At 43.0% G+C, this 144,179-nt stretch overlaps 2 protein-coding genes across 2 annotated transcripts; one reads left to right on the plus strand and one right to left on the minus strand.

Moving 5' to 3' along the window:
* Positions 1–13,475: 13,475 nt before the first annotated feature.
* LOC110146790 (uncharacterized) lies at positions 13,476–44,585 on the minus strand. The gene is made up of 3 exons (XM_020907802.2): positions 44,150–44,585; positions 41,915–41,992; positions 13,476–13,630 (listed from the first exon to the last, which is right to left on the minus strand). Exons 1-3 carry the CDS (start codon positions 44,583–44,585, stop codon positions 13,476–13,478), a joined length of 669 nt encoding a protein of 222 aa, XP_020763461.2.
* On the plus strand, positions 44,552–86,755 carry TNFSF11 (TNF superfamily member 11). The gene is made up of 5 exons (XM_020907801.2): positions 44,552–44,799; positions 51,945–52,112; positions 78,101–78,146; positions 78,227–78,325; positions 85,205–86,755. Exons 1-5 carry the CDS (start codon positions 44,584–44,586, stop codon positions 85,624–85,626), a joined length of 951 nt encoding a protein of 316 aa, XP_020763460.2. The 5' UTR covers positions 44,552–44,583; the 3' UTR covers positions 85,627–86,755.
* Positions 86,756–144,179: the final 57,424 nt, after the last annotated feature.

The following is a 144,179-nucleotide window of genomic DNA, read 5'->3' on the forward strand; positions in this document are numbered from 1 at the left end:
CTGTTGTGGCTGGTGGATCCATGGTTACCAGGCAGAACCCTGTGGTAGGTCTAGTGTAATGCAGTGGCTGTGATCCTCTGTGGAGCTTGGCTTTGGGATGACCCTTTGGAAGGTGAGTGAGGTGGTAGTGAAGACGTTGGTCAATGACCTGAGTCCACGACTGACTTTCTGCAGCCTCCAAAGGGAGACAGGGATGTGTCTGCTTGCCATCACCTTATTGGTGGGTCTCCTATTTACATTAAGACTTGTTCAGTCTATTAGAAGCCGACTTTACCTAAGACGTGAAAGACAGCTCTCAGAAACACTGGCTGCATGGATTAATGAGAAATGCCAACTCTCTGACCAGTTTAGGGTGGCTGAAAAGGACTGTGCAGAGACTGAATTGGTTCTAGAGAACGCCAGGCTAGAAAAAGAGACTTTAAACATAAGCCAACTTACAAATACTTACAAGAAGGTGAAGAGGACCAACTTGATGTTGATGGAAAAATTAACTTCCTTGGTTAAAGAACTGAAAGAGAAACCCAAACTCTCGACACAGAAAGAAGAGATAGAGGAGATGCTAATGATGCTTGAAGTCATAGAGGAGATCACGAGACTTAGCATCTCACAGAGAATTTCTCCAAACCTGCCAGGAGGCCAAGAGTCAAGCCCAGATGGTCCCTTCTGCAGGAGGGGTCCTAGGATTTAAAACAATGCTGTGCTCCTCCCCCCGCCCACCCCACTCCACCCAGGCCTCCTGAACGGCCACACTGTGTTCATCTACCTTGGCCTCCATCTAGAGGGTCATCGAGGCCAGCGGATCCAGAGGAACACCCCATCAGATGTAGTTCCTCCACCTTCATGTACTGGATACAGCAATGACCTCCTTTATGGTCCATTCCTTCCTCCAAATATAAAGAATCTTGGACTTCCAAGAGCAAAGCAAGAAATGTGGGACTTCCTCTTGACATAAAGTCTGTGGATTCTCTCTCATTAGCAGTGGAAAAAAAAAATGTTGTACTTAAGAGACTAATCTTTTATTCAAGCTGAATCCTCATCAAACTGCATTTCTCAAGACAATGTTAATATCACTTGTGTATGATATCTTATAAGTGAACTCTTTATATTTTATTCTCTATATAAATATAATTTGAAAGTACATTTGATTTAACAATAAAGGCTTAGTTGTTGACAGAAATACTTTTTGAGTTGCATTTTATAAAATATGTTTACTTATTAGCTCAACCATATAATGCATATCAAATAGTTTCAGAATTGTGAACCCATATCCTTGTGTGGAACAAATTACCAACAACAGTATTTGTGTGTTCAGTACAGTTCAGTCACTCAGTCGTGTCTGACTCTTTGCAACTCCATGGACTGCATTACGCCAGGCCTCCCTGTCCATCTCCAACTCCCAGAGTTTGCTCAAACTCATGTCCATCGAGTCGGTGATGCCATCCAATCATCTTATCCTCTGTTGTCCCCTTCTCCTCCAGCCTTCAATCTTTCCCAGCATCAGGGTCTTTCCTGATGAGTCAGTTCTTCGCATCAGGTGGCCAAGGTATTCGAGTTTCAGCTTCAACATCAGTCCTTCTAATGAATATTCAGGACTGATTTCTTTTAGCATGGACTGGTTGAATCTCCTTGCAGTCCAAGGGACTCTCAAGAGTCTTCTCCAACACCACAGTTCGAAAGCATTAGTTCTTAGGCACTCAGCTTTCTTCATAGTCCAACTCTCACATCCATATATGACTACTGGAAAAACCATAGCTTTGACTAGACCGACCTTTGTTGGCAAAGTAATGTCTCTGCTTTTTAATATGCTGTCTAGGTTGGTCATAGCTTTTCTTCCAAGGAGCAAGCATATTTTAATTTCATGGCTGCAGTCACCATCTGCAGTGATTTTGGAGCCCCCCAAAATAAAGTCTATCACTGTTTTCACTGTTTCCTCATTTATTTACCATGAAGTGATGGGACCAGATGCTATGATCTTAGTTTTCTGAATGTTGAGCTTTAAGCCAACTTTTTCACTCTCCTCTTTCACTTTCATCAAGAGGCTCTTTAGGTCTTCTTCACTTTCTGCCAAAAGGGTGGTGTCATTTGCATATCTGAGGTTATTGATATTTCTCCCAGCAATCTTGATTCCAGCTTGTGTTTTATCCAGCCCAGCATTTCTCAGGATGTACTCTGCATATAGGTTAAATAAGCAGGGTGACAATGTACAGCCTTGACGTACTCCTTTCCCTATTTGGAACCAGTCTGTTGTTCCATGTCCAGTTCTAACTGTTGCTTCTTGACCTGAATACAGATTCCTCAAGAGGCAGGTCAGGTGGTCTGGTATTCCCATCTCTTTCAGAATTTTTCACAGTTTTCTGTGATTCATACAGTCAAAGGCTTTGGCATAGTCTATAAAGCAGAAATAGATGTTTTTCTGGAACTCCCTTGCTTTTTTGATGATCCAACGGATGTTGACAATTTGATCTCTGGTTCCTCTGCCTCTTCTAAATCCAGCTTGAACATCTGGTAGTTCATGGTTCACGTACTGTTGAAGCCTGGCTTGAAGAATTTTGAGCATTACTTTACTAGTATGTGAAATGAGTACAATTGTGTGGTAGTTTGTGTATTCTTTGGCATTGCCTTTCTTTGGAATTGGAATGAAAACAGACCTTTTCCAGTTCTTTAGCCACTGCTGAGTTTTTCAAATTTGCTGGCATACTGAGTGCATCACTTTCACAGCATCATCTTTTAGGACTTGAAATAGCTCAACTGGAATTCCATCACCTCCACAACTTTGTTCGTAGTGATGCTTCCCAAGGCCCACTTGACTTTGTATTCCAGGATGTCTGACTCTAGGTGAGTGATCACACCATTGTGATTATCTGGGTTATGAAGCTCCAGATATTTGTGTGTAGTCTTCTTATATTTAGCCTTACAGGATCCAGTCAAAACACTGTCTTCCAAAGATACTTAGGTCCGCTGCTTTCTTCCCCACTGCTTAAGTGCTTAACCATTTTTACAACTTGTCTATTATTAGATCAAAATATAAGATGACACACAATTCACTCACTTTCATGCTCTCAACTTGAAAACATCCCTTTGGGCACATGAATAGTGCTTTTGCACCTGGTCCAACTTTGTCTCTGAGACTGGACTTGGAAATCTTAGGCTCTAATACTTTGGAACTCAACTCCTTTAGTCCTCGGTAGCCATCGGTTCTGTAAAATAAATTCAACAGTTACTATAAAGCACCCGTCAATCCTGGGTAGCTTGGACAGTTCCAGCAGTAATTGTCAATTTCTAGCCTTACATGGTTATTTGCCATCTATGCATCTCATTTTTTTTTTTAAATTTCAAGCTCCCTGAAGGTATTCATTCCATCTTTACAGCCTATTAACAGTCCACCTTGGCCACAAGAGATGCTCACATATTAATAGCTTTTCCATCATTATCTATGATGAATTGAAGTACAAGATTATAGATACTAAGTGTGATGGATCTTGTGCTACCAAAAGAGAGGCAATATCTTCTTTTACCTTGAACCCTCTTACCTGCATCCTTTTCTGTCCTCCTCTTGTTTGGCTAAAACTTCTGCTAAGTGTACACTCCGTTAAAGCATTCTTGGACCTCCTTTTCCCCTCTGTTGCCACTGGGAAGCCCAAATTCTCTTCTTTCAAACATTGTGTGCAGACCTCCTGTGTAAAACTTATGACACTGAGATATAATTGTTGATTTTCTTACCCACTTTCCTCACAAGGTATTGTGGCTTTTTGAGTGCTGGCCTTGGGTCTTCTTCATCTTAGTATCCCTATCACATGGCTTCAGCATATAGACGTTCAGCAGGGGTTCACCGAACAGAAGAATAACACTAGTGGTTAAGGAGAGATATTACAGATGCATTAAAATGTGTTGTTATCTGGTCTTGGGAGCAGGACAGCCTGACCTTTGGTGACAAGTGGGCACTTGCGAACAAAACCCAAGTGTGAAGCTGTCTAATGTGTGGACAAATGAATGACTGGGACCAGAAAATAATTAGGAAGATAAATAATTATTAAGCACCTATTAAGTGCCAAGAATTACCAGATTCTTTACATGTTTTACATCATTTTAACCTTCAACAACCTAAGTCAAATGACTTTCTGTCTGTGCAGAAGAGAAGCATCTTGCACTGAAAGGTAGGTGGTTAATAACTTGCCTAGTTCTCACAGCTCTTTGGTGATTGCAGTCCCCTTCCATCTTCCTGCAAAATCAATACACTTCCTACTCTACTATGATGTCTGAAGGGAGAGAAATGCATTACTTTCACTTGTGAAATTACTTGAAATGTAAGTCAAAGAGCTTTATTTTGTAAAAATGTTGTTTTTTTAGCCACTAAGTCATGTTCAGCTCTTTGCGAAACCATAGATCGTAGCCCGCCAAATTCCTCTGTCCATGGGGTTTCCCAGGCAAGAATACTGGAGTGGATTGATTGCTATTTCCTTCTCCAGGGGAATCTTCCCGACCCAGGCACTGAACCCGTGTTTCCTGCACTGCAGGGGGATTGTTTTTTTTTTTTACCACTGAGCCACCAGGGAAGCCATTTTGTAAAAATAAGTTAAAACAAATAAAAGTCCTTAAATTGATGTCAAGTTTTGTTAGCAAAGTAGTCAGATGAAAAATCTTCTAACATTGTTGATGGTACCCCTGACCAACCTATTACACAGTAACTGAGAGACTTGAATGATTTTGTTCATGTCTAATACAGGCTTATGGGGTAAAATTTGGCAGGCACTTGGATAACCAGTATGCCCATAAGAAGTGGTAGCTGTTATTGTTGTCTAGAATACATGACTGCCGCTTTCTTTCCCCCAGAAGATTCAAAGAGCCAAAGGGTCATGGTATCATTGATTTTGGTATAAGAATCCAGCTGAATAAAGGCTTTCCTTTGATTTCTGTGGTCTCACTCATTGGATTGTAGCAGCTGGATATCATTAGAATGTCATACAACTTTTATTGGGTCTAAACTTGGCTCCATGAGACTAGACAGGGAGTGATTAGGAGCTATTTTTAATACCCAACTCTTTTCAAATGGATTCCTCCTAGACCACAGTTTTTGTTCGGCAAATTATTATGATTTTAGAAAGGGGGAAATTTGTTCCACTTCAAAAATCTCTCCAAACACTCTGTGTTGCAACTGATTTTGCTTTCGAGCCAATTTCGTGTGCTTGGCAAGCAAGGTATCAGCAAGAGCATCTTCCAATGAAACACCAGCTTTCACTTCCTCATGGATGGCCACTCTTTCACTTCAGAAGACATTCATTGCCCCCCAAGTTAGACATGCAAGAGGTCAGGCCAATTCTTTCCAAGCACAGTGTCCCACTGCTCAAGGCATAATTCGCCTGTTTCATCAAGTTGATTAAAATGTTTTGTTACATCCTGTGACAACGAGCTTTCTCAACTCAGAGCAAAGAATGGTGAATGAGGAAGTAGACAATGATTTCAATCATTTACTGGAGGAGGACTGTAAACAAAGAAAATTAGACAAAAAAAGTGTTGAGCATGTATTTGCAAGCCCTCTCTATTTCAGCCAAGTTAGTTGAACAATCATGTCGGAGGTGATCAATTCAACACTTTTCCTTAAAGGCTTGGGAAAAAAAAAATACAAACCTCAGCTTCCTTCTCCTTTACTCATGACTGTATGGAAGCATTTTAGATGATTGGCGAAATGAAAGACAGATGGACAATCTACAAAATAATCTTAATTTAGAAGAAAATTATAGGGCTACCCTTTTGTGCAAGACCTGCTCAAGAAAAATCAAAATTTACCTTTTGAACTAAGTCATTTTAATAGCCTGCTGAAACAAAAGCCTTACAGCTGTGCTTGCTAAGCTTTTTTGCTACTCTTTTTTTCTTTTTCTCTCATGCAAATGAAACCAAGAAAAACATACAGCCATGCAAACCCCACCTCGGGCAAGTCTGAGAATATATTATTTCTCAGAACTCAGTTGGATTTATGGTCTATCTAATGTGGACTCTGCTCTTAGAAGATAAATATAGGAAATCATTTCAAAAGGATAACACTTTTGCTTAAAACAAACACAGTTTTCTGGCTCCTCCTGAGCATGCCTCTAGCCCTAGGCTTTATTATCTTCAACTCTAATTTTTTTTTCCCCCTGTACTTCAGCTCTGGGCCTTAAGAGGGTGCTGGGTACATGATATGTACTCAGGAAATTTTATGAGGTGAATTCATGAGTTTTTTGGGGGGGATAAAAACCTTCTTGTTGAATACAGGCAAAAAGTTGCTTGATCATTATTCAGATTTTCTCTCAGCATTAGCCAGACCACCAGTGGAAACCACTAGCTCTATTCAAGCCTCCAGTGTATCACTGTGATAATACTGGACTACCCACTTGGGGACCATAATGGACACAGTCAAGTCAAGTCAAATCAGGTCCCACCACAACAGACTCAGAGCTTTCCTCTGTCTCCTCATTAAAGGGATCAGGAGACGCCACTGACAGGTCTAAAAATAGTTACAGGGAGCACTTTTTCTCCAAGCCCTCTTCCCATATGCCAATACACATCACTCACACATACCCGTACCCATACCCCAGATCACATGTGAATGTTAATCATTTACATATATGCTATGCCATCATACAGGAATCCCCTCGCACTCTCAGAAATCATATCTCTCTCACTCTCAGAAAATGCTTTTTGTGTGGCTCACCACACTCCCCCCATCCAGGGAAGGATGAACCATCATCGTCCTCATCGTTGTTATGGCAATAAGCAAAGAATCTAATTTATTTGATATGTAGGATGTACCAAATTTGTTCTAAGCACTTTACATCTATTAGCACTTTGCACCTATTAGCTTTTTTGATTTCCTACAAGGTCAAACTATTCTATCCATTTTACAAATGAAGAAAACGATGATTTAAAGAGCATATAACTGACATAAAGAGGAAGTGAGATTTGACTCCAGGCCATTTAGTTTTGGGGGCTTCCTCAATGGCTCAGTGGGTAAAGAATTCACCTGCAATGCAGGAGATAGAGGAAACCCAGGTTAGATGCCTGGGTCAAGAAGATCCCCTGGAGAGGGAAGTGGCAACCCACTCCAGTGTTCTTGCCTGAAAAATCCCATGGGCAGAGGAGCCTGGTTACAGTCCATGGGGTCACAAACAGTGGAACACAACTGAGTGACCAGCACTTTCATATTTTTTTTCCATTTAGTTTTGGAGCCCCATACTTAAAATAGATATATATTTATTTATTTTGGCTGTGCTGGGTCTTCACTGCTGCACGTAGGCTTTCTCTGGTCTCGTGAGTCGGGGTTACTCTCTGTCTCAGCACACAGACTTCTCACTGCACTGGCTTCTCTTGCTGCGGGGCACAGGTTCAAGGGCACGTGGGCTCAGTGGTTGCAGCTCCCGGGCTCTAGAGCACAAGTTCAGTAGTTGTGGTACACGGGCTTTGTTGCCATGTGGCATGTGGGATCTTCCCGGACCAGGGATCAAACCTGTGTCTTCTGCATTGGGAGGTGGATTCTTTACCACTGAGCTACCAGGGAAGCCCAGAGTGCCTTGCTTTTAATCATATGTTAAAATGTCTTAGGCCAGGCCAGTTACAATAGTTCTTATTCTTGACCAGCGGCGATTGGTTAACATGTGGGCATGTGACCCAGTCTTGGCCAATGAGAGCCTTCTCTGGGACTTAGGCTGGAGATACCAGGAAAGAGATATATGTTTTTTTTTTTTAAACTGGAATGCTAAGCTGGTTTGATGCGGGTCTAGAGCTACTTGTGACCTCCTTTCCCCTACTGGGGAAGAGTGTGTCTGACAATGATGTCAACACAGTTGATAGCAGAGCTTACATTTAGAGAGAAAGAGATTCAGAAAGACCTCATTTAAGCTTTTTAAATGAATTAGTATGAGATGGTTTTCTTCTTTTCAGCTAGAATTTTAACTGATACACACCAGAATCTTACCTTACACATATACACTTTTGCTCTACATAACAGGTCCAAGAATAGCACTTGACCTAAATTAGGTCAATCAGAACAAAGGTAATGAATTCCGAAACGACTAAGTGGTTGAGAAAGTGGACTCAATATTTCTGGTTGGACCTAAACCCCCAGAAGAAGTAAGTGCTGAATTTGCTGCCAGTATTTTAATACCATTTGTACCCTGTGTCTAAAGTCAACATAGAGGAAGACAAAATTGTGAAATTGCAGGAAAAAGAAAAACTAAATCCTAATGACATTGTTTGGGCCCTGAATCCTGCTGAACCTGGAGCCATCAAGCTCTACCATTGGACACCTCTGTTATGCAGGTCAGTGAATCCCATTTTTGTTTAAGCTAGCTGGTGTTGGGCCTTCGATCATTTGCAATGGGATGGATCATTTGTTGATACAGAATTCCACAGTCTATCTCACTTGGTAAACTCTCTCCATGTAGAGCTTTTAGCCAGGGTGACTCAGACTCCATATAAATGCCATTGATGATGGTGAAAGTCTCTCAGTCATGTCTCACTCTTTGCAACCCTGTACTAAAGGGCTACAAAGGACTGTAGCAAGCCAGGCTCCCCTGGCCATGGACTTCTCCAGGCACGAATACTGGAGCAGGTAGCCATTCCCTTCTCTAGGGGATCTCCCTGACCCAGGGATCAAACCCAGGTCTCCCGCATTGCAGGCAGACTCTTTACTGTCTAAGACACCAGGAAAGCTGATATAAATGTAGTTACTGTACATTTTTTTCCTCAAGTACATAAAGGTCATGCTCTCTGGATGAGAGCACAAGGAGACGGCATGGGTTAACCTAGGACTAGGTTGATAGCATGATAATGAGGGCAATGGACAGAATCCTCAAAAGCTAAACACTTCTTAGCGATGGTCTGAACGATGCTTTCACATGGACAGCTCTGGTGTAGGTGGGCCCAGCAGTCCTGAAGGATGGCTCAGCATTCAAACTTGGAGTTGAGACCATAGGATGTCCGAGCACATGGTGAGACTCCTGGACACTGGATCCCAAGGACTATGAAGGAAAAGGGGCTTGATTGAAGCCTGGAAGAGATTGTCAACCAGCCATGAGACCACTGGTTACCAGTGGTCACAGGAAGCTTTTGATTGTCCCAAGTATCCTTCAGGCTATTGCAATTATCACCACGTGACTGGACTTTTCTTGCTGAGGATATGTGTGTGGTTTGTGAGGTATACCTCAATGAAGTCTTCTGGATTTTCCAGATTGTCTCGTAACCTTGGCCTTAGTGTTTCTGACCTGGTTTTTCCTGTAGTTGCTGGTTCAGAACATATGAGGATGTAACCCACTGGCAACCCTGCCCAGTTAGCTGACTCATAGGAAGGCTTACTCTGTATGGAGGAAAAAGATGCCTTATTTGCCGCTCCATGAACACCTGCCTGTGCTTGGAAATGAGCTGAGCATTGCCGTGTCCTGTTGCCTCTGACTCAGGCACTGGTAGAAGGGAAGCTGAGGCTTTTCTGGGCCTGGGACTATGCCGCCCTGGCCTGATGGCCCTGAAAGCGCTGACCATGCAGTATCAGGCGGTGTACCTGGCTTGTGTCCCTGGTCTTCTGCCCTGTATCACAGACAGTGTGCGCACTGCCGTTCCACCATGAAGGGCGGGATAAAGGCAGTGTTTTAGCTGTGGTGTCAGGAGGCTGCGTCACTGTGGGCTGCAGCAGAGACAAGGCAGCATGTTGGCCACCACTGGGAAGCTGGAGTTAGAAGTAGAAGTGGAGTGAAGGCTTGGTGTGAGATGGAGGCCCTTGACAGGATGTGGAGGCTGGGCTCTATAGACGCTGGAGGCTGGGTTCTATTCAAATCAAGGCCAGGGCGTGGACAGTATAGACCAGCCTTGGTCAGAGAGAGAAATCTGGGCTGGAGAGGTAGCAGAAACAGAAGCATGATCCAAAGCAAAACCAGGGACCAACTCCAACAAGTAGATTTGTTGCTTTGCTGGGACCCTGTAGACAGCTGCAGATTTTTATCTTCCCTTATCCCCCTTCTGGAATTGTTCTGGGCCTTAGAAGTGTAAGGTTCTACCTTTTCTGCATCATTTTTTCTCCAAGAATCTTGTGTGCTATTTAGTGTTCTCTTAATTGGACTCCTAGAGGTTGGATATGGGAAGTTTGGCTCCTCTGCATATCATAGGTGAGAATGGTCTTCCTTCTGAAGCGTGAAATTTCCAGCAGACTATTCCTATCTACACCCACTTAATCTTGGAACGTGATTTCTTGAAATATTGGTGTTTGTTTGAGCCCCAGCTGTTTCTGTCAGAGAAATCACTTTGAAAGCTTCATTTTCTGGGATAATAGGACTTCAGAAATATGAAATTTCTCACTGTCCATAGTTACTGGATTATTTTAAGCAACAAAATAATGTATAACATGTTGCAAATTGTTTAGGGTTTATATCTTTCTTACTGACAAGAAGGGCTTGGCATAATCTGAAAAATAAGCATTCATAAACAGAGTCTACTGAAATGGAAAAAGAGAACTACGTACTACGCAGGAGGAGAAAGCCAAATGTGTTAGTTTATCTGATACATCTGAGTAAACCAGTTCCTTGGGAGATACAATCATTTCCTGGTACTAAAAGGAACATGTTGTGTATGTGTATGTTCTAACACATGGAACACAAAGCCACTAACTGAACAACATCTTCAAGAGCAGTTTTGGAGACAGTAGAATGAGCCCAGCTCTGATGACGGATTGTTCGTGCTCAGTCGCCAAGTCGTGTCCTACCCCAATAGACTGCACAGGTTCAGATCCCAGCTCTGCTGACTGCCACCTGTGTGACTCTGGGCAAGTGGCTTAGCCACTCTAGGTCTATTTTCTTATTTGTAAAATGAGGACAACAATAGGGCCATTTTCATTGCATTGTCGAGGAGATTAAGTGAATGAACAAATAAAGAAACTAGGATAGACTCTGGCTCATGGTGAACACCAATCAAAAGTCTTCCTTTTCTTGCTATTTCTCATACTAATACTACATAGAGATTCAGTTCAGTTCAGTTCAGTCGCTCAGTCGTGTCCAACTCTTTGCAACCCCATGGACTGCAGCACGCCAGGTCTCCCTGTCCATCACCAACTCCCGGAGTTTACCCACACCCGTGTCCATCGAATCAGTGATGCCATCCAACCATCTCATTCTCTGTCATCCCCTTCTCCTCCTGCCCTCAATCTTTCCCAGCATCAGGGTCTTTTAAAAGAGTCAGCTCTTTGCATCAGGTGGCCAAGGTATTCGAGTTTAAGCTTCAGCATCAGTCCTTCCAATGAACATTCAGGACTGATTTCCTTTAGGATGGACTGGTTGGATCTCCTTGCAGTCCAAGGGACTCTCAAGAGTCTTCTCCAACAACACCATTCAAAAGCATCAATTCTTTGGTGCTTAGCTTTCTTTATAGTCCAACTCTCACATCCATACATGACTGCTGGAAAAACCATAGCCTTGACTAGATGGACCTTTGTTGGCAAAGTAATGTCTCTGGTTTTAAATATGCTGTCTAGGTTGGTCATAAGTTTTCTTCCAAGGAGTAAGCATCTTTTAATTTTATGGCTGCAGTCACCATCTGCAGTGATTTTGGAGCCCAAAAAAAGTCTGCTACTCTTTCCAAGTGCCACAAAGCGCTAGCCCAAGAGTGGTCCAAGGGCCTCTACAGATGAGCTTTCTAAAGCTCTTGCCTAATTCTGTCTGAGATTATTTCCATAGTCATCCTCCATCTTCTGGGAAAACTTTCCTTCCAATGCCTGCCTTCCCCTTCCCCTCGGCCAAATTCCCATGCCCTGTGTCCCCACTGTCCTCACCCTGGCCTTGGGCTCCCCTCTGCAGTGTTTGACTTACGCCCCCTATTGTCAGGTATTTCATCCTGTTGTTCTTTTTTCCTCTTCTCTTTTACTAGCATTCTCCCAAGTACTGGCCCCTCAGGAAACTGACATATAAATGTGATGGACTAATCCAAGCTAGTAACAGTTAATTTTATGTCAATTTGGCTAAGATACGGTGCCCAGTTGTCCCATCAAACACTAGTCTAGATGTTGCTGTGAAGGTATTTTTAAAGATATGTGTGTGCATGCTCAGTCTCTCATTTGTGTCTGATTCTTTCTGACCCCATAGACTGTAGTCCGCCAGGCCCCTCTGTCCATGGGATTCTCTAGGCAAGAATACTGGAGTGGGTTGCCATTTCCTTCCCCAGGGGACCTTGTGAACTCAGGGATGGAACTCCTGTCTCTTCCATTGCAGGCAGGTTTTTACCATTGAGCCACCTGGGAAACCTTTTTAAAATATGATTAACATTAAATAAGTAGACTTTGAGTAAAAGCAGATTACTGTCTGTAATGGGGGTGGGCTTCATCCAATCAGTTAAAGGCCTTAAGAGAAAAGACTGAGATCTTCTTAAGAAGGAAGGAATTTTGCCTCCAGATTGCTTCTGGACTCAAGATGACAACATTGATGCCTGCCAGAGTTCCCAGACTGCTGGCCTCTTCTGTAAATTTCAGACCTGTCAACCTCCACAATCACATGAGTCAATTCCCTAAAATAAATCTCTTTCTCTCTCTAGATACACACACACACACACACACACACACACACACACACACACCTCCTATTGGTTCCATTTCTCTAAAGAACCCAAACCAATACAACTATTGATGGTTGTAATGGCTAAATGTCTTTGCTTCCTCACTAACACTTGCATTTTAACAAGAGCTCAAATTTAAAAAGGGAGGAACTGTGAACATTGCTAAGTGCTGTTGGAGAGCAAGTAGAGTACGGAGGTCCCTCCCAGTGACTTTGAGATCACTTCGTACAGGTGGCAGCCTGTTCATGAGATGGGCCTGGGCTAGTCCATAAATGGATTTATTTCCTTCTCCTCTGAAGCTATGCATGGACTATGTAGAAATGACTTTAGCTATAGACACATACCACACACATTTATTTTAGTCTGGGTTAATATTTGGAAATCATCTATGAATAAAAACTCTTCCTATTGCCTTGTGCATCTGCTCTGAATGTTGGTGTAATTCACCTATTTATCATAATCATAAGAGCAAGGTAAACATGAATCACTGTCTCCTTAAGAGTGGAAAGGAAACAAATAGTTCTCTGGAATTTCTTAGAGGAAAGTCAATCTTCTACCCATTACATTAAGGCAGAAAAATCAATCAGTGCCAAATCCAAGTCCTTTTCTTTTTTAGTTTTTCATGTGGAAGATTCATCAATAAATCTTCCAGAGGCATCATTGTTCTTACAAAGGTAATATCACACACTTTCAGAAATGGCAGAACAATGATAATGTAAGGGCAATGTGGACTTTGGAAAAGAAATGAACCTGCGATGTGATAAAACATCAAATGCTTCTGGTTTCTACAATGCAGACCATTATTATGGCGATGATGCTTCCTCAGCATGAAAATGTAGAGAATTGGTATTCACTGATGGAACATAGTTACTGTAGCTCTTTTTTATGGTTGGTGTTCTGACAATCACTTATCCTCACCCGTTCTTGCCCACTCGCCTGCTCTCTCCTCCAGTTTCTGGTCTGCTTTGTGAGATCACGAATCTCCCATTCTCTAAGAAGCCGACGTGGTTAATCTTATCTCCAAACAAGTAAAGCAGGCAATCTTCTCCATGAAAATGAGAAAGAAAGTCTGCAAAAGATGAACAAGGGGTAAAGAAATATTAACGAAAGTTTACTGCCTGGGGACGGTGACTCAAGTCACCCTTACCCTAGAGGTGCTTAAGAGTTAATTTTTGGAGAAGCTAACTTTTTTGAGAAGGCTTGACTAACCCTAGAGCTGACTGGGAGGTAACTTGTCTGGGAGCCACTGGAAGAAGGTGAATGTCGGTAAGGGAGAGGTGAAGTAGGAGCAAAAGGAAAAAGTGAAAAGGACTGGGGGTCTGGTCCTCAACCTGATTCTAAGAGGTCGTGTAAGGTATCACCAAGTGCCATGGGGCCCGCAAAGAAAGAGTAACTGTTGTTTGATTAGAAGTAATATGAAAGGTGAACCGTTGATTTGAAAAACTTTGGGGTAATTATGCAAAGGACTGATTAGTAAGTTTCTCCCATATTTCTGCACTTCAAAAATCCCTTAGCTTATCTCCTGAGTGCTCCCCAAGCCTGAAGATAGCGTCATTCATGGGCCACCCACGGGGGCAGCAGAAACAAGTCTGTACACACTGGGCAGAAGCGAAGGAGAGACGAGTGTTTGGAAGCCAAGGGCAGGATGCATCTCGAAGCCCTCACAGACTTCGGGACAGATGCCTGCAGTCAGGAAGGGGAGGAGGAGGGAAGAGAGGGAAAGAGGGGAAGATGGGAGGATGGTGCAGATCGCCCTCACCCACAACAAGGAGCTTCCTTTGTGCCAAATGGGAGCTCGCTGGATGCTGAATGGCCCCCAAGTGGTCCTTCCCGCTGCTTTCCGACGGACAATGCTCTTCCCATGACTCAGTTATCTGCAGGGTGATGTGAGTGGAACTGAAAAGGGACAAGGCAAATCTAGACTAGGCTTTCTAAATTTGGGTTTTCTTCCAGTTTGGGGTTGAATAAATTTTTGTTGCACCCCTGTTCTGTGCATTGTAGGATATTTAGCAATACTTCAGAACTCTACCCGCTAGATGCCAGTTGCACCCCCAATTTCAGGTGAAATAACCCTACATATCACTAGATGTTGCCAATGTTCATTAGGGGGCATCAGTGACTGCCAGCTGAGAACGCTGGTCGCCACTGAACCAGTCGGAAATCTCGTTCTTTTTTAGTAAATTGGAGTTTAATGGCTTTGCAATGTTGTGTTCATTTCTGCTGTTCAACGACTCGAATCAGCTGTGTGTAAACATGCATCCCCTCCCTCCCGGGGCGCCTGTCACACTCCCCATCCCACGCATCTAGGTCATCCCAGCGCAGAGCTGAGCTCCCTGTCCCCCCCGTGCAGCGCCTCCCCACTAGCAATCTCTTTTACACACGGCGGTGTGTTTATGTCGAGGGTCATCTCCCAGTGCTTTCCGCCCTGCCCTTCCCCGCTGTGTCCACACGTCTGTTCTCTAAGTCTGCATCTCTCTTCCTGCCCTAGAACTAAATTCATCTGTGCTATTTTTCTAGATTCTACCTACATGCGTTAATACACGATATCAAATTCTTTCTCTTCATTCTCCCTCTCTCTTTTTTTCTCTCTTGCTCTTCATCTCTTTCTCTCCTCCTGTCCTCCCCCCGCCACCTCCTCTCCACCTCCGCTGCCTTAGTCTAAGATGCAGTCTCGTTCAGCCTGCACAGCTGCTATAGCTTCCATCCTAACTGGTCTTCCGTATCCCCTTCACTCTCCAAAAATCAGTCTACACCCTGAAGTCATGGTGATTAAAAGAAAAAAAAAAATCCCTGTCCTGTGCTTAAAACTCTGTGGCCTTCCCATCTCCTTAGCTTCCTTAGGATGAAGACCAAAGCCTTTACCGTTTGACCCGAGTCTATGCGATCAGGATTCTCTGCAGACTCCTCACTCCCTCGTCCTCTGGGCTTCGACAGCCCCGCTCTTTCACTTTTTAGGTGGACCATGATTCATTTAACCACAGGGCCTTTGCACACCCTGTTCTTCTGCCTGAGACCCTCTCTCTCAATGTAGCCTCCTGATTAACAGGCAGTGTTTCTCTATCAGCTCAAGCATCACTTCCTTGGGGAAGCCTCTGTGAATGCTCAGAAGGAATCAGGCTCCTCCTGCCAAATGTCCTCATATCAGTATGGCAAGCTGCTCTGTAGCAGTTATCACAGTTGTGATTTTACACTAGAGGGCTGTAACCTTGTTAATCCTATCTCCTCCTCTGAGCTGTAAGATGTAGGAGACTAGTGCTGACTGACTTCCTTCCTGTCTCCCTCTCATCTTCATTCCTTCTTTGCATCTCCCTTCACTTTTTGTGGACACAAGTCCACATGGGTCTACTGAGCCCCAGTCTGTAGTTCCCACACTGAACTCTCTAGAACTCTACATCTGTTCTTTCTGTTATTTAAGTTTCGACCAATTTCTAGCAACCTACCATCAACTCTCTGCTTTTTTTGTGGGCTAAGTTTTGTGAAGGAACATTAAGTTGCTGAAAAGATGCCACTCAAGCTGTCTTTGTCGGTCCCCTCCAAGGCGCCCCCTAGTCTTTTGTTCAAAGCAAAAGGAATCCTGAGCCTTCCAGTCATGTCTCAGCTATAGTGCTGCCCAAGCCTCTAGCCTATGCAGATGATAATAAAAATGTTTTCTTAAAAATCAGAGAAAGCAGAAAAAGGACTCATTATATTTGTCAGGCAAACTCTGCTTTAGCCGGGCTTTTGACAGTAGGCAAGAGAAAGCATAGTTAATGGCAAAGACTGATAGCAGTAAGGCAGTGGGTCGTGAACTCGTCTGGCTCCTTTGTTTCTGGTTTGTGGTTCTATCCCAAGTCTGTAATGACATATAAAATAATAGACTGCTTATCCTCGTCCTTCTCCTTCATCGCAAATCACGTGTCTGAAGACAGTACGTGGGATTTCCAGGATGCGAACTTGTCACTAAGCATGTGCATCATTCAGTAGGTTGCTACTGAATCAGGACATCACACCTCATGTTTAACTTAAACCTATTTCCTCCACGTAGTTCTACTAGAAACAAGCTTTCCTCGTTTCCCTTTCGTCTTTCCTCGGTCTCTTTAGGCTGTTGAAATTCACTATTTCCGGAAGAAAAGGGCATTACTCTTTAGAGTAATGAGGCTGTGAACTCTTCCAGTCTTAACAAGACAGTGCTGGATATCTAGTAATCATAGGCAGGGGTATCAAGGGGGATTGTTACAGGTCTCCACAGGAAGGAGGCACTTTTCACGTCCATTATTGCATTGCAATGGTACTGGCAGGATCCTAAGAGAAAACTCAAGGCCCTAGGCAGAGACGGGAGAGATGTTCACCTCAGTCGGAAATTCTGTCTTACTAGGATTTCTACTGTAAACAGCTGGGGCCACAGTCACGTTTGCTTTACAAACTCCAGGAGAAATGCTCACTGAGAAAATTCACAGAAGAGCTAGAGGGGAGCATTGGGCTGCTGTCCTGGTAATTGGTCTAAGCTCCATAATTGCAGTGACTGTCTGTTTTCTCCAACATCACATCCCTAGAGCCTAGCAGAGTTAATGTTTCCAGCAAATACCTGCCGATCTTCTGTGTGTGTAATACAACAGGGAGATGGGTGGGAAGCTTCCAGTGTTAACAGGAAGCAGGGAAGGAGAAAATGTGTAGAAAGAGGGAAAAAGACAACAAATAAGCTTACATTTGTGTAAGCTTTATTTTCTTTAAAAATATTTCTTCTACTGTTATATTTTCCTGAGAATGTCTTTAAGATGCCTTCTTATATGACGGTTAGTATTTCCATTTTTTTTTATAGCTTGAGAAGGAAAAACACAAAGTGTAGATTCCCTTGGGTCATGTGGTGAATCTATTTAATCCTTTTTCTGTTTTAAAATATGCTTGTTTCCTGTTTGATCTTAAGTAGGTTCATGTCTGTCTAAAATTATTTGTGTTGTGAGACAGGGACAAACACCATGCTACTGAAAAGTTTAGTGTAGTCTCATGTACCACAAGGTTACTTAGATTTAAGAAGAGTCAAGTTATTTGCATAAAAGAGGCAGCTATGATTACAGGAGTGGTCATTTCTCAACTTGTGTGAGCAAGTTAAAATTCTCTTTTTGACTTTCCATGACACAGAGGCCCTTGTTCTGCTGGAAGAATTTTTCTGACGTTTGGGGATAAAGGTTTATCCACCTTTTGTTTACCTTTTCCCTAGCATATGGTAGACATCATAGCAGGAATATGTTGTAACGTTTTTCTTAAGAAAGGAGGTGAGGGGCTTTCCTGGTCACTTAGTGAAGAATCCACCCTGCCATTGCAGGAGACACGGGTCTGATCCCTGTTCCAAGAAGATCTCACATGCCACGAAGCAACAACGGCCGTGTGCCACAACTATTGAGCCTGTGCTCTGGAGCCCACGTGCCGCCGCTACTGAAGCCCACGTGCCTCAGAGCCTGTGCTCCACAACCAGGCAAGCCGCCCCGAGGAGGAGCGCCAGGATTGCAAAGAAGAGGAGCCGCCACTCACGGGAAGGTGAGAAAGCCCGTGTGCAGCACCAAAGACCCAGCACAGCCAGAAAGAAAGAAAATTATTAAAAAAAGAAAAGAGGTGAGACAAAGACAGATATGATAGATATCACTTATATGTGGAATCTAACGATACAAAGGAAATTATTTACAAAATAGAAATAGACTCAGACATAGAAAACGAACTGATGGTCACCAAAGGGGGAGGTGGGAAGCTAAATTAGAAGTTTGCAATTATACTTACTACTATATATGAAATAAACAAGGACTTACTATATAACACACAGAACTACACTTGATATTTTACACTAACCTATAAGGAAAAAGAATCTGAAAGAGATATATGTGTGTGTGCATGTGTGTGTGTGACTGAGTCATGTTCCTGTGCACCTAAAATGAACACAACATTGTAAATCAACTATAGTTTAATGAAAAAAAAAAGAAGGAAGGTGTTTGTTAAGCAACTAACTGGATGCCCAGGATATAAAAAATTGTAAATGCATGGTTCCATTTTGAAGCTGAAATGTGGATATGAAGCTAAGTATCTAGCTGGGGACAAGATATCTGCATAATAACACTGTTGAGGACTGACTCTACTTTCTGTCTACTCAGCGTCTAGCTGATGGTCTCGGCCACTCAAGCTTTTTATTTCTGTCACTTATATTGCTTCAGCTTCCTTCTCTTTTCCAATTCCCAGGCTACGTCATGGCACTACAGATACAAAGCCCCACTCACACAGTAGACACACAAGCAGTTCCATGGCTATTCTTTTAAGATCTCACATTTTTTATTGCATGACCTAGCAGTAGTTATTACACTATTTTTGAGTCTGAATTACTCATGGTGACTTTGCAGGGTGATATCATTTAGATCGTTAATCTCTCTGTGTCCATTTTTTTTACATTTGCACCTTGAGAATGTTCTTATTTACCCCACAACATGGGGCTAAGGATTCCCTGGTGGCTCAGATGGTAAAGAACCTGCCTGCAGTGCAGGAGACCAAGGTCTGATTCCTGAGTTTGGAAGATCCCCTGAAGAAGGTAATGGCTACCCACTCCAGTATTCTTGCCTGGAGAATCCCGTGCACAGAGGAGCCTGGTGGGCTACAGTCCACAGGGTCACAAAGAGTCAGACCTGACTGAGTGACTAAGTACACAGATGTCGGTCTAGAGGAAGAAATACAAGGAGATATAAAGAGGATGAAGCAAGTCTGAAGCAAGTCATGTTTCGATTCCCAAAGGAAATCCAAATAAGTTTTCAATCACTACCATATTTCTTTGAATCTTCCAGCCTTAATTTTTAGCTGAGCAGTATTTCTGTATCACTAAGAAAAAAAAAACAAAAAAAACAGGGCTTCCCTGGTAGCTCAGCTGGTAAAGAATCCATCTGCAATGCAGGAGACCGTGATTTGACTCCTGCAGGAAGATCCCCTGGAGAAGGGATAGGGTACCACTTCAGTTCAGTTTTGGGGGGGCTTCCCTGGGGGCTCAGACAGTAAAGAATCTGCCTGCAATACGGGAGACCTGGGTTCGATCACTGTGTTGGGAAGATCCCCTGGAGGAGGGCATGGGAACTCACTCAGTATTCTTGCCTGGAGAATCCCTGTGGACAGAGGAGCCTGGTGGGCTTCAGTCCATGGGGTCACAAAGAGTCGGACACGACCAAGCAACTAAGCACGGCACAGCAGGAAAGAGCAAAAAATGTTGTTGATTGAACTATGACCCATGTTTTCTTAAAACATCAATTTTAAGATATGTATCAATGTTGGAGATGTTAAAGCATGAAAAAAAATCAACAAAACATGCATGTTTGGCTTATATCATTAGAGCCAGTGGTATGCCATGACCAACCCAAGCTACATTTCAAAAATTATAAGGTAGGCATTATCAACTATGTGTGTTTTTATTTTAGAAGCCTTTTTTTTAAAAACTACAATTATTGTCATGTGAATCCTAAAAGAACTGAAAGCACAGAACTGGTGAGAGCTGTTTTCATGGGCAGTAGATGGACACTGTCTAATGCTCAGTATTTGACTCACATTACAGTTTTATTCAGCTTCTATGACCCATTTATTTATTTTAAATCCAACATTCTTTCTCTGAGAATTTCTTTTAAAATAATAGCCACTCTCCGGTGCCTCCCACAAATAACCATCCTTGCACGCTTGCTGCTGACTCTGCACTCACAGTTAAACACAGTCTGTTTCCCAGGGCTGTGTCGGCTCTCCCATCCAGCAGGGGGACGCTGAGACAGCCTGGGCCACGGCACTGTGACTCCAATTGGCCTCGGTTGTACAAGCTCATCAATCAGACTGTTGTCAGTCTGCACTGAAAAGTACTGGGAGGTTTATATTTTCCAAGAGAAAAATCTAAATGTGTTGCCTCGTCCTTTTTTCATTTTATAACAGGAATCTTTGCTCAGTGAAGAATACACACATTCAAAACTGTGAAAGGTGACTTAGGAGCCACTGTGACCATCTTCATAGTGAACTATAATACAATTTTGATGCTTTGCTTACACATCAATCAGTCCAACGTTGCTTTGAAAGCAAGGCAAGAGTGATCAAGACAGATGGGAGGGGTTAGAGAGCATTCTATATTCCTTTGTTAATATGTGAAACACTAGCTATGATTTTCTAAGTACTTACTATGTGCCAAGAACTGCTGAAAGGAAATTAATAAGCTCTGGTGAGTTATTTCTTGTAACACATATAAGAGGTAGGTGATACTATCAGGGACATCTCACAAAGAAAGAAACTGAATGTTATGTATCGATTTGCATCCCTTCAAAATTCATATGTTGAAGTCCAAACCCATGGTGTGACCATATTTAGAGACAGTCTTTAAAGAGGTACAGTACAGTGTATGCCTTCCAATCCAAAATTCCAACCCCCCAAAAAGGCAATGCAAAAGAATGTCCAAACTATGGCACAATTGCACTCATCTCACACGCTAGCAAAGTAATGCTCAAAATTCTCCAAGCCAGACTTCAACAGTATGTGAACGGTGAACTTCCAGATGTTCAAGCTGGTTTTAGAAAAGGCAGAGGAACCAGAGATCAAATTGCCAACATCCACTGGATCATCAAAAAAGCAAGAGAGTTCCAGAAAAACATCTACTTCTGCTTTATAGACTACACCAAAGCCTTTGAATGTGTGAATCACAGCAAACTGTGGAAAATTCTGAAAGAGATGGGCATACCAGACCACCTGACCTGCCTCCTAAGAAATCTGCATTTAGGTCAAGAAGCAACAGATAGAACTGGACATGGAACAACAGACTGGTTCCAAATCAGGAAAAGAATATGTCAAGGCTGTATATTGTCACCCTGCTTATTTAACTTATATGCAGAGTACATCATGAGAAATGCTGGGCTTGAGGAAGCACAAGCTGGAATTAAGATTGCTGGGAGAAATATCAATAACCTCAGATATGCAGATGACACCAGCCTATGGCAGAAAGTGAAGAGGAACTAAAGAGCTTCTTGATGAAAGTGAAAGAGGAGACTGAAAAAGTTGGCTTAAAACTCAGCATTCAGAAAACTAAGATCATGGCATCTGGTCCCATCACTTCATGGGAAATAGATGGGGCTACAATGGAAACCGTGAGAGACTTTATGTTTTGGGCTCCAAAATCACTGCAGATGGTGACTGCAGCCATTAAATTAAAAGATGCTTACTCCTTGGAAGAAAAGTTATGACCAACTTAGAAAATTAAAAAGCAGAGACATTACTTTGCCAACAAAGGTCTGTCTAGTCAAGGCTATGGTTTTTCCAGTAGTCATGTATGGATGTGAGAGTTGGACTATAAAGAAAGCTGAGCACCGAAAAATTGATGCTTTTGAACTGTGGTGTTGGAGAAGACTCTTAAGAGTCCCTTGGACTGCAAGGAGATCCAACCAGTCCATCCTAGAGGAGATCAGTCCTGGGTGTTCACTGGAAGGACTGATGCTGAAGCTGAAACCTTGGCCAATACCTTGGCCATCTGATGCAAAGAACTGACTCATTGGAAAAGACCCTAATGATGGGAAAGATTGAAGGCAGGAGGAAAAGGGGATGACAGAATGTGAGATGGTTGGATGGCATCACCGACTTGATGGACATGAGTTTGAGCAAGCTCTGGGAGTTGGTGATAGACAGGGAAGTCTGGTGTGCTGCAGTCTATGGGATCGCAAAGAGTCGGATACAACTGAGCGACTGAACTGAACTGAACATAACAGTGCATGCATGCTCAGTCAAGTCCAACTTTTCAACCCCATGAGCTATAGTCTGCCAGGCTCTTCTGGCCATTGGATTTCCCAAGCAAGAATAATGGAGTGGGTTGCCATTTCCTTCTCCAGGGGATTTTCCCAACCCAGGGATGAAACCCATGTCTCCTGCATTGCAGGCGGATTCTTTACCAACTGCGCCATCTGGGAAGAGGTAATCAAGTTAAAATGGGACCTCTAAGCATGGTGCCTAGTCTAATAAACTGGTGTCCTCATGAGAAAAGAAATTTCGACTCAGAGACAGGCATGAAGGGAGAGCCCCATGTGAACATGAAGACAGCCATCTACAAACCAAGGAGAGGGGCTTGAAATTGACCCTTCCCTCACAACCCTCAGAAGAACCAACCCTGCAGACACCTTGATTCTGGAGTTTCAGCCTCCCAAACCGTGAAACAATAAATTTCTGTTGTTTAAGCCACATTCATGGTACTTTATTATGGCAGCCTCAGCAAACTAGTCAAACCAAACTAATGGAGGTTATGCAGTTTACCAAAGATGGCCCAGAGAACAGGGTCTGTAGCTCACACTTGCATCTCCGTGCCTGAGTCTACAGCCTTGGCTCCCATTCACACCACTCCCTACAGCCTCTACAGAGGCAGAGTGGACTCTCTTCTCTGGGCTACATGCTCTGCAAAAATGGATGAGCCCATCAGTGAGAGGCTGGTGGTTCCTGTAAAAATTTAAATATCACACAGCCATTATTGACCTGCCATGCCATACTACTGGTGAAATACTCCCCAGGGAAAAGTGAGAGCCAAAGTGACCCCATCCATCTGTCCTACAGTCTGACAGTGGGGCCAGAAACAGTCTTCAGGGACACTCTTGCCCAAGTCATCTCCTGAGTCTGATCGTTAGGGTCTGCAACCCAGGGACACTGCCTGAAGATATATCAAATCTCAAAGTCCTGATCAGGTCATTCAACTGCTCAAAAACCTGGATGACCATCTACTGCCAAGCCGTGTGGAATAAAGTCGCTAATCCTCCAGCTCATATAGGCATTACCCTGGCCTATGTTTGCAGACCTCATTAGAGCTCTGACCCCATTCCTCCCCACATGTGGCATGCGCAGGTGTGTGTACACACAGAGACACACCTGGGCCCACCCGCTCCCTCCAGGGTTCTCCATGCAATCTCTCACACCTGGGCTCTCAATCCAGGAACTTCCTTGATCTGAAGTTTCCTTCTTTTCCCTTGTTCATCTATTGACACACTGCTCACGACTTGGAAAGTCCAGTTCAAACCTCACATTTGCCAAAGACATTTCTTCTAGCCCTTCAAATAGAATTATTTCCCCTCTAATTCAAAGTCCCAGGCCTATTTCCCAGTCTGTCTTCAAATGGGGATAATTATGAGTCTGTAATCCCATGAAATCTTAGGGGAGAGAGACTTTGTTGTCTTGATTTTTCTGTGTCCTCCACAATACCTAGAAAGGACGTCTTTACGCAGTAGGTACTCAATTAGTTTTTGCTGGGTTTTCTGTAGTCTCCCAGGTTATCTCCATAAGACTTCTAAACTAGCTCCAAAAACTTCACCAACCTTCAGGAATAAAAAGCAAAACCCTGGAGTCTTGCCCTTGGCTTTCATTTTAAGTAGAGCCAGCTCATAAGGGCAGAGAAACTCTTTCTCATGTTTTTCCTGGAAGACAAAGTATGGGCCTGTGATCACTAAGTATGCTTTGCGGTCTCAAGTTCATTGTCTACCAACTCACATCATTTTATTTTGTTCCTAGACTTAACTACTTCGAACTCCAGGAGTTGGTAGTACAATATACCCAACAATTCCTTCCATTTAGGTCAGGTGACAAAATGACAACTCAGGTAACATGGTGGCCCCAAACAGAAATGACATGCAGTGTCAGAGTGGACACTGCATATGGTCAAAGTCTATGTCATTTCTCTAGGTTGCTTTCTTCTTAAGAAATGTGAAGAGGGCACAAGATAAATCTGTTTCCCAGCTCACAGGCCTCATTGAGGCTGACTATCCAGTTTAAAACCACACTAATTACAACTGCAACAACTTCATGAGCAGCATGATCAAAAACTTAAGTCTCTTTTTCCTGCAATATGTTGCTTTTGAACTTGACAGCAAGTATGCAGTTCTCAATGGTGCTTGTGCGTGTTCAGTTCCTCAGTCGTGTCTGACTCTTGGTGACCCCATTGACTGTAGTCCACCAGGCTCCTCTGTCCATAGGGATTCTCCAGGCAAGAATACTGAAGTGGGTTGCCATGCCCTCCTCCAGGGGATCTTCTCGACCCAGGGATAGAACCTATGTCTCCTGTGTCTTCTGCTGCGGCAGGCAGATTCTTCACCCCTGCACCACCTGGGAAGCTCTCATCGGTAGCTGGGTATAATTGTTAATTTCATGGAACCTGTAAGCATCTGCCTCCAAACAAATCCTGGTGGTAGCACTAACTAAATCTTAGGGATCTTTGACTTTCTGGGCCTCAGTTTCATTTTCTGTAAAATGGAGGCAGAGGACTGTTTTAAAGGAAAGAACGATGGCTTATTAACTGAGTCAGTAACGAGTGAGGCAATAAAGAGAAAGTACACTGACTAGTAGCCAGAACACAGTCAGTGTCGGGTTTAATGCTCACTGTTATGATTTCAAAATGTTCCCTTCACCAGAGACAGGAAGCAGCAGGGAATGTTATTGGCTTCTGTTATGGATGCCATCTCAAACTTCTTCTGCTTTCTTTTTTTTTCTTTCCAGAATATGTTGGAAATTATAAGCAAACATGCAAGTGATGCATGTATATTTAGTTTCACATACAACCTCATTGTTACTTCCTGGCGTGCTTCCAAGGTATCTTACAAGTTATCAATCTCACCAGCACAGAGTGTGTTTTCTGACCACTTCCCCTTTGCAATTAAGGACTCTGACCACTCGCTTACGCAGACTGAGACCAGCATCCGTAACCCCAAAGGAGGTCAGAAACCCCCAGCTCTTGCCGCCGAGGGGGCTAGATGAGAACCCGACACCGTGTGTTTCAGGGCTGTGGCTACAACTGTGACCATAGGAACTGGGAACACCCACCAACACCCCGTTTCCCCCAGCCCCACTTCCTTCGCTTCAGTGCCATTAAGTATGGTTGCAGTGCCTTTGTGAATGTTTTGAGTGGAGTTAGGTTTCTGGTGTTTATTATTGAATTGCTAAAGATCTGGAGAGAAGACAAACAGACAAATGGACCAGCAAAGCGGGAGACAGAAGACACCCTTGGAGGATGAGCACCAAGTGCGTATCTGGGGTCCATGAAGGTCTGGGCTCTCACCAGAGCCTCAGGCTTTTGTCAGCTGCTCTGCAAATAAAACCTGCCCTAGACACACAGACAGGAGGCTCTGTTTGACTAGGAGACCTGCCACTCTGGCCCTGCAGATAGCAGGTCATAGTCAGGGGGGTGGTGAGTTTTCCTGTTTACCTTCCACCTTCACGCAAGTATTGAAGGCAGGGCCTGGGGAGGGCCTGGGAGGGCCCGCTCTTCTCCTCTTTTCCAGACGGGGTTTCGATTAAATCTCAGCCATTGCCTGTTTGCTCTCTGCATCGCCTCCCCTCAGCAGCATGCTGAACACAGAGAAGATAAGCTCACAGAAACTTCTCTTCTGAGTTTGTGGGAGGGCTTGAGAGTCGGGCTGGTCAGGCTAGCAGATGAAAGGCCAGGCTGCACTGTGTCGTCCACAGGCTCTCCCAGCTGGGCAGGAAGGCTTCCCCATCTGATTTCTTGGAGCCTTTTACATAAACTCATTCAGCCACAGGAACTAAACCCACGTAGGGGGAGGCTGTGTCTATGCTCTTTGCCATTTGCAATCCCAACATCTACCACATATGTGCCTGATGCATATCAGATTCTTCGTGCATGCTCGTTGAATAATAAATGAATGTCTATTTTTTAACTTTTTATTTCATATTGGAATATAGCTGATTGACAATGTGATGATAGTTTCAGGTGTCCAGCAAAGTGATTCAGTTATACACGTACACGTATCTATTCTTTTTCAAAGTCTTTTCCTATTTAGGTTGTCACATAATATTGAGCCGAGTTTCCTGCGCTATGCACTAAGTCCTTGTTGGTTATCCACTTTAAATATAGCAGTGTGTACATGTCAATCCCAAACTCCCTAAATATCCCTTCCCCTCTGGTAAGCATAAGTTCTTCTCTAAGTTTGTGAGTCTCTTTCTGTAAGTTCATTTGTATCATTTATTTTTAGATTCTACTTAAAAGTGATATTGATAGCAATATCATGCAATATTTCTCTTTCTCTGTCTGACTTACTTCACTCAGTATGACGATCTCTAGGTCCATTCATGTTGAATAAGTGTCTACTAATAGACACATTTTGGCTATCTGCCACAAAGAACTGACTCATTTGAAAAGATCCTGATGCTGGGAAAGATTGAAGGCAGAAGGAGAAGGGGACGACAGAGGATGAGATGGTTGGATGGCATCACCAACTCAATGGACATGAGTTTGAATAAACTACGGGAGTTGGTGATGGACAGGGAGGCCTGGTGTGCTGCAGTCCATGGGGTTGCAAAGAGTTGGACACAGCTGAGGGACTGAACTGAACTGAACTGAATAGACACATACACAACAATCGATATAGTCTAGACTTAAAATATCCAGTCCCACTGTCTTCATACGTACATTTATATACAATCATGCTAGATTTTTGGTTTAGTCAGTATAGTCACTGTGCCTGTTTTTTCTTGTTTATTGTTGAAATGGGGATGGCAACCTTCCAAGGGCTGGGGAGAGAATACGTTTGAGAGCATCTCATGATTTCCTGGGAGAATGGACTCCAAAGGCTTTCCATCATAGTTGAAAAATCTTGAAGTGTGCAGGCTTCTGCATCTAAGATAGACTATATATTCCTTGGGAGTCTAGAATCTTATCACTCCTTTGAGAGGGTATTAATGTTTAAAGAAACTGAAGTCACTGGACCTGGTGGGGGGATGAGTGGCACACTTTAAGATTATGAAAGATCATGCTCTTTGAGAATGATGTTGGCTGCAAGAGTATAAATTATAGCTTAAAGAGCCTTAAAATTTTATCTTTTCATCTCAGAATTCTTCTAGGAATATAGCCTAAAGATATAATATGGAAATCAGCAAAAGATCCATACCCAGTAAAGTTCATCACATCATGACATATGAGAGCCAAAAGCTGGAAACAATTTTAAAGTCCAGCAAGGGGCAATGGCTACGTAAATTACGGGGTGTAATCATTAAAGTGGATGATAGAGCACTTCTTTGTGGCCATGAATATTGTCTGTCCCTAAAGAACAAACTACTCAATTCATAAGTTTTTTAAAAAAAAATGATGTACTTAATACGTGTTCCATCTTTGGAACACTACTTCTTCCTACTCTGACCCTAACCCCAGGACTTTAGGGATTAGGGGGATTTTAGAGATACAATGAGTCAATTTGATGCACAAATAATCTGCAATTTAAAATCAAAAGCTTAAGGATTTATTTTTAGTGTCACCAAATAGCTGTGGATGTTAAACATGACAGCCAAAAAAGAAAATAGGGCCCAACTTTTACTTATCAGGGTAATATTTATTTATGAAGAGTATTTATTCATTTGGGCTTCCCAAGTATCTCAAGGGCTTCCCTGGTAGCTCAGATGGTAAAGAGTTGGCCTGCAATGCCGGAGACCTGGGTCTGATCCCTGGGGTGGGAAGATCCCCTGGGGAAGGAAATGGCAGTCTCAAAGGGTGGAACACGACATAGAGACTAACACGCTCACTTCAAGTGGCTCAGTGGTAAAGAGTCTGCCTGCCAGTATAGGAGACGCAGAAGACGTGGGTTCAATCCCTGGATTAGGAACGTCCACTGGAGAAGGAAATGGCAACCCACTCCAGTATTCTTGCCTGGGAAATCCCATGAATAGAGGAGCCTGGTGGGTTACAATCAGTCCATGGAGTTGCAGAGTTGGATATGACTGAGCAATCAAGCATGCATGTATTTATTTGTGGAAAGGAATACTTAAAACAATTTCAAGAAAAAAGCAAGACACACATATTCTCATACAATGCAATCTAAACAATGCAGATATTTATATGAATATACAGATAGTCACATGCTAAATTATTTATGTGAATTTCATCAGTGAGATATAATGAGTGATTCAGTTCAGTTCAGTTCAGTCGCTCAGTCGTGTTCAACTCTTTGCTACCCTGAAGGGCAGCACGCCAGGCCTCCCTGTCCGTCACAAACTCCAGGAGTTTACTCAAACTCATGCCCATCGAGTCAGTGATTCCATCCAGCCATCTCATCCTCTGTTGTCCCCTTTTCCTCCTGCCCTCAATCCCTCCCAGCATCCAGATCTTTTCCAATGAGTCAACTCTTTGCATGAGGTGGCCAAAGTACTGGAGTTTCAGCTTCAGCATCAGTCCTTCCAATGAACACTCAGGACTGATCTCCTTTAGGATGGACTGGTTGGATCTCCTTGCAGTCCAAGGGACTCTCAAGAGTCTTCTCCAACACCACAGTTCTAAAGCATCAATTCGTTGGCGCTCAGCCTTCTTTATAGTCCAGCTCTCACATCCATACATGACTACTGGAAAAACCATAGCCTTGACTAGATGGATATGTTGTCTAGGTTGGTCATAACTTTTCTTCCAAAGAGTAAGCACCTTTTAAGCATGGTTGCAGTCACCATCTTCAGTGATTTTGGAGCCCCCAAAAATAAAGTCTGAGACTGTTTTCACTGTTTCCCCATCTATTTCCCATGAAGTGATGGGACCAGACACCATGATCATGGTTTTGTGAATGTTGAACTTTAAGCCAACTTTTTCACTCTCCTCTTTCACTTTCATCAAGAGGCTCTTTAGTTCTTCTTCACTTTCTGCCATAAGGGTGGTGTCATCTGCATATCTGAGGTTATTGATATTTCTCCCTGCAATCTTGATTCCAGCTTGTGCTTCTTCCAGCCCAGCATTTCTCATGATGTACTCTGCATATAAGTTAAATAAGCAGGGTGACAATATACAGCCTTGACGTACTCCTTTTCCTATTTGGAACCAGTCTGTTGTTCCATGTCCAGTTCTAAGTGTTGCTTCCTGACCTGCACACAGGTTTCTCAAGAGGCAGGTCAGGTGGTCTGGTATTCCCATCTCCTTCAGAATTTTCCACAGTTTATTGTGATCCACACAGTCAAAGTCTTTGGTGTAGTCAATAAAGCAGAAATAGATGTTTTTCTGGAACTCTCTTGCTTTTTTGATGATCCAGTGGATACTGGCAATTTGATCTCTGGTTCCTCTGCCTTTTCTAACACCAGCTTGAACATCTGGAAGTTCTCGGTTCACGTATTGCTGAAGACTGGCTTGGAGAATTTTGAGCATTACTTTACTAGCGTGTGAGATGAGTGCAATTGTGCAGTAGTTTGAGCATTTCTTCTTAATATTTTAATATATTTTTTCATATAGGGGCATATAGCTTTTTAAGTTAAAAATTTATAGTAAAATTATTAAAATGACATTGTGCTGGATTGGGTTAACTACCAAGGAGAACATATTGATGGAAAATGCTTTTAAATACTTGAAATGAGATCCTTGGGTAAAATGTGTGCCTACTTGCTCTGGAGAGTTATGGAAAAAGGATACCCACTTTTTTCCCTGAAAGTTTAGTGAATCTGAGGGGTGGGCAACCTAGATCATTGATACCTCTTGTGTTCTAAATATCTGTTAAATTACGGAGACAGAGCAAGGATAATTTAGTGTTGCAGCATGCAATGATCATTTTTTTTCTCTTGACCACGGTTTTTCTGGCAAGTGCTTTACTATTGACATGGCTTGAAAATTTATCCCAAGGACATAGCTCTGTTGGTAAGTGCTCTATTGTTTAACCACTTTTCTACATTCAAGTCCCCTTTCAGTATAAGCCCCTGATAGAGATGGTGGAACTCTTGAGGGCTGAGTTCATCTACTTTTCCCAAGGCTTCCTATGCATTGTGCAGTGGGAGGTGCTAATGGATTAGATGACAGCTTTAGATAACAAAGCCAGAAGCAGCTTAAGCTGAATGTTTTCTTACCTTGCAATTGGCTGTGATCTCTACTCTCAAACCCTGAGGTCCAGCTTTCTCAGGAATATAGAGCCAGACTAGGATAGGCATCAGAAGAGGACAGGAGAGTCTCCTAAGGTTTTCAGTTGCCTTTGAGGTTCTCAAAATATTGTGACCCTGTGGACTGTAACTCTCCAGGCTCCTCTGTCCATGGGATTCTCCAGGCAAGAATACTGGAGTGAGTTGCCATTCCCTCCTCCAGGGGATCTACCCGGCCCAGGGATGGAACCCATGTCTCCCACACTGCAGGCAGATTCTTTACCATCTGAACCACCAGGGAAGCCCAATATGGCAACACTAAATAACAAATGGAATCACATACTTGGGCAAAAAAATACATCTCTTGAATAAAGTTAAAGGCAATATCATTCATTTCATTAACAATTTCAGTTATTTGGGGGCAGGAAATGGAAGAAGAGTGTGTTATGGAGCAGGAATTTTATTCCCTGGGATTCTGACAAACTACCACTTGGACCAGAAGCAACCCATGGCAGTCTTCATTTTCCTAAAGCCAACTTTGGGAGAATTGGCCTGGATGCTGGGGACCCCTCAGAGCCTTCCTGGCCTCTCCTGGGACAGTCTGGATCCTGAAGATGCTTCCTAATTTATTCTGGGCAATGGGAAAAGAGGGAGCCAAGAGAGAGAAGTAGCAAATGAATTGTTGTAACTTACTTGCGACATTTTGGGTAAAGGTGTCCAGGGGAGGAAAAACAGCGCCTTAGTGTTTCTTCTGGCTGTGTGTTCAGGATAGTAAAAGGAAGATGGGCGGTAAAGAGGTCAGATCCCTACCAAGAAGTTTATGGCCCTATACAGAGATGGAGCTGGAAAAGGTCTGTGATCATTTATTGGGGCTGCCGTAGCAAGGTCATGGACTAGGGGCTTAAACAACAGAAATCCATTTTCTCACAGTTACAGAGGCAAGAAGTCTGAGATCAAGGTGTCAGGAGGGTCAGTTCTTCCTGAGGGCAGTGAGGGAAGGATCCGTCTCGGGCCTCTGGCTTTGGCTTCACGCCATATGCCCTATGTATGTGTTTGTATCCAAATTGCCTCTTCTTATAAGGACCCCAGTTACATCAGATTAGGGCCTACCCTAATAATTTCATTTTAACTTAATTACCTCTCTTCAGACCTTATCTCTAAATATGATCACATTTTGAAGTACTGGGGGTTAGAGCTTCAAAAAATACTAATTTTGATTTGGTTTCTATGGCATTCTCCTCCATTCTAAGTAAGGTGCTTTTATGTATAAGAGACTCATTGGAAAATACCCTGATACTGGGAAAGATTGAGGGCAGGAGGAGAAGGGGGCGACAGAGGATGAGATGGTTGGATGGCATCACCGACTCAATGGACAGGAGTTTGAACAAACTCCAAGAGGTAGTGAAGGACAGGGAAGCCTGGTATGCTACAGTCTATGGGGTCGCAAAGAGTGGGACATGACTCAGTGACTCAACAACAACTTGTAAATATGCTAGAGTAGATAGCCTTAGAAATATTCCACAGTGCCTTAGAAATACTGGTGTTTTTTAATGAAAACATCTTTATTTTTCCCAAAACATAAGAGTTTGCCAAATTGAATAAAATTAGTTCTAATCTCAAAAAAATATAAATTTGGGAGGATATACAATTCAAGCCATAACAAAGCCCCTTCATTTCTGGCTGTGGTAGACTCTGGCAGAGGAATATTTCTCAGTCTTTAGAGTCTATAGGTCTGGGGTTCTCCACTCTTTATACTAGTGGGAGAGGGGTGGAGAAAACCAACCAGCAAACACACTGCATGCAAAACTTCAGTCTTACAACAGGCACTGCGTGAACCACCCACTCAACCCCAGCCTAGACTGGGGACCTGCTCTCCTTCTAAATGGAGCAGTTGCAGAAAAAGCAAAGTTCTATGGTGAATCCAAAATAGTCCGAAACTATGAAGCTGGGCAGTTTGGCTGTGTGGTGGAGCCCATTAATTATAGTGTGTCCTGATCCTGTTTATTTGTCTAAACTCTTCCTGGTGTGGCAGAAACGCCCCGCTCAGGCATTAAGCAACAAGAAAGCGACAGCCCCGGGAGCGATAGGCGTCCGCCTGAGGCTGCAGGTCTTGGTGGGGAGGAGCGGGAAGGCACGCCGCATCTCCCTGGGCTGGGGCCCTGGGTGACAGAAGTTCAAGGGTCCCCTGGAGAGAGACGTTCCTGAGGGCCGGGGTGGGTTGCCCGGAGTGGTCGCCAAGACCAGCTGCCATCTTGTTTATCATCAGTCAAATGCTTTTCGAGCAAAACCGATGGGTTGTGAGCCAGGGGGTTGGGTGACGAGGTGAAAGGAGCACAAATCCTTTCCTAAAATGCCTTTTGTCCCTGTCCCAGACTGCGGTAAAAGAGAGCAAGGACCAGCTGGTCAGACTTGTTTGTTTAAGCTGTTGACTAATCTCTGAGTTCATGGGCTGAGTTGGTTCATGAAGTTCTTGAACTTTTATTATCCTTGGACCTTCGGTGCAGTAAAAATGAAATAAGAAACTGGTGCTTTTCTTTAAAAGGAACGTATGGGATGGAGTGAATGAGATGTTTGAATTCAGAGACTCAAGGGATTCAAAGAAAATTTGTGTGATGTTTTTTTGACAGATACCCTGTGTCAGGCACCATGCTAGGATATGGAACTGGAGTCAAGTTGAATTTTCTTCTCAACTCTGTCGAGAACTCTACTCCTGTGGGCTGGCTCTAGAGTTATTGGGTCATAGTGACCCTGAGTTTCTGTGAAATGATGTTTTAAATGCAAAATACTAAGAAGAATTTCTAAATCAGCGTTAAAGAAAAATGAATACAGATCTGTACTTTCCAATATGGTAGCCACCTATCTCAATGGCTGACGAGGGGCTGAGGAAACTAGTTTCCTCAGTTTCACTAGCCACACTTCAAACGCTCCCTAGCTATACTTGCCTAGTGGCCACCATACTGGATGACACAAAATCAAGAACATTCTCATCACAGTAGAATGCTCTGTCTACACCAGTGTAGACAATGAACGAAGAAATACAGATTCATGTGGAATATTTATCACTTCAAAACATTTTGCCAACTGCTGCTTATGACATCTGGAAAAGCCAGGTAAGATTTTACCTTTATATCTCAAGACTGGAAATAACTTTAAAGATTACCTAGATTATCTACCTAGCTGACGATTAATCCACTCTGCAACAATCCTCTGTCTATTTGGGGGCTGAAAATTCTGAGAATAGACAACTGCTTTACAAGGCATTGGATTTTGTTCTGTGAATTCCCCCTAGTCCAAAATGGCTGGTATAATTCAGTACAAGGCCTTTAGAAATGTTACTTTTTTTCTTTGAAAATATTAAAGAAGTCCATATTCTTATTATACCTTTTATAGATGCCTCACACAATATTATTATAATAGTGTATAGGAAGAATAAATGTCAAATGCAAATACAAATGTCAGTAATAAAATGAGGTTATGCGTCAACAAGGACCCACTGTAGAGCACACGGAAATCTGCTCCATGTCAGGCGGCAGCCTGGATGGGAGGGGGTTTGGGGGAGAATGGCTACATGTGTATGTATGGCTGATCCTTTCACTGTTCACCTGACATTATGACAACATTATTTGGTAATTGGCTATTCCCCTATGCAAAATAAAAAAATTTTTTTTTTTTTTAAAATGAGGTTATGCAATTGTCTGCTCTGTGTCCTGTGGTATGCTTACAACAACTTAAAATTAGGTTTGGACATACTAACACAAAAGGCCAAACAGATGACTTACCACTAATACTGATCTTACACATTTCTCAATGATTTTCTTTCTCAAAAATATTTCACCATTGAAAAATGAAGGGATTTTCCAAATAAAAAGTTAAGTTTACTTTTTACAACTCCCATGTCATCAGAATGAAGAATTCAAGCATGATGAAAATATGTCCATAGAAGTCTAGGCTTAATGAAGCAGGGCATACCGACACAGCCAACCGTCGATGAGGGTCTTGTCCTCAGCCCTGGAGCACTGACCCTGGTCATCGCGCCCCGAGGCTCACCGGCTGTGCAGATCCGCAGCCACTGTGCTGTGCAACGCTTACCTGTTCAATCATTCTTCCAACTCGTCCACTGCTCCCACCGGCCATTTCTCACTGCGGCTGGCTATCCTGTCCTATAAGGGCGATTTTCTTGATTCGATGCTTCTGTTTCTTAGGCACAGAATTTATGTTTGAAGATAAGAACCTGAAACAATTATTCTTCTCAGATTCCTAATTACTGCCACTAAATACAGCGCAGAGACTTTAGGACAGATCTCTTTCTTAGTGTCTTTCCTCTTACTTCCGGTCCTGACTGATGATGACAGAAAATCTCCTTAGCTGATAAATGATGCTGCATAGTACTCACAATAATAATATCAAAGAGAAGAAGAGGAGGAGTTAGGAGAAGAAGAAAGAGAAGGGGGAGCGGGGGAGGGATGAGGAGGAGCAGGAGGAAAGAAGAAAAATGAGAAAAACAGCAACATACATGGCACCAGTCACTGGCAGGAAACAGAAACCTGTGGGTATCATTGACTTGGTCCCTATTCCACACAGTCCACAGCCAGCCAGTCACCAAAGCCAAGGCTTCCCATTTCCTAAATGGCTCTGGAACCCATCACTTCTCTCTACTCCTCTTGCCATCACCTGTGTACCCAAGTGGGCGATCAGAGAGGAGACCATCTGAAGACAGTATTAAGTGGACTCCATCCATGTAGATACAGAGAACACACTTATGCACAAGGGCGGGGGAGAGGAGAGAAAGGGTGAGATAAATGGAAAGAGCAGAATGGATGCGTCTACACCAAAATATGTAAACAGACAGCCAATGGGAATTTGCTGTGTGACTCGTGGAACTCATGCTGGGGCTCTGTGACAACCTGGAGGGGTGGGAGAGAACGGGAGGTGGGAGGGAGGCTCAAGAGGGAAAGGATGTATGTTCACCTATGGCTAATTCATGTTGATGTATGACAGAAGTCAAACTGATATTATAAACCTATCATCAATCAATTAAAAATAAATATTTTTAAAAAGTAAAGTCAGAAAAACTTAGCATTAAAAAATTAAATAAATAAAAGGACCCCATCTGAAAAAGGGCTTTCAGCCAGAGGCAGACTGTGGTCAGAAGACAATGGGATGTGGTTATTAGCTGTAGAAACTGAGAGGGAGAATTGTAAATATTTAGCCAGAGGAGGGGGATCAACGGAGACAGTGAAGGGGGGATAATGCACTTTTTTTTCTTTTTGCATTTATTAGGTTTCTTTTCTTTCAATGTAATTGTGACATATGTCTTAGAATGTAAGCTCTATGGGGACAACATCATACTTCCTACGCCCACCACAGTGCCAGACTCATTGCTGGTGTCCAGTAAATGCTTGTTGCATGAATAATTATCAGCATGAACAAAAATGCAGGGGTTTGAAATAAATGGTACAGTGTATAGGGAAATTATAACTTATTCTTTATGTTCTAAAACTAGAACTTTAAGTATAAGGCAGAGAGTGAGAGGAGATGAGGCTAAAGGTACAAGTGGGAAAAAATTAAGAAGGCGTTTGTAAAGAGCTCGGATTTTATCTGAAGTGATCATAGGCCACTGACCAGTTTCAGATGGGAGAATGACACAGCCAGCTGCACATAATTAGATTCTTCTGGAAGCAGGCTTAAGTGGCAGAAGGTTGGCGGCCAAAAAGACAGCAGGGAAGCCATTGTAGTACCATAGGCAAGAAATGACAAAAATCTAATGCTGATTGAGAGACAAATAGCAGGGAACAATAACTTTGGGATGATGGCAGCATCAGCAAATACCTTTGTCACCGTCTGACTCTCAATAAAACAGACAATATGCAGGAGGCTTACCTGAAATTTCACATCCTGAGGACTCAGTAGAGAAACAGAAAAGCACAGGTAATTTCTGGACAAAATTACTCATGGCAATGTGTAGATCTAAGAATTAACGGATTCTATAAAATCTTAAGAAATAATCCCATAGCTTACTGAGAGACTCTGGCCAGGTGATACCCATGCAGCCTGAAACACACTGGGAATTACTTGAATCCCACCAGCCCTTCCTAACTCAGCCTCCTGGTGAGGAAACATCTTTTTTAAACAACAACAACAACAACATTGGAGTATAATTGCTTGACAATGCTGTGTTGGATTCTGCCATACAACGAAGTGAATCAGCCGCGTGTATACAGACATCCCCGCCCCCTTGAGCCACCCTTCCGACCTGGCCCGTTCAACCCTCCAGGTCAGCACTGAGAACTGAGCTGAGCTCCCTGCACTATACGGGGCTCCCCTTTCATCCCCACTTCCTGTGTGTCCACCACTGCCTAAGATGCCTCCAGTAACCGATACACACAGATCAAAACGTCACTGAAAGGACCTCAGAAACTTGAAAGAGGAACCAGCCCAAGTAAACAAAAGAACTGCCTTTCAGAGAAGAGATGAATGTAAAAATAGTTGTAAGGAGAATTCTTAAAGAGACATAAGAAAGTCTTGCAAAAGATCAATCAGAGAGGGAAAAAAAGACTTCTTAAAATAAAATTTAATTCTGAGTTTAAAAATTCAACAGATGACCTGAAGAATAGAATTGAAACTGCTGAAAAATGAAAACAAAGACCTAGAAGATCAAATGAAAGTGCATATTCATGATGAAAAGTAAAAATAAAAGAATATTACAAGTTAAATGATCATGAGATCATTACAAGCGATCATGAGAGATACATCTGAGAGACCCAATGTAGGGAAAATAGGATTTCCAAAGGGGAGGAAAGGAGAAATAATATTTACTTTCTGAGCAAAACTGAGGAGGGGAAAGATTCAGAAAACGTTTAGGAGATAAATACAGTGAGGTTCTTCACTATCATTAATCCCATTTGATGATGTTTTCAGAAATAGCTACAATCCCTTTGATTAATTCCTATATTTCCGAAAACTTTAGTTAAGAAGTCTAATACTCTAGATGATTTCATCTTAAGAATAAGTCTGAGATGATGTTAATTAGTTAAAAACCTATCAAACACAAACAACAGGTCCCACTGCACGGCACAGGGAAATATATTCAATATCCTGTGAGAAATCTTAATGGAAAAGAATATGAAAAAGAACATACAGATAGATAGATAGATCTCAGTCACTTTGTTATAGAGAAGAAATTAACACATTATAAATCAACTATACTTCAATAAAAAATTGTTTTAAAAAGCCCTATCAAACACTGTTGCTTCCTAAAAAGCTGGAGGTGAAATTACTTTAGATAGTTCCAGCATTGTGCATCAAGGAGACACACTGCTGCAGGCACGTATACTTCCTTTGTACATGATCAAGATTTTTTTTCACCTCCGCTTTGCCATTCAAGATTCCCTAGAGTCTCATAATTTACCATTAGCAATGCACTCCTGGACTTTCCTGGTGGCTCAGCAGATGGGAATCCACCTGCTGATGCAGGGGACACGGGTTTGATCCCTGGTCTGGGAAGATTCCACATGCCGAGGGAAAACTAAGGCAGTGTGCCACAAGTACTGAACGCTGCTCACTCGAGAGCCCGCGCTCCGCAACCAGAAAAGCCACCACAATGAGAAGCCCTTGCACCGCAACTAGAGAGTAGGGCCTCTCTCTGCAACTAGAGAAAGCCCACAGACGCAACGAAGACCCAGGGCAGCCAAAAATAAATAAATAAAGTTTTTTTAAAAAGAAATGCACTCCTTTAGGGATATGGCAGTAAATTTCAGGACTGAATGCAAACACAAAAGCTTAATTCAACTGCCTTTCGGCACAAATCAGTGTTAACTTGTTAGTTTATTAGTTCATTTGTTATCACAAGGGAACTTGATGAGAACAGATTGCTTATAAAGGGTCATGGAAATGATGGGTTAGATTTTTCAGGGAGGTCAGACCCAGATGGGGGATTTCAATGGCTCCTCAGAGAATCATTGAACAGCTTGGACCTGAGATCAGAAGAGACAGAGAGGCTCAGGGGAGAAAGAAGAGTGCGTCCAAAATAAAACTCACCATTTCTTTTTGCCCTAATCTACCTAACACCTAATTTTTCTCTTGTGTTCTCTTTCTTTAAGATTCACAGTGACTTGGGAGTTCCCTGGTGGCCCAGCGGCTAGGATTCTGGACTTTTACTGCCTTGGCCCAGGTCCAATCCCTGGTCTGCACAATACAACAAAAAAAGAAGATTCACAATGTCTGACTTCATCACTAAAACTTTTATATTCTTTATCTGGGTTTAGGGCACATCCACCCTGCTACCCCAGCCAATACTCCTGCAAGCCACCTTTCACGTTCAGCCATCAAGTTCTATTTTCTCTCTTACATATTTAAAAATGTCTCCAAGACCTTTTGATCAAGTGTTCGCCATATCTAACAGAACTAGGCTGTACTGTGTACAAAGTGCCAAGATGTGCCTCCATCCAACGGATTAGTGGCTCTCTAAATGTGGTCCTCAGACCTCTGAGGTCTCCAAGACCTTTACAAGGGCTCCTCAAGATCTAAGCTACCTTCACAGTCATACTAAGATCATAATTTGCTTTTCTACTCTGTAGGCATTTGCGCTGATGGGTAAGATGATGGAGCCAGGGCATAAAGCAGTACAGTTGATGCGGAAACTGTGTTATCGGTCATGTGTTCTTTGCTGCTACACACTTCAGAGTTGTTTTTTTTGACAGTTTCACGTAAGAATATCCTTGATGGAGTAAAAACTATTATTTTTGCTGTCTTAATACTTGAATACACATCTTTTTGTATTACATGGAACAAAATGGGATGTATGCTGTTAAGTACTTCTGCTACGTAACCATGACTGTCATGAGAAAGAGCACTCAAGTGATTGGTTTGAGTTGCAAGATGAATTAATGACAAACATTATGCTTTTCACACTGCGGTATTTGGCAGATGTTGTCTGAAAAATGAACAAAGTGAGTCTGCCAATCTAAGAAAAGCAACTGGCAGTATTTTTTGCCAAGACCATGCAAGCTTTCAAGGACAAATTAGAATTTCAAAAAACTCCTATTTGCCTCTCTGAACTTAACAGCTTCCCAATACTAAAAACTTTTCTGATAAACTCAGTGGTGATATTAGTGAATGCAGGTTTTGATATTATATAATGAAATAGGTCAATACTTAGAAAATCTGTGGGACTCAGTGAATTAATACTTTCCAAATGACCAATGCCTGATGTTACAAAGTCATTCCTGGGTAAAAGATTTATTCAAATAAAAATAGAGATAAAGATAGTCTTGAAATAGAGGAGGAAAATTTCACTGAAGGTTTTAGATTCCATAGTACAGATAATGGCTAAGAAGTGACCAGTTGTTGAGTTTGGCGGTAGTAGAAAAGGAAAACACCTTGTATAACTGTATCAGGAAAAGCAACTAAAATATTCCTCTTTTTTCTAACTATATGTTTGTGTGAGGCTGTATTTTCTTCATACACATTGAGGAAAAAAACGTGCCACATCAGAGTAGAGAAGCACTTAAGAAAATACAGGTGTCTTCTATTAAAGAGACTTGCAAGCATAAACAATCCTATTTACCTTTATTTTTATTTTGAAAGTGATACACATTTCATAAATGATGTTATATATTGTTACCACAAATGAGTAGACACTTCTCTGAATTTTTAATATGGTAAATATTGACAGCTACAGCCCACATTTTTAAAAAAAATACTTTTGGAAGTTTGCATTGTAAGAAAGTAAATTCTGAGACCAAAAACTTTGAAAGCTGCTACAGTATAGATAATTATATAAAACTGAAAGTCACCCAAGTTCAAATTTTCTTAAGTTCTATAAGCTTGATATTAAAATTTTACAGAATTAGCATTAAAATTTCTATATTTATGCCTCCTTATTGTCCAGGTATGATAGACCCTTACATTTGCTGCGTGTTTCCCCAGTTAAATTAGGTTATCAGTATAATTAGAGAGTGATGTTATTTGAGGCAGTTTCCTATTTAATACTTGGTGTTCAGCCCTCTGTTATCAGAATGTCAGAAACATATTATATTCTTTTACTTATTCATTCATCCCACAAACCTTCATGAAGCACTGTGAGAAGGCAGAAGGAATACAAAGGACATGATTTACCTCACGCAGCCTGCAGTCTAGTGGGTGAGGCAGAGACAGAGAAGAAAACGAAAGATCATGAAAAGAAGTTTCACAACTATGATAAACATATGCACATTGTGTCATAAAGAATCAGAAGTAGTGCTCATCCTGAGGGTGGTGGGCTAGCAGGAAAAGCTTCATAAGGACAAGGGACCTTAACTGAATGTTTGAAAATAGGGCAATAACCAGGTGAAAAAGTCAGGGCAGATCAATCCTGGCAGATGACATTGAATGAGCCAAAGATATAAAGGCATGAGGGATTTCCATGTGGCTCAGTGGTACAGAATTTGCCTGCCAATGCAGGAGATGCAGGTTCGATCCCTGGGTCGGGAAGATCCCCTGGAGGAGGAAATGGGAACTCACTCCAGTATTCTTGCCTAGAGAATCCCAAGGACAGAGGAGCCTGGCGGGCTACAGTCCCAGGAGGTTGCAGAGTTAGGCTTGACTGAGTGACTGAGCACACACAAAGGCAAGAAAATGCGAGGGTGCAAGCAGTCCTGTGTCGCTGGGGCATAAAATGTGAGGCTGGAGGGGAAAACATGAAGCAGGAAGGCAGTAGGAACCAGAAGATGATCTAAGACACAGTAAGCAGCTTGAGAGTTCACCTGATGGGCCAGTGGGGTTTAAGGGCACTCCAGGAAGCCCTGGCAAGAACAGAAAACTGCAGGCCTGTGGCGATAACTTGGACAGCCAGCATGATGCTTTAAGAAGGATTTGTATTGTACAGCACAGGGAACTCTGCTTGATACTCTGCAATAACCTAAGTGGGAAAAGAATTTGAAAAAGAACCGAGACATGTGGATGTATAACTGAATCATCTTGCTATACACCTGAAACTAACACAACACTGTCAATCAACTATACTCCAATACAAAATTAATAAAAATAAGTGGATCTGAATGGTTTTCTCCAATTTGACACAATCTTTAGCATCCTCCGTGGCCTCATTCAGGTCCCTCCTCTTCCGGTTCCTTTAGTCCCTCTCCGTTCCCCTGGCTACTGACTGTTTTACTGACATTCGGGCCATTTGTGTTGCACTGTCCATTCGTGTCCTATAGATGTTTCTTATCTGTTTGTTTGTTTGTTTTTTTTGACCCAACTTCGTTGCTTAAACCCTTGGTATGTGAAGCCTCCCTCCCCCTGGGAAAAAGATGAGAACTCTTTGGAAAACAGAGAATTCCAAATCCCCTTATTGGAGATTTACAAAATACATGTGTACATTAATGCCGCTGATAAGATCTGTGTTAAACAAAGTGCAACTACTGTGATTTTGTTTAATGCAGGATTTTCCAAATGAAGCCAACCATGGGGCCACCCCATTTATTAGGCGAATGTCAAGTAATTAGGGAGTGAAATGTTGCCAAGTGAACACATAAATTAATAGGTCGGAAAGTTTCATTACCATTGAAGAAGCAACTTGTGGATTGACAGTGGACTTTCCAATCCAGCCTGTGGGTGTCGGAACATCGTGGGATGGCATCTTTGGGATAAGAAAGGAAAATAACTGCCATGCGGTTAAGAGTGTCACATGAAGAATTCTGTAGGAACGTAATTTAGGGACTTATACATGAAGCTACTGGGTCTTCTTGTTGTTGCTGTTTAGTCGCTCAACTGTGTCCAACTCTTTTGTGAACCCATGTTCACAGGGTTCACAGGACTGGAGCCTGCCAGGCTCCTCTGTCCATGGGATTTCCCAGGCAAGAATACTGGAGTGGGTTGCCACTTCCTCCTCCAGGGGATCTTGCCAACCCAGGGACTGAACCTGAGTCTCCTGCGTCGGTAGGCAAATTCCTTACCGCTGAGCCACCAGGGAAGTTTGGGCCAAACACGACTCAGAGAGTTGAGGGAACGCCTTGTAATCTGAAGAGCAAGATGCCAAGGAATAAAAGACTTGTATAAAGCATTGAAAAATGGGACTTCCCTGGTGCTCCAGTGGTTAAGAATCTGTCTTCCACTGCAATGGACACAGGTTCCATCCCCGGCCCGGAACCTAAAATCCCACACGCCCAGGTCATCTAAGCCTGCACACCTTAACTACTCAGCCAGCACAGCAACGAAAGATCTCACACACCCCAACTGAGAGACCCGAGGCAGCCAAAAAGAAAGAAAGATTTTAAAAAACACTGAAAAAGAATGGATAGGGCTATACATTAAAATCACTGCGGGTTTAGTAGTTATCACACATTTCAAAAATCTTTGAACTCAATAAAGATTTGCAAAAAGGATGAAATAAAGACTTGTTTCCCAAAAGAAGAAAAATAATGAAGAGGAAGAGAGGAGAAACAACCCTGATCTCCCAAAGTGAACAAACGAGTAAGAAGAAACCCAGGACCTCGTGAAACAGACCCATGTTTGCTGTTTCTCCACCAGAGTTTGAAAGCTGTCTTCCCGTTTACCCCATCAAACTTGAGATGCATACACATATAAATGCGAAACGCAATTTTAAAAATTTACTTATTTTTAATTGGAGGACAATTGTTTTACACTATTGTGTTGATCTCTGCCAAACATCAACATGAATCAGTCACAGGTAAGCATATGTCCCCTCCCTCCCACCTCCCACCCCATCCCACCCCTCTAGGTTGCCACGGAGCCCTGGGTTTGATCTGAATTTGAACAAATCATTTCATTCGTTTGGGTGCTTTTTCACCCATCCTGGTTGCTCTTCTTCAAAGCGTGCTGAGTTCTAAGTGACCAATTGAGAACACAAACTTTGGTGACTCAGAGATGTGCCATTGTGAAAAATCTCCCCTCTTGGAAGTGCCCTTTAGAAAACTATGCAAAAAGAAGACACAAACTTAAAACACACGGACACAAAGTGAAAACATCCGAGCTTTTTAACCGTGTTTATGTTGGCCAGCACTTCCATTCTCTCCTACTGAAAAAGTATCAAAATCTGTGAGCAATGTTCATATATTCATTTTCTCACCAAGGCACAATTCTGAAGAGAGACTTTTAAAAAGCCCCAGAAAGTTTTCCTTAGCAAGGAAACCCAACATTTAAGGCCACCTCAGCTTTGTGTAACATTCTCCTTTCGTGATTGGCAGCAGGATGGGCCCTGCTGGGTGGCCCACCTCCGGAGTGTATACTCTTATTTTTAGGACATTGAAGGAAAATAACTCCTAAGCGGTAGGAATGGCAAATGACCCAACTCTCTTAACATCTATGGCCCTATATGTGGCGTTACTGGATCCTCTCTCTGTACCGTTTCTTTCTTCTTCTTTTTTTTTAAGTCTGACTTGGTTTCTATAAGCTTCCTGCTGCCAGATTCAAAATCTGGCTCATTTAAAGCCACTTTGAGGGTGCAGAAACCGGGGTTTGGGGGCGAGGGTTCTGGTTTCCTAAACTTGCCAAAATACATAATCAGAATCTATATTTGGAACCTGTATGCTAGAGGCTGCACCCTCAGTATTCCTGAGGATGCTTCCTGCAGAAAAAAATTTGGGGGGGGGGGGGTGGTCGTGGGAGGGAAGAGGAGGTGAGACAGACAGGAAGGGCCTTCAGACATCACCAAGCACCAAGTCCGACTTTTTAAATCCTGTAGGGGAAACTGAGGTTCAGGGATGCGGACGGTCTCAGGAACGTCTGTAAAGACACCTTCACCCTTGACCAGGCATTCCCTCGCCTCTCCCCCTACCCAGCTCTTGGACTTTCAGAAAGCCCATCTCCTCGACGTTCAGACGACGGGCAAGTGGTGTCTGGGAACCGCTGGACCAACCCACAGCCTCCACCCACGAGGGCCCCGACGGGGAGGGAGGAGGCCTTTCAGTGAGAGGGGCAGGGAGGGAGGGCGAAAGGAAGGAAGGCGAGCCCGGGGTGGGAGTGGAAGAGGCAGCTTCGCCCGGGGCGGGTTGGCTCGCGGGGCCAGCCCTCCCGAGGCGGTTTATAAGAGTTGGGGCGGCCGGGAGCCCTCCCCGCCGGTCCTCGCGCCCCCGGAGCAGCGCCCGGTTCTGAGCGCCCCGCGTCGAGGCCCGCCTGGCCGCGCGCCGGCTCCGCGCCGCCTTCGGACTTGAGCGCGCGGCAGCCCAGCCCCGGAGGGAGGCGAGCGCCCGAGCCAGGGGGCCGAGGGCCATGCGCCGCGCCAGCCGAGACTACACCAAGTACCTGCGCGGCTCGGAGGAGATGGGCGGCGCGGGCGCCCCGCACGAGGGGCCGCTGCACGCCCCGCCGCCGCCCGCGACCCCCGCGGCCGCCGCCGCCTCCCGCTCCACCTTCGTGGCCCTCCTGGGGCTGGGGCTGGGCCAGGTCGTCTGCAGCGTCGCCCTGTTCCTCTACTTCCGAGCGCAGGTGAGTGCTCGCCCCCCAGGGTCGCGCGGACGGGGCGCGCCTACCTCGACCCACCAGCACTTGGCAGGCGGTGGAGTTTGGTTCCCCCCAGCTGGGCTTCCCCGGATCTTGCATATTCCGGAGGGGAAAGGGACTCTTCAGAAAAAGAGAACGTGGGACTGGGGGTCAGCCGGGCGCGGGGCCCGAGCGCTGGCCTCAATCCCCGCGCGCGCAGCCTGGCCAGGTTGGTGAGCCCAGGCTGGGCTCGCCCGGAGTGGTGCGTTTGAATTTCCCCCGGCGAGACCGCATTGGTCGCTCACCTCTTTTGGAAACGATTACGCACTTTTCTCCCCTTCTGTATCCTCCTTGGAGCAAAGATTGAACTTATTGATGTTCACTTAGGAACAAAATGGAGCGTCTCCAGTTAGGCGTCACCGACCGTTTCCCTTCCCACCCACCCCCGGGAGGTTGTGGGGTCCTGGGGCTGGTTGCTTTACACCGTGCGGGGCTGCGCGCGGAGCCGAAGGCCGCAGTGCGTGCGCTGGAGCAGCCTCTGGCGCATCGGGTGGCGATGCCCAAAGCAGCAGATGGACCGAAAGCCACAGCGCGGCCAGGGACGCCTTGTCTTAGGAGACGGGCTCCTCTCGCTCGGGGTGAAAAGAGAGAAGGGCCCACGTGTCTTCCCACGAAGGTGGGCGGAGGAAGGAAGCGAGACGTGTGTGGAGGTGGTGAAGTTCTCTGCCCTGGCACTGCCTGGCGACGATCTAGCGAGTAACCAAGCTTTTCAAAGATGGGGAAACCGGCTAGGGACTGCAGAGAGATAGTAGAAAGGAAGGGGTAAATTTGTAACATTATGCTTTCTGGTGGTTTGTGCTCTTGTGTTTTCTTGGAAATTGCTGTGCAGTTGCTTGGATTCATTCAAATATTCTTGTCTGGTGCTGTGAACTCTTTCTCAAAGGAAGTGGGGGGCTGACTGTGCATTTTTTTTTTTTTTTATGGGAAAAGAGAGTTGGGTTTGGACTTCATTGGTTTTCAGATTCAAAGGTGATTACTAAACCAAATTGGATGCATCGAAACATGGCATTGCCTGGGTTGTACAGGTTTTTGACATGTGCCAGAGTCCTGAACTTGTAATCATAGACTTTTTGCGAAGTTTTCAGTATCCACTAATTTGCATTTTGTAGAACTTGTTTATGAACTGAGACAGAAGTAGACATACTATGCACAGTATTTTAGAAAATTTGTATATTAATAAAAATATTTTCCTGTTGAGAAAGTTTTTCTAAAACTACAACTTTCAAGTAGTTTACTTGCAACTCAGTCCGGTCCCACTCTTTGAGACCCCGCGGACTGCAGCATGCCAGGCTTCCCTGTCCTTCACTGTCTCCCTCCCTGAGTTTGCTCAGACTCATGTCCATAGAGTCGGTGATGCCATCCATCCATCTCATCCTCTGTCACCCCTCTTCTCCTCGTGCCCTCAGTCTTTCCCAGCATCAGGATCTTTTAGATTACACAAATCTATATGAAAGTGATGAAACATTTTTCTTTCATTGGACTGTGCTGCAGCCAAGAATGACTGATATATCCATTTTCTCATCTGGTGTGTGGTCCTGCCCCCTCCCCCATTTAATACTTATATACTGAGGGCCTGTACTGCACACGACACTATTCAGTGGTACAGAATATGAGTTAAGAATTGTTTAGTCAACATACAGTGTCCTCCTACTGTGTTGCACGCATGATGCCAGGTAATGATGGGGACTATAACAAAAGACTTTAAATTCCTAGTCAAATAAGAGAGAAGCATTGAGAAAAGAGAAGATGCAGTAGTTCTCTCTTTTTAAATTTAATTAATTAATTAATTTTTACTTCTTGGTCCTGGGGCATGTGAATTCTTAGTTCCCTCACCAGGAATCAAACCCAACTCCCCTGCATTGGAAGGGTGGTGTCTTAACCACTAGACCACCAGGGAAGCCCCAATGCTTTTCCATCTTTTATCTCTTCTAACACCTTAGCATTGTGGCATTTTCATAGCAGGAATTGTGAAGTGAGTATTCAGCACTGAAAGACCTAGGGGATGAATGGATTGTAGGGACCAGGAACCATGGAAATGTGACCATTTCAAAAACAATGACTTGCTGGACTGTTGAAGAAATTGACTTCTTTGTAGGGAGTCCCAGTATTAGTGGTCTGGTGGGCTGAGAAGTCTAGCCTTCTCATGATTGTTTAGCAGTCTTGACGTCACATGGATAACAGTGAAAACTTTCAACAATTTTTTCCAAAGTCCACATGTAAGTTAGTAAGCCTGGCTAGAAAAATTTCATTTGGAGAATTTAATGTCATTGAATTTCTGGGTACAGTTTTCCTAGATGTAATGAAGATGGGGATTCTTCAAAATTTATGCACAATGTATTAGCCATTATGCTGAACCCAGCTTTGGGCTGCATTTTTAAAAAGTTGCCTTCTTCAGTAACGAAGTAATATTTGGAGCAATGTTTTCATAGGAATATCGCACTAGATATGGTTAGGTTTTGCTGAGGATGATATCTAAAGGAGTCCTAGACATTTAGAGATACATTCAGAAGAAGTTACAAATGAAATAGAATGTTTGGAATTTGTTTCAAAATAATAACATGGTTGCTTATAGATGAAACAAGATGTACTGCTAACTGTTGAAACTCCATGGTCAGTACCTGTAGGTTCAGTCTACAATTCTTTACACTTTTACATTTGCTGGAAGCCTTCTTTGTAAGTTCTAGCTGGGAGAATAGACCCAGTTTGACCTGACACTGGTTGAACGTTTTCACTTACATCACTTCCTTTGGATGAGAACTTGGTACCAAATAAGAGATAGACTTTTGATTTCCACTCAGTTTGTGGGTCACTTACTTGGGATTCCTGAATGCTTTTGAGTTAGAATGAAATCATCTAATATCAGGTAGCATGTTTGCAGTTTACAGTAAAAAAAGAAAAGGAAAGAAAATGGAGCCAGTTTTATTGTTTTTGTTTAAAGGTGAGAGAGGGAAGTCCTGAAAATCCTCAGGAATCACAACATTGTTAATTAGCTATACCCCATTAAAAAAGCTCAAAGAGAAAACAGTTCAATTTAGTTTTAAATGCATTTAGAAAAATACCCCCAAATAATGTAAAAAAGAAAAAAATTATAGTGACAAAAACAAGTTTCCTTTCTCAAGTCATGTTTGAATAGTTAAAAGTGAATCTGCCTCCTGAATGTTTGCAGACTGCTTGTGCCTAGATTAAGAAAAAAAAAAAAATGAAAGTACTAGATCCAGTGTAGATTGGCTTTTCCCCCACCAACCTTGCCAAAGAAAAAATAGCATGTGGTTTGTGCTATATATTTACCACATAGTATTCATACTTTGGTTTACAAAGAAAAAAAACCCTTCCAAAAAGTTCCTTTTAAATATTGATGTGTATTTAAAAACACACATATACACACACAACATCCATATAGCCATATTCAAAGTTTAGAACTTAGCTATAAGATAAGTTTGTCAGAAAACGCAATCTCTCTTCCCTTTTAACTCTTTCCCCAAACCACCAGCATGCACACCAACCTCCCTGGGCTGTTCTTTACCCAAGAAGGGGAGCCATCACCACCAAAAGTCTGATGTGGAGGTGTGTGGGGGCTGTCGGCTTGAAAAAACAGAAAACAAAGTAGCGCAGATGGCAAGCATCCTGCCTCATTTAACCCTACAAGCCATGAAGCTTCAAGGAAGCTTTCAGACTGAGTTACTTTCATATGAACCACACCATCTGATAAACGTATTTTTGAAGTCCAGTTTAAATCAGATATTCAAGATTCACTTAATATTTTCAGTCATTTCTAGGTACAGTGAACTCATTTGTAAGTCAGTTTACTGTGATTTGGGGATTCCCTGGAGGCTCAGACAGTCAAGAGTCTGCCAGCACTGCAGGAGACCTCGGTTCGATCCCTGGGTGGGGAAGACCCCTTGGAGAAGGGCATGGCAGCTCACTCCAGTAATACTTGCATGGAGAATGCTATGGACAGGGGAGCCTGGTGGACCACAGCCCATGGGGTGCAGAGAGTCAGACACGACTGAAGCAACTTAGCATGCACGCACATGGCTGGCCCTGCGCCGCCGCACCTCTGCCCCGCCCTTCCTCCTGGTCTCCGTTTGCAGGCAAGGAGAGTTGCAAGGCCACCGGAATAACAGAGACATTTGGTTGTAGGTTAGAAATAAGTTTCTAAGACACTTGTACCCCTATGTTCATAGCGGCACTGTTTACATTAGCCAAGACATGGAAACAAATGTCCACTGACAAATGAATAGATGAAGATATGGTACATATAGATAATGGAATATTACTCAGCCATAAAAAGAATGAAACAATGGCATTTACAGCAACATGGATGGATCATTCTAACTGAAGTAAATCATATAAAGACAAATACCATATGATATCACCTATATGTGGAATCTAAAACATGAGGAACTTATCTATGAAACAGACACAGACTCAGACACAGAGATCAGACTTGTGGTTGCCAAGACAGAAGGTGTAGAAGGGATAGGTTGGGAGTTTGGGGTTAGCAGATGCAAACCGCTATATCTATCTATCTATTTATATAAAATGGAATCACTTTGCTGTGCATTAGAAAATAATACAGCATTGCAAATTAACAGTAATTCAATAAAATAAAATTTAAAAATAAGTTTCTAATGTATGACCCTTAAGTAAACAAAATAAGTGAGTATAATATCAAACTTAATGACATCACTTTCATTTGGGAAAATAACTGGTGATATTTATATATGATTAGCTCTAATTGTGCTTCCCAGATGACTCAGTGGTAAAGAATCCACCTGCCAATGTAGGAGATTCGGGTTTGAGCCCTGGGTCGGGAAGATCCCCTGGAGAAGGAAATGGCAACCCACTCCAACATTCTTTCCTGGAGAATCCCACGGACAAAGGAGCATGTAGACTGTGGGCTACAGTCCATGGCGTTGCAAAGAGTCAGACATGACTTAGCGACTAAACAACAAACAAGTCCTAACGAGACTGTCTGCAACAGTCGTTCTCACTTGCATGTTAGATATACTCGGGGAGAGAGATTCAGCTGACCTCAACTCTTAGGGATATTAATTAAATTGGCCCAGGGTGGGACCTGGGCCGGGCTGTTTTTTAAGAGAAAAGAGACTAAAATCTTTGCATCATATTTCTCTTCATTAAACCTTTAGGCATCATTGACCGTATCAGTATTTTTGTGCTAGCTGGTATTACTTGTGAAAAAACTTTAAAGTGGGTGTCCAAGGAAATTTGGAGACACTTTAATAGTATACAATTGATATTTGTACCTTTGGTATTTGAAAGCATCACTTCTCAAACCTTAACGTGCATGAGCATCACCTGGGATCTGAGTTAGAATGCTGATTCACAGGCACTGCCCGGGGTGGGGCCTGGGCATCTGCATTTCTAACAAAATCTGGCTGAGCTTGTAACGCTGAAGGTGACAGGACTTACTGCCCATAGCAAGAGTCATGGGGACTGCTGTTTCTGTTGATGGCGCTCAGCTTGTCAGCAGGGCTGGAGCTGAACCAATGTCAGGGTCCCCAGGCGTTTCCCCACTAATACCACAGTGTCCCTTTAGCTCAGCGGCTTTCTGGTGGTGAGCCAGCTGAGGCCTTCGCAGGAATCTTCTTTCTTGAGGTCTAAACCCAGTGACCTTTCATATCAGTTGCCCAAGCCTTTCTGGTTTTGTGGGAAACTTACTGGTGTAAGTGAGCTTTTTAACAGAACTGTGGAATTGAAAGCTTGCCATATATGAAGTCTCAGATATTATGATTTGTACTCATTATCTGAAAGACATAAAAGATAAATATGGGTTGCAAGTAGTTTTGCGTCCTGAGTGACACCTGTCCCGTGATTATAGACGTTACCAAGCCTTTAATTTACAAGAGTGGAATGATAAAATTTACATTGGTGGGTGCACATTTGTTGAAAGGTTATCATTTTGTTTTGAGAGTTTTGGATATGGGTAGGGTACTTAGTTTACTTCTGACAGCTGGTTCATAAACCTGCACATCTTCCACTGACTTTTAGAAAGATAATTAAACCAGGAATTGAGAGACCTGGTATTAATTGACTGTGCTTTGGATATTGCAGACTTATGTAATTTCCCCCCCTCCCTTTTAAAATTTTTTTTAATCTAGCCTGTACCTAAAAAGCAAATGCACATGAAGTACCTTGAAGTTTTTGAAAGAAGAGAATGATAAATTAAGCGACTATTAGTAAAACAATTAGGTAGCTAATTACTTCTTCTCTCTACTTGGCAGTTGAAACCTCTACAAAGAGTCGTCAGAGCCCCAGGAGGAGCTGGCAGACAATTTTAAGAGTAATGCTTAAAGAAATGCTTGTGCTGGTACCTGTTGTAACTAGGCGACCAGCTGATAACTCTGTGGAGATGTATTGGGTGAGACTACCCCACGCACTCCAAGAATTTTAGCATTCCCTCAGCGTGAATATGTATAGGTTGCTCATGAGCCCTCTTCACCCCAGCTGATACCAAGTATCACCAAACACGTTTTTAGTCACCTTCTGACAGATGTAGCTCTCCTGTCTGAGAAAACTGGTGAGAGGTTCAACAAAAAGGGAAACTGCTTCTGGCTTCAGGTTTTCTCTGGGGCTAGGAAATGGATTTCTTCGGCTGATTAAAACACACATTGATTAAGGGAAAAGGCTAGGACAAAATGGCAGCTGAACATGATGTTAATTTCACCTGATTTATGTAAGTTTCATGCTTTGAATATCCAAGTGGGCTTCATAATCCCACATAGCGTGCTCCTTAGGACTTAAAAGGCTTGCTCTTCCTGTACTCAACACCGGTAATTTCATCGATGCCTTTCCCCTCAGTGAGGACTTGAATAACATCAGACAATTTTGATAATTTCCCCATGAATTACATGTGTGCGCGTGTGTTGTGGATGATAGTCAGAGACTCATAAAAACAAATTAGAAGTCAGTGTTTGCACCAGCTCAAGGGTAATTGTATTAGTTGTTAGTTGTTGGGGACCTGCATTCATTCTTTCAAGAATTAATTGTTGTCTTAGTCATACTTGACTCAACAGCAGAATGATCAACGATAACCACTCTTATGTCCTCACACTTTTTTCCCCTCTCAGATGGATCCTAACAGAATATCAGAAGATGACACTCACTGCATTAATAGAATTTTCAAGCTCCATGAAAACACGGATTTGCAAGACACAACTCTGGAGAGTCAAGACTCAAAATTAATACCTGATTCGTGTAAGAGAATTAAACAGGCTTTTCAAGCAGCTGTGCAGAAGGTGAGTCCACATTGAGATGATAAGTCAAGGGCCCTCACTGACTCTGCTAATACTGAAAATTAAAATTGGCTAAGTGCTGTTGACTTTGTTCTTTTTGATTTTAATAATTTGTAAGAGAGCTAAAGAGAATTTTTTTTGAGGGATTAGCAGAATTCTTTTGGAGTTGGTAGTGGTTAATTGGGCTTCCCTGGTGGCTCAGATGGTAAAGAATCCGCCTGTAATGCAGAAGACCTGGGTTCCATCCCTGGGTCTGGCAGATCCTCTGAAGAAGTGAATAGCAACCCACTCTAGTATTCTTGCCTGGAGAATCCCATGGACAGAAGAGCCTGGAAGGCTACAGTCCATGGGGTTGCAAGGAGTCGGACATGACTGAGTGGTTAATTATAGTGACCAGCGGTGTTCATGCAAATATTCTTTCCTTTCTCTCCCCTTCCTCTCTCTCTCTTCTTTCTCTTATTTTGGAGGAGGCATTTAAATTCACTCTTGGAAGGAGGACAGGGATGGTTTGTGGTTCAGTGAGTCAGTGTGCTAGTTTGAATTCCCTGCCTTAGAAACCATCCCCTCTGCTCACAGGATTCTCTACTGGCTGCTTCCTTTATGTTGGGTTTTGGAATGGGAAGATCCCCTACTCCCCATCTGTGGATCCAGGGCTCTGTGGAGAACAAGTATTAGCTGGTCCTCTGTTGTCCGACTTGCGGGGGGAAGAGAAGTAGAGCAGGAGTTGATGCTGGGGGAGAGGGAAATTCTCTGGTCCTTTTCTCATCTTCCAGGAGGGCTGAGTGAGAAGGGAGGAGATGGGGACACAGAAAACAAATGACTTCTCTACGCTGACAGCCTCAGTGGAGAAACGCTGGAATAACTGCCTGTTTTGTTTTCCTGGATACAGTCCCTTGAGAATTCTGCAGGCTTGGTGTTATTTTACTTACTAACTCCACCAAGGACTGGTCCACATTGCTTCCTCGCATAACACACATCTGCATGGGTTCCTGCGTCTGCTCGGACATCCCAACCTCTAGTTTGCAACTCCCTGGGCTATCTCTGATCATCTCACAGTAAATTCTTAATTTCTCAAATGCCTCAAACTTAAGTTGAAATTTGATTTGTTTCTTTTTAAAAAATTCACAAGTAGTAATCACATTTTTTAAAAAGAGGATATGTATTGGATATAGAGGCAGGGAGAGATAAAATTGTTTTGTATAACCCTTCAGGCTGGTATTCCCTATATTTCAACAAATTTAAGATACCACGAATTTTCAACTTACTTTATGATTTCATGCATCACAAACAGAGAAAAAAAATTTGACTAAAGAATTAAACATAATTATTACAGATTCTATTGCATCCAGTTCAGAGATTCTGAAATATAAAAAAATAAGTATCATAGAATCAAGGAACTATATATTGTTCTAATATCTATAAGAATGCTGTTTAAAAATATTGCATTTTCATTATATTTAGTGTGTAGCTGCTTAGCTTTATGCAGCAGATGCCTATTTTAAAATGTAGGTTTAAATTTGATCTTTTGATCTTCTATTGTAATTTTTGAGCTATATAGCAACAGTAATTCCATTAGTTTAATTCATTTTTAAATGTTCTATGGCATTTTCTTTCTCTGCTTTTGCAAAAAATTAAACGACTAAAAATAAGAGAAAAATGAGTAACATCTGATTTTTCACTATTGGAAGCAGTTGGAAGTTGAATGACTGCTATAGTTCATCTTAGGTTAGGTGGCGCAGTGGTAAAGAATCCACCTGCCAATGCAGGAGGCATGGTTCAATCCATGGGATGCAAAGATCCTCCGGAGAAGGTAATGGTGACCCACTCTGGTACACTTGCCTGGAGAATCCCATGGACGGAGGGGCCTGGAGGGCTACAGCCCATGGGGTCACAAGAGTTGGACGCGACCGAGCAGCCAACATTTTTACTGTCACTTTCCCGTCTTTCCAAGTAGTGCCAGTGGTAAGGAACCCGCCTGCCAGTGCAGGAAATGTGAGAGATGTGGGTTCGACCCCTGGGCCAGAAAGATTCCTCTGGAGGAGGGCACAGCGACCCACCCCAGCATTCCTGCCTGGAGAATCCCATGGACAGAGGAGCCTGGCGGGCTACAGTCTACAAGGTTGCAAAGTGTCCAACAAAACTGAAGCGACTTAGCACACTTGTATCATCTTAAGTCATGTATATTTTGTGGGAGAAATTGTAGCATGTGAAGTCAGACAGATTTATATTTGAATAAATGTGATCTTGGGAAAGTACTTAATATTTCTTCACTCTGGCTTCCTCGCCTTTAAAGACTGGAGTTCACAATCCCTCTGTAATAGGATTGTGGTTGATTTGAATAAAAGATGTAAAGGACGTAAGCACAGTCCTGGAAATAAAGTATGCCCTCATTAAATATTTATATATTGCTTTACCACCATTATTACTAATTCATTGTTATTGTTGATGATTTAATCAAAGACATATTTTTAAAGTTTAGATAGAGTACGTTTGATCATTTTTCTAAAATTGCATGAGTGAAGTCGCTCAGTCATGTCCGACCCTTTGTGACCCCATGGACTGTAGCCTGCCAGGCTCCTCTGCCCATGGGATTCTCCAGGCAAGAATACTGGAGTGGGTTTCCTCCTAAGACAATGCAAACACTGAAGCAGGTTGCAGAAAACCGTGATGTTTTTATTACTAGCAGCAGTTAACGTGTTAAGTACATATTATCCTTAGGAAACTTCCAGGTCTATTTAAGACTTAGACTTGGTTTAATAATACAGTAATTTAGAATGTAGAGAGTCTGTTCTTAAGGCATTTATAAGCTGTGATGTGAAGGACAGTATATTAGGGGAGGAAAAACATAACATTTGCAAGACCCTTAATTTAAAATTCTCTTAAAAAATTCTGATCCACACTTACTGAGGGGACTTCTGAGCTGTACACTGTGAAATCTTAACACTCAATTTACTATTGAAGTACAGTTGATTTAGAATATGATGTTAGTTTTGGATATACAGTGATGTAGTTCAGTTATTTTTCCCACATTGTAGTCCATTATAGATTATTACAAGATATTCAATATAATTCCCTGTGCTATTTTATGTATAGTAGTTTGTATCTGTTAATCCAATACTCCTAATTTGCCCCTTCTTTCTTTTATCCCTTTGGTAACTATAAGTTTATTTTCTGTCCCTGAGTTTATTTCTGTTTGTTTATAGATTTATTTGTATTATTTTCTAGATTCCATGTTTAAGTGATATAATAGTAAGAGAGAAATGGAATACTGCCATTTGTAGCAACATGGATGGGCCTAGAGAATATATATAGTGAAGTAAGTCAGACAGAGAAAGGCAAATTCTAATTCATTTTTATTATTTTGTCCTATGTTTCATTTTTATTAGTCTGCTTTTAATCCTGCCTCTGAGATATTGAGTAACCTATCTATAAACAATTACATGTACTAGAGGTAATGTATTAGTTCAAAACTGAACCCCTAATTAAAGTAATTCTGGTTATGTAAATGATTGCTTCCTAATTTTCTGTTTAGATCAACATATATTGAATCTCCTTACAATGGAAAGAAGACAAACTTTTAATTTCATTGGTACCCTGGTTCTTAAAAATTATACTTTGGGTTTCTTCTGGAAAAAAATAAGTATTCAAAATCAGCCACGATAATTTAGAAAATAAGTAATATTAAGAACAGATACCATTGATGTTTATTTATGGGAATGCAAGGATGATTCATTTTAACAGGTCAAAGAATAAAAACATCATTTGCTAGATACTGAGAAGTGAGTGACAAAATTTTGCACGTATTTCTGATGTTTAAAATCCATTAGAAAGTAGAACTAGTTGGTTTCTTGATGTTATCCTAAATAGCTCAAACTAAAAGTTAGCTAATGATGAAAAATAGGAGCATTTCTCTCACTATCAGGAACACAACGAAGATATCCACTGTCCCCATGTTATTTAACATTGTTCAGAATGTGCTAGCAAATGCAATTACATATAGGAATGAAATAAAATACAGAGAAGGTAGAATTTGAATGTGATGTGATTGTATACTTGGGGAAATTCAAGGGAACTGAGAGGCTACAAGAAAAATAAATCAGTTTGCAAAAGTAGTAGGTAATAGTCACTGGCTGTCCCCATTTCAAACAATAATCAGAAAACATGAATGAAAGATTTCATTCATAATTTTTAAAAAGCCCAAAAAATGCATGTAACAAGGAGTATACAAAGCTTATGAAAATAAAACTAGTAAACTCTACAGAGACATTTAAAACAGAATTGGATAGTGTAAAGATGGAACTGTGCCAAGTCATAATCCATAAAAGAGAACAAACACCTTAAAGCAGACCTCACTGCATGTGTGTGTGAGTATGATTGTGTGTATATATAAGTGTATATATAATCTAATATAATATAAATTATTTTGTATAAGTGGGTATAGTTTAGGTTATTAAAGAATGGAATTAGGACAGTTTGTTTGCTATTTTTAAAAAGTGATCGTGTTAACCTCAGGTCTTGCGTGTGTGCTAAGTCACTTCAGTCGTGTTCAACTCTTTGCAACCCCATGGACTGTAGCCCACCAGGCTCCTCTGTCCATGGGATTCTCTAGGCAAGAATACTGGAGTGGGTAGCTGTTCCCTTCAGGGGATCTTCCCAACCCAGGGCTCGAACCTGGGTCTCCTGAACTGCAGGTGGATTCTTTACCATCTGAGCCACTGGGAAAGCCCATGGGATGAGTAGAACTTTTTATTAATTTCACATTTATTTTTGTTGTGCTATAGAATTTTACCTGTTATTCATTGGTAACAATGTTGCACACAGGTAATCCTTTTTAAAGAATAAGAAGCTGTCATAATATACCATTATGTGTTTGAAAGCAGAAGATGCCATTTCTTGCCCCAGACAAGAGACTCTGTGGGCAGAAGATGTGTGCTATTTATATCTTATCATTAGAATCAAGCAGTGTTTCTTAAGGGTGCTACTGTGCTAGGCACTTTGCTATAACTTCTCCAATACCCAAGGATTTACGTTTCCCTTGAAGTGAAGTGAAGTGAAAGTTGCTCAGTCATGTCTGACTCTTTGCAACCCCATGGACTGTACAGTCCATGGAATTCTCCAGGCCAGAATACTGGAGTGGGTAGCCTTTCCCTTCTCCAGGGGATCTTCCCAACCCAGGGATCGAACCCAGGTCCCCCGCATTGCAGGCAGATTCTTTACCAGCTGAGCCACATTACCTTGGCCAAATAGTGATTTGCCAAATGTGTTATCCTATGATAAAGATTATTGGTTAATGTGACAGCCTACACATCTTGCCAGAATAATCAGATTTCTCATTTCTCTTGCTGATGCTAAAAATAGAATAGTCGTAGCAGGCATGCATAGGTAGGTGTGTCTCTTAGTTTTAGTTCTAATACAGATATTGGGTGAACCCATGAAACAAAACGACGTTGGCGGCTGCAGTCATTACTGAGAGCTCGCCCCGTCCAGTGGTAACAAATGCTAGACATAAGCACAGTATCACATTCTGTGTGTGCAAAAGCTGGTGTTTACCCAGCCCGTCTTTGGTCAGACTAGTAATGCTGTTTTTCTCCCTTTTTTGTTTGTGGCTGGGTTTTCTTGGCTTTTTTTTTCCCTTTAGCACAGAACTCTGAAAGCCTCTTAGTGATCCAGCTCTACCAACCACAATTTACGAAGTCTGTCATAACAGTCTATGACAATAAAGAAAACGCTAGCACAAATACGGTGTCCAATTTATAAAGCAGTTCTTGTTCCGGCTTTGGTGGCCTCTCTGGCCTCTGCCAGGCTGAAGAGCGATGTGGGCACTCAGGCCTGAGCAGGGCTGCGTGGCCCTCAGACCTCCCGGCCAGGCCCAGTTTATACACTATTCATATATCCTGAGACCGGGGAGGTAACTCTCCTTCTTGTTACTGTTAAGTGTTAGTCGCTCAGTCGTGTCTGACTCTTTGCGACCCAATGGACCGTACATAGCCCCCCAGGCTCCTCTGTCCATGGGATTCTCCAGGCAGGGATACTGGAGTGGGTTGCCATGCCTTCTTCCGTGGGATCTTCCTGACCTGGGATGGAACCCATGCCTGTTATATCTACATTGACAGGCTGGTTCTTCACCACTAGTGCCACCTGGGAAGCTCTGATGGTTTCTGTGCTCGCTTGCTAATTTCACATGAAAAAGTTCCCTAACCTTTTTTGAAATGTATCTGAAAGGGTGATATGGGGCAGAGAATCCATATACAAATCATATAATCACCTTGTTCTCTAGTGTGAGGGGTTCAGTGCATTCAAGGTGACCCCGTAGGTTGTGGGAAGGAAGGATGGTGACTTACATGTATGCATGCGTGCATGCTAAGTGGCTTTGATGGTGTCCCGCTCTTTGTGACCCTATGGACTATAACCTGCCAGGCTCCTCTGTCCATGGGATTCTCTAGGCAGGAATACTGGAGTGGGTTGCCATGCCCTTCTCCAGGGGATCTTCCCAGCCCAGGAATCGAACTGGCGTCTCTTACATCTACCTGCCTTGATAGGCAGGTTCTTTACCACCAGCGCCACCTGGGAAGCCCTTATATGTATATGTATTTTTTAATGTTAGCGTTAGAATATCTTTGTGAATATTTTATAATGTATGTAATATTCAACAATGTTTTAATACTTAAGTAAAAAGGATGTAAGTTTGGGAGCATTGAACTTTTTCTTTCTCTCAAGAAACCGCCCAGTCAGAAATGTTTAGAGGTCTTGGAACAAAACTGCAGCTCCTTCAACACAAGAGCTGTAGCCTTTTTGCTCACATTTGAATATATCACATCTGACTTAGGCTCAAGATGGAAGGAGAAAAAACAAATAAAGGATTGATGACTTCTTAAATTCCGTAAACTAATTTTTTAATTAAACATGGGTCATCAATCAATTCATAAAGCCATTCATAAAGTTATACACCTGATTTTCATTTGTTGGTTGCTTACTAATGGTATAGTTGGTAATTATTACTAGTGTAGCCTAAAGCAATAATGCCTCCATTGTTGCTGTTGTTCAGTTGATAAATTGTCCAGCTCTTTGTGACCCCATGAACTGCAGCACACCAGGCTTCCCTGTCCTCCACTCTCTCCCGGACTGTGCTCAGATACATGTCCACTGAGTTGATGATGCTGTCTAACCATCTCATCTTCTGCTGCCCTCTTCTCCTTTTGCCTCTATGCAATCATATTTTGTTGAAAGTTATCTTTAGCTGAACTTCTTGCTTTAATCATGTTTTTTGCCCCTTCATGGCTTGTAACCTATATAGAGGCAGGGCTATAATGGGAACTGAAAACATGGTTCTTGCTTCTTATATGCTCTTACAAAACTCTCTATTTCACCCCAGAATATAAAAGCTAGTGGTGACGACTAGCAATAAACTATGTTGTTAGCACCTTCCTAACTAACCATTTTATGGAGTCAGTAGGTCACTGAGCCTCAAAAGATTTACCGAAAATGGGGAGTCAGACCAGAGTCATAATCATTGAATAATTGATTCTTATTACCTGGAATTCTTATTTTCTTCCCCAGGAATCAGCACGTTAGTTGGCCTCATGTCTTTCAAGGTTCACAATATGTGTGAAACTATCTCCTGATACTGAGAATGATGTAGCCAGAGATTTTCAGTCCTTTGACCCTTGGTCATACGTTCACTGTTGTTTAGTATAGTCTGTGCTGCTATAACAAAGAGACCCATCACTCAGTGGAAGAAACAAGATAGAAGTTTTTTCTCTTATGTGCAAAAATCTGAAGGTGGAAGTTCAGGGCTGGCAGGAAGTCACCTCCATCCTCAACAGGTACTTTCATCTCTGGATCCAAGTTGTCTTCTCCATACGTTGTCATTCCAATAGTGGAAAGGGAGGAAGGAAGGGTCAAGGCGGTACTTGGAAGCTGAGACATCGTCATTTCTAGTAGTGTCTTCTTGTCTGGAACTTACTCATAAGAAGACACTTTGATGCAAGGCGGACTGCACATTGTAGTTTCTGGTTTAGCAGCTGTTTTCACAGAAGCTTGAGAAAAGATGGTTGCCTGTAACTAGTTGCAAAGAGGAAAGGATGGATTCTAAGAGGACAATGACTGGTCTCTGATATTCACTAAATCCTATTTAGGCAGGAAAGTGGGCTCACCATGTGAACAAGAGTTAACTCTATGTATATGCAAGTATACAAAAAACTGGAACAGTCAAGAATTTGTTTTCTAAAAGTTAAAGTATACTTTAGGATTATTTAGATTCCAAAAGAGAGAGAAATTTTAAAGTAGATTTAATAGCATGCATCTTTCTGAGGAACTTCCAAAGCTTTGTTTAATCCTATGCATCTGAGATCTTTGAATAAATTTTGATTCTCACTTTCCCAGTTTTTGGTAGGTTTTGTGGGTTCAAGAACATAAATTTAAAACCAGAAAGTCCATCAGACTGAGTGGTTGTTTTTTCCATCTGTAAAGCCGGGTCCTTAGAATTCCGATGTCAATTATTACAGGAAGCATATTCTCACTTTTAAAACTAAAGTCTATGAAAAAGCAAGTAAAACTGAGTAGATCTTAACTACTTATGAAATTATAATCATTGCAGTTGTTAATATAGACATTATTTTTCATTTACTTTTTAGTTAAATTCACATGACAAAAACAAGGGGAAAAATTAAACCCCATTCATTATCTCTTTGCCTTTGTATATAAAAGTATGTGTCCCAAGAAAGTTTCTTGTAAACCCACAAGGCAACTTGGGGTTTGGGGGCACTGACGTTCCCAAGTCAAGATGTTAGTCATGTAGTGGTTTTCCAATGGGATTTCATCTCTGCCATAACAGTTTTGGGAACTGCAATTCCATCAACCCCAATCATATCTAGCATTTATAAAAGCTGCCTTTATGGGAAAGTCAAAGCATGACCCACAGAATTTTCCTACAAAACCAGGCCATCTACTGGGTTTTGTCCAACAACGACCCATTAGCTGTGATGGGCTCAGTCCCAGGGGAGACACAGGGCAAAAGGTAGGAGGATTTGCAAAAGGGAAATAACCAGTGAGTGGTGTTGTAGGAGGTGGGCTTATCTTCACGCCAGAAGTGCTCCAGGGGTGGAAGAAAAGATATTCTGGCTTGACATTAAAAAAGAAAACAGAAGACCAAGGACATGCTTAAAAGAAGAGCATCTCATTATGTGATATAGGCTCTTGGGCTGCAATTGCAGAAGTTGGTAAGACTGAGGGTCCTCAGTTGGAGGGGACCTGGTGAAGGATGCTTGGATTGCTCCACCAGGGGTGGCTCATCCTAGGAGAGGCCAGCCTGCGGAGCCAGAGAGAATGCTGTGCCCTTGAGCAGCATTTCCCAAACCTGGCTTGATCTTAAAAATCACTTGGGGAGCTTGTTTAAAACAGAAATGAAAGGCTCCCAGATCTGTTACAAAGATTCTGATTTGGTAGTTCGGGAGTAGACTCTGTGATTTGGGAAATCTTTCTTAGAAGGGCTGGTCTGTCTCTAAAGGAAGGCTTCAGGGTAAATACTGACCAAAGAGGTGTTCTAAGTGTCTTATGGAGAAGGACATGGCACCCCACTCCAGTATTCTTGCCTGGAGAATCCAGGACAGTGGAGCCTGGTGGGCTGCAGTCCATGGGGTCTCAAGAGTGGGACACGACTGAGTGACTAAACCACCACCAAGCATCTTATGAAGAGGTGAGAGCCACTGGTGAGTGACACGCGTGTATTTGAGAAGCAGGATTCAGCCCGTGTGATATGGGGAAGACGGGTCTTGGAAGCTGCACAGAACAGTCGGGATCTGAGACGTGTGCTGTGCTCAGTCGCTGAGTCCTGTCTGACTCTTTGTGACCCCGTGGACGGTAGCCCGCCGGGCTCCTCTGTCCATGGGGATTCTCCAGGGTTCTCATAACCTCCTTCAGTGATCTTCCCAACCTGGGATCAAACCCAGGCCTCCTGCAACTCCTGCATTGGCAGGCAGATTCTTGACCACTGCACTACCTGGGAAGCCCATATCTGAGGTGACCAGGCAGAAAATATTTGCTTAAACTTTTCAAGATTCAAGGTCTGAGAGGTCCATCCTCATGTAGCTTCCTTATCACTCGGGTGCTCTCTCAGTTCTCAGGTTTTGCTCTTTGAGTGCACTAGGTGGTGATGGTGGTGATGGCAGGAGTGATGGTGGTAGTATTGGTGATGGTATCGGTGATGGTGGTGGTATTGGTGATGGTAGGGGTGATAGTGGTGGTATTGGTGATGGTAGGGGCGATGGTGGTGATGGTGGTGATGGTAGTGATGGCAGGAGTGATGGTGGTGATGATGGTGGTGGTATTGGTGATGGCAGGGGTAATGGTGGTATTGGTGATGGTGGGGTGACGGTGGTGATGGTGGTGGTATTGGTGATGGTAGGGGTGATGGTGGTGATGGTGGTGATGGTAGTGATGGCAGCAGTGATGGTGGTGATGATGGTGGTGGTATTGGTGATAGTAGGGGTGGTGGTGGTGGTATTGGTGATGGCAGGGGTAATGGTATTGGTGATGGCAGGGGTAATGGTGGTATTGGTGATGGTGGGGTGATGGTGGTGATGGTGATGGTATTGGTGATGGCAGGGGTGATGGTGGTGATGCTGGTGGTATTGGTGATGGTGGTGATGGTGGTATTGGTGATGGTGATGGTATTGGTGATGACAGGGGTAATGGTGATGGTATTGGTGGTGGTATTGGTGATGGCAGGGGTGTGGAGTGATGGTGGTGGTATTGGTGATGGCAGGGGTGGATGGTGATGGTATTGGTGATGGCAGGGGTGATGGTGATTGTATTGGTGATGGCAGGGGTGATGGTGGTGGTATTGGTGATGGCAGGGGTGATGGTGATGGTGGTGGTGGTATTGGTGATGGTAGGGGTGATGGTGATGGTATTGGTAGGGGTGATGGTAGGGGTGATGGTGGTAGTGGTGGTGGTATTGGTGATGGTAGGGGTGATGGTGGTGGTGGTGGTGGTATTGGTGATGGTAGGGGTGATGGTGGTAGTGGTGGTGGTATTGGTGATGGTAGGGGTGGTGGTATTGGTGATGGCAGGGGTGATGGTGGTGGTATTGGTAATGGTATTGGTGATGGCACGTTTGATGGTGGTGATGGTGGTGGTATTGGTGATGTTAGTGGTGATGGTGGTGGTATTGGTGGTGGTGGCGATGATGGTAGTATTGGTGGTGGTAGGGGTGGTGGTGATGGTAGGGGTGATGGTGATGGTATTGGTGGTGGTATTTGTGATGGCAGGGGTGATGGTGGTGGTATTGGTGGTGGCGGTGATGATGGCGGTATTGGTGATGGCACGTTTGATGGTGGTGATGATGGTGGTATTGGTGATGGTAGGGTTGATGGTGGTGGTATTGGTGATGTTAGTGGTGATGGTGGTGGTATTGGTGGTGGCGGTGATGATGGCGGTATTGGTGATGGCACGTTTGATGGTGGTGATGGTGGTGGTATTGGTGATGTTAGTGGTGATGGTGGTGGTATTGGTGGTGGTGGTGATGATGGTGGTATTAGTGATGGTCGGGATGATGGTGGTGGTATTATAGCAGAAGCAGCAGTAAAAATAATCATGATAATTAGAAACTGTAAAGCTCATATTCATCAGAAACTTGATGCACTCAGAACCTTTTCTCCTCCACGCGTATCTCATCTGATTTCCCCTTTTGTGGTGAAGGACAGAGCCGTCATCCCCATCACCCCAAACCAGAAGCCAGAAGATGGTGTTGCAGGCTTCCTCTAACTTTTTTACCCCACCCTCACCTTGGGGGTTCTCCCGCCCTCCTAAACTTTCAAGCGCTTCTCTCTGCTCTGTGTCAGGACCGTTGGCCCCTCAGTACAGGCATCACTGTCCCCATCGTCACTGTTCATCTGGACCACTGCCAGGCGGCCGCCCTGTCCTACTCACACTGCCTCTAGCTCACCCTCTGCAACTCAACGATTTCTCAGATGCCAACTGGAACATGTCACTTACTTTCCTGCTTACGAAAATCCTTCAGTGGACCCTGTAGTCATCAGGATAAAGTCTGAGCTGCTGAAAATGGAACACCAAGTCTTTTGTGTTCTGGGACCCTCCTTCCAACCTCTGCCTCTCCAGCCTCATTGTCCTCTGGCTCCATCTCCTCACCCTCCCTTGGCTGTGCTCAGCGGCCCCATCTCACTAAAGGGTTAGAAGTTCCTAGCCTGGCTGCGCCCTTCCCCTCCGCCACTTCCTGCCTCCTTGCTGTGCCTTAAGCGCAGTGAGGGCGGAGAGGATGTTTGTCCTGGGTGCACAGCGTCTTGGCCTCCTGCAGGACACCTGGCCCTTGCAGCCATCAGCGAGCTCTGTGGAATGGACGGATGGATGGACGGACGGATGGATGAAGTATAGGTCTTCATGCATGGTCTGTATGTGCCATTCCAGGCTTCTCTGTGTACAGTTTTTATTTGTTTTTCAAAATTTAGCTCAGCCATTACTTTACACACAAAAAAGTGAAAGTGTTCATCACTCAGTCACGGCTGACTCTGTGACCCCATGGACTGTAACCCCCCAGACTCCTCTGTCCATGGGATTCTCCAGGCAAGAATACTGGAGTGGGGTGCCATTTCCTTCTCCGGGGGATCTTCCCCATCCAGGAATCAAACCTGGGTCTCCTGCATTGACAGGCAGATTCTTTATCACCTGAGCCACCAGGGAAGCCCCCGTGATGCCTGCCTGCCCACCTTTGGGGTCAGGAACCCCTGTGGTCACACCTGGGGCTTCTTGCATTCACCCCAGCATGGCATCAACGCCAGGGGCCTGGTGCTGGCCTGACACACCCAAATGCAAGCTTTCCAAGGGCGGAGACTCTGTGATGTTTTGTTTCTCTACCCAGTGGCAGGCATGCAATTGGTGCTCAAGGAATGTTTAAAGAACCAGCTTAATGAACTTATGAGTGATCTGTGCTCAGCCCTGCTCTTGATGTCGTCAAGCAGCTGACGGGTTAATATTGCCAGAAGCTGGCCACATTATCAGTGCCCAGAAGATTCTCCTTAAGGGCTGAAGGGCCTTCCCAAGCGTGGTTCTTTAAGGCATGAACGTGACAGGGACTGTGAGGCTGGAGAACCCTCACGGCCGAGCTCTCCCCTCCCTCCCTGGCCTCACTGGGCCACAGTGGCTGGCCTGTACCTCTGTCCCGCTTCGAGCTCCATCCCTAGCTGTCAGAGATGCTGTGGGGAGAGATTATGTGAATAACCTTCCTTGGCGGAGGGGATGGGGTGGGGATGAGGCTTTGTGGATGTCAGAAACCCTGCCAGTGTGCGGTGGCATGATTATGTTGAAAAGTAGCGCAAGAGGACTTCTCTGGCAGTCCGGTGCTTGATCCACCTGCCGATGCAAGGGACCCAGGTTCGATCCCTGGTCCTGGAAGATTCCGCATGCCATGGGGCGCCATGCGCCACAACTGTTGAACCTGTGCTCTGGAGGCAGGATCCGGTGTGTGGTAGAGCCTGTGCTCCGCAAGGAGATGCCGCCGGAGGAGAAGCCCACGCACCGCAATGAAGTGTAGCTCCTGCCCCGCCGTAGCTAGAGAAAAGTCTGTGCGCAGCAACGAAGGCCCCGCGTGGCCAGAAGTAAATAGTGAGTTAATTAATCAAAAAAATAAAAGTGGCGAAAGAGAGCAGGGATGCAGTAAATAGCACAGTTAGCCCAAGATGCTCCACTGCAGTTAGTCGGCTAAGCCCTTAGGTGAAACTTTGCAACAAGTACCTGAGCGCAAGACATTTTAAAACTGAGCTCTTTATGAAGACTAATATTGCTGTCATAAGGCTACTTTATGAAAACTCGAGGGGACCTTTAACTGTAGCAGAAACTTCCTCATTTAAACCATGAAGGTTAAACAATAAAAACTAATTTTCTATTCCCAGTATAGCCATCGCCCGGCCAGGAAGGCATCACTCTGCTTTAGGAAAACAAGGGCACTGTATTCCTCAGCCCTTCGGTGGGTAGAGTCCATTATCTGTGTGCAAAGACATGTCTTTTCCAATCAGCAGCCTCTTCTGGGAGAGATGAGCCCCCGCTCGCCAGCTGTACTTAGCGGGGGAGGACGAGACTGGTCCACATCTTGGTAAAGCTCTTCCCTGAGAATTTCCTGGGATGGTCGTGGCTGGGGTGGGTGATTCAGTGAGGAAACAGAGATGAGGAGATTCAGAATGGGGTGTGTGAGGGCGGGGAGGTAGAACCCCTGTTTGGCTTTGAGGGATTTTTTTTTAATTGGAGGATAGTTGCTTTATAGTTGGAAGGACTGATGCTGAGGCTGAAACTCCAGTATTTTGGTCATCTTATGTCAACAGACAGCTCATTGGAAAAGCCCCTGATGCTAGGAAAGACTGAGGGCAAAAGAAGAGGGTGTCAGAGGACGAGATGGCTGGATGGCATCAGTGATGCAATGGACGTGAACTTGGGCAAGCTTCAGGAGATGGTGAGGGACAGGGAGGCCTGGTGTGCTGCAGTCCGTGGGGTCTCAGAGTTGGACACGACTGGGCAATTGAACAACAGCAACAATTGCTTTATGATGTCATCTTAGTTTCTGCTGTGCTACAAAGTGAATCAGTTCTGTGTGTACGGAGCATCCCTTCCCCATTGGGCCTCCCTCCCACCCCCTCACCCCAACCATCTAGGAGAGAGAATTTTTTAAAGCAATAGTGTTTGGTTAAAAATAAAGAATTTTAGGGAACAAAGGGTAAAATTACAAATTCAGGTCTGAGATGGCTCTTACCTTCAGGGTTAGTGGGGCGTCTGTTGTATTTCCTGCCCCCGTCCCCCACCCAGACACTCGGGGGATGGGTGGAGCTGCCCCTCCCGCTTCCTAGTGCTCCTGCCCTCTCGGTCCTGGTACCCCCGTACCCTGGGGGCTCTGGGCCTGGAAGCAGAGGCTCCACTCTGCTTGAATAACAAATGTTTAGGTGGTGGTGTGCGATTACCCAAGTCTTGTCTGACTCTTTGTGACCCCATGGACGGCAGCACGCCAGGCCTTGCGGTCCTTCACCATCTCCCAGGGTTTGCTCAGATTCATGTCCGTTGAGTCAGTGATGCCATCCAACCATCGCATCCTCGGCCGCCCTCTTCTTTTGCCGCCAGTGTTTCCCAGCATCAGGGAACCCCTTCTTGGCTCCTGCCCTTAAAATTCTTTGCCTTGAGGTGTTTTCAGAGTGTTACTCATTGAGTCTTCACAAGCCAGGAGGTCTCCGGCTCCATCCAGGTGCATACAAAGTGTCCCCTGACATCCTGTGGATTAGAAATTCCAAGCAAGCATTAGGGGAGGGACAAAGAGGGGCTGAGACGTGGATTCTAAATCAACTCTAGCCTGTCTCTCGGACTTCCCTGGCAGTCCAGTGGTTCAGACTCTGCACTGTCAGTGTAGGGGGCGTGGGTTCAATCCCTCATCAAGGAACTAGAGCCCACATGCCAGTTAGCTCGGCCTAAAGAAAAAATCCCATCCCTTTTGTTGTTCTGTAGCATCTGGTGCTTATTCTTTCTGTGCTTTGTGAGCCACGAATGCCATGGAAATAAAATCTTTACGACTAAAGATGAGCTATCCATAGGACAGTAAGATCCCTCTCCAGGGAAGGAGCTGTGTGCCACGTCTGTGTGGATGGAAGCACAGGAAACCTGCAGAAGGAATGACTCTGAAGTGGTGCCATGCGGCTTGAACGCCCAGAGCATTCTCAGGGGTGATGGGCTTTGGGGGTGCAGGGAAAGAATGGCAGGAGAGCCTGGGGTGGTAACCAGCCCGGTCATGCGCGGCCTCATAAGTCCAGGTTAAGGATTAGACTTGTTCCTGAAGTCTGCAGGCAGACCGTGCAGGGTTTTCAGAAGAGAAGGGACTTCATCAATAGAGGAACGGATGAAGAAGATGCGGTACATATACAAGGTGGAATATTACTTTAGCCATAAATATTAATATTTATATTAATTATCCATATATATGTATATAATTGACCAATATCTATAATTTGGCCATAATGTTAATTGGCCATAAAAATAATGAAATAATGCCATTTGCAGCAACATGGAGAGAGAGACCCAGAGATTATCATACTAAAGGAAATGTCAGAGGAAGACAAATACCATATGATATTGCTTATATGTGGAATCTAAAAAAAAAAAAAAGATACAAATGAATTTATTTGCAAAACAAATAGACTCACAGACATAGAAAACTAACTTATGGTTACTGTCGTGGTCGGGGCGCAGGTTGGAAAAGAATTTCCAGACATGAGGCAGAATGAGAGGGAAATAAAGTTTATTAGAGTGGGAGACACTGTTAGAACAGTGGGCTGGCTCAAGGGGGAACCAACGTTGAACAGGGGTCCTTAGTCCACTTTTATACCTGGGATACAAGGAGTGGGGTAGGGGTCTTGCGGGTCACTTGCTGATTGGATGAGGCACGTATACTGGGTCGGGAAAGAGTAAGGCAAACGTCTTCTCCCTATGGGGTAGGAGGGGCGACAGGTTATACCGCTCAGGAGGACCTGAAATCCCTTAGCAGTTACAACACGGGCCAGGGAAGGATGATAAGGGTCTGGCTTTTCTGTTCCTGCAGTCCAAGGCCCTCCTGGGTTTTATCTGCTCTTTTGTCCTTGGGTCACCACAGTTACCAACCGGGAAAGACGGGGGAGGGATAAGTTGGGAGTTTGGGATAAACGTATACACACTACTATGTATAAAATAGATAACCAACAAGGACCTGCTGTATAGCATAGGGAACTTTACTCAGTATCTTGTAATAACCTATAATGGAAAAGAATCTGAAAAAGTTTATCTACACCTGATGCGAAGAGAGCCAACTCATTGGAAAAGACACTGACGCTGGGAAAGACTGAAGGCAAGAAGAGAAGACGGTGATGGAGGATGAGATGGTTGGATGGCATCACCAACTCGATGGACATGAGTTTGAGCAAACTCCGGGAGATGGTGAAGGACAGGGAAACCTGGGGTGCTGCAGTCCATGGGTTGCAAAGCGTAGGACACGACTTAGCGACTAAACACACACATATATATCTATACATAGATTCACAGTAATTGAATCATTTTGCCGTACACCTGAAACTAACACAATATTGTAAATAAACTATATTTCAATAAAATTAAAAAAAACAACACCATTTTTTAAGAAAATAGAAGATAAGGGCTTTGCTCCCTTTCGGACTTTCTGACGTTTGCTCTAGCAGCAATGGGCTGGTTTGAGGAAAGAGGAGCCCAGGAGAGCGGGTAGGAGGCTATTATTGTAACCCTAATGAGAAATGATGACAGGTTGAAGGAAGGCAATGGTCCTCTGGCTGTAGAGATGAGGATGGATTACTGAGCTCTTCATAAGGTGGAAGTCTGCAGGATTTCTCTTCAGGAATAGGAAACTGGCTATTCATTTTCAGAAACAACCCGCGTGTAGCATTCATGTGCTAACTCGGCTGATGAATACACTCTTCTCATAACTAGGTTGGAGAAGAATTACAGGAAGGGTATCATTAAGATGTTAAAATGAATGCATTACATATGTTAACAAGTGTATGAACCCTGTATTATATCTGGCAAACGGGGTGTTCAATCCTTGCTCAAGCAGCCAGATGTCCCTGCAGCTGCCTCTGGGATTGCAGAGGGAGGCAGCCGCCTGAGACCCCAGCTAGGAGCTGGTGCCAGGGGCATCTGGCGAGACAAATCGCTCCTCTTGCGCTCTGACTGACAGGTACCGCATGGATGGCGCTCATCACGTCACAATGCCCAGGTGGGCTCTTCGGTCTGATGAGACCAGACTCCAGTGAATTGACTTTTCTCAGGGTCATCTTTACAGTTGGGAGTATCCTCAGTGAAGATTTGCATCTGTTTATCCATGTGATTTTATAAGACCAAATTAATAACGTTCACTCTTGAATTGGAAGGCTCTCAAAGTCTTGTTGGGGGCGGTTATCCAGCTGAGTTTGCAGAGGCTGGTTTAAGCGTTTGCTGTCAAAGTTTGAATAACCTGGAGCAAAATTCCCATGACTGCTCAAAAGGAGCTGAAAGTACTGACAGGTGTTTATTTTTATTGAGTACGATCTCACCTAAGTGGCTCTGATATATCAAGATTGAGCCAGTTCTGGGATGTCTCTCCCCCACTTCTCTTTGGCAAAATGATCCGAAAATATTGTAAGATGTTCACGGGCACTTGGCAGAACAGTCTCCCCATCACACTCCCAGGAATTGTACTTAGATGTTGAATTAAGGAGGAAGTTGAAGAGAAGCCATCCAAGAGACCACATTTACACAATCCTATTGATCTCTTGTGTACTGTCTCTCTTGAAGGAGAAATTGTGAAATCCTACCATTTTTCAATGAGTGAAATAAAAAGTGGAAATTAAAGAAAAAGAAAAAATCATACCGGTTGTTTTCTTGTCTGTTCAAATGTACTGTGACTGCAAAGATGAAAAAGTCAGTGCAATCTAAATAGGAAAATACCACAAGGAGAAGATTTTTCAAACTGTTTTGTAATTTCCTCATCTCTATTGTTTTTAGAACTTTGTGGAGTCGGGTCAGGCGGCGGTTTCAAACCTGGAAGTCTGGCTCGTCGATGTTAGACAGTGTCCGCTAGGTGGCAGCATGTCAGAGGATTTCTTTTATCCTTGAATTGGCAGTGATTTCTTTGGCGGTCTACTAGTAGTTCGGTTTTTCTCTTTTGTCCCACTTTGAAGGGTTAAATGAAGCTCTCGCAATTTAAACGCAAATTATGCTTATTTTAAAATGCATAAATTAGCTGGAAAGCCTAGTTGTTATAGTGTGACCACAAATAGGTTCATTTGTTCATGGGATTTTCCTAGGAACTTACAGGTAACGATCCTACTGGTCCTGAGTAGGTTCTGGAAGCCAGGGGGTAGTTCTCTTTGTCCTTGAATGTGACAGATGCTAAACATGCTCTCTTCTGAGAAGGCAGATCACCGATGTTCCTGGGGAACAGTACACTGGGTCCTCTTTAGGAGTTCTCGGCCAACAGAAGATAGCAGAGAGGGCATTCTGCCCAGCTTTCTCGCCCTGGAGACTGTTTTTGGCTTCTGCTGAAGGCTGTTTGCCGGGAGGTGTGTCAAAACTCTCTATACTTCTTTATACATAGCTGTGGGCATTCTGGATGACAGGAGGGAGACAACATATGATTGTATTGTGTGTGTCAACTTAAAAACTGTTCACAACCTAGAAGTTGAGAGTTATGTTTTATTCAATGGGAATTTTTAGGACCTCAAGCCTGGAGACAGCATCTCAAGTGACCGTGAGAGAACGGCCCTGAGGAGGCGAAGGCAGGAGCCAGGTTAGACAGAAGTTTCGTGACAACGGGCAGGGAGTCTGAACGTCAAAAAATTACTGTTAGTTAAAGGAGACGGATAACCCAAGTGAAGGCATTTAGTGTTTTTCTATGTATGGGGAGATGCAAGAGTCTGGGCTCATTCAAATCATTCCCCTGATATGCGCCTCGGCCATATGGGGCTTCCTGTGGTCTTGGATGCTAAAGAATCCGCCTGCAGTGCAGGAGACTCAGTTTCAACCCCTAGGTCCAGAAGGTCCCCTGGAGAAGAGAATGGTACCCACTCCAGGATTCTTGTCTGGAGGATTCCACGGACAGAGGAGCCTGGTGGGCTACCATCCATGGGGTCGCAAAGAGTGGCACACAATTGAGAGGCTCACGCTTTCACTTTTCACGCTTTCAGCTATCTGGGGCCACACTCCTGTTTTCCCGTCCTGAGTGTCTCACCACAGGGAGTGACTGCAGTCTGGTGGCTGCTAGATGGCAGGCGTTCTCCCCTTCCTGAGCTCCCTCACCATCCCGTCACCATCGGTGGTGACTACGATCGCCGGTGAACAAGGTGGCATCCTTGTTTACTGATCCAACAGGAAATATTCCATTTCTCAGTGTGTATCCAGGGAGTTAACTTTTTTAAAAAAGAAATTTACAGCTGGGTTTAAAATAAGATAAAACCCATATAACATTCTTTAAAAGATCTCTTTCATGTGAATAATTTGTTCGGAGGAAAGGAGTTGGGATGGTCTTTGTAGTGTCTTCCCCAAATTAGACAGATCAGATCTTTCTGAATTCAAAGAAACCAGAAGCAGTGTCGGAATGATAAGATTTAGGACTAAAGAACTCTGCGAATTTTAAAACACTCTAATTAATGTGACAAAAGGAGAGGACGACTGTGGATGAAAATAAATGTAAATGCAAAGCTTGGGAGATAAATAGAATTGTACTCCTTCAGAAGAGTCTCCTATAATCTTGAAAATTAAGAATACTAGGGGGCCATTCAAGAGAGAACTGCATGGAATGCACACAGTCAAGTGTCTGATCTTTGAGAAGAGTGACCGTGCTGGCCCTGCTCCATGGCGGGGCCTTGATGGAATCACTAGTGGAGGTGTGAGGCCCCCATGCCCGGGGCCCTCATGGCCGAGTCTGGGGGCTCCGCCACCCGGCAGGCAAGCTCTAAACTCGCCTGGGCAGGTTCTGAGCCTCTGTTCTCTGAAGACTCCCTTCCCCCTGCCCCAGGAATTCTGAGACCATGTTTCCTGATATTGAGGCTCCTTTTTGTCAGATTCTTGGTCAAGGTGGGCCTCCTTTCAGAATTACTGTTTCAGGGAGGGAACCACCCTCTGAGGATTTCTTGACAGGTGGAGAGAGGAGAAAAAACAGACTTTTTCCCTCCCCCCACTTAGGTTCACCAGTGGGGGTCCTATAATTTAGACTGACAAAAGACAAGTTAATAAGAGAAGCCATCCCAATTTATTTAATGTAAGTTTTATGCGACACAGGAGCCTTCATAAGGAAATGAAGACCCACAGGAATAGTTAAGCTGAGTGGTTTTTATACTCAGTTTGATGAAGAGTGGAGAGGTGTAGGAAAAAATGGGAGAGGACAGGACAGGGTCTGAGTGAAGGCTGGTACACTGGGGGAAACTTAGCAAGGCTGTTCCTTCATTTTTTTTTCTTCCTATTTAAGCTAAATCTTGCAGCAATCACTTTTTTCCCCAAATAGAAAAAAAACAGGATAATGTTTTTATTAATCAACCTCTGACACAGCTCTGTAATATGATTTTTCCAATATTTGTTGCCCACATAGTCTTTGTTCCTTTATACAAAAATTGTATAACCTTTTTTTTTAAACTTCTTATTTTATATTGGCATATAGTTGCCGATTAATGAGGAGGGCATGGCAACCCACTCAGTGTCCTTGCCCGGAGAATCCCCTGGACAAAGGAGCCTGGTGGGCTACAGTCCATGGGGTTGCAAAAAGTCAGACCTGACTTAAGCAACTTAGCAGGTATGCATGCATAGCCGATTAACAATGTTGTGATAATTTCAGATGGACAGCAGAGTGACTCAACCATACATACACATGTATCCATTCTCCTTCAGTTTCCTCTGGGTGTCCTCCCTATCTTAAGAGATAAAGAGGCTCCTTTCTTCCAGATGGGGAAGGTACCTCTCACCTGAGGGTCTATGACCTGCTTCAGGGGAGGAGAAGGAAGCCAAGTAGTTCCTCCAGCATCTGACATTTCTCACAATCATGTGGTTTAAAATATTCCATTTGCTAAATCACTATTTTGGGGGCAGCATGTCCAGAACACCATCACAGGCCACTGATGCTTTCCTGCCAGCCTCCTAGAGTATAGCCTTCTAAAGAGGAGCATGTGCATGCTCAGTCATGTCTGACTCTTTGTGACTCCATGGACTGTAGCCCACCAGGCTCCTCTGTCCATGGGATTTCCCAGATAAATCGTGAGAATATAGTAAATGACTAAGTAGAGCTCTCACCAAACCACCACTCATGGAAATGCTCAAATAGTAGTGTTTCTCTATGCCTGCTACATATTACAATCACCTGGGGAGATTATTGGTAAAAAAACTAGCAAGTCAATATCAGGCTAATTGAGTTAGACTGGCTGGAGTTGGGCCAGGGCACCCCAAAACTATAGTCTTTTTGTTATGTTCATGGTTAATATGCGTACACATAAATAAGAGTGATCTTAGAGTTCAGAAGTTTGGAGGTGGGGTAAGAATATAAGAACAGACATTGAGTCTACATTTTTTGTACTTTGCTTTTCATGTGGATGCTTCCCTATATGGTTTTTGAGAAGAAACTGCAATTCTTGGATACCCAAAATTGTATAACATGAAAGTAGCATTACCTCATGGGTGTTTAGCTTGAGTTTTAATTCATCCTGGGTCATGACACTTTTTTTTTTTTTAAAGCAGACATTGAAAGTGCTTCTGAGTGGCTCTGGTTATTGAATGTTCTTGTAATAAAGAGATTCTATGACAGCACTGACCTAGCAGCTGCTGATTAAATGGACAGAAGTTCATTCCCAGGTGGGAGAGAACACAGTTTCTCTGCCCACTTATCGGTGACTTTTGTCTGCTGCTTCTTTGGCCGGTCTCAAACTTTGAGAAAATCTCAGAGGTGCGCACCTCTGAAATCTTTGGGGAGGAGAGTGGGATTGCTCTTCTCAAATGGAGGCCCCAGGTCATCCACGCCAGCTCATCTGTGAGAAATGTGAATTCTGACTGCACCCCGGGAAGTCAGGCTTCACGTGCAAGGTTGAGAACTGCGGAGCTAGCACGATGTTTCTTTCCTTGTCTTTCTCAGGAACAAGTGTGCTCTTCTCAGTAGGAAAGCCCCGAGCAGGCCTTCCCAGGCCTGTGTCACACTGGGCCCTGCTTCCTTCTTCCCTCCCCACTTCCTTCTCCACAGCTGGTTGTGAGTTTGGGGGCTCTGGCAGGAGATGACTGCATCCTTCTACTCTGCCCTCTTGAACCCCGTTGCCCCCTCTTCCTTCTGAGGATGAGGTCCATCAGGGCTAGAGGGAAAATGAGAGGCAGCTTGAAGTCTCAGAACTCCTGTCATCCAGGTTCCAACTCCTGTTCCAGTCTTCTCAGAGGTAGTGATCAGATGAAGGTACGTTATAGACACCTATATAAATAGATAAGGAGATACACAATGTATAAAGATATATTTAATCATAAATATATAAAGCTATATACACTGTATATACATTCCATATGTTGGGTTGGCCAAAAGGTTCATCCATAAGATGGTACAGAAAAAATCTGAACAAACCTTTTGACCAACCCAATATATATCTTCATTTTATATGTATAAATATATATAATGAATACAGATACATTATGTATGCAATATATTACACATTTGCAAGAGATGTATACAATGAATCATTGTGTATATATAAATGCATAAATACACACACACTGTAAAATAGATAGGTTGTGCATTTATAAATCTTTGTTGAGACTGCAGGGAAGACTAGGAAATTCCAGAAATCAGGGTCCCATTGGGAACCCAGAGATCATGAGAAGAGAGTCGAGGGATGGGCAGTCAGCAGGGGAGAGAAATAAATCTTGGATGGAGTGGGGAGAGGGAAAGAGCCTGGTGAGGACCACTGCCCCGCACAGCCCCAAAGCACCAGCCACCATTTGCCTAGAAGTGTCCTGCAGTGATGCCCGTGAGCAATAAGGGCAGGAGGCAGTCCTGGATGAGGCTGAAAGTTTCCAGTAAAAGTCAGAGAACAAATCTATGGATACCAAAGGGGAAAGGGGAAGATGGGAGGAATTGGGAGCTTGGGACTGACATATATACACTATCATTGGGAGCTCGGGACTGACATATATACAATATCAATACTGTGTATAAAATAACTAATGAGAACCTGTGCACAGCACAGGGTACTCTCGTTAACGCTCTGTGGGGTCCTGAAGGGGAAGGACGTCCAAAAGGGAAGGGATACATGGATATATGTTCATTTTGCTGAACAGGAGAAATTCACACAACAGCGTAAAGCAGCTATACGCCAATAAAATTTTTTTTTTAATGATCCCAATGAGCAAAAAAAGAAAGTCACACTGTGACTTCTTTAGGCTGTTAGAACAGGTAATTGAAGACAGCTCTGCTGTGTCCTCCAAGGGCCTTTAAAAATAAGATTCTACGTGCCTGCGTCTCCATTGCTGCCCTGCAAATAGGTGTATTGGTACTGTCTTTCTAGATTCCACACGCATGCGTTAACATGTGATATTTGTCTTTCTCTTAGGGGAAGAAGGGAGTGGGGCGGGTTGAGAGAATAGCACGGAAACAGATACATGACCACATGTGAAACAGATCGCAAGTGGGAATGTGCCATGTGACACAGGGGGCTCCACCCGGTGAGGGGTGGGGTGGGGAGGGGGGAGGGAGGGGTTCAGAGGGAGGGGACCTGTGTATGCCTGTGGCTGATGCATGTTAAAGTGTGGCAGAGGCCAACACACCATTGTAAAGCAATTATCCTCCAGTTAAAAATAGAAAAAAAAGTAGCATAGATTCTCTTCTCTCTTGGGGGTCCTGAAGGCAGACAGGAGAATCAGTGTAATTTTATCACTTCTAACTCTTAGCAGTTGAAACTGTGTTTCTGCCTCTATCTACCCATCCATCATCTGTCTCAAAGTTCTTGTCTCCAGACACTCAAAGAACTTGAGCTATCTGGCCCATCTTTTAAACATTGTGGAGGGTGGGGTAGTTAGCATGGATCATCACCCCAATAACACAGAAATTCGGATTCTCTCCAGAGTGTTTCTAGTGTTAAGATTACTAATTATTTATTTGTAAAGTATCCATTTATCTATTTATTTGGCTGCATCGGGTCTTGATTATCATGTCATGTGGGATCTTTCCTTGTGGCAACAGGCTGCACAGTGGCACAAGGGCTTAGCTGCCCCTCAGCACGTGGGATCTTAGTCCCCCGACTAGGGATCGAACCTGTGTCCCCTGCATTGCAAGGCGACCAGGCAAGTCTCTCTAGTAGTATTTGCATGTATGGATTTACCAGACCCTTTGCTAAGTGCCTTCATGTATGAGCTCACTGAATCTTCACAACCGCCTATAATAGAGGCCACCTATGATCAAGGTGCTGTTAGTATGTATGTTAGTACATCCAGGGGACTGGGAAGGGATTTGACCTGAAGTCAAAGCCTGAAGCTTCATCCACATTGCTTTACTATGTAATAGGAGCTAAGGTCTTGATTTTGGTGGGCCTGCAGTTACCTATTGGCCCCCTCACTGTCAGGGCTCAAATGGAGATATGCACTTACCTGTGCCCTTTGTGTGGGGTTTCCCCAGGAGCCAGCGGTAACGAATGTGCCTGCCAGTGCTGGAGGCGTGAGTTCGATCCCTAGGTCGGAAAGACCCCCTGGAGAAGGGAATGGCAACCCACTCCGTATCCTTGCCTGAGAAATCCCATGGACAGAGGAGCCTGGCGGGCTGCAGTCCCTGACATTGCCAAGAGTCAGACACGACTTTGCGACTAAACAACAACAATGCTTTTTATGCACTTGAGCTCTTTCTGTTTCTGCCTTGAGCTTCTACACCTCTATTTGTGGCAATATTTTAAGTTAATTATTGGTAATCTAAAAGCTCCTGGACGTTCATGTAGTACTTTAAATACACTGTGACTTTTTAAAATAAAAAATTAACCACTGGGAGCCAGGCATCTTTCTCTTTCTTATGGGCTGAGCTTCAATGTTATAACGGGATTTCACTAATGAAATAGACATAAAAAGAGCCTCCCTAAAGATTTAAGACGGTCATATATTCTGTGATACTTGGTATTTTCCTAGTTAACTTCATCTTCGTTTGTATACCTGCTACAAATGTTTAATTATGTTTGGTGATTCCATGTTTTATAATTTACACTGTCTTTTATTTCCTCTTACTGTCCGAACTATTTTGTTAGATAGTATGTGTATAATCTACTTTTTAAGCACATCAGGATAATTCTTTGGAGATGAATGTCCCCTGATGGCTACTTAGAACATCAAGAAATTTTACTACCTGTGTATTTTTGGCATCTTTTGAGGGAAAGAGGATTAATTTATGGTATGTCTAACAGTTCCTGAGTTCTTAACTGCCTTATCTAAAGATTGAGTGTATAAATGTTTTTTTTTTCTTTTTATTGCAGGAAATGCAACATATTGTTAAATCGCAGCACATTAGAGCAGAAAAAGGTAAGCCTGGACCTGTACAAATATTTGAAAACCCCTAAGGTGAATCCTCCTTGGGCTAACATGACTTCTTTTATCTCCAGCCATGGTGGAAGGTTCATGGTTAGATCTGGACAGAAGGAACAAGCCTGAGATTCAACCCTTTGCCCATCTCACGATTAATGCCACTGACATCCCATCAGGTAAGTTCCGTTTGCATCCAGCCTGAACAATATTTCAAGAGTCATTTGTCAGCCCAACTGAATATTCAGTCTGTTCTTAGCCTGTTACCAAAATTTTGAGAGCCTGTAACTTCTAGACCAGAAGAAAAGTCCTCTGTCTTCAGTTCATCATCCGTACCACGAAAACAGTGCTTCTCAATCATGCAGGAATGCATAGCATCACTATATTCATCTGGTCTTCAGTTCATCATCCACACCATGGAAACAGTGATTCTCAATCATGCAGGAACACACATCATCACTATATTCATTTTCAGGCCATCAGAGTGACTTTATGTTAAACAGCTGCCAGCTGAGGTGGCATAGCCGAGAAGAATGGTCTCTTGGTATACTCATCTGTTTACCCAAGCCAAAGTTGACATATGCCCATGGTTAGCCTATGAGGTGCATGAATTCCTCGAGGTAGTCATATACTCGGGGCCTTCCAGGTAGCTCAGTGGGTAAATAATCCACCTGCAATGCAGGAGAAGTAGGAGATGTGAGTTTGATCCCTGGGTTGGGATGATCCCCTGGAGGAGAGCATGTTAACCCACTCCAGTATTCTTGCCTGGAGAATCCCATGACAGAGGAGCCTGGTGGGCTGCAGTCCACGGGGTCGCAAAGAGTCAGACACGACTGAAGTGACTGAGTACACACGCACAGTCATACACTCAGCTGTCTCCTGCAGCGTGCCAGGTAGAAGCTTAGCAGAGTGATATTTCAGGGTCAGGGGCCCTCTAGAAAATGAGACTCTCTTCTTCTCCAGGGGTTTGTCACTTTTTTTCAGGCTAGAAATTTAGCTTAGTGGAGTGGAGACCCGATTTTCTTTTAGGAGACTCAGAGCTCTGCGTCTACATCTACCCAATGTAGTCTGTCGTATAACCCCCAGTGGTTACTTCACATCAGGTTAGGTGAGCATAAGAAAGATTACAAAGAACCTCACAATAGTGTCGGCCCCATATTGGCACTTGTCACCTGCCTCTACGAGGATTAGATCATGGGCTGCTGCAGCTGTTGGCCTTCAACACCCCCTGCAGGGAGTTCAGGGTGGAGATCAGGAGCGAGGCACTCTGTGCTCTGGGAAAACTGGCAGAACATGTCTTTAGATAGATAGATATTTTCAGGATCTGATTTTATGAGCTCGATCCATGTATCTTCTCATATCCAGGAAAGCACTAAATCCCTTCATGGTGACCTCAGCTCCTCGTGACTAACAGAAAACTTTTGCAAAGATACTGCTTGATTGCACTGAACTCCCCCTTCACCAAAACCATATATGTTGACCTTCCCCTACCTCTGTGGAGCAATTTTTCAGAGCTGTCTGAGCTGTCTCCCAGGCGGCAGTCCTCATTTTGCCCCAAATAAAGCTTAACTTGCATACAACTTAACTTGCAACTCTCACAGTCCTCATTTTGCCCCAAATAAAGCTTAACTTGCATACAACTTAACTTGCAACTCTCACAGTTGTTGTGAAAATTTTTTAAGTCAACAATAGAGTTAACATGGAGCATTACTATCGTTATACTATTTGTTGAATACACACTATCTGTCAAGCATTTTGCTTTGTATTCATTATCTCTACGTCTAATTATCTCTAATTCTACAACACTGCAAAAGAGTGATTATCAGATTTTGCAAATAGGGAAACCAAGATGTACCTAGTGTAAGTTACCTGATCCAGGCTACAACATGGCAGGCTTAGAAACTGTATTCCACTCTAGTTGATTCCCAAGTCCATGCTTTTTACTCTGTAGATTATCACATAAGTACCTAGTGGCCAGTTGGCTTTGTCAGAGGGAAATACATTCAGCGTTCTATGTTCCTCTTTTCCTGTAAGAAGTAGATGAATGCCGTTTTAATAGCAGATGTCTCAGGTCTGACTGCCTGGGTTTGAGGCCCCACTGAACTTCCTGATTGGGTGACCTTGTGTATATTATTGAAATCCTTTGTATGTCAGCTTCTTCATGGGGATGGTAATAGTATCTACTTCCTGCAGTAGCTATGAAGATTTAACCAGCTCATGTACTAACATGCTTACATGGAAATGAGTATAGAGTAAGCACTCAGTGAATGTAATTTGTTATTGAAAGTTTAATTAAATAAATATTCTTTTTTTCCCCAAAAAAATGATTCAAGGCAAATTTTTCTTGTGCTGTGCCGTGCTCAGTCACTTCAGTCGTGTCCGACTCTTTGTGACCCTGTGGACTGTAGCCCGCCAGGCTCCTCTGTCATGGGATTCTCCAGGCAAGAATACTGGAGTGGGTTGCCATTCCCTTCTCCAGGGCATCTTCCCAACCCAGGGATTAAACCTGAGTCTCCTGCATTGCAGGCAGACTCTTTACCCACTGAGCCACCTGGGAAACCCAAAAGGTTACCACTTCCATACCAGGAGTCGAACCTGGGCCGCCTGTATGAAAACCAGGAATCAATACCACATGGGAAGTGCTAATTTTTTTAAAAAATCCAAGTTTTAGTAAACAGTTTGAAGCCACTATTATATTTAATAGTATGGACCACAAAGGAATTTTGCCTGACTGCAGACATAGAAAGTGAGCAACCAACTCTTTGATTTTCAGAAGATTTTCCTCAACTATCTCTCCTGTCCCAGATATTTGCTTCATAAACAAATTTACTTTTTCTCTGTCTCTCTCTCTCTCTCTGTGTATGTGCCTTATGGAACTGTTCTAATTTTCTGAGTGGAAAGCTATTTTGCATGTTAGCAGAGGCAATCAAATTAATACTGATCTATCATCTGTGTGTGCTGTGAATGTACTCTGCATTTATCTTTTCAGTTCATTTTAAATGGCATATGATAAATATTGCATTAGACTGTGTGCCAAAGTCTATTTGGCAATAACAAGCATGTTTTAGTTATAAAGCTCTCCCTCCAGGCATATAGCATCAAATCATTGCCAAAAACAAGGCAAAACTCCTGGACATTTTCTGATGGTTATTGAGCTTGAGATGGAGTGAAATGAGCTAGTGTTTGCTTCTGTTGGAGTTTGATCTTCCGGCTTGGCCAGTGCCTCCTTGAGTTCATCTGTCTCCTAGTTTGGACCAGGATTGGACACTTGGGAGAAAGATGGCTTCACGTTTGCAGGTTCACTTGGAGTCTCTGTTTCATACTTGTGGTTAGCTGCTCACTCGTGTCCGACTCTTTGCAACCCCAACCCCTTGGACTGTAGCCCGCCAGGGTCCTCTGTCCATGGGGATTCTGCAGCAAGAGTTCTGTAGTAGGTTGCCATTTCCTCTTCCAGCGGATCTTCCCAACCCAGAGATCAAGTCCTGGTCTCCCACACTGCAGGGAGATTCTTTACCGTCTGAGCCATGGGCTTCCCTGGGGGCTCAGATGGTAAAGAACCTGCCTGTATTGCAGGAGACCTAGGTTTGATCCCTGGGTTGGGAAGATCCCGTGGAGAAGGGAATGGCTACCCATGCCAGTATTTTTGCCCGGAAAATTCTGTGGACGGAGGAGCCATTTCATACTTATTTTTACTTGTTTACACATATGAAAGAAATCAGAATCTGCCTTATACTGATATATTTCAAAGCTTCTTGAATTTTTATTGGGGAGTATTTTTGTGAGTATTTTGTGAATATTCCTGGCTTTCTTAAGGGGATTTCAGGCTAAACGGCTGGAGAGACTTCTCTAATAGCTAATAGTAGTGACTCCAGGTGTTGGGGAGGCTGGGAAGGCTGAAGTCCTCTAGTGATAGACGCTTAGGCTTGCGTGTGAGGTCCTCCAACCTGATGGGGGCGCTCTTCTCTTCTTTTCTCCCACTGGCATCTATTCATGAACCCTTCAGTTCACACTGATGGTTTTTCTCCTTTCTCCTTTGCATACTGTGTGCATTCCATTCTTTGCTTGAACAGTTTCTCTCGCTCACAATGCTCATAATACTCTGCCTTGTCTCAGCCCATCCACATTTAATCCAAGTCCTCCCTGTTCTCTGTCACTGGGCTGAACTCGCCTGATCGCCATTAATTTCTGCAGCTTCCACTTGCAAGTTGCTTTAACTGAAGTTCAACCATGTGTTATGTGACATGCAGAGATGAAAATGTTACATTTTTCATTTTGCGTGCCCATTTCTTATTTTCTTCACTTTTAAGTCGTAAGTGCCTTGTGGGTACTCTGCTTGATATAATTCTTAATTATGGGTAGAATGGATGCCCATAGGAAGCACCAATCAAATATTTACTGAATGACTGAATCGATCAGAGAATTGATAAAAGTAAGTCTATAAAGCAGGAGATTAGGACACTCCTTCCACTTGAGGTTAACAATGAGAGTGGCATGCAGCCAAGGTTTCTATATTCTTCCCTGCCTTCCCAGACCAATCTCCCAGCCCTTGGTCTAAGGCGAGCTGATCCATCCCATTGAGAGGACAGACCTCACCTTAGACATTCCTTTGCTGTCTGTTAAGGACCGTCATGAAAGGAAGATAAAGTGTAAGGCCAATAATTGGTTGGATAAAGAATTGAATACACAAGTAGGGGAAGAAGGAGGTAACCATGTGTTGATCTGAGATAGGAAACACCTTGCATTTTATTAGCTTTGTCAATGGACTAGGTGGCTGTTTACCAGCCCAGAGAAGTAACTTTGCTAGTGTTTATGAGGATGTGATGAATAGAGCCTGAGAGTCTCATTTCTGAGTCAGTTGGGACCATGGAATGATACTTATATTGGGGGTGTTTTAGTCTGGGATGATCTGAAGTAGGACCTTGGATGAAGAAGGGTGTGTGTTCTGCTGGTTCTGGAGGCTGCAGTGCCTGTGGTGGTGTCTCAGACTCACTCTAGCGCCCTCCTGTGGATAAGATGTGCAGCTCAGGAAGTCTGTCCTATTTCTGAACACAGGGGTTGGAAGCATTTTCTTTGCCTTTGAGGCCTAAGGATGGGTGGCCCTAATGTAGCTTGGATCGTCCTGCATTTTTTTTCTTCCTGGTGGAGGAAGAGCCTGGTGTTGAGGTCCCCAGACCATATTCCAGCTTCCCAGTGGCCCTCTGCAGGTGTTCTAGAAAAAGATGATGTAGGTGTTCAGGTTTCCCCAGGATTCAGGCCAGTCTTGAAAGGTTCTGATTCTACAGGGTTCGCCCAAGGACCCACTCTAACCGAAGGGCTGTCAGCTCTGTGGATCCATGGAATATACTGTAAGTGTAAGTTTCATGGACTGATTTCTCTTGGCTGACAGGCAGCAAAGAACTTCTCCCAGGCTGCAGAAACTACTCCTAACCCCATTCTCAGACTCCTCGGCTCTGTTTTGCCTTGTTGGAATTCTAGGAGATGACAACCTTGATTTAGCATAAGTATTTACAAAATCCTCTGGTGGAAAACTTTGGATTTTCTGCAGTATAACAGCTTTTTTCTCTACTAGATGAGACCTTTTCCAGTTGGATAATGGGTGTCCACATAAATATAAATATTTGATTAATGGGGTTTATCATGGATTTATCATATCACAATTTTTAAAGAAGGGCTTCCCTGGTGGCTCAGTGGCAAAAAAAATCAGCCTGCCAATGCAGGAGACATGGGTTTGATTCCTGAGTTGGGAAGATCCTGTGGAGAAGAAAGTGGCAACCCACTCCAGTATTCTTGCCTGGGAAATCCCATGGACAGAGGAACTGGGTGGGCTACAGTCCATGGGGCCGTAAAATAGCTGAACATGACTTAGCAACTAAACAGCAACAACAGCAATTTCTAAAGACCTAGTAAAATACACTAAAAGGCCTGAAACAGTCAAAGCACTGGACACATTTAGATGACTTCTAGAAACTTCCACTACTCCAAAAACAGTGGCATGAACATCGGTCATCACATTTCAAGTGGGAGAAGGGGCTAAAGGAGAATTCTGGTTTCTCAGAAGACATTTTTACCATCCTTTGGTCTTCACAAAAGGCTGCATGAAGTTGTGAACCTGGGGAGGGCAATGCCAAGGATGTTTTCTCTGTGAACTTCCCTAGGGGAAGCTTTTCATTCCTGTGAACTTGGGAGGCATTTGGGCTGTTGGAGGAGGGGAGAATCAATGGTGATGAGAATATAATTTAAGAGTTTGACTTTTTAGTTAAAGTCGCTGTGACCCAGATTTTCATCTCCTTCTATGTACCTTTCTCCATGAATTAAAAGAGAAGGTGGGACCATGTGAAATTTGGATATTCTCTTCCTGTATTTGTTTTCTGCTTTCTTGATTCAGCTGCTTCTGGATGATTCTCTTCCTTCAACCTTTATGCTCTATAGACTGAATCCTATTACTTCTTTAGGTTATTAGTCTCAGTAGGGCTTCTGTGGTGACTCAGCAGTAAAGAATCTGTCTGCAATGCAGGAGGCTCAGGTTCGATCCCTGGGTTAGGAAAATCCCCCAGAGAAGGAAATGGCAACCCACTCCAGTATTCTTGCCAGGAAAATCCCATGGACAGAGGAGCCTGGTGGGCTACAGTCCCTGGGGTTGCAAAGAGTTGGACTCAACTGAAGCGACTGAACACACAAGCCCAACAAAATCATTCCTGATCCTTCTGAAGGGAAGTAATCTCTTTCCTTTGAATTCCCTTTGCAACATTCACACCTTTCTTATCCAGGTCCGCGTCTTGCTTCCTGTCTGAACATATATCATGCCTATCTTTTGTGTGCTGCAGGCTCCTTGAGGGAAAAGTGAGACTGTGTCTTTATCCCATCTCAGGTGCCCAGCAGACAACACAGGGACATCTTATTGTACTTGTACTTTCCTTTTAGAAAATAAATTTTGAGAAGTCATTCTCCCAGTGGAACAATGACATCTCAGTACGTCTTTCTGCAACCTCACAGAATTGTGAGGCTATGCTTCTCATTGCAGGAGTAAGTTTCAAATCGCATGCCTCTCCTTTCCTCAGGTTCCCACAAAGTGACTCTGTCCTGCTGGTACCATGACCGAGGCTGGGCCAAGATCTCCAACATGACCTTCAGCAATGGGAAACTAATAGTTAACCAAGACGGCTTCTACTACCTGTACGCCAACATCTGCTTCCGACATCATGAGACTTCGGGAAACCTCAGTGCGAATTATCTTCAGCTGATGGTATATGTCACCAAAACCAGCATCAAAATCCCCAGCTCTCACACTCTGATGAAAGGAGGGAGCACCAAGTACTGGTCGGGGAATTCTGAATTCCATTTTTACTCCATAAATGTGGGAGGATTTTTTAAGCTACGGTCTGGCGAGAAAATAAGCATTGAGGTCTCCAACCCTTCACTACTGGATCCAGATCAAGATGCAACGTACTTTGGGGCTTTTAAAGTTCGAGATATAGATTGAGCCCCATGTCGGGGAGAGTTTTCCCGTGTTTCCTAGGATGTATAGAAAACTTGCAAAACAAGCCAAGAAAGATGTATATAGGTATGTGAAAGTACTCAGAGCTACGACCCACAGGGTACAAGAAGACCCTGCCCATGCCTTTGACTCTGTAGGGAGCAAATATATTCACAGCCAATGGGAGATGTTGGACTCAAGGTGTATAAAAATCTAAGGGTTTTCTTACATAATGGTTCATAAATTTTGTAATGAATTCCTAGAATTAAAGCAGATTGGAGCAGTTATGGCTGCCTTTATGAAAAACTGCCTTTGGGCAATGGGAGGGGTTAATTCTCCGGCTCTATAATCTGTTGGTTGTATACCATCATGCAGTTGAAGTGGAGAGGGCGTCTTCTAATCGCAAACTGGTGACCATCTGAAAAAGAGTTAAATTCTTTTGAATTGTTACATCTTGCTGGAACCTGCAAATAAATACTTTTTCTAATGAGGAGAGAAGAATATATGTATTTTTATATGATATCTAAAGTTATATTTCAGATGTAATGTTTCCTGTGCAAAGTATTGTAAATTATATTTGTGCTATAGTATTTGATTCAAAATATTTAAAACTGTCTTGCTGTTGACATATTTAATGTTTTAAATGTACAGACATATTTAACTGGTGCACTTTGTAAATCCCCTGGGGGAAAACTTGCGGCTGAGGGGAAAAAATGTTGTTTGCTAATATCAACTGTATTATATTTCTCCATTCTTTTTAACTTAATAGATTTTTCAGACTTGTCAAGTCTGTGCAAAAAAATTAAAATGGATGCCTTGAATAATAAGCAGAATGTTGGCCACCAGGTGCCTTTCAAATTTAGAAGCTAATTGACTTTAGAAAGCTGACATTGCCAAAAAGATACATAATGGGCTACTGGGCTCTGTCAAGAGTATTTATATAATTATTAAACAGGTGTTTTTTTTTCTATAAGTGCTGCAAATTGTAAATTTTTTTAATGAAAAAGTTATCAGTGGCTTACAGCAAAGAAATTCCATTTTTAATTTAGTGGAAGTCATTTTATACTATACAATAAAAACATTGCCTTTGAATGTTATTTTTTCAGTATGAAAATAAATTTATAGGAAAACCTGCCTTGTGATTTTGTGCGTCTCTTTTATGTCTGTCTTGCTCTGTGATCCTTTCTTTCCAGTATGGTAATGTGGCTTCTATCTTTCCAAAAGTTATTTCTCCCAGTAGGGAGAAATGCAGATTTAATTAAAATTAGGAACAGATTCAGTTAAATTAATGAACCTCAGAATTTGAAAAATAATTTACAAGGGATTTGTATGCAACACTGTAGCCAGATAGAACGTAGAAACTTTGCCACTCAAAAAAGAAAAAATTGGTATGCTTACATCGTGAGAAAAAAATAGTGCTTTGTACACCTTCATAAGGCCCCATAGAACAATCATTTGACCTGGAGAAACCCCTGAACATTGCATCCTTCACTACGGTGAAGAGGCAGTAACAGTGCGTGTTAACACTGTGAACAGGACAGGATGTTAACTAACAGGACAGATGCTTTTCCTCATGGAAATTTATGTGAGGGAGCCATCAATCCCATGTTGATTACTCCACATGAGACAGAAGAAAATGAACACTTGGGAAGACAAGGGAAACTATAATTCAAGGCACTTGCCATTTGTGGATAAATGTATCTTGATGGTTGTAACAGGATAGAAGGAGAAAAGAAATATTAATAGCAGAGGTTACAAAGAAAAAAATTGTAATTTTTTTTTTGATGGTGGGACATTGATAATGGGACTTAACCATTGACTAAAATACACCTATTGTTTTCCAACTGTCAGTAAGTCTGAGGTAGATTGGTATAGTCCCTTGGGCTGCAAGAAGATCAAACAGTCAATCCTAAAGGAAATCAATTCCTGAATACTCACTGGAAGGACTGATTTTGAAGCTGAAACTCCAATACTTTGGCCACCTGATGCAAAGAGTTGACTCATTAGAAAAGACCCTGATGCTGGGAAATATTGAAGGCAGGAGGAGAAGGGGATGACAGAGGATGAGATGGTTGGATGGCATCACCGACTCAATGGACATGAGTTTGAGCAAGCTCCAAGAGATGGTGAAGGACAGGGAAGCCTGGTGTGCTGCAGTCCATGGGGTCGCAAAGAGTTGGACACAACAGAACAACAACAAGATTGGTAAAAAATGCCACTTCAGTGTTACATATCCAAATTGCTAGTCCTAATTGTTCTTCATTTAATAAAATATTAACTTTGAGGGGTAGTTGGAGAATTTCTTTTTTCTCCACCGACACAAAATGTTGTCACATAGAGAGTCTTATTAGCTCCCCAGCTTCTAGAATATGATTCTCTCTTTTCCAAAGATGAATATTCAACATTCATTCAATCACTTGCAGCACCAACTATGTGCTAGGAATTTTACCAAGCATTGCGGATACTGGGCTTCCCAGGTGGCGCTACTGGTAAAGAACATGCCTGCCAATGCAGGATATGTAAGAGACACAGGTTTGACCCCTGGATTGGGAAGATCCCCTGGAGAAGGGCATGGCAATCCACTCCAGTATTCTTCCCTGGAGAATCCCGTGGACAGAGAAGTCTGGTGGGCTACAGTCCATAGGGTTGCACAGAGTTGGACATGACTGAAGTGACTTAGCATGCATGCATGGTCTTGGATATTCTTCTTGCCCTGAAGGAATCTACATTTCACTGGAAAGCCAGCCGAGTAAGAGTGTGGTGAGTTCCAGGGCTCAGGCACCTACAGAATGCTGTAGGAATAGCAAGGAGGCCATTGGACCCAATCTTAGGGATCACAGAATGTCTAGAAAGGAAATCAAAGTGGATGGGAGGGGGGCTGCATGACTCCAAAAGTGGATATAGAATATCCATCCCCACTTTTAACTCAGAGGCAACTAACTTGCAGTCTCTCTAAGGTGAATCTAGCAAGATGATAGATGGTGGCACATGCCAGACTGGAGAACTAATGTGGCGGATGACGGGCAATGCTAAGTGAGATCGAGAAATCCTCTAGAGGAGACCTTGGAAATTGAGCTGAACCATAATATGAATTTTGTGTATGTTGACAACCCAATAGGTCAGAGATTTTTAGAGCTTCACTGGAATAAATCTGTGACAATGAAATGTTGACTTATGCCTTGAAGGAGGCAACTGATATGCAACTGTTATGCTGGAACAAGTGGATATGCTAGGAGGTCAGGGAAAGGCTGTTCTCTTCTCCAGTGATGCTCAAGGCTTTCCAGGATCTGAATGTGAAGTGAAAAGTGGAGGTTAGTCTCAGTTGTGTCTGACTCTTTCTGACCCCAAGGACTCTAGCCCACCAGGCTCCTCTCTCCATGGAATACTCCAGGCAAGAATACTGGAGTGGGTTGCCATTCCCTTCTCCAGGGGAATCTTCCCAACCCAGGGATTGAACCTGGGTCTCCCACATTTCAGGTGGATTCTTTACCGTCTGAGCGACCAGGGAAGCCCCAGTCTTCCCACTCACATGCTACTTTTTACTCCTGCCTTTTCTTTTCATTCACCCGCTTTCCCTCTTCCACTCTTAGCATGTTAATCCTTTCCTTTATTCTTTCCCCCCGATCCCTGGCTCTGGCCTCAGAGGACCATTTCATTCTCCCAGGGCCCTTGGGGAACCGAAGGCTGCTGCACTTGATTGCGATGGACCATGTGGGCACTCAGCACAGGGCAGTGAATGTTGAGGGTGACACCGTATGTCAGGAAAGCAACACGTATGGATGCTGTGGAATCATTTGCTCATTTTAACTACTCCATTTCAATTTTCTTCCCAACACCTCCCAAAGGTGAAGCAAGGGGAGCATGTCGAATTTGAAGTCATCTGTCTTCTTGAGTCAGTTTTCACAACTATCCCAGGTCCATGCATCTTTGTGTCTTCCCCAAAACACTGTATATGCAGCCATTCTTGTCTAGCAAATTTTCTTTCCTCCTGCTTCCTTTTGTCCCATTCATCTCCATCAGGCCATGCTAGAGAACTTTCCAGAGAAGATCCATTTCCCCAGTGACTCGGGGGGAACCTAAGCACCTCATGCTTCATCTTCTCTCTCTGTTTAATTATTGATGTGACTAGAGATGGTGCATGCATGCTCAGTCGTGTCTGACTCTTTGCACCCTATGGGCTGTAGCCCACCAGGCTTCTCTGGGCGTGGGATTCTCCAGGCAAGAATACTAGAGTGGGTTGCCATTTCCTCCTCCAGGGGATCTTTCCCGACCCAGGGATTGAACCTGAGTATCCTGCATTGGCAGGCAGATTCTTTACCACTGAGCCACCTCGGAAGCCCGGCTGGAGATAGTTGCCTGGGGTTATACATACACATTTTAGGGACTCAGCTTTGACTCAACCTGCAGTTCCATGTTTGCCTGTGGAGTTACTGGGGGCTCTCCAAGAATGTGCTGATTTCCTATTTAGCTTTGTTGATAGATTCTCTAGCTTCCTTGCAATGAAATTGAAATATGTTCCCTAGCAGTTGCATTTATAAATGCTAATTAGTTATTGATTCACATTATTATGATTTAACCATGTGTCACTTTGTACAATAAAAAAATTTGTACACAGTGAGTGTTAGATGTTAACTATAAAACAGAAATCTATCCTTTGATTAATAATACTCTTATGATACTGCTACTCTCCAAGTCTTATAATTTAAAAATTCTGTTTCCTAATCATCTACTCTCACCTTCCTTCACCTTCACTGATTTTTTTCCTGTTCTTACTGCACCTTGACCAGCGCTCTGGTATTTGCAGTGAGAAGCTCTTTGATGATCAGATGTGGACCACTTACATCATTATTCATATGCTACTGGCTTTCCGTATCTATAGAAAAATCCTGTAGAATCTTCTGTTTTGAAACTTCAAAGAGGTCTCCCTTGCTGCTGGCAAAGGAAGGAGCTAGAAGCTACTTACTCCATTGGTAGCACCCAGAGCTAAGATATTGGGGATCATGACTGATTTCAGAGACAATAAGTTCTCCTGATACAAAATAGTAGATATTTCAGTCTTCCTTCTCAGGATCTTAAAATCATGAGATGTCATTCTGTTGGGCAAAGTCCATTTTCTTCCTTTTCTTATGGATTCTGAAGAAGCTTTATTTCCTCAAAAGACTGATCTCAACAATCCCAGGTTGGAATGAAAGCACCTCATGAGACATGAAGGTATTTTGGAAGAAGAATCGCAGATGTGGGCATCCGCCAGACTCAGGTTTGGGATCTGAGCTCTGTTGCCTAGAAGCTAGCTCTGGGCAGGTTGGCCCCAGTTTGAATTTCAGTTTTCTTCCTTGTAAAGCAGGAGTCTCTCTGTGCTGAAGAGTTGTCAGGATCAGCAATGTACGTTGTGTGCTCAGTCATGTCTGGCTTTGCGAACGCACTGTCACACACCAAGTTCCTCTGTCCATGGAATTTTCCAGATAAGAACACTGGAGTGGGCTGCCATTTCCTACTCTCAGAGCATTGGAGGAGCTCAAGTAGGAGCCACCGCTTTTATCCTTTCATCCCATTTACTGTGTCTTGAGTCCCAGGTCAGGACACAGTGGTCTTTCTCTCTAGCTGCCCAGGCACGACCTGTCCCGAGCAGAGCCTGTGCTCCGCACCGTGGGGACAGCAGGGGAGAGACGGTGTTCATCTCCAGGGCAGCAGAGTGGTCAAGTGGCTGATGGCAGGAAGGGCAGGGGGGGTGAGAGCTCAGGACCATACCCTGTGGTCACCCTTTGGTAAGTTACCCCTGAATCTTTGGTAAATTACCAGCATCCTCATGGGTTCAGTTTTATTGCATTTTTGGTGGGAACCAGTGGAAGGACAGCGTTTGTCCGAACACCTTGAGAAGCAGGAGAGGAGGGAAACGCTGGCCGCAGCCATAACCTCAGGGTGGAAGTTGCTGGTTCTGTGAGGCGGGGCCCTTGAGCCTTCTCCGGGTGGGGAAACCTGTCCTGAGGATATCTGATCAGGTTGAAGAAAGAGTATTCAGGTTTAGAAGGAAAGCATCCTGACCCTAATAAGTAAAAGGAGAAAAGTTCACACACAACTCAAGAGGAAGCACAAATACTAAATAAATAAGTCTTACCAAAAATGTCCAAATGAGGATGTACATCATGAAATAGGCTACGGACATCTAGAGGGGTTTATTCAAATCCCAGGGCTTCCCAGGGGGCGCGGTGGTAAAGAATCCGCCTGCCAATGCAGGAGAAGCAGGAGACCTGAGCTTGATCCCTGGGTCAGGAAGACCCCCTGGAGGAGGAAATGGCAACCCCCTCCAGGATTCTCATCTGGGAAATCCCATGGACAAAAGAGCCTGGTGGACTACAGTCCAGGGGTCACAAAGAGTCCGACAAGCACTGAGCATGCACGTATTCAATCTACAAAATATTCCAAATCCCAACCATTAACTGGACCAGACGCCCTGGTATCCTCCTTTCAAGGGCAATGGTGTCCAGGGCGGGACTGGGAAGAGGCTGGGAGTGGGGAAACTGTAACTATAGGAGTGATCGAAATTTCCCAGATCTGTGACCTGAATGGAGGCAGATCCCCGAGGGGACAGCCAAATATGAGACTGTTGCTGTGTTATGAAGATGGGATTATGGATATTTTGTTCTTTTCAAAACTTCCCTGACTGTTGTTACACTACCATTGAATTAAATATTAAAGAGCATTAAAGCTGATCTTTTCAATAGAGAAACAACAGTGAAGCTTTTGGCACTAAATGAGTCTAGAGCCCCGTGATGTAGCCCTGTGTGTTTTTTTTTTTAACTGAAGAATAGTTAATTTGCAGTGTTGCGTTAGTTTCAAGTATACAGCAAAGTACACTCATTCCTTTTCAGCTTCTTTTCTGTTACAGGTTATTACAAGATATTTCGTATATACAATAGGTATACGGTACTATATAGTAGGTCCTTGTGGTTTACCTCTTTTATATATAATAATGCATATATGTTAATCCCAAACTCTTAATTTATACCACCTCACCCTGCTATCTCCTTTGGAAGGTGTAAGTTTGTTTGCTATGCCTGTGAGTATATTTCTTTTTGTAAATAAGTTCATTTGTATCATTTTTTAAGATGCTACCTATAAGTGATATTATATGATACTTATCTTTTTCTGTCTGATTTAGTTCACTTAATATGATCATCTCTAGGTCAATGGTCTGTGATTTTGAAGTGGAATGCCCTAGAAACTTGGGGAAACCGTGTGTTAGAATGAGAGGAAGTGACTTCTTCGTAGTGTGTTGTCTCTGTTTACAGCCTTCCACTCAGATTGTGTTTGAAATTAGGGGCCAACATGCCATGCAGGAACCTGGCTTAGCATCCAACATTCCTGACACTCATTTTTTACCATCGTCCTGATTTTAGAGGACAAGATGAGGGAGCAGGACAGTTTAAGGAAGAATCTTTTCCTAAATGTGTTAAACCCAAGAGGCTTGAGTTAATTTTTTAAAGATGGCTTGACAACATGTTCATCTTGTTTTCTGCCCTCAACGAGGGACTAAGCTTGACAGCCAGGGACAAATTAATTGAAATGTTCCCTTAGTAGGCAAGCTCCTTGGGGAGAGACGAAAAGATGACATCCTCATGGCATGGCTGGTTAATAAAGTGTGTGGAGGTGTTTTTTTTGTTTTTTTTTTTTTTAAACTAGATTGTTAAAAGGAACTCAACAAGTCAGCTGAACGCTTTTGTTTGTGATATAATAAGGATTGGTGATAAAGGCTTTTGTTATAAACAGAAACTTCAGGGACTTCCCCCGCAGTCCAGTGGCTAAGACTCTGTGTTCCCAAGGCAGGGGGGAACAAATCTGATTCCTGGCCAGAGCAGTGTGATCCCACATGCTGCATGGCGCGGCACGGCCAAACAAACAAACCCCAGAAACTTCAATGTTTTAAAATCCGGGAATTTTTATTTAAATCTGAAAAATTGGCCATAGAAGTCCAACCCTGTGAGCTGTAGTGTCTATAGAACAGCTACTGGCCTGAGAAGAGGGTTAAGCTTCTGACCCAAGCACAGTGAATGAGTGAGTGAAAGTCTTTAGTTGTGTCTGACTCCCTGCGACCCCGTGGACTGCAGCGTTTTTTCCCCCTTGTCCATGGAATTCTCCAGGCAAGAATACTGGGGTGGGTTGCCATTCCCTTCTCCAGGGGATCTTCCCAATCCCTGGATCAAACCCAGATCTCCTGTATTGCAGGCAGATTCTTTACCATCTGAGCCAGCAGGGAAACCCTCTGACCCAAAACCATTGCAAAATTTCTGCTTTTTCTATCATTAAAAGCTGGCTAAAGGGAGGAAACAGGCATACATGGTAGAAAATCTTTCTTATCTGTGCTTTATCAGGCTTCCCTGGAGGCTCAGATGGTAAGGAATCCACTTGCACTACAGGAGACCTGGGTTCAATCCCTGGGTCGGAAAGTTCCCCTGCAAAAGGGAATGGCTACCCTCTCTAGTATTTTTCCTGGAGAATTCCATGGACAAAGGAGTGTAGCAGGCTATAGTCCATGGGGGTCACAAAGAGACAGGATTGAGCAACTCTCTTTTTAGGTTTTTGAGAGCCTCCTGTATATTGAACATTATGCTAGGGCTACTTTTACATAATCTATTTTAATCCTCACTGCAATTCTACCTAGTGACTCTTATGGTCGCATTCTAGAGACTCATAAGTAATGAATGATGTACGTGTGTATGTGCCTGCCTGTCTGTGCATGTGTGACTGGGATTCGAGTATAACAATGTACCAGGCTTTCTTCAGCACTCCTCAGTCATAGACAACGTGACTGATGCCATTCCTTCTACCTGAAATGTCCCCTTCCTTCTCCCTGGCCACATTTCCACCACCCTAAAGATCGCTGTGTGAGCCCCACTGCCCCCATGAACCCACCGGTCATCTATTCCTTGTGAATTGAATTTCCATTGTTTGTTGTGGTTGTGTGCGTGTGTGCGTGTGTGTCTGTCCTAGTGATTCCTCTTCTCTCCTTAAACTTTGACTGACATATACTGTCCAAGTCAACTAATGTGAGTATTCATGTGAGTATTCAATCTAATAATTCATTCATTTAACCAAGAACTATTTAGCACTGCTCTTTTTGTGTTTTAACCAAACCTGAGAGTCAGGTATCTCATCTCCTATCACCTTTAAAATGCGTGTGCATTGGCTGCCCTGGGATTTTTTGTTTTGGGCAGGCTTTCTCTTTTCTTTTTTCTTCTCACTTGCAGAGAGTTGAGGCTATTCTCCCATTGTACAGTATGGCTCTAGGCTATGTGGGCTCAGTAGCTGATCCAGGCATGTGGAATCTTCCCAGAGGAAGGACTGAACCCGTGTCCTCTGCTTTGGCAGGCAGATTCTTAACCACTAGTCCACCAGGGAAGTCCTCTTATCACCTCTTGATTGTCTCCTAAGTTTTGGTCTTGCCTTCCAAGAGGGCTGTGAGCTGCTTCACTATAGGAGAGCCATTCTCTGTGCCTCCCCTGTATTCCCAAACACGTGGAGCAGAGAGTGGGGGAAGGGTGAAAAGAATTCGATACAGGATTGTTGAGTAAATGATTTATGACGTCACTTGGGTCCTCGGTCATTCGTGAGCAGCTACAGCCCAACTTGTGCATGTGGTTCTTAAAAGCTCTCTGAATTTTGGCCCCAACTTCTTGCTGAGGCCCCCCAGGACTGGGTGAGTGGTGGGAAGGGGAATGAAACCAATGGGGCCAGGTCCACCTTAGGAGCTTGTCCAGGTGTAGTGCCTTCACTTCAAATCCCATGGCAGGGGGGAGATAGGACCGAAAGGAAAAGAGAACAAATTTGATGTTTCGAGATCAGAGAGACAGTCTGCCTCTGCAATAACTGTCTCAAACTTTGGATCAGACACTTAACCTTTCTGTAGCTCCACTACTGTATTCACAAAGTTAAAATAGTAATTGCCACTTCACCTACCTTATGTGTTTCAGAGTTCAAGTCAAGTGAATGCACAAACCTGTCAAAGGGAATAAACTGTACTATGGTGTCAAATGTGTCATAATTCTTGAAGGCAATTAGACCAGTTACACAACTGGACCTGATGGGCATCTAGCAGCTGTCCTGAAGTCCAGCTCATTCTTGCCCTCTTTAGCACCATCTCCTGACTAGGAATCATTTCCGGGGAAGATCTTAAGGGTTCGTGTGATTGATTCCTGTGTTGGTCTCTATGTTGACTCAGATCTTCAAAGGAGTTCTATCTCAGTTTGACACTTGAAGTGGTTTTTCTCTTGTTGAGTTCTGGTTTCATATCTCAGAGGCTGAGCTCATCCCTTCCCACCTTTCCCTTTTTAAAGTGGAAGAGAAAGGAGGCAAGGCAGAGAGTGTATTTTCACCATAGTAGCAATGGATCACTTTCTTTATCCTGCAGGCAAAGCAAAAATGTCCTCGACGTAGCAATGAATTAGAGTCTCAGGACCAAATCCATCTTCTTCTTCCCTTCCACCAAGCCCTTCTTTACTTCCTTCTCTCAGCCTGGGGGAGTTGATCAGCCTTCCAGTAAAAATGAGGGGAGTCCATGGAGACGGCAGCTGAGATAATTCTTCTTCATTTAAAAAAAAAAAATGTGTCTTTAAAAACCATCCCCATCTAAAATCTTCGTATGCTTACAGTGTCTAGCATTTCATAAGGCTCAATAATATATTGAACAAAATTTAAAACAATTTTTAGGAAAATAAAAAGTCTTAGGATCTCCTGGAGATATATGTATTACATTAGAAAGAAAATTCCCCAATAAAAAGAATAGCTCATAAAGAGAAGCATTTCAGAAAGCAAAAGTTGGTTAGAAAAGAAATATTTTGTGATGCGCTGCTGTGTACTTGGGAGATATAACTCAGGATGCTTATATCTGCAAGTAACAGAAGACCCCCAATTCGAAGACCCCCTCCATGTGACTTCAACATTGAGGGGACTAGTAAATTTGCTTTTTTTGCACCATAAGAAATCCAACAGATGATCAGACTACAGGTACAGTACGTCAAGTCTCCGGATTTGCTTCTTACTGTTCCCTCTGATCCGTTCTCTGTGTGTTGGCATCACCCTCTAGGTATCAGAAGATGGTCACAGCCATTCTGGGCACCCAATCCAGATACAACAATGTTCAGAGGAAAAAATAATAAGCATGACTGGCCCAGGTTCAGCCAGTGCCCGTGAGGGACTCCCAATGTGAAGGGAGTAAGTTTTGAAGTTCCCACAAACCGGCTTCTAGTCAGAAGCCAGATGAGAGCAGAGGGAACTCCATGCCTAGTTTCTGGAAAACCATACTTATAAGGGTTTTTATGCCACTGTTGTGTGCAGAAGGCAAACTGGAAGATTTCCCTGCAGCAAAGCCCTATAGAGCACTCATCCACTCCCAGCTGTGTGACCTTCGCCTGAACCTCTCCCCCTGCTTACTTGGCTTAAGAGTAATGCTTTGGGGCTGGATTTCCAGCCTGCACACATTTTTCTGAAATCTGAAATTCTCCTTCAATTTTCCGCTCTAGCCAATACACTTGAGGCTCTGGTACAAAAACTTCCTGTTCTTTGAATAGGCACCCTTCCTGGCTTGCCAGAAGCTTGTTCTTCCAAACCTGTTTGGCTGCTCAGAATGTGAACCCAGTAGTCATGTCAATTCTGAGATGACTTAGCAATTGCTTTGGATCAACTGCGCAACTGGCCCAAAGAACTGCGAAAATTGGTCGTTTAGATGATGGAGGAGAAACACGCTTCAACTGACTAACAGTAGGATTCGTGTCGGCAAGTTGATGTGGCCAAACCCCCATCTGTTCTTCCCTTCCCAGCCCCCACCTCGGCCGGCTTCCAAACCTCCTTCACATCCTCACACGACAGGACAGTTTTCTAAAACACGGTCACAGTCATGTCACTCCCTGGAGCCATACATCATTCTCAGTGACAGCGGATGAAGTGCAAAACAGCTACTGGCGTCAGCCTCTTTTTCTGCAAGTTTTTCTCCTGAACACTGTGTCCCCTGACCCCGACAGTCTATGGTCCCATCGTACCAAAATGCCACCCGTGGGAATTTCCCTGAAGGTTCAGTGATTAGGACTCCGCATCCTGGTCTGGGAACTAAAATCCCATAAGCCATGCTGCGTGGCCAAAATAAAAAAAAACAAACCACACACCTTCACGCTTCTACAGTTGTGCCTGCTACTCTGGGGGAACTTCCCCTTCACCATCTCATATCTGCCCCTCATCCTCAGACTTGCAGCTCCAACATCACCTTCTGCATGAAGCTCTCTTTATTCTCATGACCATCGGCCAGCTGGTCCCTCCTATGGGCCCCTGTAACACTTTAGTTTAGTGCCCAGAAGTTGAACTGTATTCCTGTTTGTTCTCCTTGCTAGAGCAAGGACGGTTTTTTATCCACCTTTGTGGCCACGGTACCCAGCCTGGTGACCAACAACTAGGAGCTGTCCAAGTAATATTTAATGAGAGAAGGAAGGAAGGAGGGAGGGAGGGAAGGAAGAAAGAAGGAAGCGGGAATGAAGGAAGCTGGTCAACCTGCTGTCATAAATGCTGCTGCTGCTAAGTCACTTCAGTCGTGTCCGACTCTGTGTGACCCCATAGACAGCAGCCCACCAGGCTCCTCCGTCCCTGGGATTCTCCAGGCAAGAACACTGGAGTGGGTTGCCATTTCCTTCTCCAGTCCTAAATGCGGGTAGTCCTCATCTGCCTCTCGAGTCTTATCTCTAGCCAAGAGTAGAATTAAGACTGCGGGTACTGCAAAGATCTGAACCGTAGCATCTGGAGGGTGTCTACCTGCCGCAGGCAGCTCTTTAATAGCCGGCCTAAACAGCCCAAGCCACAGCCTTCCCTCTGTAGAACAGATGCTTCTCACTTGCAAATGTTATGCCGAGAATCTTTTCTGCGCCAGGCATGTGCCAAGTGCCAAAAAAAAAAAAAAGAAGAAGAAGAAGAAGAAAAATTAGACATGGCCTTTGGTGGCCTGTTTCAATTTAGTTAGCTCAATCTTCTCTTCTGGATACCTCGGATTCCATCTGCTTTTCTCACATCATAAACTTCCCCTTCTCTTTAGTTCTGTGTCATTTCTGAACCCTGGATGTCACAACACAAAGTCCAGAGAAACGCCCCTGTTTTCACATCTGCCTGAGCCTGAATGCAGAAGCCAGATGATCAGGCCCTTTTTTGTTTCTTTCGGCTCTCCTTCCCAAGTCGCCTTTTCACAGTATCCTCTCTCTCCTCTATCCGTAGGACTCCAATCACACGCACATTAGGCCGTTTGCTATTTCCATGTGCATCCCACACTCCCTTCTGCATTTTCCGTCATTTTTTATCTCCATGCTCCAGTCTGGGTATTTTCTACTGTTTTCCAGCTCTCTCATCCTGGCTGGCGCTGTGTCTTACTGCTGCTTACCTCTTTTGAGGAGTAAATTTCAGTTATGGTGCTTTTTAGTTTTAGAATTTCAATTTGATTTTTTTCATAAATAGTTTTCTGCTGAACTACTCTCCCTTGTCATCTATTTTTGAACTGATTAACCTGTGTTTCATATGTTCAGTAACTTCAATATTTGTGTCACAGTTCTGATTATTATTACACACACACACAACCAAAACTTCACTGTGTAAAGCAACCATTAGCTGGAATCATTTAGAGATGTCTCCACTCATGGCTGGCCATTGATGCTGTTGGCTTGAGGGGCTTTCTGATAGCATGGCTGCCTCAAGGTGGCTGAATTTCCTACATGGTGTCACTTTAGAAGCTAAATAGAGATTATGGGGACCAGAGGGTGGGAAAGTAAGAGTGTGGGGAGAACAGCCAGATGGTTCTTGCTGCAGGGTCAGATTTCAGGATCCAAAATACTGATGTTCAATCAGTAAGTAGTAAGGGCACATGAGCACATATCTCATCCCACCCCCCCCCCACCCCATGCCAAGCTGCAAGAAAGTGAGAGATTGCATTGTAACAATAATTTATATACTATTACATAAAGATAATTAACATTTACCAAGTGATTACCGGGTGCCATCAAGCCTAACATCCTTGCAAAATAATTGCTATTATGATCCTCACTTGAAAGATTTGGAAACTGAGGCAAGAGAGGTCAGAAACTTGGCTAAGGGCACACAGTAAGCGGCAGAGCCTGAATTCAAATCCAGGTAGTTGTAGTCCAGAGGTCACTAGGCAACACAGTGTTAGACACAACAGGATGGGCCAGGTACACATTGTCTTCTGTTTTCTATCCACATTCTGTCTAACAGCAGGCAGCAGGAGTTACTGGGAGCTAAATGCAGTCATCACCTTTAGGCAGGAGAGGTCAGACTTCATCATCTTTTACGGTTACCTAGTCAAGGCCCCCAGTGTCTCCCAGTGGGAGAAGGCTGGATTTGGAATCTGGATTTAGTCACAAGATCTGGCTCAAGTCTGTGCTCTGGCATTTGCTAGTTCTGTGACCCCGAAGAAGCCATGTAAAATGAAGATACTAATCCTGTAAATGATAACTGGGGCTTCCCAGGTGGTGCTAGTGGTAAAGAACCCACCTGCCAATGCAGGAGATGCAAGAGGCACGGGTTTGATCCCTGGGTGGGGAAGATCCCCTGGAGGAAGGCATGGCAACCCACTCTGGTATTCTTGCCTGGAGAATCCCATGGACCGAGAAGCCTGGCAGGTTATAGTCCATAGGGTCACAAAGGGTTGGACACACTAGCGACTTAGCATGCATGCATCTTCATGACTATGGAATTGTAGGAGAAAGAGAAAGAGTGAACAGGCTCGCTCCCTACGGCTGGGACAGGCAGGGAGAGTGGCAGCCACCAGCCAGAGTAGGACAGCACTCAGACAGAGCTCCCTCTGACCACACAGCCGTGAAGCAGTAAATGATGCGGTGAAGTGTGTAAGAAGACGGTGCATAAGCCGACAGGAACTTCTTGCACAAAATGAAAATGAGGAAGTTGGTTTTCTCTCTCCCCTGCCTATGCCTGCTGGGGGCAGAGGTCCAGGGCTGAGGGTGGGCTTCTCCTCCCTCCCCATCCCCCCACAGCCCCGTCACCATCAGGGTGTCCTGGAAGGATGGGGCAGGGATGGGGGAAGCAGCGGCAGGTGGGACCAAGGGTGAGCTGACACTCCAAGCTCCCAGCTCCCATTCCACTGTCCTATCAAATATTAGTTGTAAAGCAAAGCAATCCAAAGATAAAACTACTAAGAAGGGTAAGCCAGTGCCCACAGAGCCTTAAAACCCTCAGTGGCAGGACCACATAGACCTGACCTGGCTCAGGCTCTGGGCAGCTGCGGTTGGGTGGAGACTCTGCAGCAAAGCCCGGCGGGCTTGGTGGAGGACATGGGGCTGGATATCTGTCTAGAAGTCTTCCAAAGGTAACATTATAGATTGAGAACACAAAGGATTGTTTTATTAGGTTCCCTGCCTTGGATCTACAGGTTCAGCCACCTCTGTCCTCTCCAGACCAAGAAGGGTATTTGTATTAGCTTTTGCTGACCACCCTCTGTTGGGAAGGGGGCTTCCCTAGTGCCTCAGTGGTAAGGAATTTGCCTGCCAAGGCAGGAGACACAGGTTCAATCCCTGATCCAGGAAGATCCCCTAGAGAAGGAAATGGCAACCCACTCCAGTATGCTTGCCAGGAGAATCACATAGACAGAGGAGCCTGGTGGGCTATAGTCATGGGGTCGCAAAGAGTCAGACACGACTGAACAACTAAATAACCACCTATTTTGAGGGGAGTTTTTACACTGATGTTCTAGCACTGAAATAGTTACGCTAAGTGAAAATAAACGTAAGTAAATGCTGCCTTCCACACTGGGGTCACATGCTGGCTTTAGGGAGCCATTTACATCCATCTATATTTTTCACCGAAGCTTCCGGTGGAGAAGAAATACTATTCTCAAGTCACTGTTCGACATGCATGTTATTAGATGAAGGACCGCTGAAAAAATGTCACCCTCTGGTCAGTTTTAACTCTTCTGTTGCCATATAGTTGCTGCTAATGTCACCTTCAGGGAGTGCCTTGTTTAGACAGGGCCACTTTTTTTTTTTTTTGGATCTGATTCATTTTTTTGAAAATGGCTCCTCAAAATAAATTGCTATGGGTTCCAGATATATTCCAGATATAAGGATCAACTTTAATCTGACTATAAGATGTAGCCACTGATATATAATATAAAAACACAAATATATTGCATCTTGCATAAAATCCCATGGCTGTCTGTAATAGAAGTATTCCTCAGACAGTTTAAATTTATAAACATTGCCTAAGAATGCCTTCCTTATGAATTGTGTATTTTACCTAAAATTGTAATATTGGCTCTGGAACATGTTAAATTCTTAATTAATTATTAGAATTTGAGGGGGCTGAATTTCATTTTTTCAGCCTTATTGAGATATTGACATAACATATGTAAGCTCAAAGTATACAAGATGATGATTTCATACCTGTATATATTGCAAAATTATTACTAGAATTTTAAAAATTAATATTATTCTTTGGATAATTCACATTTCTTTAAAAAAATATGCAGGCAAAATGTATCATTTCCTAAAAAGTCAGCATCTTTTGACAGAGAAATTCTATCATAGAAGAACCAGTATGAGAGAGAAACATATATGTAAAAAGATGTTTATCAAAGAATCATTAGTTACAACTGCAAAATACAGAAAAGTACTTAGTTATCCAACAAACAGTTGGGTTGCAAGCTCAGACAAATTCACCTTTGGCTGCCTCCAAAGCTCATTCTTAATCTTGAGACTATACGGTTTTTCTAATACCATCACTTATGTAATTATTCCTTTGTTGGATAACTAAGTACTTTTCTGTCGGAAGATATGTAAGGATCTTCCTACTCTGCTATCTTGATCATGCCCCTCTGGGGGAAGTTTTTTAAATATAAAAATATTAAGTATTGGAGACTGATTATATGGGAAGGCAGATTTACATACTTAAACTGAAATTACAACCCACTACACTCTTTCCATAAGGCAAGTAGTCAATTCTTTAAAGTGTTTGTATGTGGCATTCTCTTTCCAAGTATACCTCTCTTCAGTAAGTCAGCCAGAGATGTATATCAAAACTGTTAAATAAAGAAGATCAGTAAAGTATTACATAATACAGCCTGCGTTGGGAATCAGTGATTCAGTGGTGTGGAAGAGCTCTGTTTGCAAGCCTTGTATCCATCTTGCACTGAGTATCAGACCCCCACCCCCTAAGTTTTAACAGGACACAGTGGTCTCCCACTAGCCTCACAAGGGAGTAGTGAATAGAAATGATGTGAGCGACTTGAGCTGCTGCTGCTGAGTCTCTTCAGTCGTGTCCGACTCTGGGCGACCCCATAGACGGCAGCCCACCAGGCTCTGCCGTCCCTGGGATTCTCCAGGCGAGAACACTGGAGTGGGTTGCCATTTCCTTCTCCAATGCATGAAAGTGAAAAGTGAAAGTGAAGTTACCCAGTCGTGTCCAACTCTTAGTGACCCCATGGACTGCAGCCCACCAGGCTCCGCCGTCCCTGGGATTCTCCAGGCGAGAACACTGGAGTGGGCTGCCATTTCCTTCTCCAGAGTGACTTGAGAGTCACACCCATAAAAGGAAAGGAATCACTTGCCTCCATTAGCCCCCAGCTAGGGGGCAGGTATGGTGCCCATGAGCGAACAGACCACTTGTCTACAGCAGGAGTCTAGCAGGTGAAGGAACAAAAACCAGAAGAGACCTGGGTCCCTGGATGATGTCATGAACAGAGACACTTTCATGTCCCAGACTCCGTATTTTATGAGAGAAAAATTCAATCTATTTTGCAATATTGTATTTTGGGGTCTTCTGTAACAGTAGCTTAGTTTTGAATCATTAAAAAAAAATACATGGGGATCAGAAATACTATCCTGCAGGCATTAAAAAAAAACAACAACAACACTATATAACTTTATTTTTTTTTTTTTTGCTATTTTATGATTTATTTATTTTTTTTCCATTTATTTTTATTAGTTGGAGGCTAATTACTTTACATCATTACAGTAGTTTTTGTCATACATTGAAATGAATTAGCCATGGATTTACATGTATTCCCCATCCCAGTCCCCCCTCACACCTCCCTCTCCACCCGATCTCTCTGGGTCTTCCCAGTGCACCAGGTCCGAGCACTTGTCTCATGCACCCAACCTGGGCTGGTGATCTGTTTCACCCTAGATAATATACATGTTTCAATGCTGTTCTCTTGAAACATCCCACCCTCGCCTTCTCCCAGAGTCCACAAGTCTATATCACTTTAACAATTGTGTGATCCCTTAACAATTGTGTTAAGATGGGTCCTTTAACAATTGTGGGACAGGCAGTGAGGAGATGATATTGTGGGCAGAAAGGCTGATGACCTTTGACAAACCATAGCAAAACACTGGTCAGACTGGTTCCTGTGATGACCTGGAAGACAGGTTACATGCTTACCAGTTCTGCTGCTCTGGGGTAAACAGTGAGACAAAACTAGAATGCTGGTTTCGAATGCTGGTTTCTGGTGCCTGATTCTTGCTGCTTTTAGCAGAGAGTGACACAGTTTGGCAAGGATTTGTCAGTTTCCAGCTGAGACAGGAGGAAATACAACCCCGGTAGGGATGTCCCCTGTGCTTGGGGCTGCCATCTGAATTGACTAGAAGTCTTGTAATTTAGGCCTCATGGAGCTGGAAAATTGAGCTGCTTCAGAACCATAAACAGAAAGAGATAAACTGTGTCTCGGAGCCTTTCTCCAGGGCCTGTTGTTAATGGAACCAGAGGAGCCAATACGATGGCAAATATAGAATTAAGCGTGTTGTTGTCTCACCCTAGCCTGTCATTTTCAATGACCTCAAAGTTGCTACTGAATTAGAGAGAGAATGGTCCAAGTTTAGAGATGAGTAAACAAATGCATTCATAAACTTGAGACCGATGCAGACGAGATCGTGGGCTATCCTTACATGCTCATGGCAATGACTGGGAGCAGACAGTCTAGGAAACTGCTAAGAACTTTGAAAGAATTATGGGATCAAAGAAACCACAAACCTGGCCTGCCGAAGCTGTAATTTTCTGGTCCCTAAAGCAACCCCCAGGAGAGTTGTGTGTCCCCAAGTAAGGCATGCTCCCCCACACTCACTGTAGCTGTGGCCACAGAAGTTAATGGACAGGCAGAGTCTCTGAGAGGTCAGTGGACAAAGGGCTGTCTCCCAGAGAAGAGAAGCAGTGTCTACAGACCAAGGAATTTTCTTCTTTGGCCATGGTGGAGACTTGTCGTAGCTCCTTCCCAGTAAGATTTCATCACTCTTAAGAACCATAATGATTTTTTTTCCCTCCCATTTACCCTTTTTCCATTTGGTTTTGTTTTTAAATTGCAGCTATCTTGCTTGACTCCCCTGTTGAACACTTAAGTATGGGGAAGATGCCAGAAAACATGTCCATGAGTTTAAAATTTCCCAGATCTGGGCACCTCCAGCCCTGATGGAGAGGACTTAATGCCACCCAGAAATCTTGAACTGTGGGTTGGATCCAGTAGTTGAATGGTGTTTGAGGCTGTCCCCTTGGTGAAGGAGTGAGTCTGTTCTATGTGTGGTCAGCAGGACACAGACCAGTGATCAGGAGACTTGAGAGCTGGGATGGCAATTGCTCCCAGTATCAATTTTCTCCTTACATTTAGTAATAAGCTATGCCATGCTGGGGTTTTACAAGATACATGGTGGGGCAATGGGGCACTAGCCTTTCCCAGCCTCCCTTAGAACTAAATGTAGCCGTGTGGTTGAATGTTGGCAAATGGCAAGAGGGCAGAATTAAGAAAAGAACAAAATCACTACCAAAGCACATCCTTAAAAGAGGGAAGCTGCTTGCTTTCCTCTTCTGTATCTCCTTCAGTTTGGTTGCCCTGTGATGTGATGCTGTTGGATCTGCTTCAGCCATGTGGACCAGAGCAATGCCTCAGGGATGTGGGCGCAGACCTGGGTCCCTGGGCAACCGCAGGCACAGAGCTGCCTAAGGCCCCTGGAAACCCTATCCACCACGCATCGATCATGGAAAACAAAAAGGCAGGTATCATGATGGAACCACTGCATTGGGGGGTCTCGTGGTAATAGTAGTCAAGCTACCCTAAATACTCAGGACACAAAAGAAATTCCAAGCCAAAATGTGCCTTCAAATATATACAGTATACATTAAATATATACACTATGACGTGTAAAATAGACAGCTGGTGAGAAGTTGCTACATAACACAGGGAGCCAAGTCTGGGGCTCTGCGAGGACCTAGAAGGGAGGGATGGGGGAAGGGGAGGGAGGCTCAAGAGAGACGGGATATATGTATCAGTCAGTTCAGTTCAGTCGCTCAGTCATGTCCGACTGTTTGCGACTCCAGGCCACCCTGTCCATCACCAACTCCCAGAGTTTACTCAAACTCATGTCCATCGAGTCGGTGATGCCATCCAGCCACCTCATCCTCTGTCATCCTCTTCTCCTCCCGCCCTCAATCTTTCCCAGCATCAGGGTCTTTTCTAATGAGTTAAGTCTTTGCATGAGGTGGCCAAAGTATTGGAGTTTAAGCTTCAGCATCAGTCCTTCCAATGAACACCCAGGACTGATCTCCTTTAGGATGGACTGGCTGGATCTCCTTACGGTCCCAGGGACTCTCAAGAGTCTTCTCTAACACCACAGTTCAAAAACATCAATTCTTCAGCACTCAGCTTTCTTTAGAGTCCAACGCTCACATCCACACATGACTACTGGAAAAACCATAACCTTGACTAGACGGACCTTTGTTGGCAAAGTAATGTCTCTGCTTTTTAATATGCTATCTAGGTTGGTCATAACTTTCTTTCCAAGGAGTAAGCATCTTTTAATTTCATGGCTGCAATCACCATCTGCAGTGATTTGGGAGCCCCCTCAAAATAAAGTCAGCCACTGTTTCCCCATCTATTTCCTATGAAGTGATGGGACCAGATGCCATGATCTTAGTTTTCTGAGTGTTGGGCTTTAAGCCAACTTTTTCACTCTCCTCTTTCACTTTCATCAAGAGGCTTTTTAGTTCCTCTTCACTTTCGGCCATAAGGGTGGTGTCATCTGCATATCTGAGGTTATTGATATTTCTCCCGGCAATCTTGATTCCAACTTGTGCTTCTTCCAGCCCAGTGTTTCTCATGATGTACTCTGCATATGAGTTAAATAAGCAGGGTGACAATATACAGCCTTGACGTACTCCTTTTCCTATTTGGAACCAGTCTGTTGTTCCATGTCCAGTTCTAACTGTTGCTTCCTGACCTGCATATAGGCTTCTCAAGAGGCAGGTCAAGTGGTCTGGTATTCCCATCTCTTGGAGAATTTTCCACAGTTTATTGTGATCCACACAGTCAAAGGCTTTGGCATAGTCAATAAAGCAGAAATAGATGTTTTTTTGGAACTCTCTTGCTTTTCTGATGATCCAGCAGATGTTGGCAATTTCATCTCTGGCTCCTCTGCCTTTTCTAAAACCAGCTTGAACATCTGGAAGTTCATGGTTCACGTATTGTTGAAGCCTGGCTTGGAGAATTTTGAGATTTACTTTACTAGCGTGTTAGATTAGTGCAATTGTGTGGTAGTTTGAGCATTCTTTGGGATTGAAAACTGACCTTTTCCAGTCCTGTGGCCACTGTTGAGTTTTCCAAATTTGCTGGTATATTGAGTGCCGCACTTTCACAGCATCATCTTTCAGGATTTGAAATAGCTCAACTGCAATTCCATCACCTCCACTAGCTTTGTTTGTAGTGATGCTTTCTAAGGCCCACTTGACTTCACATTCCAGGATGTCTGGCTCTAGGTGAGTGATCACACCATCGTGACTATCTGGGTCATGAAGATCTTTTTTTGTACAGTTCTTCTGTGTATTCTTGCCACCTCTTGTTAATATCTTCTGTTTCTGTTAGGTCCATACCATTTCTGTCCTTTATTGTGCCCATCTTTGCATGAAATGTTCCCTTGGTATCTCTAATTTTCTTGAGGATATCTCTAGTCTTTTCCATTCTGTTGTTTTCCTCTATTTCTTTGCACTGATCGCTGAGGAAGGTTTTCTTGTCTCCCCTTGCTATTCTTTGGAACTCTGCATTCAAATGGGAATATCTTTCCTTTTCTCCTTTGCTTTTAGCTTCTCTTCTTTTCACATGAATCAAGGCAAATTGGAAGTGGTCAAACAGGAGATGGCAAGAGTGAACGTCGACATTCTAGGAATCAGCAAACTAAAATGGACTGGAATGGGTGAACTTAACTCAGATGACCATTATATCTACTACTGTGGGCAGGAATCCCTTAGAAGAAATGGAGTAGCCATCATAGTCAACTAAAGAGTCTGAAATGCAGTACTTGGATGCAATCTCAGAAATGACAGAATGATCTCTGTTCATTTCCAAGGCAAACCATTCAATAGCACAGTAATCCAAGCCTATGCCCCAACCAGTAACGCTGAAGAAGGTGAAGTTGAAAGGTTCTATGAGGACCTACAAGACCTTTTAGAATTAACATCCAGAAAGGATGTCCTTTTCATTATAGGGGACTGGAATGCAAAAGTAGGAAGTCAAGAAACACCTGGAGTAACAAGCAAATTTGGCCTTGGAGTATGGAATGAAGCAGGGCAAAGGCTAACAGAGTTTTGCCAAGAGAATGCACTGGTCATAGCAAACACCCTCTTCCAACAACACAGAGAAGACTCTACACATGGACATCACCAGATGGTCAATATGGAAATCAGATTGATTATATTCTTTGCAGCCAAAGATGGAGAAGCTCTATACAGTCAGCAAAAACAAGACCGGGAGCTGACTGTGGCTCAGATCATGAACTCCTTATTGCCAAATTCAGACTGAAATTGAAGAAAGTAGGGAAAACCACTAGACCATTCAGGTATGACCTAAATAAAATCCCTTATGATTATACAGTGCAAGTGAGAAATAGATTTAAGGGGCTAGATCTGATAGACAGAGTGCCTGATGATATATGTATAGTTATGGTAATTCATATTGTTGTTGTATGCCAGAAGCCGCCATAACATTGTAAAACAATTTTCCTCCAATTAAAAACTAATGTAAAAAAATGTATGCAGGCATAAAAAGAACCTGAAAAATTAAGTATCAAAACATTTATTTCTGGATAGTGATAGTATGAATGATTATAGTTTCTTCTTTGTATTTTCCCATATTTTCCTATTTTTACTTTGCATAAATATTATTTTTATAATCCAACAGGTACCTATTGGCTATTTTTTTCAAGATATATAGCCACAATCACACGTTTCTCTCCCTCCCTCTTCAGTACTCATATTTTCTCCAATGGCCAATGCTTTTTCAAAGCTGGAAGCATTAGACCAAAAAAAATGCCCCGAGGAAACTAAGTGCTTTTCCTTATCTTTTAATGCCATAAGACCTGCTCAACGCTTGGCTGACATCTATCAGAAGACTTCAAATTTCATAGGAAAACTAGAAGAATAACCACCAGCCGATTGCCAGAGCTTAAAAACAGCCCTCAGACATCTGCTAAGGCACCCCCAGACTAACAAAGTGGGCAGTTACAGGAAGACAAATGGCCTGTTGAAAATTTGCCCACATCTTCTTTCTCTCCAGAAGCCACTTGGCAAACATGCTCCTCATGCTGTATACATGGCTGTCATGATTGTTTTCAGAAAGTATTTTCATGATCTGCTTAAAATCCTTTTTCTCTTCATACATCCAGTCATTCATTGGAAAGACTGCAGGTTAAACCACCTCTTTATCCCACCCACTTTCTGTGTCCTTACATAGGTATTTTGCACCAATGACACCAGCGATGACTAGCCTCCCTGCTTCCTGTCTCGCCTCTTTTTAGTACAGTCTCTACTCCGAGATCAGAGCTGTCCTTTAAAAAGACATGTCTGATTCCATCACTGCTCTTCTTAATGGTTTCTATTGCTTTTAAGATCAAGTCTAATGACTCACAGGCCCTTCATGATCCAAGCTGTGCCTGCATCTACAAGCTCCTCTCCAAACACAATTCCTTAATCCCTCTGCCCCAGCAAACACACCCTAATATTCAATGATTATGATAATAATTCTATATCATTTATAATATATTGTGCATGCTCATTTGCTAAATTGTGTCTGACTCTTTGTGACCCCATGGACTGTATGTAGCCCCCCAGGCTCCTCTGTGCATGGGATTCCCCAGACAAGAATGCTGGGATAGGTTGCCATGCCCTCCTCCAGGGGATCTTCCAGAGCCAGGGATTGAACCCATGTCTCTTGCACTGGCAGGTGGATTCTTCACCACTCAGCCACCAGGGAAGCCCCATCCTGCTCCTTAGTCACTTAGTAATCACCTTGGTTTTCAGACTGATTGTCTTGGTATCATGGTGCCTGTGTAGAATTAATCCTTATTTTTTTAAATGATGTTTTGAAGGAAAATAAAAGCCAAAATAATGGTGACAGTTTGGATATGCCAAAGAGAAGCCATAAAGTGCTTCCTTTAAGTAAAAAGATGAAAGTTTTTGACTTAATAAGGAAAGAAAGAAAACTATGCTGAGATAACTAAGATCTATGATAAGAATGGATCTTCTATCCATGAAATTGTAAAGAAGGAAAAAGATATTTGTATTAGTTTTCCTGTTGCGCCTCAAACTGCAAAAGATAAGGCCACAGAGCACAATAAGGGCTTAGTTAAGATGAAAAAGACATTAAATTTGTACAATGTTTGGAGAAAGACCACATTCACATAACCTTACCAGAGTCTATTGTTACAATTAGTCTATTGTTTTTATTGTTAATCCCTTACTGTGCCTAATTTATAAATTGAACTGTATCACAGGTATATATGCGTAGGATGAAGAAGTATTCTTGTATTCTTGCCTGGGAAATCCCATGGATAGAGGAGCCTGTTGGGCTACAGTCCATGGGATCACGAAGAGTCGGACACGACTTAGTGACTAAACAACAATGTGTAGGAAACAACAATGTGTAGAAAAAAGACACAACACAGTATATACAGGGTATAGAACTATCTGTGGCTTCAGGCATCCACTGGGGGACTTAGATCGATTGTATCACTCATGGAAAAGGCTGGGCGGCTATAACCCACTCTGCCCAGATATATCCCTGGAGAGCTAGGGAAACAGCATTGAAGTTTGTTTCTGAAAGAAGAAAAGAAAAATCCTGAGGTTTTCAGTGATGTGCTTGAACTCACCTAGTTGGAAGAGATGGTAACAGAGAACAGCCTAACGCACAAGAGTTTTGCCTGGTATAACCCACCACCCTGCATACCCTCCGTCACTTGCTTAGTAATCAGTAGCTTTGGAGAACTATCCCACTGACATTCATCACTCTAGACTCCAGTTCTTGAACCATCCTACCAGACATTATTTCCTCTTTTTTTTAAAACAGTAATTGCAAACCTAGAGTCATTAAATAACTTTAACGTCACAAAACCACCAGGTTGCAAGTATTCCAAGGTCCTGTAGTTTAAAGGGCTGTACAGGCATAGCCAGGTGATGTTGCCGACTCAGTTCCAAACCACTGCAATACAGTGCACATTGCAATAAGGCGAGTCACATGAATTTGTTGCTTCCCAGTACAGATACACATACATAACATATGAATAGTTAGGTCTACTCTGTGCTATAGTCTATTAAGTGTGCGATAGCATTATGTCTATAAAAAGAATGCAGACACCTTAATTTAAAAAATGTTTTATTGCTCAAAAATGCTAACCATCATCTCTGCCTTCAGTGAGTTGTCATCTTTTTGCGATAGTAACATTAATGACTGTTGATCACAGATCACCATAACAACTATAATAATAACGAAAAAGGGTGAAACACTGTGAGAATTACCAAAATGTAACTTTGACACAGAGACTTGAAGTGAGCAAACGGGGTCAGAAAAATGGCACTCATAGACTTGCTCAATGCAGGGTTGCCACAGATCTTCAATCTGTAAAAAATGCAGTATCTGTGAAGCACAATAAAGCAATGTGTAATACAACGGAGTATGCCTGCACTGTCTTTAAACCCTCAACATCCCACTGTGCTGTGCTGCCTGAAAAGACCATATGCAGTCTTCAGCAACACAGTGAAACCCGTAGGGATCGCCGAATTCTGAACCATAGCCTGGATGAGAAGTGGAAGAAGAATGCCACATATATGACCTCTCTTACCTCTCCATGAGTTGACAAGATGATTTATAGATGGAAGTCACATGCAAAAAAAACCACTGGAATACATGTCAGCATGGTGTGTGAATCGCATGGCCATAGCCACAGATACCTATGTGTAAACTTATCTATACATGGAGAGGGGGATAAATCAGACGTAAATAGGCCTCTGCTCTCCCCTAAGCAAATTCAGATACTGACTTTGGGTTTTGCACTTCTTTGGGTCAGACCATTGCCTTGCTGAGCGCCATTCTTATATGAAAGAAGTTGGGCAGTTCACTGATTTGTTTGCACTATGAACCAAGGGCTACCCGGGAATAGGATGGACTCTGTGGAGAGTCTTATTGGAATCTGTGACACAGTGAGACGATCTAGTGCTGATAATACCTATGCGAGTGCTGACGTCATGAGGGCCATTTTGTTCTGTTCTTAATGAATTTTTATTGGAGTATAGCTGATTTACAATGTTGTGTTATTTTCTGCTGTACAGAAAAGGGAATCAGCTATACACACTCATATGCCCACTCCTTTTAAGATCCTTTTCCCATATAGGCGCTTACAGAGCAGTGAGTTCCCTGCGCTGAACGGCAGGTCTTCATTAGTTGTCTGTTTTATGCATGGTGGTGTATATATGTCAACCCCAATCTCCCAGTTTATCCCTCCCTCCCCTTACCCCTTGGTAAACATACATTTGTTTTCTACATCTGTGACTCTATTTCTGTTTTGTAAATAAGTTCATTTGTACCATTGTTTTAGATTCCACATATAAGAGATCTCATACAATATTTGTCTCTCTCTGCCTGACTTACTTTACTCAGCATGATGAACTCTAGCTCCAACCACGTCACTGCAAATGGCATTATAATGAGTGCCATTTTGAATCTTAAAATCCTTGAAGTCATCTTAAAACATCTTGTTATTTGAGAAAATATCTCACAAATACAGAAGAAGTTGAAAATTACCATTTCAGTCTGACTAAAAGGAAATCTTTATGCTGGTTTGGAGTGAGTATTTTGAAGTCAAGCTATTCATTTTACACTGAGAGTTGATTTTTATCTCACCTCATCCCTTTATGTTGTGAGCATTAAGTGATACAATGTGTAGAAAACATTTTGTACCACATCTGGGCACATAGTGAGTGGTAGGTCTCAAAAAGCGTTGATTACTGAGCAAGGGGGTAAGGGAATAAAATGGATGGGGTTGTGCCAAAGCTCAGACTTATTGGGAAGTTCTCTTTAGGCCTTGAAAACTCTGTGGTCTAGTTTGTTACCATCTAACTAGACAAGTTTAAATGAATCACTGAAAACTTCAGGATTTTTCTTTCCTACATTTTGACAAGGACCATGCCATTTCTATGGCTCTCCAGGAATCTTCACAAGTGGGGTAAATTACTAGCACCATATACAGGGTTCACGTGAAGTTACCTTACAGCAACGGAAATGTCTACAAGATTTCCTGGTAGAATCAAGAAAGAAAAACTGAGAATTCTTCATACTGCACTCCCCATGGCTTCCCAGAGTAGATTTTGTTTTAGAATAGAGAAAACCGCAGGGTGTAAATGTTCTCTGGGAACCACTTGCACGCACGTCTAGAAAGCACACCAAAAGAATAAACTTCTCATATGCGGTCTTCAGTCCTTTCATCAATAATTTTAGCTTCAGCCCTGTCAGACTCAATTGGTCTGGCTGTAAGTATAGCTTTGCAGGCAAGCTAGTTCTGGTTCAGGCAGCAATAAATCACTGATAAGCACAAGTGAACTGGGTTTTCTTCCCAGAACCTAGTCTCAAATCATCTCTTAGCACATGCCCCGAAACTGGCATATTTTAGCTGACTGCCAAAAAAAAGAATATATCAGCAAGCCAACTGGCCTCTGACCTGCACCTAGTGATGAAATCTCTGCCTCTAATGACTTTCATTTGAAGCTTGAAGAAAAACATAAATGTGAACAGAAAGTGCAGTAACATAAAGATTGGCCATGCGAGAGAAGTCCTTCTCAAATGTCTTCAATAGTTCAATGATCCTTGGACGCAAGCCCGCTGTTCAGAGCAGGAAGACCATAGATTGCAACTTCTTCAGGGTCAGTGCTTTGGGCTTCTTACCTCCTGTTTCCTGGGGCAGAAGAGATCTTAGGAGACTGAGCAGCTGTGTCTGTTAGACAAAGGTTTATACAGACTCGATCAGGGTCCTGCATGTCTATACAGACTAGATCAGGATCCTGCATGTGGTGGGTTATCACTGGCAGATTCCAAACCCCAGAAAGTCCCCCTCCTGCTCTTCATCTGCCTCCTTTCTTTCCATTAACAGTAACGACCTTAAAGAAAAGAGAGACTGCTTCTAATATAATTAAATTACATTAGAAAAATATGCCTTGGAGACAAATGTGCTAAAATCATAAGACAGTTCAAATTGTAGACGAGATCCAGGTGGCAATTATCTCTCCTAACAACCTCCTTTCTATGATCAGTTGTCACTGTGATTGACAGCTGGCTGCGAAACGCCTGTGTAAGTCAGAAAGCTGGGGAAATGCTGAGGCCAGATGTCTGTGAGCCTGCTCGGGACAGTAGGAGCTGAAGAACATCCCTTGGATGACAGTCTCTCACATCCCAAGAACTGTCACTTTCAGGACATGATATCTCTGTGTGTATCACAGAGGCTGCTTGTCTGACATGCCTGCTACCCATTCCTGCTTATACTAGCCCCCTGCCAGTCAGATCATGACCCTGTCTTAAATACAAGCCCCACATCTGTCCATTGAATCCTCTGACCTAGAGGTTGGCTAAAGCATAAATAACTCTTAATGTGGTGTTAAACTGGGATTTGGGTCTGGCTTTTGTTACTCACTATCTGGGTGACTAAAGTAATCTAGTCTGTGAGATGGGGACAAAATGGGGATAGCTTTTGCTCTGCCCAGTTTATGAGGTTATGAGAGGCAAGTGAACACATGTCTTCTATGTGTTTTGTGGATGAGAAGAGATGTTGGATGGAAGAGGTGATGGGGATGCTGAGTTACAGAGCGTGTTTGTGTCAAGTTTTCAGTACAAGTCAGACCGTGGGTGTGGGACACTTTTGTGCCCCTGTCTATTCATTTCAACAATACAGAATGACTAGTCTTTCATCTGTATTGGCTTCCCTGGTGGATCAGGTGGTAAAGAATCTGCCTGTAATGCAGGAGACCCGGGTTTGATCCCTGGGTCAGGAAGACCCCCAGAAGGAAATGGTAACCCACTCCAGTATTCTTGCCTTTAGAATTCTATGGACAGAGGAGCCTGACAGGCTACAGTCCTTCCTTGGGGTCACAAAGAGTCGGACACAACTGAGCAACTAACAGTCTTTCATCAGATTGTTTTCCTTTTGCTCCTAGGTGCACAGCTAGACAGAGTTTCCCATCCTCCTTTACTCTTTGATATAGCTACCTAGTAAATTCCTGCCAGTGGAATGTGGATGGAATAACCGCAATTACTACTGGATTGTGTATGTCGTTTGGGCACTGCGCAACTTCTTAAACCTGGGGAATCTGATTGGACATAGCCACTCTCATTTCCTGTTGTGCATTGATTTCCACATGGAAACTGATTTTTCTAGCAACAGTGGCTGAAAACCTAGATTCAAAAAGACATGGCATTATCAGTGATACCAGCGTCACACTGATGTAAGGTGTTCCTCTTTTTACCCTCTCTTTCTGATAGCAAAATAGTCCATTCATAAACAAAAGCACCTTTGTGGGTATTGTGGGATCTAAGGTCATGTGCCCCAGGACCTGAGAGGAATCCTGCCCACCCATGAACCCAGTAACAGGCAGACAGAACTTGGTATGGGCTGTGGAATGAGGGGAGTCAGAAAATCTGCCCTAACCCCTCTTACTGCAGTCAGGAAAAATAATGATAATAATAATAATCATCATCATCATCAGAAGAGTGTTGACTCAGCAGATACACAAGCAGGAGACAGAGTTGCAGAGGCTCAACCACTTGGGAGGGAGAGTGCAGCAAAACGTTGGAGCAATATATATATATATTTTTGTATATATATAGTCATGTGTGGATGTGAGAGCTGGACCATAAAGAAGGCTCAGAGCAAAAGAATTGATGCTTTTGAACTGTGGTGTTGAAGACTCTTGAGAGTCCCTAGGACTGCAAGGAGATCAAACCAGTCAATTCAAAAGGAAATCAGTTCTGAATATTCACTGGAAGGACTGATGCTAGAGCTGAAGCTCCAATACTTTAGCCACCTGATGTGAAGAGCCAACTAACTGATGCTGGGAAAGATAGGAGGCAGGAGGAGAAGGGGGCAAAAGAGGATGAGATGGTTGGATAGCATCACCAACTCAATGGACATGAGTTTGAGCAAGCCCGGGGAGATGGTGAAGAACAGGGAAGCCTGGCAGCTGCAGTCCACGGAGTCACAAAGAGTTGGACACGACTGAATGACTGAACAATGACAACAAATATATATATATGTATCCATGCTAAGTCACTTCATCTGGGACCCTGTGGGACCCCACGGACACAGCCCACCAGACTCATCTGTCCATGGGATTCTCTACGCACAAACCCTGGAGTGGGTTGCTAAGCCCTCGTCCATGGGATCTTCCTGACCCAGGGATCGGAACCATGTCTATTACATCTTCTGCATTGGCAAGTGGGTTCTTTTCCACTAGTGCCACCTGGGAAGCCATATATATATATGACTTAATCATAGTGGAGGTGGCAGTAAAATACACTTTCTCAGCCACTTCTACCAAGGAACACTGCACAGAGTTTGATGCATATAGTGGTGGCAAGCTCTCCCTCAGGAGAAAAGGATAGCGGTGAGTGAGTGCCTGGCAACCCCAGCTGTGCTAGTCATTTCCCTCCAGGAGCACCCAGAGTGCTGAGTCAGAAACTCCATGACTAGGGGGCAGGGGAGATTGGGGAAGAGGCAGGAAAGGGACAAGGTTCCTGCCGACTGCGGTCATCAGGAAGTCCACCCAGGACCCTCTGGGATACCATCCTCAGGAATCTCCCCAGGCCTGTGGGCACCCCCAGGAACCAAGTGCTAAACCTGCACCTCCTCCAGTTCAGTGGCCTCCTTGCACATGCAGCCATGTGTGGTGGTAAGAGCTCTGGTAGGCAGGGAGCATGCTCAGAAAGGAGGGCACAGGCTGTGGGCAAGAGAGAAACCACATACTTGAGCCATAGCACCACCTTCTGGAAAACAAAAAGAAGACTCCAGTAGTCAGCTTAGGTGGCTTGAAAGAACCAGAGAAAATGTGAAAGCTGAAGAATCCAGCCACAAGAGGGAACAAAAAGAATGGAGCAGCTGTACCCATACAAAGACAGATAAGCCCGCAGATAATACCACCAAACATAATACCCCTCACTCAGTTGCGTCTGTTCTTTACGACCCCATGGACTGTAGCCCGCCAAGCTCCTCTGTCCGTGGAATTCTCCAGGCAAGAATACAGGAATGGGTTGCCATTTCCTTCTCCAGAGGATCTTCCCAACCCAGGGACTGAACCCGGGTCTCCTGCATTGCAGGCAGGTTCTTTACCATCTGAGCCAGCAGGGAAGCCCACCCATTCTGAAAGCAACGCGCAAAGAGGATGGGCTTCCCAGGTGGCACTAGTGGTAAAGAAATCGTTGCCAGTGCAGGCAATGCAAGAGACACAGGTTCAGCTGCTGGGTTGGGAAGATCCCCGGGAGGAGGGCATGGCAACCCTCTCCAGTATTCTTGCTAGAGAATTCCATGGACAGAGTGTGGCAGGCTACAGTCCATGGGGTCACAAAGAGTCAGAATGCACACACTGTTTCTTCAAATGCAAAAGCAGCAATGCAAAGCTACAAGGAATGAGAAAGATCAAGAAAACATGCCATTGCAAAAAGAAAAATAATGATTCTTCAATTATCATATCATTATTATCATAACTGAGCTCAAAGGCAAGGAATTCTGCGATGTGGTGATAAAGAATTCAAAATATATGTTTTGAAGAAAGTTCATAAGCTACAAAAAACTCAGAAAAATAATTCAATGAAATCTCAAGAAAAAAATACAGATCAAAATGAGATTTTTTTTTCCCCAAACATATAGATATTATTTAAAAAAAAAAAAACAAACAGAGGTCTGGAGCTGAAGAACTTGAAGAATGAAATTTTTTAAAAAGTGCAATAAAGAACATCTGCAGTACAGTAGAGTGAATAGAAGACAGAATTAGAGGATTAGAGGAGAGAAAATTTGAAATAGCCCAGTTAGAGGAGAACAAAGAACAAAGAATGAAGAATGCCTACATGATCTGTGGGATTCCATAAAGAAACAAGTAGCTGAATATTTGGTATTATAGAAGAGAGCAAATCATTTATTTAAAGAAATAGTGTCAAGAACTGTCCAAATCTGAAAAGAGAATCGGACATCAAATATCACTAAGTTAATAGATCACCCTATTGCATCAAAGATCTTCTCCAAGACACATTATATTTGTTCAGTTGCTCAACCGTGTCTGACTCTTTGTGACTCCATGGACTGCAGCACGCCAGGCTTCCCTGTCCTTCACCATCTCCCAGAGCTTGCTCAAACTCATGTCCATTGAGTTGGTGATGCCATCAAACCATCTCATCCTCTTTTCGTCCCCTTCTCCTGCCTATAATCTTTCCCAGCATCAGGGTCTTTTCCAGCGAGTCAGTTCTTCACATCAGGTGGCCAAAGTATTGGAGCTTCAGCTTCAGCATCAGTCCATCAAGTAAATATTCAGTGTTGATTTCCTTGAGGATTGACTGGCTTGATCAATTATAATATAATTGTCAAAAATTTAGGATAAGGAAAGAATTCTAAATGCAGTCAGGGGGAAAGAAAGACATTACAACCTACAAAGGAACTTCCATTAGCCCATCTATAGATTTTTAGCAGAAACCCTACAGACCAGGAGAAAGTAAAATGACATAAGAAAGTGTTGAAAGAGAAAAACTGCCAGTCAAGAATACTCTATTCAGGGAAGTTATCATCCAGACACGAAAAGAAAAAATCTTTTTTTTTCCCTAAAAAAACAAAAACTGAGGCATTTTACCATACTATTCCAACTTTGCAAAAAATGCTGAAAGGAGTTCTCAAGCTGAAATGAAAAGATACGAAAACATACAAAAGTATACCACACACTGGCAAAGGTAAATATAAACCAGATGTAGAAAACTTAAAAATCTATAAGAGGATAATGTGTTAACCACTGAACTATAGTATAAATATCAAAGAAATGACTATTAAAAATTATAGCTAGTGTACTGGGTCAAAGAATACATGATATAAAAAAGTAAATAATGAAGTAAAACTATTAAAGGAGAAGAGTGAAGGGAAAAGATTTTGTAGATGATTGAACAAAATGCGCTATCAGCTTAAAACAGACTATTTTGTCTACAAGATGTCTTATGTAAGCCTCATGGTAGCCACAAAGTAAAAAATATAATACTTAGGAATAAATTTAACCAAGGAAGTGATAGCCTTTTCCCATCAAAGGAGCCAGGATGCTCTTCAGTTCAGAGACCAAATCAATATAGAAAAAAATCCTAAAATTTGTGTGAAATCATAGAAGACCCCTAACAGCTAAAGTAATCATAAGAAAAAATAAAGCTGGAGGCATTGCACTTTCAGATTTCAAGCAAAACTATAGTAATTTTAATAAAATAGAATGGTACAAGTAAATAGATATACACACTAGTGATACAGAATTGAGAGCGAAGAAATAAACGTCTGCATATATGGTCAACTAATATTTGGCAAGGGAACCAAGTCTCCTGCATTGTCAGGCAGGTTCTTTACCACTAGTGCCACCTGGGAATCCCGTGGCAAGGAAACCAAGAACATTCAACAAGGAGAGGATAGTCTCTTCAGTAAGTTGTATTGAGAAATTTAGATAGCCACATGTGGAAAAATAAAATTTAATCCTTATATTACACCACTCATAAAAATTAACTGGAAGTGGATTAAAGACTTAAACATAAGACTTGATACCCTAAAACTCCTAGAAGAAAATATAGAGAAGAAACTCCTTGACATTAGACTAGGCAATAATTTCTTAAGCATGATAACAAAAGCAAAAGTAACTAGTGCAAAAGTCAGTAAGTGGAACTATATAACACTAAAACACTTCCACAGAGCCAAAGAAATGGAAATGAAAAGGCAACCTACAGGATGAGAGAAAAAATATTTACAAGCCATATATCAGATAAAGGGTTAATATAAATATATAATAACTTAAATAATTCAATGAGGAAATACAAAACATTACAATTAAAAAATGGGCAGAGAAATTAAATAGAGCTTTTTCCAACGAAGACATTTAAATGACCAATGAGTATGTGAAAAGATTGCAAACACCACTAATTATTAGGAAATGCAAATCAAAACCATGAGACGTCACCTCACACGTGTCAGAATGGTTATCATCAAGAAGACAAGAGGTAACAAGTGTTGGTAAGGATGTGGAGATAAAGGAATCCTTGTACACAGTTGGCAGGAACATAAATTGTTGTAGCAACTATGGAAAACAGAATGAAGTTTTCCTAAAAGATTAAAAACAGAACCATCATATGGTTCATCAATTCCAATCCTGGGTATATATCCAAAGGAAATGATAACAGGAGCTCAAAGAGATATAAGTATTCCCATGTTTACTGTAGCATTATTCACAATAGGCAAGCTATGGAAAGAACATAAGTGACCATCAATGAATAAATGGATAAATAAATGTAAGCCTCACACACACACACACACACACACACACACACAGAGGAATACTATTCAGCCACAAGAAAGAAGGAAATCCTGCCATTTGTGACAACATGGATAAACCTTGAGGGCATTATGCTAAGTGAGATAAGTCAGATAAGGAAAGAGACGTACTGTATGATATCACTTACATGGAGAATCTAAAAAAGCTGAACTTGTAGAAACAGAGAGTAGAATGATGGTTACCGAGGGCTGGGTTGAGGGTGTGTAGGGGAAGTGTGGAGGTGTTGTTTGAGGATATAAACAGGGAACTAGTAGATAAATAATTCCTGGAGAGCTAATGCACAGCATAGTGATGACAGTTAACAATACTAAATTATAAGTTTCAAAGTTCCTAAGAGACTAGATCTTAAAAAACACACAAAAAATGATGTGATAGAGGTGTTAGCTAATGTTATAGTGGTAATTTATACTGCAATATAAATATGTGGCATGTCAGTACATCATATAAATTAACCTTACACAATGTTATATGTCAATTGTATTTCAATAAAATAATAGAGGACTTTATAAATGAGGAATGGTTTAATGACAAAACTGCAATTACCTTAAGCTAGTAGTTTTCACAGTATTCAACAAAGGCATTGTATAGCTGTGTTTCCTTAAAATGTTTTAAATAGCTTGTGGCACCCCTGTGAATTCACTGCAGCACCCCATGGCATGGCGTGCACACTTTGGAAACCATGACTCTCTTGTTTTTCTCCAACTACCACTTGGATGGAAAGAATTTGAGGGCTTAGAGACTGGAACAACAAGATGGAGACTGGACCCCTGTGTCTTCATGGAAGGAGAGGCATTCCAGAAAAACACTTAAAAAAGGAACTCCTGCTTCAGCCTGGAGCAAGAATGAAATATAATTGTTTTTGACATGCTGTTGCTGTTTGAGGGTTGTTTGTAACAGCAGTTGGCAAATGCTGACTCTTAAATTTCCAAATTGATGAAACATCTGTAGGTCTAGTTTTGTAAATCCAAGCTTTGCTTCACATTGGATGGTTCATTCCTACAGGGAATGAATGTCAGATTACTTAGTCTCCAGGCTTGGTGACTCGGTTTATCTATAATGTCTTGGGAAAGCACATACAATACTCTGAGGAAGAGGGTCTTTCTCTGGAGACAGGTGTTCTCTGAGTCAACGTAATATTTGCGAAGTAAGCAAGAGGGTTCCTCAGTGACCACATTAGCAACCAAAATGCAAATGTTCTTGGGGGCTTTGGGGATGCTTGTTTTCCAAAAGAAGAAAGTATTGTTAAAAAAAAAAAATATCCAAGCAGGAGAGTGGGTCTGGCCTTCATCTGTGAGCAAGGACATGCGCTCTGGGTGGTGAGATGTAGAACACACCATCACAGGAAGTGACTCTGGAGCAAACTGCCAGTTCAGCTCACTGGTGCAGCATCAGCATTGGAAGCTGGTGCTCCAGCCCAGTGCTGGGGACTCAGGGGCTCCTTCCTCTGAAGTAGGTCACATTTTCAATTTAGGTCTTGTTTCCTGACCTACCTAGAGAAGACTGAAGTTCAAAAGCAGGTAAATGTTTCTGGGAAAGTTTCCATTCGATTTTAACCTTGTTAGTTACAGCTCTGAGAATCCCTCCCAATTATTCTGGAGAAGCATAGAGCTAAAAGGATGACATTCTTCACATTCTTGTAAATAATTAAATGCCACTATGCTTCTAGAAACCTCATGGCATACATACATCTACCACATTTTGATGGTTTTAAGCAAAATACTGAGGTTCTTTGATTTCACAAGTTTAGCCCAGATCTTCCCCCTTTTCACCTGTTTATCGACTTACTTCATGCCCAGACTTCTGAACAAAGGTCATTCACTGCTGGCTGTGGATGGAAGAATCTGGAATGGACCTCCTTGGTCCCATGACTTTTAGAAAATATTACAGAGAACATGTGGTGTGGTGTGGTTCTTCATCATGAAGATGATTTGAGAGTCTGTTAGCCTTAGACCCATTCACACCACTGAAACTTGCTTCCATGTTGTCTCCCAGAAGAGAAAATATGTATTGTAACTTTTGATTGCTTTCATCTTTATTAAGGTATAATTGACAAATAAATCTGTAATATATTTAAAGTCTTCATCATGGTAGTTTTGATGTCTGCTTTTTTAATGTTGTAAAATAAAATTTTAAAAATAGCTGAAGTTTTAAATCTTTTTTTATGGATGAGTTTTTTATTGTTTATCTGTGGCTAATTCCACTCTATTAGTTATCTATTTCGGCATGATAAGTTACCAGAAAATTTAGCTTAAAATCACACCTCTGTGAAACAGGTACAGGCTCACAAACTTAGAGAACGGTTGCTGGGGGGAAGGGTAGGGGGAAAGGATAGTTAGGGAGTTTGGGATGGACATGTACACACTACTATATTTTATATGGATAACCCACAAGGGCCTACTGTATAGCACACGGAACTCTGCTCAATGTTATGTGCCAGCCTGGATGGGAGGAAAGTCTGGGGGAGAATGGATACATGACATGTATATGCATGGCTGAATCCCTTTGCTGTCCACCTGAAACCACCACAACTAGTTAATAGGCTATACTCCAGTATAAAATAAAAAGCTTTTTTTCAGACTCACACCTCTGTGTTCTGAGCTGTGCTCAGGTTTTCAGGAATCTGGTACAGCTGGATGGTGGGATACAGGGAGGAGGTGGGGAGGAGGGCAGAGACTGCTGGGCACTGCTGAGAGCCTGGCAACTGGGTGTGGAGCTGGAGGGGAACATATTACTTTGACTTTGGTTAGCATTGCCTGGGGTTGATCCTCCTCAGACCAGCACCACATGCCTTGGGTTCTGGCTCACATCTGTCCACAGTTACAGTGATTCCAGCAAGGCTGGGGGAGCTACCTTCCCCAACAGAAGCCACAGGGCAGGAAGCTTCTGGGGAGACACAATGGAGAAGGAGATGCTTCTCTTCCCAGTCTCCTGCACCAGCCTCTCCATCATGTACCCAAAGTGCCACGGTGGTCTCCACAGCAAGCATCGAATTCTTTTCTTTAATATTTTATGAGTTTTACTTCTCTTGCCATTGAGTCAAATTAAAAGATGGCAGGTCAGAAAGCAGGAGGCTGATGCTGAGGCTGGAAATTTGACTGAGTAGGATCTAGAGTGCTTGGTATGGAGATCACTCATCTATCAGAACTGAATAAAGGACATGGGTTATTGTGGCTCTGTTCCTGGACATTTAGATGACCATAGTTACTTCTCACCATTTTCCATTTCCCCATTTATAACAGATTAAGTGGAAGAACTCACATTGTTATTCCATAGGACACATCATGTACTCAGCAGACTTTTTGCATCCATGACTTTTACCATCTGGTGTTCTACGCTTGAATATGCTCTGTTACATGGCAAAAGGGACTATGCAGATGTAATTAAGTTACTAATCAACTGACTTTAAGGCAGAAAATGACCCTGAGTTACCTAGTTAAGTCTGATACAATCACATGAGCCCTTGAAAGCAGAGCTTTCTCCCAGCTCTGGGCAAAAGAATTCAGAGAGAGTTGAAGCACAAGGATTTGATGTGCTATTGTTGGCTTCAAGATGGAAAGTGTGAGAAGGGACTGAATTCTGCCAATAACCAGTGGCCTTGGAAAAAGACCCTGAGCCCCAGATACGGACTGCAGCCCCAGCCAACACCTCGATTTCAGCCTTGTGAGACCACAAGCAGAGAACTTCTGACCTACAGACACAGAGGTAAAACATTTGTGTAGTTTTAAAGCACTAAGTATGGGGTAATTTGTTACATCAGCAAGAGGAAGCTAATACGCAACATGAAGTTCTTTTGGATCAGAGATTACAACCATGTGTTAAAGGGGAGGGTTGCCTCTCAGCTTGTTGAGGACCTTCATGAATGTAGAGATGGGCAGAGGTAAAAACAAATAGATTCTTTCTGCTTTTCTATCTCGCCACTAAGATCCATTTGTCATTTATTTATCACTTACTATGTACCCTACACCAAATGCTTCCCATGCTTTCTTTTGTTTAATAGCCATGATTACCCTATAAATAATAATTTACCTTTTACTTAAGAAATGGAGATTCTGAGAATTTAGATAATCTGTTCAAGTTTCCACCCTTAACATTTGTGAAATTTGAGCCCAGATAGCATTACCATACTGAGCTAATTTCCTGAATCTGTGGGGGTGACCTAAATATTAGTTGACAATCAAGAAGATAAATAGAAATTTGCAAAAAAGGAACTATGGCATCTTTATGTTAGTTAAAACTATGGACTTTATGTTAAAGTCTATCTTTATGGACTATGGTAAATGCACTAGATTAAAAATTTTGAGATTCTTCAGCATGTTTGAATATTTGGCTCTTTGTTAGCTGCCAGAAGCTGAGGGAAACCCAGAATTCTTATTTCTCAGTTTCTGGCTTCCAAAAGTTATTTCCGTAGGAACACGTCAGAGCTGCAAAAGCAAGTTAAGTGCCTTAATATCTTCACTACCTAATGGCTAGAACTTCCCATGTTTCAGTCTAGCTAGTATCTAAGGGGAAAAGGGAGGAGAAATGGAATCATGGACTTTAAAGGAAATGAACTTATTTCATCTCTGTGGTCTTAGCTGGCCAAGCATAGAATCTTTGCTTTCTAATTGGCATTTGTGTGCATGCACAGTCACTCAGTTGTGTCTGACTCTTTGCGACCCCATGGAATGTAACCCGCCAGTCTCTTCTGACCATGGGATTCTCCAGGCAAGAATAATGGAGTAGATTGCTATTTCCTCCTCCAAGGGATCTTCCCCACCCTGGAATCGAACCTGCATCTCCTGTGGCTTCTGCATTGGCAGGTGAAATTTTTACCACTGAACCATCTAGAAAGCCCTCTAATTGCCATTTTAGGTAAAGAATAAGAAGAGAAGATGTCTGTGAGCTCTGCCTCAAGGGATAATTATCAGGAATGCTCTACTTCTTTGTATCATCAGTAATTGTTACTGGCTGACATTATTTGTTTACTGCTATGTTGGTGAAAAATTAATTAGCTGATCTAAGAAAGAAATGGAAAATTTTACTAGAACCAAATCTTAACATTATAAGCTCAGAAGAGCATCTGAGAAAGCTCTGAGAGCTCTGAGAAGCTCTGCCCCTTCTAAGTCAAGGCAGTTATATAAGGTTTTGGAGACAGAGGGCTGTAGACAGTTTACACAATCCAGATCTAGGAATTATCATGGCCTCTTACGAGATCAAGAGAGACTGCTATGTTTTAAGGATTTGTCTTGTTTATCCTAAGAAAATGTTGCTTGTTGTCTTTGAGCAGGTATTTCTGCCCATGGGAGAGGTTTAGACATTACATAATGCAGATACACAATTCACAGTAAGAAAGAGAGAGGAGCCAAAGGGCAGGAAAAAAATTTTATGTTAAAATTTTTCTTGTTGTGCTACAAAATATGAATTTTATTTCTCAGCTATAAATGTCAAAGATCAATTTATGCACTCTAGACATTAGACACTATAAAAGTATTTTAAAAATAGAATGATTACCATTGGTCAACGAGAGTGAAGAAGGTCTCCAGGAGTAAGGGAATCAGAGGTTTCTCTATAATAGTCTTATGGATGTCACCAAAGACATACATAAAGGAAGTTGCATATCCTCTATAGTTGATCCTTTTCTATAGAGGGTTAGATCACTCTCGAGCCACCATAGGAGGGTTAATCAGACAATAAGTCTCAAAGGCTTTAGATGCTCACAAATTGACTTTCTCTTAAGAAGGCTTGTAAACAAATACTGTGTCATTATAAGACCATTACAACATCTTGGGTGGGCTCTGGCTTTCTGCCCAGAGTTTGGAAGAAGAGATAATCAGCAAGTGTGATCAAACCACTCGGTGGCCTGTGGGTTCCTGAGGCTGTTGAAGCTCTCATTACATCCATCAGCCGGTGACAACTCTGGGGCGCCCACTGTGTGCAGAGCATTCAGCGCTATGGGAAGCATTCAAGCAGAGAGAAGATGGTTCTTCTGCTCTAGAAGAGCTTTGACTTTTCCAGGGCAGTCAGGAGCACACATGTGAAAATTAGTAAGAAGATAAAAGAGAAACAACCATTTCATCACACCAAAAAACTCAAAACCACATTTTCCTGACACAGCTCTCTGTCATCAGCTTGATTCAAGTGACTGTGTGGTCAGAGTTAGATGGAGTTAAAAAGTAGATGGAATTGTGGAGATTTGGGGAGGGTACGGGGAAGAAGGAAGAGAAGCAGCAGCAGCATTCACAGGAGGAGTCGAGGTTAGTGTAGGCTCTCAGAGGTGAGAATGAGAGGTGAGAAAGGAGGAGCTTAATGAAGGCTGCTTGGGCTTCACTGGTGGCTTGGCGGTAAAGAACCCACTTGCCAATGCAGGAGATGCGGGTTTGATTCCTGGGTCAAGAAGATCCCCTGGAGAAGGAAATGGCAACCCACTCTAGTATTCATGCCTGGGAAATCCCATGGACAGAGGAGCCTGGTGGGCTACATTCCATGGGTCGCAAGAGTCAGACACGACTTAGTAACTAACCAACCACCAAAGGTTGCTTAGATTAGTACCATGAAACCAATACTGGGAGTGAGGACAGCTCAACGTCATGGGGACAGTCAGCTATGGAACCCAACATCTTGAAGTTCAAGATCAAGAATTTTCTTTTGCTTTGAGGAAATTAAGTATTTCTACAGGTTTCTGAGAAAGGGCCAGACTTCACAGAACAGAGCCAAGGATGGAAGCAGAACAAGAAGAGATGCCATTTTCTGGATCACCCAGTGGATACCATTTGGGTCCCAGATCTTCTGTAAAGCCTGCCATACCTCATCTTTTCTCTGAACATTTATCATGTTAGAGGTTACACTACATAATCTATCACTTGATCATTCTCTTGTTTAGCTTGTTCATATAACACAAAATCAATGTTAGGACTGTGGCTGACACTAATGTTATGCCATTAAATAACTGTTACCATCAAGGACGTGTTTTCTATAAGAAATAAAGGGCTATGCAATGATTTTTGAGGTTGGGCTTGCTTGTGGGTGAGCACAATTAGCTTCTGATTATAGTGTGAACTTTGGACCTCCCAGCTGGCACTAGTGGTAAAGAACCTTCCTGAAATGCAGGAGACAGAAGAGACGCGGGTTTGATCCCTGGGTCAGGAAGATCCCCTGGTGGAGGGCATGGCAACCTACTCCAGTATTCTTGCCTGGAGAATCACATGGACAGAGGAGCCTGGCAGGGCTACAGGCCATAGGGTCACACAGAGTGGGACATGACTGAAGCAACTTAGCATGCACACACAGAATATAAATGTCAGAGGACTGAGGCCATTCATCAACTTGCATACTGGAGTGAAATGACGCTACTGGTATTTTGTTATTTATTTTGTGTATCCCTGACATTTTAAACATTAGCTATGATTCCTGTTGTCTTCTCCTCTTGCTCTCAATTGCCATGCTACCCAGGAAGAGGGAGAGGCCCGGACCCAGGTTCCTTTGTCCTGTCAACTTGAGGCTCTCTTATGACGCTGAGTGTTGATTTAACCAGAACAAGACCTTGGTTAAAATACGTTATCATACGGAAGGGAGTGGGACTCTGTAAGCCTGGATCAGACCCTGGGGAGAAAGGGAAGGATGGAGGATAGCGGGGTGGGGGGGCAGGGTAGCTGGGCAGATGGTAACACTCAGAAGATCTGTGGGGCAGCCTAAGAGCTCATCTCCCTCCTTCTGCAGGGAGATGAGGGCCCCAACCTCTTTGGTTTGAAATACAAATAATCCATGCAAATGTGGAACAGCACTTAACCACACCAAGGATCCAGTAAGTGGAAATTAAAAAACATTGGGTTATTTCTGAAAGGTTTTTGAATGGGAGGGATTTGGTGACAGCACTTTCTAAATGACAGCACCCTCTGTTTGATTTGAAATTTTAACTCAGTGTTGAACTCTCTAGGTACAGCTTGCAATCCAGATTTCTAACATGTTGCAAACATTATCAATATATATTTCTGTACTGATAACATTCTAATGGCAGAAACTCAACTAAACAGCATCTTGATGAAGGTGAAAGAGGAGACTGAAAAAGCTGGCTTAAAACTCAATATTCAAAAAATGAAGATGATGGCATCTGGTCCCATGACTTCATGGCAAATAGATGGGGAAACAATGGAAACCATGACAGATTTTACTTTCTCAGACTCCAAAATCACTGCAGATGATGACTGCAGCCAGGAACTTAAAAATACTTGCTCCTTGGAAGAAAAGCTATGACAAACCTAGACAGTTTATTAAAAAGCTGAGACATCACTTTGTGACAAAGGTCCGTATAGTCAAAGCTATGGTTTTTTCAGTAGTCAGGTATGGATGCAAGAGTTGACCATAAAGAAGGCTGAGTGCTGAAGAATTGATGCTTTTGAATTGTGATGCTGGAAAAATTCTTGAGAGTCTTTTGAACTGTAAAGAGATCAAACCAGTCAATCCTAAAGGAGATCAACCCTGAATATTCATTGGAAGGACTGATGCTGAAGCTGAAGCTCCAATACCTTGGTCACCTAATGTGAAGAGCTGACTCTTTGGAAAAAAACCCTGATGCTTGGAAAGATTGAGGGAAGGAGGAGAAGGGGGTGGCAGAGGATGAGATGGTTAGATAGTATCACTGGCTCAATGGAAATGAGTCTGAGCAAACTCCAGGAGGTAGTGAAGGACAGGAAAGCCTGTCATGCTGCAGTCCGTGGGATTGCAAAGATTTGGACAGGACTTAGCAACTAAAAAATAACAACTGAAAAATGGCATGAAAGACCAACATACCAAAATCTGATTGCAATGACTGCTTCTGCAGATTCAGCTGCAGTCAAGCATACCTAATTCATGTTCCTATTGTCTGTGATAAAAACAGGCAACACTCATCCTGTGCCAAATACTATAGCATGTTTTCAATTCAGTTCAGTTCAGTCGCTCAGTCGTGTCCGACTCTTTGTGACCCCATGAATTGCAGCACACCAGGCCTCCCTGTCCATCACCAACTCCTGGAGTTTACTCAAACTAATGTCCATCGAGTCGGTGATGCCATCCAGCCATCTCATCCTCTGTCATCCCTTTCTCTTCCTGCCCCCAATCCCTCCCAGCATTAGGGACTTTTCCAATGAGTCAACTCTATGCATGAGGTGGCCAAAGTACTGGAGTTTCAGCTTCAACATCAGTCCTTCCAATGAACACCCAGGACTGATCTCCTTTAGGATGGACTGGTTGGATCTCCTTGCAGTCCAAGGGATTCTCAAGTCTTCTCCAACACCACAGTTCAAAAGCATCAATTCTTTGGCACTCAGCTTTCTTCACAGTCCAACTCTCATATCCATAAGTGACCACTGGAAAAACCATATCCTTGACTAGATGGACCTGTGTTGACAAAGTAATATCTCTGCTTTTTAATATGCTATCTAGGTTGGTCATAACTTTCCTTCCAAAGAGTAAGCGTCTTTTAATTTCATGGCTGCAATCACCTGCAGTGATTTTGGAGTCCCCCAAAATAAAGTCTGAGACTGTTTGCACTATTTCCCCATCTATTTCCCATGAAGTGATGGAACCAGATGCCATGATATTCGTTTTCTGAATGTTGGGCTTTAAGCCAACTTTTTCACTCTCCTCTTTCACTTTCTTCAAGAGGCTTTTTAGTTCCTCTTCACTCTCTGCCATAAGGGTGGTGTCATCTGCATATCTGAGGTTATTGATATTTCTCCTGGCAATCTTGATTCCAGCTGGTGCTTCTTCCAGCCCAGTGTTCCTCGTGATGTACTCTGCATACAAGTTAAATAAGTATGGTGACAATATACAGCCTTGACCTACTCCTTTTCTTATTTGGAACCAGTCTGCTGTTCCATGTCCAGTTCTGACCGTTGCTTCCTGACCTGCATATACGTTTCTCAAGAGGCAGGTCAGATGGTCTGGTACTCCCATCTCTTCCAGAATTTTCCACAGTTTGTGGCGATCCACACAGTCAAAGGCTTTGGCATAGTCAATAAAGCAGAAATAGATGTTTTTCTGGAACTCACTTGCATTTTCGATGATCCAGCAGATGTTGGCAATTTGATCTCTGGTTCCTCTGCCTTTTCTAAAACCAGCTTGAACATCTGGAAGTTCACAGTTCACATTTTGCTGAAGCCTGGCTTGGAGAATTTTGAGCTTTACTTTACTAGTGTGTGAGATGAGTGCAATTGTGCAGTAGTTTGAGCATTCTTTGGGATTGGAATGAAAACTGACCTTTTCCAGTCCTGTGGCCACTGCTGAGTTTTCCAAATTTGCTGGTATATTGAGTGCAGCACTTTCACAGCATCATCTTTCAGGATTTGAAATAGCTCAACTGGATTTCCACCCCCTCCACTAGCTTTGTTCATAGTGATGCTTTCTAAGGCCCACTTGACTTCACATTCCAGGATGTCTGGCTCTAGGTGAGTGATCACACCATCATGACTATCTGGGTCATGAAGATCTTTTTTGTACAGTTCTTCTGTGTATTCTTGCCACCTCTTCTTAATATTTTCTGCTTCTGTTAGGTCCATACCATTTCTGTCCTTTATCGAACCCATCTTTGCATGAAATGTTCCCTTGGTATCTCTAATTTTCTTGAGGAGATCTCTAGTCTTTCCCATCCTGTTGTGTTCCTCTATTTCTTTGCCTTGATCACTGAGGAAAGCTTTCTTATCTCTCCTTGCTATTCTTTGGAACTCTGCATTCAAATGGGAATATCTTTCCTTTTCTCCTTTGCTTTTCGCTTCTCTTCTTTTCACAGCTATTTATAAGGCCTCCTCAGATAACCATTTTGCCTTTTTGCATTTCTTTTCCCTGGGGATGGTCTTGATCCCTGTTCCTGTACAATGTCACAAACCTCCATCCATAGTTCATCAGCACTCTGTCTATCAGATCTAGCCCCTTAAATCTATTTCTCAATTCCACTGTATAGTCATAAGGGATTTGATTTAGGTCATACCTGAGTGGTATAGTGGTTTTCCCTACTTTCTTCAATTTCAGTCTGAATTTGGCAATAAAGAGTTCATGATCTGAGCCACAGTCAGGTCCCAGTCTTGTTTTTGCTGACTGTATAGAGCTTCTCCATCTTTGGCTGCAAAGAATATAATCAATCTGATTTCGGTGTTGACCATCTGGTGATGTCCATGTGTAGAGTCTTCTCTTGTATTGTTGGAAGAGGGTGTTTGCTATGACCAGTGCGTTCTCTTGGCAGAACTCTATTAGCCTTTGCCCTGCTTCATTCTGTACTCCAAGGCCAAATTTGCCTGTTACTCCAGGTGTTTCCTGACCTCCTACTTTTGCATTCCAGTCCCCTATAATGAAAAGGATATCTTTTTTGGGTGTTAGTTCTAAAAGGTCTTGTGGGTCTTCATAGAACCGTTCAACTTCACCTTCTTCAGCGTTCCTGGTTGGGGCATAGGCTTGGATTACTGTGCTATTGAATGGTTTGTCTTGGAAACGAACAGAGATCATTCTGTCATTTTTGAGATTGTATCCAAGTACTGCATTTCAGACTCTTTTGTTGACCATGATGGCTACTCCATTTCTTCTAAGAGATTCTTGCCCACAGTAGTAGATATAATGGTCATCTAAGTTAAATTCACCCATTCCTGTCCATTTTGGTTTGCTGATTCCTAGAATGTTGACATTCACTCTTGCCATCTCCTGTTTGACCACTTCCAATTTGCCTTGATTCATGGACCTAACATTCTAGGTTCCTATGCAATATTGCTCTTTTATCTCATTTGATTTTCATCATGATCCTGCAATGTGGGTTCTTTTACTTTGTCTCTTTTCCCAGAGGAGGAAAGCAAAAATTTAGATAAATTAAAGATGAACCATATGAAATTGCTAATATTCAACTGGTTTGGAACTTCAGATACGGCAGTCTCATATGGTTCAACCTGATTAATGTGTCCAAGGTCACATGAATGACAAAAGGTGAAAATTAGCCAAAGCATCTCACTCTTAAGCCCCGGGGCCTTATCCACTAGACAATACTGACTGCATGTAGCTGAAAGATGAAGGTGAGTGAGCCAGGGGTCAAGATTATAAGATAAGCCTTTGAAGGCAAATCATTTCAGGACAGTTCAGAAAAAAACTATTTGTGTAAAGTCTAGGGAAGCAACATGAGTCAGTGTGTATTAGCAATAGGGTTGGATTAAGCAGAATTCTGACCAGTCAGCTTTGTATTTGCCACCAAATTACTGGAAGTGACTTCCTCTTTAAATCTCGTATTGTTCTGTTAATGGATATGATATCAATGGTCCTCTTGAGGGATGCCTTCAAAGGGGTACCTAAGCTGAATGGACCAGGAGACATGAGTCACTCAACATTTCCAGCAAAGAAAGCTCAAGCCCTAAGGATGCTTCCCAAGAGGTCAGCCTTACTGTGTGGGAGGGAGCCCTGGGCCAGGCAGTCTCTTAGTATTCAGCAGGACGGATGAGCAGGCCACTTTCCCTTTCTAGGTTGTTCGCTCCTTCAGAGTTGGGAATCTACAATGATTCAAGAGCTCTGACTCATTTTGATGAGCCTTCTTGTCATTAACACAAATCAGATGAAGTTGAAAGCCCATCTCCACATCATGAGGTCAAACACAGGCTGCTGTCACTGGAAAAAAACCCCAGGCACTTGCTTTCACAAGCGTTGTTATGAGGAAGAGGTTCAAAGAAATGTTAGGCAAAAGACTATTTGTACTTCCCATGGTGTATGGAGCCAGGCTGCAGATGAAAATGATAGCAATTTATTTTGAAATTTGCTCTTTAATTCTGATGGATTTTCTAAGCAAATGATTTTGAATCCAACAGCTGCTGGGTGCGCAGAACGTGCTAGAATAAATCAATCTTCTGCTACCTCCAGAGTGGTGAATAATATGTCTTGGTTTGTGCAGTAAAGATTCCTACATTCAAAATACAGAGCACCAGGCACAACTTGCATGTGATTGCAAATATTCAAATGACATGTACAGATCCTGCAAAGACTGAGTAATAAATCATACAGCAGCCAAGCGCCTTCCCATTTGCATGGATTTCTATTGACTTGAAAGAAAAAAGAAACAAATGAGGACAAGCATAATCAAAAGCCAACTCTGGATATCTATTACTGTTTCTGACCTGGCCTGGTCTTGCAAACATGGGACCTAGCCTAGTCTTAGAAAAATTTAAATACAGCGTAACATGGTCTCTACCAGGGGAACAGCTTGTTGAGAAGCAGGTCCTAGAACACTCCCAAGCCTACTCCCAACCAGGGTTCATCCTACAGGCTTTGGGTAAGGAGAACACGCCCCTAATGCATCTCCAAATGGAAAGGGATATGATGTCCTGCTCTCCTCCTCCATAACAGCATCTTGGAGTGAAGGGAGTGATGGGGAAAAAGAAAATGTGCTCATTGTAAGGAGGGGAAAATAAACAATGGTCAATGGGAAAAGAGGAAAAATCAAGGAACCAGGACAAGGAGGTGGCTTTTTAACGGTAAGATACCCAAGTTTTTCACAATGCAAATGCTCATAAGACTAAAGGAAAAGTTTGCACAACATAATAAAGCACTTATTTATTTACCTTTGAAATCCCTCTAGATTTAATATGCATAGGGTTTTATTTGTTTATTTATTTGGCTGCGCTGGGTCTCAGTTGTGGTATTCGGGATCTTTGTTCCATCATATGAAGTCTTTCAAGGCCCTGCACAGACTCTCTCTAGTTGTGGCTCGAGGGCTCAATTGCTCTGCACCACGTGGGACCTTAATTTCCCAACCAGGCATCCATCCAACCTGCATCCCTTGCTTCAAAAGTTTGATTCTTTAGCCCCAGGCCACCAGGGGAGTCACAATATTTAGGATTTTAAAATACTATATCTAGCTATTGCTAGAAGGTCCACTGCCTAGGAATAAAAGAATATTCTTTTTTAGAAAGTCAGATGGGTAAGGGTAAGCCTTTACCCTTCTTCTGCCTGATCCCCTGTTATTTATCAGAAATCAGAAGGACGAGTTGAAGAATCTGGGGATCTGTGTTTCAAATCTAAAGATTTTGATGCAAAAGGAAAAAAAAAAAGGTGTAGGACTATGGAAAATAAATGACAAAAGGAATCATTGTATGTATTTTGAGCCTTTGGATATCTCTACAAGATTAATCCAGGTGGTTGTAAACTTGCAAAATATAGAATATGTCTGTGTGTAGAAGCTAAACATGACGCCTTTCTTTTGGAAACCTATTATTCCAGGACCTGGGTGTTTGAAGTGCTCCCCGCAGTTTGGGTAGATTGCTTTCCAGGCTCCTCCTTCTCCGTGACTGGGCAATCGTGAATGCATCCTTATATGGGAGGTAAGGCACTTTTGTTGTGGCATCAATGGAAAGACTTGAAAAGGCTTCTACATATAACAAGAAACCATAAATCCCCATCTTACATTTCATGTCACTTCAATCAGATTGCTTTAGGCCTCCAGGTTCAAAAGTTAGATTGAGCAGCTGGTGTTCCTTCTCCATTCATCATAAATATAGAATCAAAACACAGATCCATCACATCTGTTAACAGATAAATAATATAAAACATACCCTGAGTAATCAGAAAGTTAGTGCCACCTTTGTCCATTCAGCTGTCAGACTGTGCTCAGGACCTGGTTTTGCTAAAGAATATTCAAGCATATCTGTACACATGAAGAGACTGTGATGGAAAATTGTAGATACCATGTATCGATCTATTGAGTTGGCAAAAAAGTTTCCTTCAGTTCTTAAGGAAAAATAAAAGACACATTTTTCATTTTCACAAAGAACTTTATTGAACAATGTATTCACCATTTTGTTCCACTACTTTCTGCCATTTTTTCAGGCAACTTCATAATTCCATCTCCCCAAAACTTTTTATTTTTTTATGCAAAGAATTGTTCTTGGTACCTTGTACAGTCTTCCAGGGAATTGAATTTTTTCCATTAAAAGAATCTTGCAAAGACTAAATCAAATCAAAATTCTGAAGGTGCAATGTCTGGTCAATACAGTGGATGAATCAGAACTTTCCAGGCAAGCTGTAACAGTTTTTGCCTGATCATCAAAGAAACATGCAGTATTGCATTATCCTGATGGAAGATAATGCATTTTCTGTTGACTAATTCCAGATACTTTTCATTGAGTGCTGCTTTCAGTTGGTCTAATTGGGAGCAGTACTTGTTGGAATTAATCATTTGGTTTTCCGGAAGGAGCTCATAATAGAGGACTCCCTTCCAATCCCACTATATATACAACATCACCTTCTTTGGATGAAGACCAGTCTTTGGTGTGGGTAGTGGTGGTTCACTACATTTGCCCCTAGTCTCTTCCATTCCACATCATTATACAGTATCCATTTTTCATCATCCATTACAATTGTTTTTAAAAAAACAGAATGTTTTCATTATGTTTCAGTAGAGAATCACATGAAGAAATATGGTCAAGTTGTTTTCTGCTTAACTTATTGTGGAACCCAAACAACAAAGTGATTAACATAACTAAGCTGGTGCAAATGATTTTCAATGCTTGATTTGGATGTTTTGAGTATGTTGGCTATCTCCTGTGTGGTGTAACACTGATTGTTTTCAGTTAATGTCTCAATTTGACCTCTATTAAGTTCAACAGGTCTACCTGACTGTGGATCATTGTCGGTGAGAAATCTCCAGCATGAAACTTTGCAAACCACTTTTAACATGTTTGATCAGTCACAGCACCTGCTCCATACATAATGCAAATCTTCTTGTGTTTCAGTTGTGTTTTAATTTTTTTTTTAAATAATAAAGCATAATACGCCAAAGTGTTGCTTTTTCTCATTCCATTTTCAGTATTAAAGTGGATACACACAAATTCACTAATTTTGATAAGTATTTTTACAGCTGTCACAATACAATCTAACAAAATTGTTTCGAATGAAGTTAAAGACGACCAAGTGCTACTACAGCCATCTTATGGAAAACACTGAACTTTTTTGCTAACCCAAAAGATTTGGTCTACATTTGCATGCTGCTAGCTCACCCAGAGATTCCAGCTGTAATTCTGCTGGATGTTTTAGCTCCTAAGTCTTACTACTTATAGCCTTGGGGAAATCACTCACTGAGTCTTAGTTCCCACGTGTATAAAAGAAAAGGCTTGGATCTCCAGACTTTAGACCTCATGCTAATGAGTCAGATGGTGCAGTGGCAAAGAATCTGCCTGCTAATGCAGGAGATGCAAGAGATGTGGGGTCAATCCCTGGGTTGGGAAGAGCCTCTGGAGAAGAAAATGGCAACCCACTCCAGTATTCTTACCTGGAAAATTCCATGGACAGAGGAGTCTGGCGGGTTACAGTCTATGGGACTGCAAGGAGTCAAACACAACTACACAGCTGAGCACAACAATGAGTTTATAGCAAACCTCTATACAGATTCAAATTTCTTTGGCTAATTCGGATTACTGTTGGGAAATAGTAGCCTCACAATGACACTGTCTGCTGCCTGGCCCAAGTATAATCTATAGGAAATGCTCACAAATCCTTTGCTCCTGAAACTCCTGGTAGTGTAGACCCACAGCCGTGCAGTCATCACTCTCCACCACTGTCATGGGCAACTGGAACTTTCCCAGAAAGGGGTCAGCACTGGTCCTCAGGGTGTATACTTTCTAAGCAGTTTCCAGAAAGTCTTCTTCATTAGGCTTGGGGTGAGGGAACTAGCAACATTTCTCTTGGAGGAATTGGAAGGAAGGAGTATTGCAGAATTAGCATAGCAATAGTTATCAAATGAAATTGCTTTGAGAGCTTCTCTTGCTCTTATATTCTTTCAGAGTTGAAGGGGTTCCAAGAATATTGAAATACTACATGTGGGGAGGCTCTGCCTCATAGTTTGGTATCTGAACTAGGAAGACACTGATTTTAAACTTCTGAAAAATACGTAAATCATTTCAGTTTACATTGAAATCACTTCTTCAACTACTCAAAGAGATGCTCATTTACAGTCAAAATATCGCCTGAGCAAAAAGCCTTCTACTACCAGACTCCAGGAGACTGGGGGTGGCAGAGGCTGAGATGGTTGGATAGCATCACCGACTCAAAGGACACGAATTTGAGCAAACTCCAGGAGATAGTAGGGCACAGAGCAGCCTAGCTGCTACAGTCCATGGGGTTGGGACATAACTTAGTGACTAAACAACAACCACAACGACCAGTCTCAAGATATCTTTTATGATTTTGTTCAAAGACTTCTAAAAAACATAACTGACTCAACTAAGAACCATGCCTTCATTCCCATGTAAAATAACACCTATCAATTCAGAAAGCATGCAGACTATCCACAACAAGCATTCAGAAAGGTCTCATGCACTTCTGTATCTGTGCAAGGATGTATTGCTTAGTCTTTCTCAACTGGTCTTGCTGTCATTCCTCAAGTTCTCTAAAAGTGTGACATTCAGCCATTTAGAGGGGTACAGAAAAAGGCATAAGATCAATGTGAATGGTGCTGGTGATTATTGCAGAGACGTGAACTGAGGACAAAGCCTCCTTATTCTGTATTCAAATTAAACAATCTTCACAAGAGGAGGAGAGTGTAATTCCTTCCAGCAGAGGGGTGCAATGAAATAAACTGATGTGACAGATGGCCACACCATAATCCACCCTAATTACCATTCATTAGGATACCAGGTTACATCTTGATCAGGATTGAACATGAATTGTGTGCAGAAACAGCATTTTCATTAATCCTATCCAGAAAAGATGCACTTCTTCACCTTGGTGGGGGAACTTGGTAGGAAAATGAAGCCATGATGATTCATGCTGAATCCAGTTCCAAGAGGAGACAGGGTTCAGGCTGAGTCCACCCAGAGAAGGGCAACTGTTTCCAAAGAGAAACTGAGGCTGTGTAGGACATAGAATGGTGAATCTTAGGGGACCTGAAGACCCTCATATGGGAAAGGTTTAGAAGGGGAAAGTATTGCTTTCATCTTTGTACTTGAAGAAAGGCCATTTCCTGATAAGAGGATAAATCTCCTTGTTTGTGTATCATTTCAGTGTATCTATGCTATCTCTGCTGTCAATGTGAAAAGCCTTTTAGCTTGAGTTGAAAAAAAACCAGTGGAGAGAAAGAGAAAAAAACAGGAGGAAAATGAGTGTACAGGACCACCTGCTTTCCTGGGTAGATAGAAAGCGTCAAAAGAAAATACATGTGAGGTGCTTGGGGTCATAATAAATATATGGTAGTTTTTTTTAGTACTGTCCTTCAGGATGTTGTTGAAAAAATGCTTTCATCTCCTAGGGCTGTGTGATCATCAATTTAAGGGAAATTGCTTCCACCAGCTGATGACGCCCAAATCCATATCTCTAATTTCAGACCCCTCTTTAGAGCTTGGCGCCCATATATCTAGGGTTTTATAGGACACTCATTCATATAGGCATCCAACAAGCATTTCATAGGGTGTGCCATGTGGCAGGAATGGTGCAGTGAGGAATCCACATGGTTCATCACTTAGTGTGGGAGACAAAGTAAAAAAAAAGTTTAAAACTTACAAAGCTGGGTAGCAGAGAGAACACAGTGCTAGGGAGCAATAAGCAGTAGCCTGACCTGCATGGGGTCGTGGAAACCATGGAGGAGATGACGTTGAAGCCAAGACCTGAGATCTGAGGAGGGATTACTCAGGGCAAGCTCGGGAGCAGAGGCCACGATGATGGACGAACAGGGAGGGGACACAGTCTTTGCAAATGCCTAGAAGGAATAGAGATTGTGGGATATTGGGGGAAAAAACAGGGCAGTTTGGGGTAGCAGGAACGTCGGTCATTCTTCAGGTCTGGCTCTCCTTTTGTACCTCTCTTCTTGTTAATGACATGACCATCTTCCCAGGCACCCAGGGCATCTTCCTCTTTGCCTCCTACAAGTCCAATACATCACCACCTTGCTTCTGAGAGCCTTGCAACTGGGTTTCCTCCTCCCCAAGCCCACCATCTCTCCCCGAGCTGGCAGTGACCGTCTCTGTGCTCATCCTCCTGCTGTCGTCTTTCTTCCAGCAATGACTCACATCACTGACACAGGGCTCACTCTAGAAGGTGGACAGTGCCATCCCTGTTCCCACCAACGAATACTCATGGCCCTCCAGATTAACACCTGCTCCTTCCTGGGCCAGATGAGGTCTGGTGTGATTTGCCCTCTGCACAACCTTTCAGAACCACCTGGTCTGCACATCGAATCTAAGATCCCACTATATGGAGCTGCCTCAAAAGCGTGAAAGTGTTAGTTGCTCAGTTGTGTCCCACTCTTTGCGACCCCATGGACTGTAGCCAGCCAGGCTCCTCAGACAAGAATACTGGAGCGGACAGCCTTTCCCTTCTCCAGGGGGTCTCTCTGACCCAGGGATCGGACCTGAGTCTCTGGCATTGCAGACAGATTCCTTACTGTCTGAGTTGCCAGGGAAGCCCTGACCAAGGAGCTGCTTCATGTGAGGGTTGATTTTACGTGTTAACGTGAACAGGTCACAGGTGTGCCCAGATATTTAGCTACACATTATTTCTGGCATGTCTGTGAGGGCGCTGGGATGAAATTTGCATGAAAATCAGTGGACTCAGTAAAGGTGTGCCCTCTCCAAGGTGCGTGGAACTTGTCCAATCCATTGAGGCCCTGAAAAGAACACGAAGGCAGATGGAGGAAGAATTCCAGCCCTTCCTGTCTCATTGGGGGATGATTTCTTCTGCATTCTTGGTTCTCAGGCCTTCAGACTAGGACAGAATAATACCAGTCTTTCCTGGGTCCGCAGCTTCCAGATGGCAGATCATAGGACTTCTCAGCCTCTGTAAGTACAGAGCCAATTCCTTATTTTCTATCTACTCACATAAATAGATTAGGTCCAACTTTTTGTGGCCCCATGGAATGTAGCCCACCAGGCTCCTCTGGCCATGGGATTTCCCAGGCCAGAATCCTGGAGTGGGCAGTCATTCCCTTCCCCAGGGGATCTTCCCAACCCAGGGATCAAACCCAGGTCTCCTGCATTGCAGGCAGATTCTTTACCGTCTGAGTCACAAAGGAAGCCCTAGATAACCTGGGAAATAATAAGCATGAAATATGAAACTTGAGAGTCTGGCAAGACCTGGTAACTGAAATATATTAGTCAAGGTTTTCTAGAGAAACAGAATGAATATTTTACATACATAGCTCTCAAGTTTCATGTGTCCTGCTTTTTCTTTCCAAAATGTCCCCACATTTCCTGTCTAGCTAACTCTATTTATTCTGCAACTCTCAGTAAAAACATTGCCGTCTCTGGACAGCCTCTTTGGTACACCCATCCCCAGTCTGAATGGGGGGCCCTGTGTCTTTCTGGGCAGTCTGTGCTTGCTTCTCCCACAGCGTAAGTCACAGCATTTCTCTAGACTGAGTCTGTCTGCCTTCCTCACTGGGTTCGAAGTGCTTTGGGGGAACGTTTACAGTATTTAATCTCATATTAACTTGAGCACAGCATGGTGTCCCCAAGCATTCTCTCATCCTATCCTGCTTTCCAGATTGTCACAAGACTTGTTTCTATGTATTATCTGCTCCACTGTGAGGTAGGCTTTGTGATGCCAGGGAGTTTGTCCATTCCATTCAATCTTCAGCTTTCACAGTGATACCTGGCACAGAATAGGTGTTCAAATCGTTGTGGATTTATTGAATGCATGAATGAAGTTAACATTCAAGCCCATATCCTGGCTTTGGCTCATTATTTTTTCAACATGGCAAAACACTTTTTTCCCCCAGTTTTCTTTGACATGAGATCTTCTAGTAACTGACTGTGTAACTTAGGACAATCCTTTCTCTGGTTCAGGTTTCCCATCTGTGACATCATGATTTTTTTAATTAAAGTTTTATTTGTCTGCCTCACAGGGGTGCGGATGTGTTTCCCATCTTCGCATCACTAGCCATGATGCTTGATAAATATTTTTTGAGTGAATGAATAATGGAGGTGTGGCATCATGATTATAAAACAACCTCCTTCATTAAATTTTCATGAGGATTAAATGAATTTATAGATGTACAACATTTAAACAGTGTCTGGCACATGGTAAATAGTTGATAGGTGTTAGCTATCCTCTTCATCATCAAAATTATTTCCATTTTCACTTTATATTCCCTAATGCTTTCAAATCACACCTCTGAAAGGTTTCTCCTATCACAAGACCTTCAAATAACAGCTATCTCAATAATTTTAGGGGCCACAGGACTGTCTCATGCACAGTTCCCAGCACAACGCTTTGTTGTTGCTTGGTCACCAAGTCATGCCTGACTCTTGGTAAACCCATGGACTGCAGCACGCCAGGCTTCCCTGTGCCTCGCCATCTCTCAGAGTTTGCCCAAGTTCATGTCCAGTGCTAGGTGGTTGTTAAATGCTTCAGCAAAACAACAGTTTGGAATTCCCCTTTAAAAATACTTCCATCTTTATACACAGGTCATCTCTTTAGATTGCCCACTACTGAACCAACCTGCGCTTTTCAGTTTAAAGAGAGTTTTGGTGAAACAGGTTTTTTGTGTCTGTTCTTCCCTCTTTCATTATGAATAACAGTTATGAGCAGGATAACAGCAGCATTTCTATTTTTATACATGACATTCATCCATCTGCTTTTCCAAACCTGACACCTGAGCAAGATACATTTCATCCTATATTTAGAAAGGAGCTGAAATTGGAAAAAAACATCCTCAGGTGCTCCTAGAAGCAAATAAACACAAGGCTGGGCTGTAGCAGCCGTTTCCACAGAGATGTTAAAAGGCCAATCTGAGTGTGCAGTCCGGGTACAGTGGAGAGATGCAAGTCACTATTTTTAGAGCTGGTGGCTTGCAATCCTCTGGTGCCAATAAAAGTTTTCATACCCTGGAAATTTACTACTAATAAAAATGAGATCTTTCTGGTGTCTGTGATGAATGCTGGTGGGTACTGAGTAGGTTGTCTGATACTGGTTTGTGTGACTGTCTATAAGCATAAAGTTTAAGCATCGTCCAAAAGATGGCACTGTTTATTTGTGTTTTTACCAAGCTTAATTACAAACATATCATGCAGGCACATTAATGAACTAAATGAAGATGGAACAGAGATATCATCCGACACACAAATCAAACTGTTGTTTTACTATAGGTCTTTTCTGACTCTTCATCTTGTTCCTTGGCAAATGAATATGCCCAAGCTGTTAAATGTAGTAACTGCAATGTCAGCAAAACTTTTACTTATTAAGTACTTTTTTTTCTGTCTAAAGGGGATTCTGGAATCCACTTTTGAAATCATTACAGATGCATTAGAGAAGAGGGGTAATCAAGACATATTTAACATTTTAATCCTGAAAAGCTTGATTTTCAAACGTGAGTTCTCTAATGATCTCAGGGAACCCAGAATGGGTAGTTGTGGGTCACTGGCTATTAGAAAGCATTGTTCTCTTTTTTTTCTAGATTCCACACATATGCTTTAATACACTGTATTTGCTTTTCGCTTTCTGACTTACTTCACCCTGTATGACAGACTCTAGATTCATCCACATTACTAAAAATGACCCAATTCCCTTCCTTTCACAGGTACTGATGAACCTATTTGCAAGGCAAGAATAGAGACGCAGTTGTAGAAAATGAACTTTGGGCACAGGGTAAGGAGTGGCTGGAATGTATTGAGAGAGTAGCGTGGACATTTATACACTACTGTGTGTGAAACAGATCCGAGTGGGGCGCTGCCTACAGCGCAGGAGCTTCGGGGAGCTCTGTGACGGCCTGGGGGGTGGGATGGGCGTGGGAGGGAGGTCCAGGGAGGAGGAGATGTATGTATACACAGAGTTGGCTCACTTTGCTGCACAACAACCAACACAACATTGTGAAGCAATTATAGTCCAATTTTTAAAAAATAAGAAGAAAGCATTGTTCTTTGAAATTACTTGGGAACAAAAGGTGAATGTTTCAAAATTACTGTAGAACAAATAGGTGATTAGGGATGATGACATTGGTTAAATCCCAAGATATACTGGGGGATAGTTCCTTGTAGGAGTGTGGCACATGGTTTCTTTAGGAGCATTTCTGACATTATGACATATATATACACATATATATATGTAAATGAATATATATTTTTATTTTTGTGGCCCAGCATTTCTTTAGAAAATCATCTTCCCCATTCCTGAGTTACTTCTACTTATTTTCAGCTTATTGGTTAAGGCAAGTCAAATGACAACCTTACCTTTAATAGGGTAGACAGATTCAGAGCAGCCATGTCCCCAAGGGGAGGAAAATCAAATATTTTGATAATGAGTACTATCCCCTAAAATTTGAAGGGGATCTTCACAAGGCTTTAAGCAGAAGCCAGTGAGTGGTTTCACTAAGCTTGTGGGCAGGGGGTCGGGGGGAATGGATCATCATGTGTGGAAATGAATAAAATCCCTGATAAAAACTTTTTTTTTTGAATGAACACAAAATCATGGCAGGAAAGTACACTGAGTGTTCATTAATGCACATACTAGGGTGAGTAGGAATTGGTTTTTACTCCAATGCCTTCAAAGCCACTTGTCACCAGGGCTAGATCAGAGCTTTATAGAATAGAAAACATGTCCCCTGTACACTAAAGAAAGCATTCAGGGAACTAGTCCCCTTTCTGATACTAACAGAAAGCAAAAGGCATCCATGTGTATTTATTATGGTAGGTAGTGCTTGAAATACATCAATTATTCCCAGAACTGCAAGAGAACAGGCAGGTGGTAAACTGCGGGGATGGGTAGCA

Source organism: Odocoileus virginianus, chromosome 8 (genome assembly GCF_023699985.2).
Source record: "Odocoileus virginianus isolate 20LAN1187 ecotype Illinois chromosome 8, Ovbor_1.2, whole genome shotgun sequence".
NCBI lineage: Eukaryota > Metazoa > Chordata > Mammalia > Artiodactyla > Cervidae > Odocoileus > Odocoileus virginianus.

Bases quoted from the DNA above. Each gene is read 5' to 3' on its own strand.
- TNFSF11 (XM_020907801.2), top strand. From the start codon at position 44,584: ATGCGCCGCGCCAGCCGAGACTACACCAAGTACCTGCGCGGCTCGGAG. The intron at 44,800-51,944 runs GTGAGTGCTCGC...TTCCCCTCTCAG, and splicing joins TCCTCTACTTCCGAGCGCAG to ATGGATCCTAACAGAATATC. The intron at 52,113-78,100 runs GTGAGTCCACAT...TTTTTATTGCAG, and splicing joins TTCAAGCAGCTGTGCAGAAG to GAAATGCAACATATTGTTAA.
- LOC110146790 (XM_020907802.2), bottom strand. From the start codon at position 44,585: ATGGCCCTCGGCCCCCTGGCTCGGGCGCTCGCCTCCCTCCGGGGCTGG. The intron at 41,993-44,149 runs GTAGGGGGAGAG...CTTATCCCAAAG, and splicing joins TCTGAAAGTCCAAGAGCTGG to ATGCCATCCCACGATGTTCC. The intron at 13,631-41,914 runs GTAATGAAACTT...CATCTTTTGCAG, and splicing joins CACAAGTTGCTTCTTCAATG to ACTTTCTTTCTCATTTTCAT.